Here is a 144179-nt window from a genome sequence, read left to right as displayed (position 1 = left end):
CAGCATACTAAAACAGAAATCTTTTAAATCTTAAGGCCACATAAATGTCTGCTTAGAGTTTCATCTTTCCTTCTCAAAGAGCAGGAGGAAACTGTGGAAATTTTAATATATTACATCTCTGGCCAAGTGGAAATAGTGAATGTAAATTTTTCAAATTGAAACTTTTTAAATCAATAAAGTTGAACTTTATTACATAAATTCTCTCTATTTCTTGTGCAGTCTATTTGCATGCCACATTTATATCATAATCAGAGTTTTGTATATGGAGTAGCATTTTGATTTTCACCGAAATTTCTATTTTCGCCTTTTACACCAAACAATTTTGCAACACCGTTTTCAAAATCAAAAACCGATACACAGTTTTGTATCTAAGAAATTGTACTCTTTTTGTGTGCCAAGTTATATTGAAATCAGGATAAAACTGTAGAAGGAGTAGCATTTTGAAAGAATTTTCACCGAAATTTTGATTTAGCACCTTCTTTTAATGTTCTTGTTTATGTATATATCAAAAACCAATATGGAGAATTGTGTATCTTAAATTAGTCTACTTGTGTGCCAAAAGGCCCTATATTGAAATCAGACAAATGTAGAAGGAGTACATTTTGACAGAATCTCACACACCAATATCTTGAACATCAGGCATATGTTAAAGGGACTTGGGCTGTCCAAACCACTTAAAAAAATTTTTTTCCTTGTTATCTCTATTTGTGTGCCAAATTATATTGAAATCAAATACAAAATAGTAGGACCATACATATAATTATGTAAAATTTAAATCATATTATTATACATGTAAATAATGTTTTTTGCAAAATTATTTATTTCTAGATTTCGGTAAGAGTTTGTTTTAAACACCAACAAGATGAGGATGAGAAAACCAGGATTTTTTTGTCAGATAAATATAACATATGGATATAAAGATGAGAATCTATAAAACAAAATAAATGCTTAATAAATGAACTGAAATGAACACACTGCAACTTAGTTAGAAAAAACTTTAATATTCAATATTAACAATAACAATCTTGGTATTGCGAAAAGGAATAACTGTTTTCACAATACCTGAACTGATACATGTATAATTTGGCAAAAAAAGATTTACGCCAGAGATGATCAACTCACGACTCACAATTCTCCCCACACTTTACCCCACAAAAATCCTTCAATTCAGTCATCAACAAAACTGCTAAATGGCTTAATCAATGTTTGTTACTTATAATTGTTTTAATTTTTTGTTTTTAATTTCTGTGCAGCATTAATTTACACTATGTATGCGGTCACAAATTTGCCGCGGAAATTCATTCCATTGAACCTAATATACGTGATAGGCATATAGCCTGAGTCTAAGACATCCGCGAAAAATTTCTACAGAAATAGAGATTCCGCAGGAATTTTGACCTTGTGGGAAAAAGGATGTCTACAGTAACTGAAATGTTTGGGAACCTGTGAGTCATTGGAGTATAAAAATCATCTCAGACCACTCTTACCTCCGTGTTCACTATCATACGCAGATGTGTCAAATGTGGAATTATCTTTAGGAAGCTGAATACTGGCTATCAGCAAATTGTTCATTTCATCTGTCCTAAAGTCATTACATAGTGCATTGTGAACAGCAGGAAGATATTATTTAACCTTTGACCTCCAGGAGGACATGCTGGATGGTCATGTGATCAGCTAATTCAGCCTACAAGACTTCAATGTCTTATTTTTCTTATAACCAATATGTTTTTCTTTTTAACGCTTCTTTATATGTCAGGTGCATATGTCCCTTACACTGATTTTTAGTTTTAGGAAACGTCTTTAACTTCTAATAAAGGTAAAAATTGGGCTATTTATAATTTCATAATCACCACTTTCCTTCAGCTCCATCACTGGACTGTTACAAAGAATATTTTAGCCAAAAATATGAACTTGAAACAAGCCAGTCTTTATCAAGCTGTTGCTTTTAAGGGAAACAGAACATTGAAGTCTTGTCATTCTGAATCAGCTGATTCTGTGCGACAGCCTACCTCCTTTCTCGCTGTCATAATGTGACGCGTCAAATTGTGCGTTGTCATTAGGGAGTTGTACGCTGGCGATCAGCAGATGGTTCTGCTCCTCCGACCTAAAAGGTTAAAGGTCAAGGTATCCCTCTCTAATTAACCCTCCCAAACTCAGCAAAAAACAATTACATTTACAATTTTGCAGATTTTTTTAAACAGAATTCTTTTTTTTAAAGAGAATTCAAAATTCTTCAGAAATATTTTGAATTAAGAAATGGAATAAAAAATTCATTAAATATATCATACGTATCGTACTATTTACTAAAGTGCAAATTGAATTTTCTTTTTTTGTTATAGCATTTTAATAGAAGCTTTTGAGAACAGTTTATTGATTTTGAAGAGAATTTGAATACCTTGTCCTTTAAATGGAAAAACAAGAATGTGTTACCATAATTACTGATCAAATGCATGACAAATATATACCTGCTCACAATTTTTTAAAACTACACTTTACACTCAAATTCCATGGAATCCATTGCAAAGAACTTCTCCTACATAAGAATAAAACTTTTCTTCATTGATATCGATTTAAAAGAAAAAAATACTGAATAAATTATTTATTTCATTTGAAATTTCAAACAAGATAATCTTAAAAGAAATTAACAACTCAAAACACCAGCATTTAAATTCGTTTTACTCAAGACTACATACTGCAATTAAGAGCAATATTCCAACATATAAATATTAGGGATGTCAACAGGGAACTCAATCAAACATCCGAGTATCGAATACTAAAATCGGAACTTGGTTACTCGGATGTATATTTTTGAATATTTCTAAGCTTATTATTAACGCATTAAACAATCTGTTTTAAAATGTAAAATGCTCTCAGTGTGCACCAAAAGGACTAGCCCGATGCCCGAACACTAGTAAAAATTCGATCGGGCTAGTAGAATGTAGGTCAGCACTAGCCCGATCGGTCTAGTGAAAAGTTGCATGCATTTTACATTTATTTGTTGATAAATCTTTAAAAGTAATAAAATAAGTATAAGAATTCTTATTGTTTCCTTTCTTTTTACATGTGCATGGGTTTCTTTTGTTTAAGCGTGTCGAGAACTTTCGGCAATCGGTCTTCTCTGTACAGTTTGGGTTTATAAAATACACATCAGCATTTACTTCCGGTTATGGCTGCGTTATGTCTATCAATATGAATTTCGACTGGTTTAAGCGAGACAATAAAGAAACAAAGCGCCCACAGAATGTGACAGAAGTTAAAAAGAAATATGAAGTAAAAAGGACAAGAGAATTTCTAAACAAGTGGAAGGAGGGGCGGCCTTGGCTGCAATACAACGAGGTGAAAAAGACCATGACTTATTCATGTTGTAAAGTATGTGGGCTAACAAAATCTGATTCGGGCTAGTAATTGTTCTACATTACTAGCCCGATGGGCTAGTGCTGAAAAAAGTTTTTCGTGCACACTGTGCTCTTTGAACTTGTACATACAGTAATTAGGGTTTTCTACGCCTCTAAATGTGGCAGTGTTTATACAGTAATTATCGTGACCAAGCACCTGTTACCTGGCTTTTCTCACCTTTAGCTCTTCTACCCTTATTTCTGGTTTGCTTTATAATTATTTGTTTTCACTGAACATTGTTTAAGGTCTATTATGTTTAGATAAATTAGATAATTTTGTCAATTCTCTGAGAAGCCGTAAATTCTCGGGAAAAGAAACAGATGATATTACATGTGCGACTGTTGATATGGTTGTGTTTGATTACATGCCAATACAAACGGTTGAAGGCAAAGGTTTTAAAAAAACTTATGTCCATCGTTGCACCAAACTACAAAATACCATCCCGTAATACTAATACTTTATCATACAAGTGTACGAAAATCGTAAATCCGCTTTGGAGAACTTGATCAAGTTCAAATATCCAAATGCCTGGATGCAAACGCAACAAAGATTTACATTACAATTACGTAGCATATTGTTTTTTTAAAACAATACATAATATGTAACACTGTGAACCACTTATTATTTTATTTCTTGTGTTCATCTTATAAATTGAACCTTAAAAAATGTTATATCAAACTTCGTTGGGCATGAAGTGCTCATCATTGTTACAACAGAAATACATTTACGGATAAACCTCCTATCAGAGCAAGTGGCTTTATTTCTACAAGAGTTTACAATGTTTTACAGTCATCAATTTATACTTGTTCATATTTATTTACACTTTTACTAAGTACCCGGGTACTCGATCGGAAAAACGTCCGAGTAACCGAGTATCAAAAATTGACCGATTTGACATCCCTAATAAATATGCATACATTAAATGGTTGTATACTTACGTATGTGTTCCCAGAATCAGTCTGTGAAGTGAGTAGTCTTTCCCTTCAGGTCTGTAAAATAAAATTACAGTCATGAATCAATTAGAGCAAAACAGCAATATTCTAAAAATGTAGGATATTGTATTTTTTTTCTATCACAAGGTAAGTAACTGACAGTCCTTCACCAAACTAATATCTCCAAACTATGCTTTGCCTTTCTGAAAAAACACATCCAAATGACTATACTTAGTTATTACTTGGAAATCATATCTTCAATATTTATATAAATTTGTGTAAGTCTTCAATTACTGTATATTTTTGATCTGGTAGGCTGTTTGGAAATGGCTTATTCATCCAAAAAACATCTACTGTAGCTTAGAACTGATATGCTAAAGGTTTACCCACCTGGTGACATTAGTGAACAGATTACCCACCTGGTGACATCAGGGAGCCACTGCGCGGTCAGACTGGGCCACTCCAGGGCGTGTGTCATGACGAGGTCATACAAAAAGGGGGTGTTCTTCTTCCAGATCTTATATTCCTCATTGATAACCCTCTCCTCCACGGCATCATCAAAGCCTTCTGTATGAAAAATACACAAACATTGACAGATAACAAATTCTACCTTGTAATATACCATGTATTTTACAAATATCAATTCACAAATGTGATTCTTTTTAAAATCTAGTATTCTAACAGGTTGGGCATTACTCTGTAAAGAGTAATAGTTCCCTTTTACAGTAATACTTCCCCGAAAAAGGAACTGTGCCCAACCTGTCTAAACCTTGGTGCCAATGCATTAGTTCATAATGAGTTTGATACAGATGACAAATTCTCATAAAGCAGAGTGGTAGAAGTTTTGTTTTATATTCCTTTTAAGACTTTTTCCCTCATGGTGCCACCTACTGCAAGATAGGATCTCCATTTATACAGTCTCATCCGAAGCACTGGTCTGTCATGCCCCAGGCTCAGTGGCAGAATGGGAGTTTTTAGATAGACATTGAATGAAACCACAAAGAACTTTCATAACAAAAGAAAAACATGTCTTAATGTTAAAGATTTTTCTGTTGCACACTGAATATTCCGTACTGGCGGCGTGGCCTATAATACTCATTGAGCGAAATAAACTTCCTTCCCGAATTTTCTCTATACTCTACCCACATCATTCTCTATTTGTAAGCATACATTGGAAATACTTATTGAAACTATTATTTGGTTACTTCATCATGATGTTAATTAAGTTTCAGGTGGTATTTAGTTACCTAATTGAATACCTATTGTTCAATTAAAAAAATTGTGCCCTATTTTTTGCCGGCAAGATGTAAATATATGCTCAAAATTTGAGCAAATCCAATTCCAAACTGACAAAGAACTGTTGTAACACCTAATTCAAAACAAGCAATGCAATGAATAACAATGTTAAATAACGACTACTTTTGTAATTTACCGTCTTTATCTGTCATTGTTGAAATTTGTTTCTTTTTGTTCCTCCAAATTACATGCGCACAACTCGCGCCAATTTATTTACTGCGAACCTTAAAATTCTTGAATTCCGATCCCGATTAAAAAGAGATTTAATGATGTTGTACCCTGTATAAATAGAAGATTCGGGGTATATAGATAGTTTTCGATAGGCCTGAATTTAGCAAGATTTCTTTTCCCGTTGGTCACCGTATTGGAGGTCGATCTGGTCATTTTTCCTCTTTGTAATACCAAAACCAGTTTTTGCCCTGTCTGTCTGTTTGTTAAAAATTGAAACTGCTCATAACGTTTGGTCTGTTGAAGCTATAGTAATGACTTTCATATTTCACAGGTGTGACAAGACCTTTCTTTAGAAACCATCATATTTGGCCTCTTCACCTTGGAGTTTTGCCACCTTTTGCAATTAAATTAACAAACTTTAGATTCGCCATAACTGTTGAACATTTTTTGTATTATGCAAGGGCTTGAATACTCATATGTGAATAAATTTATTGTGGCAAGACCTTTCCTAGGGTAAATGGATTTTTTCTACCTTGACCACAATATGATTAAAATACATGCAGATCTCTATATAGCGCAAAGCGCTTTGTAGTTCTTGTGACAAGTATAGATTGCTGCAGTTCTTAAATTGTGACAATCTTTCCTTTGGAAATACTAACAATTTTGACATTGCGGATTGATGTTCCTTTGCAATTTTTTAACATTGGCTATAACTTTTGAACAGTGGATTCAAGTACTTGAATACTTTACATTATTCATATTAATGTCATAGTGACAAGACTAGTCCTTTTGACTTTAACATTAGCGTTTGACCAATGCACTTTACGAAAATTACCTTGATCATCAAAACTTTTTTACAATTAGAACTAGCTAGGGCTTTCATACTTCAAAGTTGTATTTCTTGTGGCAGGATAACAATAAATTTGACTTTGAAGATTGGCAAATTTTTGGACAAAGTTATCAATTGCAATTTATCAAAGACTATAACTTTTTGATCAGTTGGTGCCGAGGCTTCATGTTTGTGTGACGAGACCATCTCCTGGGTATCATTAACTTTGACTTTGACCTTGACGTACGACATTCTGTTAATTATATAAAAAACTTTATTTTTTATTGGTAATAACTTGTAAACCCTGGGTGCTTAGGCTTTCCTATTTCACAGGTATACTCATTAATTGAGAAACAAATCCTTTCTTTGGATACTAACATTTTTTATCTCTTGACTTTGAAGTTTGTCAGACGATAAACAACAAACAAAACATTTCGCCGTTAGCTGCTTTGCATGGGGCACCAGTGTTTCACAAACATATTTTAGCTCCCCTGAGCTGAAATATTAATTTAATGCATGAGCTTTCCTGACTACCATTCATCCTTCTGTCTATCTGTCCGTCCGTCAGTAAACTTTTCACATTTTCAACTTCTCAAGATCGAACCACCGCGCCAATTTGAACCAAACCTGGTACAAAGCATCCTTGGGTAAAGGGAAGTTTAAATTGTTAAAATAAAGGACCAAATCTTCTAGATCTCTTTAGGGGAAATAATCAAGAAAAAACAAAAAAATAGGTTGGGGCCATTAAAAAATCTTCTCAAGAATCACCTGGCCAGAAAAGCTGAAACTTATGGGAAAACATCCAGGGACAGTGTAGATTCTATCTTATTCAAATTATGACAAAACGAGATAGGACGGGGCCACAATTGGGAATCCAAGTTTAACATTGAGATATATAGAGAATAATACATACACTTTTCCATATCACATCCTGTATCAGCCCGAGACACCAATATCAGCCAAAGGGCCGAAGGCCCGAGGGCTGATACTGGTGTCTCGGGCTGATACAGGATGTGATGTGGAAAAGGGTATGTATTATTATGTTTATTACGTACTTAGTAATAAAAAATACAGCACACACTAAGTTGAGAAGAAAACAAGATGTGTTTGTGAAACACTATGCGCCCGGCGGCAACAAAGTTTAAAAAAAATATTTTCAGCAGATAAGTGAAAGTCAAGGTCATAAGGTCATTGACCTTGGTGTCATTTGAAGAACTTCATTAGTGGAGTATGCACACCAAAAATGAAGTCGCTATTTCTCATGGTTCAAAAGTTATGGCGAAAATGTTTGTAAAATCTATTTTTAGCATATAGGTCACAGTCAAGGCCACAAGGTCATTGACCTTGGTGTCACTTGAAAGAGCGTCATTGGTGGAGTAAGCATATCAAATATGTAATCTCTATCTCTCATGGTTCAAAAGATATGGCGAAAATTCAAAAAAGCTATTTTTAGCAAATAGGTCATAGTCAAGATCACAAGGTCATTGAACTTGGTGTCATTCGAAAGAAGTATGCATATCAGATATGAAGTCTCTATCTTTCATGGTTCAAAAATTATGGCGAAGGTTAAAGTTGACAACAGACAGACAAACAGACAGAACAAAAACAATATACGCCTCGGATCTATCGATCCGGGCGCATAAAAAGTAAATTAATAATCATGCATGGACTTCTTACATACATGTACATGGTCTTTTGTCTCATACGGTTCGTTTTTTGTCCCCCGCTTTCGCTAAAGCAAGGGGACATTGAATCTCATTCGTCTGTCCGTCAGTCTGTCCGTCCGTCCGTCACAAAATTTTAACCTTGCCCATAACTTTTGATTCAGTGGAGCTATGACTTTTGTATTTTACATGTATATTTCTTGTGATAAGACCTTTCTTTGGGTACCACCAAATTTGACCAATTGACCTTGACCTTGGAGTTTGACCCACTTTTACACAAAAATTCTAAAATTTTACTTTGGCCATAACTTTTAAATGGTAAATACCAGGACTTTCATATTTGACATATATATTCTTTGTGACAAGACCTTTCATTGGATGCCAAGAACTTTGACCCTTTGACCTTGACCTTGGAGTTTGACCTACTTTTCAAAAACGTTGACCTTGGTCACAACTTTTGAACAGTAGATACTAGGACTTTCATATTTCACAAATGTATTCTTTGTGGCAATATCTTTAATTTGATATTAAGAACTTAGACCTTGACCTTGGATATTTTTCGTAATTATGAAAAAAAAACCCTTGACCATAACTTTTGAATGGTAAGGGCAAGGGCTTTTACACTTCACATATGTGATCCTTGTGAGAAGACTTTTCATTCTATACCAAGAACTTTGACCTTGATCTTGAGGTTCAGTGACAATTTCTAAATAAATGACATAAGATAGGGTGTTCATATTATAGACACAAAATGTAATAAAAAAATGACATCTCACCAACAAAAACACCGAAAGCGGGGGACCATAATTCTTTGGATTTGCTTGTTTCCTGCTTCTATATCAATGCACTCGATCCGTTATTTTAAAAATAATTTATTATTTGTAAATTAGATTATCCTTTTTTTTCAAAAAGTTAAAATTAAGAGAATATGAACCCAACAAAAAATTGTATATGATCACAAGTACTTTTTTGTGGTTTAATTTATTAGGGGTGTGATATTGATTCGTATCAGCCCTGCAGGGCTGATACAACTATTGTGACGTTAGGCATATCGCATATGCAAAAATCCTGTATTTATTACTAAGTATGTAATAAATTGTAAAAATCTTCTTCTCAAGAACAATTGGTCAGTTATTACAAGGGGTGCGTGAAATCTGCATGGTGGGGAACACATGGCCAAAATTACTGCGGTGAGCGTTGTGGCCAAGGGCCTCTTGTTCAATATGACAAGGAAAAATTTATTGTTGGTTAGGTGATAAGAGATAAATGTAAATAAAATATATTATCTAGAAAGTATTAGAAATTGTTTATAAAAATAAAAACAAGATGTGTTTGTGAAACGCTGATGCCCCCGTATGGTAACATAGCGAAAATTAAACTTTTCTTAAATGCAAATTTGATATATTACATGGTACCCAAAGTAGGGTTTCTCACTGGAAATACAATCGTGAAATAAAAAAGCCCTAGCACCACCTGTTCAAAAGTTATGGCCAAGGATAAGATTTTGAAAGGTAGGTCAAACTCCAAGGTCCAAGGGTCAATGTTGTTGGTTTCTTAAGAAAGGTCTATTGTCACAAGGATTACATATGTGAAGTATGGAAGCCCTAGCCCTAACCAGAGACATGGTTTTATATGTCTCTGCCCTAACCGTTCGAAAGTTATGACCAAGGTTAAAATAAAAAAAAAAATAAATAGGTCAGACTCCAAGGTCAAGGTCAAAGTTCTTGATATCAAATGAAAGGTCTTGTCTCAAGGATTACATATGTGAAGTATGAAAGCACTAGCCCTAATCCTTCAAAAGTTATGGTCAAGGTTTGTTTTTAAAAGTACATGAAACTCCAGGGTCAATGTCAAAGGGTCAAGGTTCTAAATATTCAATGAAGGGTCTTCTCAAAAGCATTACATATGTGCAGTATAAAAGCACTAGCCTTTACCGTTTTAAAGATATGGCCAAGGTTAAAGTTTTTTTCATAAGTACGGAAATCTCCAAGGTCAAAGTTCATGGTATCCAATGAAAGGTCTTGCCACAAAGAATACATATGTGAAGTATGAAAGTCCTATTAATTACCATTCAAAGGTTATGGCCAAAATAAAATTTTGGAATTTTTATGTAAAAGTTGGTCAAACTCCAAGGTCAAGATTAAAAGGTCAACTTGGTGGTACTCAAAGAAAGTTCTTGTCACAAGGAATACACATGTGAAATATGAAAGTCAAAGCTCCACTAAATAAAAAGTTATGGACATGGTTAAAGTTTTTGCTTACAAAAAGACAGATAGACAGCTAGACAGACAGACGGACACGACAAAATCTATATATCCCCGAATCTTCGATTACGGGGGTATAACAAAAAATAATAACAGCTGAAAATTAAAGTGCAAATTCAGTAAATTGTAATTCTTTCTATCCCCCTTTTTTAACATGAATGCAGTTTGGTTATGTACGTGGTTATGTACATAAAAAGCGATAAACAGTTGAACACTAATCACAGGCCTTTGGATCGCTTAAAAATTGTATTTTGTAGGGCCTAATGGTTTACGGAGAGCCCCGCCCACTTTTTTAATCGGGTTCGTAAGTCAATCTCGGGGACACAACGTGATGCTCACGAAAGAATTTTTTTGGACATTTTAAAATTTTTCACAAAATTATTTACATTTTACCAATGTATATGAAGACTTTTTTAAACATCAAGACCCAGTAAAAAAGGGAAAATTATTAATACAGGTGAAGAAATAAAGCGAAGTTCAATGCATCACGGCTAAATGTAATGTATTTTTCAAGATGGCGGAATATGGGAAGTTTACCACCGAGCAAATTATAATGAACATTTCTGTTGGATGTAACGTATCATTAAGAAAAGTCTTTTGAAGAAAAAACGGCATTTTTAAAATATACTAAGTATACCCGGATTGTAAATTTGACATGGAATCACTAAAATTAACACCCCAAGAACAAACATTTTATGGAGAGTGTTTTCAAACTTGTGATGTGGATGGAAATGCAAGAATTAGCAACAGTAGAGCATCAAACTTATTTATGTCTTCAGGCCTCGGCCCCGAGGTGCTTCTTCAGGTAAGTTGTCAACCTGTTGAGACGTTCTACAGACTAATAATAGCATCTGGACGACCACATGATCAAAGACAACTGTTTCTTCTGCAGTGTTCTGGTCTTATCATAATTTTTACAAACTTTCCTAGAGCTCAATTTTTGTTTGTTTCGTTTCTTCAAATATTTAAGTACATTTTTATAAATTTTCATGAGGTGTGCCAAGTAATTGAATTACCTGACTATGCGCTAAGAGACTTTGCACACTTACAAACTTATTCAGGTCTAGCCGTACATGTACTGGTTTGGGGCTGTAGATATCAGCCTGGGTAGTTAGAATGATCTAACTGCATCTCGGTACAAGCCTTCACCACAGTTAGAATACGTCCCATATACTTGCAATGTAGCAAAGCGGAGCAGATCGGCTCCGAAATGATTTTGAAGAATATAAAAGGATTTACACTGGAAATAGCAACAAAATTAATCAAATCAAACCTTTTTGAGATTGTTTATGTCTTTTATCCCCAAAATTTTAATCCATATAAAGACGAAAATTCAATTAATTTTCTCAATGTTTTTCTCTCGCTTCAAATTTACCTGCCATGTTTTAATACATTCGGAACTCTCTAGATTGTTCGTAGTAAATGCACTGAGTATGAGTTATCGGCCTTGTTTCTTTTGCTACATTACGAATACACGGAACGAATTCTATTGTTAAACCGGGTCTGTAGGACAATATCATTTAACGATAAAATGTTCTATCTACAGCCTGGGTAGCTCCATTGGTTGAGCACCTGAGTATTGATGCAATGGTCTTGCACCCATATTCTCTTTTCCAATTACAAATCATTTGTAATGCTGTCCAAAGCATAAGCAACACAGTCGTCATGAAGGGTAATCTAGAACAATAATATTACATGTGTAATATATATGCATACAGTTTATTATAAATTTGTCAAATTGCAGGTTATAGTGTTTCAAAGAAGCCAAATAAACCTACTAAAATCAAAGCTTGTGTCTGTCAAATAATAAGGTGGATTAAATAAAAACAACCAAACAACAAAAAATGCTTGTAACTTCTGACTTAACAAACTTTTAGAATGTAAGGGACTCCCAGAGTATCAAACTTACAGTAAAGAGGCTTTTTCATAGTTTTTTCATTTTGACATTATCAAAGTATTCTTATGATAACGATAAAGACAACTTGCAGAGGCACTAGTAAGAAACATAACACCCCACCCCCCTAAGAAAAGAAAGAACCCATGACAGTTGTTTACATTGACAATTTGGGGGGGTTAAATGTTTTAAATGTTAAGACAAGAGGGACCATACATTTTTAGTTGAAATTTTACAGATATCTTCAGGAAATGTGCCAAAGCTATTACACATATATTTTATAACCTTGGTATTAAAATGAAAGAAATTAAACTATCAATCTTTAAATCAGTCTTTAAAATAATTAGATTAATATGAAGAGTACCAAACATTACCAAGTTTATTATTGAATGAACGTGATGAATAAGAAGTGTTTGTGTTTGTTTTCTTTAAATACCCATTTTATTTTTTTTTAATTTCTAGATGAAAAACATAAAATAAAATCAAATATTCTTAAGCCATATAGCATGTTCAGGGAAAAAAAGAAAAGTTTGATATTTTCTTTCCCTCCTACATCCTGCTCTGAAATGTCAGAGTTACACCCGGCTAACACTTGATCAATGACACAATGTCTCAACAAAGCATTTTATAATCTCTGAGGACAAATTGACTTGGAAGAGAGTCAGATGAATAGAATGCTGAGCCAAACTGTAGTGATATGCCTCTAACTCAGATAAGCTGGGACTTAAATATGTTTTATTTCTCTGTGTTGATTATTTTATTTCTTCAGCTAGGAAACATATTATTAGGCACATGAAATAAAAAAAGGGAGAGTGATGATACATGATCAATATTATTGACTCTACATACAATATTGTATCTATTATATTTTATCTTTTTTGAATACTACTTCTTTGTTTTTTTTAATGTTATTGTTTATTGGTAGTTTATACTACTTGTTTGTTTTTTATTAAATGTTATTGTGTATTGGTAGTTTTTATCATTCCCTGGTTTAATTGATTGAAATGAATCATTGCTAAGTATAGTTAATATGTCATCATGTGTATGAAAATTGAAATGTATTATTGATCATTGATTGACAGCTGACTGACAATTGAAAAACAGTTTGTAATTTGTAATAGTTAGTCTTGAATTAGGATTTTGGTATGATTTTCTTTCGGTCCTGACAGGTTTCATATTTGTGATGATTTTGACAGATATCAGAACTCTGTGGAGCCAAGAGACTTGGACATTTCGGCCGGAGTCAGTTTTACATCGCCCTGAAGCTTATCGCTGCTGTTCAAAATGGCTACCCACCAAAACTGGACAGTCTAAATACAGGTAAGGACAAATCTTAAACACTGGTCATCCTAAATACAGGTGTGGTGGTCTGTCAGGTACATTTGCCGGTGGCCAGATAGCTCAGTCGGTAGAGCACCTGACTGGAAATTCAGGGGGCCCCGGTTCTAATCCCGTTCTGGTCCGCTGCATTACCTCCTCTCCTGTTTCATTTGGTGCCGTGCCATGGAACTGAAAGGTGAGAGGCCTGCCCGAGATGAGCCTGGGTTAGCGCCTTTGAAGACCAAAGACCTTTAGGGAGGGAGGAATGTGGTGGTCAGCCGGATGCGATCACCACAAGCTAGATAGCTCAGTCAGTAGAACACCATAATGGAGATTCAGGGGCCAAGGTTTGAAACCCGGTCTCGTCTGCTGCATTTTTCTCCTCTCCCGTTACCTAGGTAAGAACATCTTGTGTAGTTTTAAAATAGTCTAAATACATGTAGGGTCAGATAGGGTAGTTTTAAACTGGACAGACCAAATACAGGAAAAGACATATATTGAATAACAGGAAATTTTTGATAGAGTTTATGATAAGAACAAATTGTGAAGTGTCGAACTGGACAGTGGAGGGAAATTCTGTCATCTCTTCAAGTATCCCAGCCCCATTAAGCTATTTCCTCCAGACTGACCAACTTTCATAAGATCATTGATGTACTGTAGCCTAGCAAATTATTTAAACATTATTTAGTATAATTTCTGTGTGTTAATAAAGTAATAAGATTTGCTATATTGGAAAAAATGCACAGTGTAGTTTTTTTTGCAATATTTGCAATGGTTAATTAATTATCCCTTTGTAAAAAGGGAAATTAATTTCAGTGTATTTAAATTGCATAAAGTTTGCAGTAAATTGTACTTTTGGGCCATATTATAAGAAAATAGCATTTATGGACTAGAAATCTCACATAAACAGGTGGCTTTAAAAACTGGTTCTTACTAGTTATACCCCCCGCAAACAAAGTTTGGGGGGGTATATAGGAATCACCTTGTCCGTCTGTCCGTCCGTCTGTCTGTATAGCTGTCTAGCTGTCTGTACAAACATGTCCGGTCTATATATTTCTTAAGGAAGAACATTAGAATCTACCACTCCACACAAAGATTGCCTATGACCCAAGGGTGTGTCATGACCTTGACCCAAGGTCATTTGGGGAAGTTCAAGGTCACTGGAAGAAAAATTTCATAATTTGTGTCCGGCCCATATCTTTCTAATGGATAAACTTGGTAGGTTGTCATTTCACGCAAAGATTGCCCATGACCCAAGGGTGTGTCATGACCTTGACCCAAGGTCATTTGGGGAAGTTCAAGGTCACTGGAAGAAAAATTTCATAATTCGTGTCCGGTCCATATCTTTCTTATGGAAAAACTTGGTAGGTTGTCATTTCACGCAAAGATTGCCCATGACCTAAGGGTGTGTCATGACCTTGAACCAAGGTCATTTGGGGAAGTTCAAGGTCACTGGAAGAAAAATTTCATAATTTGTGTCTGGTCCATATCTTTCTTATAGATAAACTTGGTAGGTTCTCATTTCATACAAAGATTGCCCATGACCTAAGGATGTGTAATGTCCTTGACCCAAGGTCATTTGGGGAAGCTCAAGGTCACTGGAAGAAAAATTTCATAATTCTTGTCCGGTCCATTTCTTTCTTATGGATAAATTTGGTAGGTTCTCATTTCACACAAAGATTGCCCATGACCTAATGGTGTGTCATGACCTTGACCCAAGGTCATCTGTGCAAGTTCAAGGTCACTGAAAGAAAAATTGTATGATTCATGTTTGATACATATCTTTATTATGGAAAAACTTTCCTCTGAAAAACCCAGCAGGGGGTATTTTGTCCCGTTTGGACAGTTCTAGTTTAATATTAACGGATTGATAATCTGGTAAAATTTTGAATAAAAATATTTACAAAAATAGAACAAGTATATACAGGTTTCAAAGAATAGAAAATAACAGCTAGTATAGGGGTACATTCAGTGTTTGTTGTTGAATGACTATATACACTGTATTAACCAGTGTGAGCAGCGACTATCACAGAATAAAAACTCCAAACAGAAACTACTGAAAATAAATGATACAGGGTAGATTACTTATGGTGTAAACTGATGCCTCTGATACAAAGTTGGGGTGTCAGATGAAGTCATTGAATAAGAAATTATTCTAACTATGTCAGAAAGGAAAAAGCTAGCGGAACATTATTGTAACCAGAGAGAGAGAAAGGAGAGAGGTTTTATATGTATTTCATGTTTACAAACATATGGTACTTCGAGGCTTCTTTTTGTACAACCGTATGCTCTTTATTTTGAATGTGTAAGAGCTTATTGAATTGCAAGTCCTTGATGTGTTTGTTGGCATTTATATCAATATTGGCTTCATTCTGCAATGTTTTTTCTCTGAATGTCTTGCATCCATAGTTATTAAGGATTTCACTGTACATGCCTTGTTGAAGGTAGGAGGGATGATTGCTCTTAAGGTACTGATAGGGACTGTGTTTTCTAAGTTGACAAAGGGGAAGGGTTTCTGAAAACATCTTGGGGAAAAAATATAAATTTTAGGGATGGATATAGAGTAATGATTAGTAGCTTTTAGTTTAACATCCCTGCCCAATGGTTAAATGCATTTCAGATGAAATGGAGCTATTAAAATTTACATGCTGAATGCAGTCAGGTGTAATCAAGTTAATGAAACTTCTGTTAGCATGGCTAGACAATAAAACTCCGGTTCTGTTAAGGAATTATTTTCTGAAGAAAGCTTCTTTTAAAAAATCATTGATTTTTGCTCTTGTTTATGAGGAGCATATTATATTTATAGACTGTCTTTCAGATTGCTTATATTTAATTTGTTATTCAAGTAAAATTAAATTACCTGTACTTTAAAAGAAAATAGAGAATTTTTCAATTTTGATGCTTTTAGTTTCTTAGAAAATAAGTTTTCAATTTAAATTTCCAAACTAAAATTTTTAGATATTTTTCAAGAAAGCAACAGTTGCTGAGGCAAGATTACATACATGATCATATTGTTTCAACAAATTGCTGCATGTATCCTGATGCTTATAACAAAGCACTGAACATTTATTATGGGCTAAAGAGGAGATGAATTAGCTTAAAGATGGAATATATTCCAAATTCTTTATAGGAGGAAATTATTCTGAATGTCTTATTACAGTCTTAAATAACATGTAGAACTAACACTTAGTCTTTTGATCTCTGTACTTCAAATGGTGAGGAAAAATCTAACTTGATCAATAATCCCTTTAAAATGATTTATTAAAGCTGCTGGTTTGGTAATTTCTTTATCTACATTGACACAGTATTTTAAATTTAAAACTTAGAATGACCTAAATAACAGCTGCTGAAATTTGAAAATTTATACATGTATTTGCATTTGATAATCTACACTATATTACTTTGTGTGACTTCTGACATCACACTATAAGCTGAATTATAACATGATTTCGGCTTTGTCTCAAAAGAAAATTCTGCAGTTTGCTAAGGTTGACGTACATTGTAATTTAGGAATGCCACACATAGATAATTAACAATCTTACATTTGATGAAAGGAAATGTCATAGAGAACTTTTGGCTGTGTTATTGATCTTGTATCTGACAGAAAGTGATGTCTGAAACTGATGAAGTAAGTCTGTGTTAGTTAATTAAAAGTATTCTGTCTGAGATTACAGAGTATTGCAAGGTGCCCCTGTTAATAGAAATCAATGATGGTTTAACAAAGTAAAAGTGTGTCAGTCCCAGGCTTGGTTTGGGGAGGTGATTATTAATTTACAGCTAGAAGGTAGGGTTTTGTCGTGATCCATCTTAATTATGCTAATTATTTTTGGAAGAAGATTTTTTTATTGTAAGACAGGTAATTTGTTGAGATGTATCATGACTTAAGTTTTTACCTTTAATTTTTCGTGGTTTGCGATTGTCTTGAAAGTTTTTTCCCCTTGTTTCATTTCACATCGAACAATTAACACACATTGAATTTGTAAACTGTATGATTTGTAAAATCTCTGAAAAGAGGAAATAAAGATGTAAACTTCGAACAATTAACACACATTGAATTTCAGTCTCCAGAATATTTTCAAGTCTTGTCATATTTTGTAATAAGACTTATTGATAATCCATTTGTATTTTTTGTTGCAACTGATTTCAAAATGCCATTGTAAACTTTCCATATTCTCTTTAAATAAGTGGACATGCAGGCACAAGCAACAATCCCTTTTCTCTGCGTTGAGTAAAGAGGCTAAGCCCTACCCCAATCCAAAGCTCCACTTCATACCTCCACTTTTAATCAAACATTTCCCAATTTCTGTACACAAGAGATAAATGTACCGGTTTTCTCTTTCTTAATGGTCCATTCTCAATGAAGCTTAACTAAGACTAAGCTTTAGTGCAGGGAGCAATTGATTTTTTGTTATGTTTCTCTTATGATAAAAAACATCATTCAGTCAATAAATACACAAATCATCCAGTTACCCATACCAAAAAAAGGTACAGATTAGGCATGCCTATTCTTGATAAAAATAGGCACAAAAAAGGTATACCTAAAGTATACAAGTTTGGAACCACTTCTTCAAGTATAGGTAGCAAATTGGTACAAAAAAGGCATACTAAAGGTATACTTTTCAAGGATTTATTTTTTCTATTTCACATATAGGTACATTTTAGGCACACATAAAACATTACATTGAGAAGTGAGGCATACCTAAAGTATGCCTATACATGTGCTAATATTGTACCTATATTTAAAAACAGGCACAATATAGGTACTCACAAAGTTCAGATAGGTACATTTTAGGTATACCTAAAATGTGCCTACATATCAAGCAATTAAGTACATTCAAGGCTGTGCCAAAAGTATGCCAGAGGTATACCAAAAGTATACCTACAAGGTACCTATATTGTACCAAAAACATTAATAGGCACACTTTAGGTACTAAAAAGGCACAATATTGGCACATCATCTAACTAGACCAGTAGGTACATTTTAGGTATACCTAAAAAGTGCCTACATATCAAGCAATTAAGTACATTCAAGGCTGTGCCAAAAGTATGCCAGAGGTATACCAAAAGTATACCTACAAGGTACCTATATTGTACCAAAAACATTAATAGGCACACTTTAGGTACTAAAAAGGCACAATATTGGCACATCATCTAACTAGACCAGTAGGTACATTTTAGGTATACCTAAAAAGTGCCTACATATTAATTTATTAAGTACTTTCAAGGCTGTGCCAAAAGTATGCCAGAGGTATACCAAAAGTATACCTACAAGGTACCTATACTGTTACCAAAAGCAATAATAGGCACATTTTAGGTACTAAAAAAGCACAATATTGGCACATCATTTAACTAGACCAGTAGGTACATTTTAGGTATACCTAAAAAGTGCCTACATATCAAAAGTTTTTAAATTTTTGGCCTTAAACGAAGAATACATACATTTCTTGTGGTATGTTCACATCTACATCTAAAACACACAGTTCTTATAATATTTCATATATCAAAGGCGCATTCCAAGAAAACCAAAATGTATGGTTAAAATGAAGGATGATTCAATGATCTTATTTAATACATGCATATGAAAATCAGCTCTCTAAGAGTCTTACATCTAAATAGACTTTGCTATAGAAAGCCTTATAAATTGGTCATTCCACATTGATTCATTTTTATTAGAGACATTGATAGATAAATAAAACTAAAATAAATAAAATTAAGATAAATAAATAAATAATGAGCAGTATATCAGTGAAAGACAAAAAACGCACCTTCTAATCAAAATAGCATCTATTGAGGTGAGGTAAATTCGAGTGCAAAATTTTACAACAGTTAGTACTATTGAAACACCATAAAGCTGTAGCGACTATTAATAACAGTGTTTAGAAAGCTAAAAGTCATGGACATAATAAAAAGATGTTTTATCAAAATAAAAAAGCATACTGAAATCCCTAAGCTACAAAATAGAAAAAAATTGATGCATCATGAACAGTAGAATAACCTTCAAACAGTAGTACTATTGTAGCGACTATTATGTTCTAGGTTAAAAACAAAACTAAATATATACATCTGAATAAAAAAGCTAAATATAATTAAACATAAAACAAAAGTGTATCGTAACAATACATGAAAGACTGGTCATTGAATTGGCATATCACTTGTAATGTTTTCAATTCCCTTATTTTTCTATAGTAAACTTTTTAATTCACCACACATTCGCAGAGTGTCATCAAATTGTTTTTTGTTGGGGCACTGTCACAAAGTGTCGGAAACGAAAATGTCCTTACTTCTGTACCGAGATGGACTTCTTCTTCTCAAAGGAAACCAAGGCACTCATCTTTGATCGCATTGCACACTTGATGACGGATTCGGTTTCCTTCCCCTTGATGACCGCATAATCTGAAATAAGAGTAATTTACATATCACTTTAATAAACCTATATGTGATCTCCTTTATATGATTTTTATACCCTCTAAATCATTTGATGAGTGTTATAAACAAAATCAAATTTTAGTGACATAACACAAAATTTATGAAAAATGAAGAATTTTGTACCCTCAAAGCAATGTTATTATTGTGTACTAGTGATTCAGTGTACTTTTTTGGATTTTTCCTTGATTTCATTTAGTTAAATAAATTTGCATTGAGTCTTAATTTTATAATACATATTGCTGACTACTGCACTTCTCTTACTTATTACCAAAGTCAAGCCTGTTTGACACAATTTTCAGGAAAATTTATATTTTATTCAAAATTCTTACCAAGAATTGCTTTTGTTATCTGCTTGTCCAACCCATGTTTTCCATTTACACCCATCACGTTTCCCCTCTCTATCAGTTCTTTGGATGTGTAGAATACGGACATCAGGAATCGAGCAATTGAAGTTCCATTGGTCTTCTTACTGGCTATACGCAAGTCTCTAGGATAGACAAAGACTCCTGAATTGGGCATCAATTCGATCATCTAAAAATAAATATAAATGAAGATTAGAACTAAAAATTTAGATCATCTCATCATGTTTACAAGGATGTATGTTAACAGAAATCAGGAATTGTCTGCAGTTAAATTTTGAAAATTATCAGGAACCCCCTCCCCGCCAAATTCTGAAAACAAATGTGTTCTGATGCAATTTTGACCCCTTGCTATGGTTGAGGTAAACACAATATTAAGGGAATTTGGGACAAAAGATCACATGATACAGATAAACTTTCCCATAGTTTCTGGTATAAATACAAGTGCCAAACCTGATTTAATTTAATTTAATGTTTTTATTTGACAATAGCACTCCTATATGTCATTTACTACTCCCCAAAACAGAGACAAAAATTAAAAATTACTTATAACTATTAAATAGTCAAATGCATTTTACTTACTGAACTTCGTTCTGCAATTTCTTTTGGCACAAGACCAGCTCTTGGAAGCCCATCACTCTGGGTCCTCAATTCAGTTTGGCTACCTGCAAATTGAAATAAAACAGTGTAGAGTGAATGTACATTCTTACAAATGCATTTCACTGTATGTTTCATAAGGTACTAATGTTCAAATCATACTGATGATTGTATCACTTAACCTCTTACTGTGTTCTATAATATAAATGTTAAGAAAATATCACTTGAAAAAACCTTGAGGTGTTTCAGAATTTTTTATTCTTCTTAGCCATGGAAATACAATTGTATCAAATAATTGTAATTCTGAAAGAATCACTATACCTGCTTGATTCTGCTTTACTGTTGCCAGTTCTTCTTTCAGTGCCTCTAATTGTCTCTTTAATTCTGCCACTTCTTTTTCTTTTGCCTCAAGTGCAGCCTTGTAATTGTTAACATCTACGTCATCTGTCACCTGTGATTCAATGAATAAATTTACTGGCAACCCAAAATATGCATTTTTCCTTGAATTAACATCAAGATGAAATAAGTTCTGTAGACAATTGAGTTTTATATAATGTTATTAAATCTTTTGCCTTGATTAAACATTTTTCTAAATAAACTTGTACTGCACATAATTAAAAGTGTAATCATTACCTCATCAGCTTGAATTTCTTCTGCATCATCAGTGTTCCTCAGGAAGTTTTCTAAAATCTCGTCCCCCTCTGACACCGCTGACGGCATTCCAGGGATAGCCTGCAAGTGAAACAAGAAACTGTCTGAGACCTTTGAAATTTAAAAAAATTTAGAAATAAGAAAAAAAAGAATAAATTTTCCAGCTTGTGAGGTAAAAAGAGACAATGTGCTTTCTACTGCTCTCATTTAAGGATATACTTCTTATGAGCATCAAACTGTATTAACATTTTTTGCTGACAATCTGTGTAACTCACTCTGATTTTATTTGATTAAGGTATATGATAAGAAAGTTCTTTCTTAGGTGTACTAAATGATGGATGAAGAATTTTTACATAAGCAATAAAGGCCTCCCAAATTAGTTATGTATAGTAGTAATTAACAGACAAATAAAGTTGTCTAGTCATCAATTGCCAAACTTTAATTTATAATTTTGAAAATTACCTCAACAAGAGAAGAAAACTCTGTTGACTGTTTGCCTGCCTGCCTATTAGATGACTTGGAACTGTACGCAGGCTGTGGGGCAACTGGACCAGGTGCTGGCTGTGGGGCAACAGGACCAGGCGCTGACTGGGAACTGAACGTCGGCTGTGGGGCAACAGGACCAGGCGCTGAGTGGGAACTGTACTCCGGCTGTGGGGCAACAGGACCAGGCGCTGACTGGAAACTGTACGCTGGCTGTGGGGCAACAGGACAAGGCGCTGACTGGGAAGTATATGCTGGCTGTTGGGCAACAGGAGTCGGTACTGGTTGATATGGCTGCTCTTGCATCTGGTTGAACCTCGTGGGGTGAATGGCATAGGGCCTGTGAGGCGTATCAGTGATCGGTGTTGAATGATGCATTGGTGGGTAAGGTAGTAGCTGAGTGTGGTACACATTCTCTGATGACTGGGAGTTGATTGGCTGAAGTGGATAGTGTTGCTGCCTTGGATAAAGTGTTTGTTGATTTGGGTTCTGCTGCTGTTGTGTCTGGGTGTTGTTTGGTGGCTGATGCACTGAGATGGGATGTTGGGGCAGCTGGGGAATTGGTGTCATCTGTCTGGTGTTCTGCTGCCCTGCTACATGGCTGCTTGGAGTTGTTGGCTGTACTTGTGTCTGTAAAAAATTACATTATTAACTTTCAGTTTAAGTTGACCACTTTCTACATAGGATAGTGTTAAAACCCCATTCTCTTATTTCAATCTACACAGCACAGTTAAGGTTACAAATAGGAGGTGGAGATTTATTTGTATGTGAAAACTTGACTATGACATCACAGGGTTCTCCACATTTGAAAATTTAACCATGGAGGAAGATTGGTGAAGACAAAATGTGACCGAAAAAAACATGAATGCGCGTTAGACTTCCTAATCTTCATTAATCAATGACTGGTTTTACAATTTGTAAACTTAACCATTGCAACACAAAACAATGGAATAACTATCTCTGTTTATAAAGTTAAAAAAAATAATAATTAAAATTAAAAAGGATTTCTCCTGTATTTTACCTCACAAATGTACTAGAATTTGCCCAAAACTGTAGTAACCTTCTGGAGGAATTAAAAAAAATTGTTGATACATTAAGCAGGGCAATATTATTCAGAAATTAATAATTGTAAGAATTGTTGTAGCCTGTTGTAGTATGAAATGTTTTGTTTAAATATGACTAAAACTGATGAATGGTTACTTATTTTTTTTATTAAACACACAAAGGAACAATTGGATAAGTGTCATTTTTTCTAAGCATTCTATTTTTCCATGATAATGCGTTTTTCACCAAGTTTTGTTTACTTCTCCACGTTCCCCAGTGCTGAAAATAGCGCCACGCGACGTCTCATAACAACAGGAAGTAACTCTAAAAATAAGACGGCGATTGACACTTCGGTCCTATGCACATTTTATCAAAAACGATAATAAAGTTAAAGCTTAAAAAACATAGCATCGGAAAATAAATGCAGAGGAATATGAATTTTTACAGAGTATTTTTGGGTGAATATCAACAAGATTGCCGACGTTAAAAAAACTATTTAGTTTCGACTGCCCTGGCTCGGATGCGTGTCGACTACGAGCCATCGTTACTGTGTCTTTGAATTCTTGAAAATCTATTAATTATTATGAAGTGAACTGAACACAGTTAGAATTCAACAAAAGAACATGTAATACAAAAATACAGAGGCCCGTTAACAGTAGTTTATATAGTAGATAACTACTCATACTGTTGAAACAGCTGGCCGACCGACCTTCATTTATTAAATTATAAATTCATTTATTCTCATGCTCCACCGCACATTCGCAGCTGTTCGACCGTGGGTAATTAGCACTATTACCTGTCCCCGTGCGCTTGGGGGGCTTCACACCACGTTGTTTAAACACAATTAACTACTTGGATAGTATATTGCAGGTGTCATCTCTGAAAATGCAAGTTTTAAATTCTAAAATTTAACCATGGCGGGCGTGGATTTTTAACCGTGGCGCAGCAAATTTAACCATGGCGCACACCAATTTAACCATGGCGCACCTCCATGGTAAAACCCCTTGTGGAGAACCCTGACATCATACACAATATATGTCAAACAACATTCTTTAAAATACCACATAATGAGTTTATATGCTAATTTAACCAAAAAGGAAATCATCAAACTACATAAAACTTACTACAACATGTTTTTTTATCGTTAGTTAAATCCCACATAACAAGTTATATAAACAAGTCAGTGATTGCAATATGCTTGTCAATATGATGTCATTTCTTACAATGTGACATAGTTGATATGCAGTGAAAGACAGATCTAGTATTATTTTCTCTACTTGAAAAATTGCCTAATCGTACCCAAGGTTGACCTAGATATTTTTATGATCAATATGTATACCAAATTTCATTGCAGTATGTACATCCAATGCAAAAAAATTGGATGAAAACTGTTGGTTAATAGAAAGACAGACTGCAGCAAAGAAATATGCCCTTCCTCCTTCAAATATCTTTATTTGTTTTCATCAAAAATCTTGAAACCTTAATGAAATTAGTATTCGATGAGGAAAAATTCCTACCTCCTGTCTAAATGCATCCAGATTTTGTAGGAAATCAGCATTCCTCTTGAGAGCAAGTTCTTTCTTCTTCTTGTTTTCGTCTTTCTTCTTCTTGTTTTCCTCTTTCTTCTTTTCCTGTTCTGCTTTGTTTTCTATTAAAAAAAACAAGACTGTTATAAAAGCATATGATTATGATAATCAAGAAATTACTCTATGAAGTCTAAAAATAGTTTGCTTTTAAATAAAGAAGGAGACTTTAAAAAAAAAAAAATAAATTTCCGATCTTATTGTGTTTAAAAATAATTTCTATGCTATAGAATTACAATAGGATTTTTTTATTTTTGCTTTTCCATTGTGCAATTGAAAATTTCAACCTCACCTTTGTTTGCTTGCTTTCTGGCTTTTTTTGATGCGTCATCTTTAGTCAGTGTGCTTCTCTTTCCTTTTCTTGACACAGTCTTGTCTAGAAAAAAATTTAATCTCTTTAGCATTTTTCAAATTGTTCTTTATTTTCATAGTCATGTGAAGACCATAGAACTTTCATCAGCAAGATCTTAAATACACAGCTTAATATGTCATTATACCCCCCCCCCCCCCCCCCCCCCGCAAACGAAGTTTAGGGGGGGGGTATATTGGAATAACCATGTCCGTCTGTCTGTCTGCAGACAAGATTTTGTCCGGACCATTACTCAGAAACTATTGGAAGGATTTGTCTGAAAATTTGTAAACATATTATTCACCATATGGAGTTGTGCACCTGATATTTTCATCTTGATTGGATCATTATTTTGAATTTGACAGGTGTTTTTTCATTTTTATTTCGTGGTTTTGTCTGGACCGTTTCTCAGAAACTATTGCAAGGATTAATCTGAAATTTTGTACACTTACTATTCACCACATGAAGGTGTGCACCTGGAATTTTTAACTCGTTTTGTTAATTTTTTTGCATTTTACAGGTTTTATTTTTTATTTTAATTGACTTGACGTTCATTTTGGGTTCATTTATAAGGTTTGAGATATAGAATCTAGAATATATGTTCAAAAATACTACAGCTTAAAACTAGTCACTACTCATAAAAACTTAAAAGGGAATAAGGCACAAGAATTAAAGATTTCTCTTCTCTTATTCTCTTAATTGTACAGTAATTTATTGTCTGTCAAAGCACTTGATTACTGGATGACCAGCTCTTTATTTTCAAAATGCATTTCAAATTGATATATCAAGATTAATTTGATTTTGTATAATGTTTTTTTTTTTCAACAATCAGTTTGCAGAGTGACCTAACACATAATTGCAATATATTTTTTTTTAACCAGAAATAAAAAAAAAATGAAATGAAAAAATTAAAACATAATGTTACAATGGAATTACAATGAATTAGTTTTGATGTTTCATTTGGTTGCACTTTTGTTTCATTCATTAAGAAACATGATGAGCTATTGTATTTCACTGCAAATTTTTGTAAGTACATTGTGAACACCTTTAGATCCATAAAGTATTTTTGAATTGGCACCTTCTCTGAAAAACCCAGTGGGGGGTATTTGTCCCTATTGGACAGTTCTAGTTTTCATCAGTTTAAGTGACAAGACACCCATAGGCCACATCGCTAACCTAGGCATATTGGCTAGGAACCCCCTCCCCCCGAAATTAAGTCAATATTAAAAAGTTAACAGGGGAGGGGGGGATATTTTTTTACATCATTGTTTCCATTTTGATATAATAGGTTTTGCTGTTCTTGAGCAGCAGATTACTTTTTTATTTAATATTCATTTTGAGAAGTTGATCCCCAACCGTAGCCCAGCAGACATACCTACCCCGTGGGTGCCCTCATTTGAGTTGATTTGATTTTACACTACCTGCGGATGCCGCAATATCAATATGATTGATCAAGATTTTTTTTTCTGGAGAAAAACATTTTTTTTCATATATTTCTGTGTAAAATTTTAATCCCCCATTATGGTCAATCCTATCCCCCGGGGTTAAAACTTGAACCTTGAATCTATAGTATCTGAGGATGCTTCCATTTAAATATGATTAGTAATGGCCTTGTTGTTCTTGAATTTGAACAGTAATAGAGATTCTGTGAAAGTTTCATTAAATTTAATTCAGTATTTTAAGAGGAGTAGTGGATAAGAGATAAAGTGTAACAGACGGATGGATGTACAGACGGATGGAAATACCAATCACTATACACCATGTACACCCTCCCATTTTCCAAGCAGGGGTATAATTAACTGGGTGTTTATAATAATGGTAGCATAAAACCACAAATGTTATCAGAAAAGTTCACTTGAGCATTCAGCTCAGGTGAGCTTAATGAAATTGATAAACAATATTGTGAACAGGTAAATTTGACATGCATTTGGTATATACAAATGAACTTCTAGCTGTATTCCTTATTTAGTGCATTTTGTCTGCACCAAATCTGCACCAAATTGGCAAAAGTATAAATATGAAACAGTGATAAAACCAGGGGCTTAAATTTTACAAATATGTTATTTTGCTTTCTGTGTCATTTTTCAAAACATTCTATTTTTCTACATATTAAAATGCACTTCTGCTTAGTTTCCTTCATTGTGCTCCAGTGCTATTGCTAAAGATAGGTCCAAGCAATGTTTGACAGAAAGAACTATAATCGGTATATTGCATATCTTTGCCTCCACAAATATTAAATTTTGAAAAACTCTTATAATATGTTGTATTTTATATATTGTATGAAAAATGTAAATTAACAAAACATATTATAGTTTCAGAGTAGCTTATTGACAATTTTTTTTTTATTTTTAGCTCAACTGAGCCAAAGGCTCAAGTAAGCTTTTCTGATCACATTGAAATACAAGGGAAAATTCTTTAAAAATCTCCTTCTTAAGAATAAAAAGCCATAATTGCTCATATTTATATGGAAGCATCCACAGGTAGTGTAGATTCAAGTTTGTTCAAATCATTACCCCCGGGGGTTGGGGGGCCGCAATGGCTGACCAAAGTTTGACATAGAAATATTTAGGAAAATTCTGTAAAATCTTTTTCTCAATAATGACAAAGCCATAATTACTGATAATTATTTGGAAGCATCCCAGGTAGTGTAGATTCAAGTTTGTTCAAATTATGACCCCAGGATAGGATGGGAACAAACGTATGGATATAAACTTTTCAATAGTAAACCAATTTCTACTTTTCCTAGCCATGATGTTCAGGTGAGTGATGTGACCCATGGGCCTCTTGTATGACGTCACCAATTCTTGGGATTTTACATTATTTTTCAGATATACATATATTTATTTTCAAATCTCAAAATCTTATTTCTGCTTTTGATAAAAAGTTGATTTAAGTTTCTTACCAGGAGGAGGAGCTGTGGTGTTGTTATTATCATCTGTGGGCTGATTTGGCTGCTGTCCATTTTCACCTGAAATAAATAAATACTCTTCATAGAAAGAAGTTTACTTAAATTTGTATGTAAGGTTTTCACTATGATAATGCTCATTTGAATCCCTGGGCTGGCCTTATTCCCATTAACATAAAATGAGCTCACCTTTGATCTTAATATACAGGCACTTGTTTCGATAATAATTTTTTAACCTATAGCATAATAATAACACAAGGTATATAACTCGTTGGGTCTGTGGCTTGGGCTGTTCAAACTGGGAAAATAATCGCTATTTTGGGAAAATTTGGAAAACCAACATTTATTAAAATATTTTGATTTTCTAGCATTTTGTCATAAATTTAGTTCTGGTTTTGAATAAATTTAAACAGTTCAAACATGTGTAGGTATGCTATATTTGTAAGTACATTAGCTTTACTCATGAGTGTTGGAATTGCAATTATTTGTGTTGAGTGGCAGTCGCTAGTCACATAATCCTGAATTTCTTCTATCACGTGGTCATCGTTGCTTACAAAAAATTGGTGCAAGACTGACTCATTTATATGTTTGTAGGTGCTGCTCACTTATGTTAAAATGAAATGTCTATTTTCAGCACCAATATGAAGTTTTGTTTCAATTGCGTGACCAAAATGAAAATACTTAAACTTCTGTAATTAACAATAACTTGGTGGTTTCCATTTACTAATCTTTACTATTTATATGTCAAGTTTAAAAAAATGTATCAGGCTATCAAAATTTGCATCTAGAAACATAAAAGTTACAGTATCTATCTCCATCAACCCTCATAGTATGCTTATTAATCACTGTCCAGTAAAAAAATTTCTTTTCAAATAAAAAAAATTAAATAATCATAGGGTCATGTACTTCTCTATTGAATTGAATACAATTTAGAAAAAGTTTTAAATTTTCTCAACAAAAAAAGAGGGTATGTCTTTTAACCACAATGAACCACAAGGAACCACAATGAACCACAATGAAACCACAATGAAACCACAATGAACCACAATGAAACCACAAGGAACCACAATGAAACCATTCCACCTATTCCCACATAAAATTTTCCTACCTGAATTTCAGAAAGTAGGAATAGGTAGAATGGACCCACTTATTTTATTATTTATATGCATATCTATATATAATCATAAATCTAATATCTTCCCTGTAATCTGTTTTCAGATGGTCCATTCAGATCTTAAAGGTATCTTATACTGTAGATCACTTAATTTTCGTGACACCTTATTTTCACGAGATAGTCATTGACTCTTTATTAGCTAGACAAAATTTTCACGAATTGTGGTTATTGTTCTATATAAACTTAAGGAGTTCTATTTTACGCGAGAATGAAATTTTCGCGTAATTATGCGAAAATAAAGTTCTCGTGAATAAAATATGATTCACAGTATTTATGTATTTCAAATTAAATCAATACACAATTTACAATTATTATAATTTTTTTACTCTTAAAATATTCATTACAGTACTTATTTTAATAATATGCAAAATTAAAGCAGCAGTGTATTATAAAAAAAATGATGGTATACATTTACAACACAAGAGCGAAGCCTCTTGTTTCTTATAATGCTTTCACCTACACAATTGTAAAAATTTTTGAAGCATAATCCATTCATTGTTACCCTGAAAAAGATCCATGGAATGACCAACTTGATATTTATGTAATAAAAACAAGATAAAGAGATAATTTAATCCCCAAAACCTTCAAGGAATGAAATGATCATTGATTGACTAATAGTTAGTCTGCATGGCTATAATTTGTAACCACTCCATAAAATTATTTCATTTTATCATATATGCTCATCTATTACTCATCATAAAGTTGATTTGAACATTCTGAACAAAAATACTTATAGAATGTACAGCATTCCTTGTCCATGTAAGTAAGCCCTCAATACTCTGAATTCAAAAGATCGAGATAATTTCCTTTATTTAGTGCAACTACTGTTAGAGTTTTTAAAAAGTTAATATAATAATCTAATTCGACCTATCTAATACCTCATTTCCAGATTCCTTAATATTTTTAACTTAAATTTTACATGTTTTGTAGTAGACTTAAAGCATCTTATAAGCATGCCAAAATTTTGACAGCTTGATGCCCACGAGTAAGGAAATTGATTTTTAATATTGCATTAATTTTGAGGGTTTTGGTCCAACACCTCATGCCCTGTGGTTAAGAGATTTTGAAATCCAAAAGTTTTACTCCCCTTTACCTAAGGATGCTTTGTACCCTGCCATAATTGGTTGAAATTGGATACGCTGTTCAAGAAAAGGAGCTTAAATGGTTCAAAAGAATAGGAAACAGACGGACAAGAAGCACAATGTCGGACAATAACAGATAGAAATAGGTCACCATTGTGACTCAGATGACTAAAAATTGCATATAAACCATATATAGATTCATTAAAATTAAATTAAGATGTCCTTGTGGTTTCATTGTGGTTCATTGTGGTTTCATTGTGGTTCCTTGTGGTTTCATTGTGGTTCATTGTGGTTCATTGTGGTTAAAAGACATACCCAAAAAAGAAATGCATATTGTTTTACTCGTCAAAGAAATTCTTAGAATGTACATGAAACAGTTATTTTTTATATCAATGGATACCTGTGACCTATTTAAAGGAAACATGGGGTTTTAAATCTAAGTGTTGAATTATCTCCCTTGATTAAACATGTTTATGAAAGTAGTGTTTTTCATGATTTCTTCTAAATCAGTTGTCTATTTTCATTGATATTTTGGATTTAGAGAAACTTTTCTCACTTCTATTAAACCCATATTTAACATTTGATTGTACTGTTGATACTACAATGCCACGCCCAAACAAAGATGAATATGACCAGGCTAACGATGATACTAAATTGAGCTACGCAACAGGAAGTTGCAACTGTATTTGAAATAAATCAAAGGGCTTTGCAACCTCAAAACTAACGTCTGAAGCCCACTATCATGCCATCTGCATGTTACCACAACCAGACTGCACCGTCAGACACCCCACCCCTTCATCACCTCATGCGATTTAGAACTTGCTGTAAAGCTGCTGCTATAATTGCTGGATGAAAAAATCTGCATAAAAATGCATTAATTGTTCGCAAGAGACTGAAATGAGATGGTATTCCTCCACAATATCTGTACATTTGAAATCCACTAGCATTGAGACTTTGCATAGTTCATATTGTTATGCCCCTTGAATTTTGGGGCACTGAAAATGACATCAACTTGACTTTTCAATTTGCAATATTAATTTTTATCACAACACACTCTAAAATCGCTTAAATAATATTAGGTTTAACCTGAAAACTAAGAATTTCATATTATTCTGATTATGCGTTTCTTTTTTTTTTTTTTTTTAGTATATATTGTTTATATATTCATAGTTTTGTTTGTTTGTAGTTTGTACATCAGTACACTTCGTTCATAAAGTTTTCGTTTTTATTTTCCCATGCATGGTCTCTTTAAACAAAACAATGATTGTGAAATGCATTTTAAAAAGGCGTTCTAGAAATCTTTCCCAAATATTCTTAGTTTTGTTTGTTTGTAGTTTGTACATCAGTAGATTCCTTAATAACGTTTTCATTTTTAATTGCCCATGGTCCTTTAAAACAAAACGATGATTGTGTAATGTATTTTTAAAAAAGTGTTCTAGAAATCGTTCCTAGTATGGGGTCATGTCCTCATCTTATTAATTTAGACATTCGCAAAGTTTTTCCACATTACCTTATCTGTACCAAGCACATTGGGTATTCCTATACCGGAAAGTAACCTTTTTTGTTTGTTTGGTTGTTTTTTTTTTTTACATATTGAACCCGATGTGAATCGAACCCGAGTTGAATTTACCACTGCCAATATTACAGAGAACGTTTCAATTTTTTCTCAAAGAAATTGGCGTGTAATTACCATTAAGATATAATAGTGTCCATTAAAAATACAAATTTAGAAATAAAACTGCAGTTTATTTATCGGCAATGGTATCTAAGAGTAACAAACAAGAGAAATACATACCAAGTGACTGGTTTTTGGCTGCGATGTACTCTTCTGCTAACCTCTCTAATTCCTTCTTCCCAGCCAAAGATGAATCTAAAATAAGCAAGAAACAGATTTAAAAAAAAAAAACGTCTTAATATTCGCTTTAGTAAACTTTATTAAATTTTTTTCGTACATATCACCGTTATGAAAAAGAAAGGGGGGTTAACTTAATTGACAAACGTATTATAACTTAATTTACTTTCGAATTCGTATAGGCCCTATTTCATTTTTTTTTTTATTTAAAGCTCTGGTATTTTAAAGAATCTTTGTCCTATTATTTCTGCAATACAAGTTTAAAATTTGATGCCCTGAAAAATTCGCTCGTTGGACGTCCAATATGGCGGCCATTTTGGTCAATATCATAGCGGCCATTTTTTTCCAATATGGCGACCATTTGGAATTAACTCTTGCTAAAAATCCGGCTCAGCGAAAACATTATTACACCATATGCACAAAAACGAAATAGATTTATACATTTATATAATTACAGCAAAACAGTAATAATATCTATGCCAGATTCTTGTTCCGATACATATGATATGTGGTGTAACACAGACATGACAATAACATGAACTGAAGTGGTCGAGGTACAGCATTCATTACTTTTACTATTTGAACCTGAAGCTCAATAAATTCCACATCAATTGTTTGCTTCTTGCAATCATTTAAAATAAACATTGAAATAAAACTTAATTGAAGTCCTACCTTTGATCGCCAGTAGCTTGGCATTGTGCACCCCGGGGAAACCGTGGCAGCTGGCTTTCACAACATCGCCGACTTGATACTGGTCGAAATCTTTTCGCGGTTCTTTCACTCTGGACAAACTGATGGTGCTGCATTTGTCCTCATCGGTCCACTCCACAAGCGCAAACATGGTGATGATTAGGTTAATGGGATTCAAAGTAGCCTTTCACCTTTCACCCTTCTTCTTGACCCAAGCTTTGGAACTAATTAGCTTATCCAATCAGATCGAGTCATTTGAATTTTTTAAAATTCAGCCAATCAGCAAAGAGTCGGAAGTCACGGAATTTACCGACAAGTTTTGAAAAAAAACTAATAATTAAATAAACCGTTTATATCAATTAGTATAATCGATTATATTATTGAAAACTTCTATCACAGATAATTAGTTGGAATAAAATATTGAAAATCAAAGGATTTCTCAAAAACGGAATTACACGAACTCAGAACTTCCGGTCAAAACAAAGGCGCCAGATTGAATTTGAACTCGACAAGATGAATCCAAGTAAACGCGGTCGTTATAAGATTTATCACGCTGATAAGTCTTCCCCTATACCCAAAGTATCGCTTTGGCGTATGAGCAGAGAAGATTCACCAGCCGATGAGTGCAGCAATGATGACCAGCTCATGACAGAGATAGACCCCGTTGATGTGATCGACAACTTTCACAGACAAGCTTTAGAACCAGTAAGTGTTTAGCTCTTGTTTGTCTAATGATAAAATGTAAAATATTTCGTCTTTTGTCAGTCTGATTTTGCACAATGAAAGACGTATTTATTGCCATTCCATGTGACTTGGTTTTAGTCAGGACCTATATATACTATAGTATATAGGTCACTGCATGGTTTTAATTAAGATCCCCTTTAATTATATAGGACTTTTTTTGTTCATTTCCTGATCACAAAAAGTTGGACGGGAAACCAACCTTTCAATGATCATTTTTTACAGTATAAGTCAGTTTTGGGAAAAAAGTGGGGGGGGGGGGGGTCCCTTTTGCTACATGCCTGGACTATACATTGTATAGTACGACTGTAGGTTAATACGTATAGTTCCTCTACTCCTCAAGAATTACCTCCAACCTGATCCCACAAGAATCATGCCTTTCAGAAAATTTAAGTTTTGAAAACAGAAAACTATAATTATAATATACATGTATACATCATACAGAATAGAAATGATCAGGATGAAAATTTTGTCTTCTTCAGTACTTGCATTGAAATATTACTCTCCTATATTTTGATCTATGTCTTGAATCCTAGTGGGGAAAATGGTAAAATGAATTATATAACAAAGCTATGCCAATGAATACATGTTATAAACTCCAAAAACTTGACAAAACGTCGTATGTGGTTTTCCGGAACTATTATGATAGCCGGTCAACATTTCCCTCTTTATCATTTACATCTCTTAAACGCTTTATGAAAAGGAAGTTTACACGAAGCGCATAATTAACCGTGACAATTCAAAATGGCGATTTATGAAACTTCGTATTTTCCTAGGATGTCATACCTTGAACGTCGCTCGGCTTTTGAGGGAACGGAGTTATTTGATAATGGAATTTCAGGAAAAAAGAATATTTTGAACTGTTTTGTAAAATAAATATGAAATGCCAAGATTGACGCAAACATCAGAACGAAGAAGTTGAATATAAGTAATAATATTTATAGTAATACATCTGTCATGTCTGTATATATTTTTTAGTTATTAAAAGCTTGTGTATAAAAGTGTATGTTAGCACCATTTGTTATGCATTGCTAGCATCAGCTAGACATATAACTGCACTGATATTGTAATTGTATACCAAAATATACTGACAGGTCCAGTACAATCGCTAGATTTAGCTACGTATGGCTTGATTTACCTACCGATTTATTTACCTATCTGAAGTAGCTTTATTTAGCTACCATATCATTCTTATTTCTATAGAAAATTATAAGGATATGCTGAAAATTTTATTTTGATGCAGTGATTATTTTCACATTTGAACTCATATGAATACGCTTTTCATAAAATAATACTCACTTGAAAATCTAATTATTGTAGTTTGTACAGGACCTGACTGGGGTAATCAATGTGTATAAATATATATCATATAAACATTTACTAAATAGACATCAGCTAAGCTGCCAATCTTTTAACATGTAGTTTTGTTGTGGAAGGAGTAAAAATAATATGTTAAAACACACTGTTAGTATTATAATTTATACTGTAATAGTCAATTAAGAAAATTTTGAAAAAATGCACCATTTTGTGTGTGATAAATAATCCCTTTACTCAGTGGATGACACTAGCTTTGTTGTCATCAAGTCAAATTTTTTCTGGCAAAGAACGCAACAGATCTGCAGGTATTACAGATAAGAAAAAAAATTAAACAATTCTCAAAAAATAAACATTCAAATTAAGCAAAATTTTTCATCCCAAATCATTAATTGATATCTAAACCATAAGATTAAACAAATTTTACCCCTGAAATTCACGTCCTCGCACACTGACGTCAAACACAAAGGCAGCAGCACGAGATTTACATGCATATTTGGCCTCCTTAGCGTCAGACACAGAGACAGATGTGCATGAGATTTGCATGCTTATTAGGCCTCCTCTCCTTAGCTGCTGACCTATCGACCTGCCTAATTTACATTCCGGCAGAATTATTGAGAAATCATTTCAGCTTACTTTCAAAGGTCTATTATAGAAAAAAAATTTAGAAATGGAAGTATTAGTATATATAACTATTTCCAAAAGAGAACAATTTGGTTATATATTCTACAGTAAAATGGCACATAAAAAAGGGCCCATTAAGCATTGCTTAAGTGCACTTGTCCTTTCAGATTAAGAGTGGAGTACTTTAATGAACCATCAACTTCTTAACAGAAAATAGTGAGGAGGGCTTCATAAGTTTATAGACAAGCAAATTTTATTTAATGTAAATTGATATATTTAGACTGCTAAAAGACATTTAAGTTACACTAATATCTTAATTTTAGACACTGCCAGAGTCCGATGATTATGCAGACCCAGCCTTTTCAACAACCGAGAGTGAGACCATACAAGACGAGGACTTTGAACAGGAGGAGGATGACGACAGGGATCCAGTTGAACCATGCAATGCAGGTACACTGATTAGATGAGATACTTGTATCTTTAAATAAAAGAACGTCAAGTTAGGATGGTGTCCTGAAAAACATATTCTAAAAATATCCAAAGTAAATATATGCAATATTTCTGAAAACTTAAATGTTAAACAAAAGAAGGAAGGAAGGAAGAAAAGGGCAATATAAGATGATAACTTGTGTAACAGCTTATATGTGAACTGTATAAAAATCAATTATTTTTCCTTTCATCCAAAAAACTCTTCAGAAAAATCATTAAATACAATATGTTTATTCTGTGATGTAAATCTTTCTAGGGGATGAATCTGAAGCAGATCAGCCATTGTACAGCGGTGCAACAATTACTCTTGCTGCCAGTATGATATTGTTGATTTCGTTTGCCATGCGACATTCCCTCACTGGAGAAGCCATCGCTGATCTGTTGGTCCTCTTGGAGCTTCATTGCCTTACGCCGAATTTGTGCAGGACAAACCTGACATCCTTCATGGACTTCTTTCGGAACTTTAAGTCACCCCTTGAGTTTCATCACTATTGTGAGCATTGCTTCCTGTACATGGGGATGGAGAAGGCTGAAGTCTGTCCAAATTGCAACAAGCCACCAAAGAAAAATTCAGCAGCATACTTTCTGGTCATTCCAATCGCTGCACAGTTATCAAAAATGTTTGCAGGTAATTTATTTATCAAATATTTTCAGAATTGCTTACGAACTGATTTTTGGTCTAAATTATTAAAATATCGGCCATTCCCCCATAACAAATATTTGACAATACACATTATGCAATATTACATTTCAAATATTAAACTTGTTTTAAAAAAAGATATGCAAAGTACTGCTTGATTAAAAAAAATAACAAGGTGATATAAAAATGATGTTTGCTTTATGAAGAATTAATCAATATCCAAGCAAAGTAAGATTAAGATCTCTGCTATAATTTTTTGAAATATTTCAGATGGAAGTTTGGTGCAACAGATTTGGGAACACAAGGCTTCTAGACAAGATGATGGAATGCTAAAGGACATATGTGATGGAAAGCTGTACAAAGAAACATTCACGAAAGATGGGTATTTCACCAACAGCACAGCAGAGCACCATGGACAACTGCATATATCCTTCCAGATGAATACGGATGGAGTGTCCTTGTTTCGTTCCTCGTCATTCAGTATTTGGCCGGTTTACCTGGTGATCAACGAGCTCCCACCCCATTTACGGTACGAAACTTTTGGTTATGTAGGTTGGGTAATTTAAATGGAAAATCTTTTTGAACTGAAAATGTTAAATTGATCAAAAAGTCAATTTGATCAACTTAAACAATTCTTAGCATTTCAAATACATGTGCAATGTTTTTGTTGTAGAGTTTTCAGTTTGTATTTGCAAAGGACTCCATATCTTTTCTATGCTTATGAAGATCAATGACCTTGAAGCTCAATGTTTGTCCATAAGGCTTATTCTTATTCATGTTTTTTTTTTATTTATAGGTTTTCCAGACGTAACCGTGTTTTTGCTGGTTTGTGGTTTGGATATTCAAAACCCAACTTCTGCACATTCCTAAGACCATTCGCAGAGAGTTTGCATCAGATTTACAGAACAGGTAGGTTTCTTTCCATTTGTTTTTTAGGACCATTCTGATTTATCAATTTTAAAAAATTTTAAAACCCAAACTCTTAATTTTATAGACAGTGCAGCCTAATTATTCTTATGATGAATCATTTATGGATCAGTTCTAAACACATTTATTGAACTTTAAAAGATAAAATGTATTGTGACCTGATTTGAGGCAATACTCTCACTAAATAGTGATAGGAATTAGGGTAAATTTGACCACTTCATTTTAGAGGCAAGGGTGTCTCAAATAATTATTTTCCCCTTAAAATCAAAATTAGATCTTGGACAAGAATCTCTTGAATATTTTAACATGAACTTTTTTTTCATATTAATACTTATTAAAATGCTCTGTTTATTGATTTCTTTATGTAATTTTTGTAGGTCTCAAGGTGGACAATCTGACCATTAGAGGGATTCTGCTGAATGGTGTTTTTGATGCCCCTGCTAGATGCCTCTTCCAGAATATGGTCCAGTTTAATGGATTCAATGGGTGTCCTTATTGCCTTGTGCCAGGAAAGACCGTGCAGACAAGTGAAAGAGGTCACACCCTGGCTTATCCTTTCAACTTGGACAGTACAACGGGATTTCATGAGCCAAGGACACACGAGTCTTTCACCAGATGTGGAGAAGAAGCGGAGACCAACAAAACCAATGGTGGGAAACAGTCTGCTGTGTCTGGTGTAAAGGGACTTACGTGGTTCAGCTACTTCCCACACTTCAACATCGTAAGGGGAGTAGCCATCGACTACATGCACTGCGTTCTCCTTGGAGTGGTCAAGATGCTGTTGACACTCTGGTTCGACAAGTCCCATCGCAATGAGCCATACAGCATCGCAAGTAGGATTGGTGAAGTGGATAGACGTCTCCTTGCAATCAAGCCACCAAATTTCATCTCCAGGTTCCCTAGGTCTTTGGTTGATGTATCCCATTTTAAGGCTGCAGAGCTCAAGAACTTCCTGCTGTATTACAGTCTGCCATGCCTGTTTGGAATCTTGTCAGAGGATCAGTTTCATCATTTTTCCCTCCTCGTATTTACAACATACAAGCTTCTGCAGGACAAGATTTCATCAAGAGATATTCTCCATTGTCGACAGATGATGTTGGAATTCGTGCTCAACATTCCTGTTCTGTACCACGAGAGGTATTCTACGTCCAACATCCATCTCCTCCTCCACATAGTTGACAAAGTCGAAGATCTTGGTCCTTTGTGGTCTTCTTCGTGCTTTTACTTCGAAGATTTCAATGGACAACTGAGGCGCCTTTTCCATGGAACCCAACATATCCAGTGTCAAATTGCATTTGCTGTTGGTGTGCACCAAAGCCTTCCCCAGCTATCGCAGATGCTCAACCATGGGACCAGTGAGAGGGACCTGTTTCTCCGACTGACCGAAAAAAAGTCCCAGCCTACAAGTGAAAACATTTGTGACAGTGTTTATGTAATTGGAGCCTTCTACAACAGACCCTTCACTCAAGAAGAAGAAAGAGCCCTTACGCTGGCTGTTGGGAACTTTGACTCTGTGTTATTCTTTAAACGTCTATCGAAAGACCATCAAATCCTCCACAGTGCAGAGTACAAAGCCACAACAAGGAGGAACAACACAGTCGTAGGCTATGGAGGAAACTCTTATGGAATTATTCAGACTTTAGTTAAAGTGAAAAGGAACATTGGAGAGGATGCCGCCTATGCATTGATGAGCCCCATGGACAAAGTGAATATTGTTATTGATGGCAGACAGAGATCATCCCCAAACCACATGATTTCCCTGAAACCGTCATTGAATGCTGGACTGGTAGCTGTGTCAGTAGTGGACATCACTGATGTGTGTGTGTATGTTCCTGTCAATGATGAACTTTCTTTCGTGTCCAGTGTTCCAAACCGTGTGGAAAAAGAGTAAAAAATGACACAGTTCCATGCTGCTTCATTGTGTGATTGACTGAACATATGATATTAAATGATTAAAATATTCAAGAAACTGATTATTAAATCATGTTTAATTCCAATATTCATGTTAATAGCCAATATAAAATATTTTGAAACTATTTTTGTTTTATTTTTATTTGAGAGGTAGACTTTTCTTCATTTAATTAGTTAAATTAGATGTTCCCATATATATCAGGTGTATGGAATAATTTGAAGAAATAGGTTTCAATGGCCCTTTTCACAACAAATTAGACAGTTTTTTTTTTTAGTATATTAAGATATTTTATTACTGCATTGTGAAAAATTAGTGAAAATATTAATACAGTCTGATAGAAAATAAAGACTTTAGAAGTGAAGTCTAGATGGAGGAAATTTTAGTCTTCGTTGTAAGATTTTATGTGAAAAAGACCATTGATTGATGGAGACACTTCATTTTCTTTGGTTAAAGAATTGTCTATAAGTTGGACTTTCCTTCCCTTGGTTTTTTAAATGGAGAAATATTTGACTGTCTGTATAACCTTTAATTTCAGGGAGTCATACAAATAACAGAATGAAAAATATTATTATTATTTCTTATTAATAATTCCTTTAATCAGATTTGTCAAAATGCTCTCATTTATTATTCAAAAAAAAGTTTAAGTCCTAAATTGGTACACTTTAGGCACACAGGAAAATGGCAAAGTCTAAAATAGGTACATTTTAGGTACACTGAAAAATTACTAAGTTCAATGTAGCTAGACTGGAAAATGACAAAGTCCAAATTAGGTACATTATAGGTACACTGGAAAATGGCAAAGTCCAAAGTAGGTACATTTTAGGTACACTGAAAAATTACTAAGTTCAATGTAGCTAGACTGGAAAATGACAAAGTCCAAATTAGGTACATTATAGGTACACTGGAAAATGGCAAAGTCCAATGTAGGTACATTGTAGGTACACTGGAAAAAAACTAAGTCCAATGTAGGTACATTGTAGGTACACTGGAATATGACAAAGTCCAAAGCAGGCACATTTTAGGTACACTGAAAAATGGCAAAGTCCAATGTAGGTACATTGTAGGTACACTTGAAAATGACAAAGTTCAATGTAGGTACATTGTAGGCACACTGAAAAAAATATAAGTTCATTATTGGCACAAAATAGGTATGCCTTTTTTGTACCTATAATTATAGGCACAAAATAGGTACTGTTTTGGCACAAAAAAAGTATGCCTATATGTACCTTTTTTTTGTATGGGTACAGCTGATTCTATGAGGTGGTTTCCAGTTTTAGAGACTTGTATCAATTGGGTTGATGGGTTGTGAAGAAAGGGTATAGACTTTTAATTTGTTGATAATTTGTTATTGTAAAATTTGTGGATTTAATGAACATTTAGTCCATGCTAACAACCCTACTGACTCTCAAGTTTACAGAGTACAATAGTACATGTATCTTCATCTCAAATTACCTCCTGGACTGAAGAAATGAGGGTACAATATGAAAAGAGTGGGGAAATGACAGATTTCCTCTACTGTGAATTTCTAACACAAGTCTTTTTTTCTTTTATGTAAGCTTTGTATTCTTGAAAAGCCCAGGATCTTTATTAAAAAATGGAGAAATAAATGTTTTAAAGTTTAATAAAGAGTATTTTTTCCTTAGTCATGAAATTAAATAATGTATATTTATATTTAAGCCTTTAATCCATTTCTCTTGAAATGCTACAGTCACAAACACATGAGAGAGAGACTGATGGAGAGGAGTTTATGTAACAATTAATTCTTGTTTGGAACATTGAAAGTACTGACTATTTTCATTTTCTATTTTCTAGGGACAGACATGCCATTACCAAAATTCACCAGGACAACTGACCAAGGTAATGTAATTGTTACAGAACCTTCAGATGGAACTTGGACAGACAATTTAGTGTTTCATGCCTGAAAAATATTGATATAGTCATTGATTAAATGTCCCAAACCAGAGAAAGGAACTATATTTATTTGTTTTAGTTACGTAACTAGTAAATTGCAGCATTCAAATGTCCAAAGTCAATATACATTGTTTTGAGAAATCATCATGAAAAGACAGAGAATCTGCATGAATCTGTCTTTCTTTACATATAACATAGTGTTTGAGCATAAACAATGATAAATTTGAAAAAAAAGTAAAAAAAGAAAAAAAACATGCTCTGGGATAAAACTATTATAGTATATCATTATGTAATGAAACTTTTTATTTCATTACCAGCTAAAAATAAGATGCGCAAAAGCTAAAAATATGCATGTACATTTTTTTTTATGAATAAAAACAGCTAGTGCATGTATAATTCCATATAACTGATTTAAAGAAACAAGGAGCTTCTAGAAAAATTACTACTTTGCACAATATTTTAAAAATTAAGCTTTTAGAGTCCATGTTAAATTTCAAAATAATTAATTTCTTTAGACTCCACCCAATGAAATTACATAAGATACTTCTCTGAATTACTTTTATTTAACATATGGTTAATGGTTTTCTTTTTTCAGTGTAATTCTTAAAAATAACAGGAAAAGAATGAAAAATTTGTTTGTTGACAGATAAAGATAAAGCCCTATTTTCTTGAATCTGTGTAAGAGCTTGTTTGCGGGGTTTGATCATATGTAGAAGTCACTTCCTTGATCCACACTGGCCTGCTATCTTCTTAAAAGCCTCGGTCAATGGACAAGTAGACTATAAGTATTCACGAGCACATTAAGTACCAAAGAACTCGAGACTATGAATTGTAAATGTAGCCTTGATTTAGCCAAGCTAAGAGATTACACAATTTTACTGTGATAAATGATATAATGCACAAACAGCGGGTAAACAAAGAGAGCAGTTTCAATCAAGGACAGGTGCTTGGTACCTGTGTATGCAGCTCATACTACTGGCCCTTATAGAATCATAAACTATGATTATTTTAAACAATGAAATAAAGTTTTAATCTATATATGGCTCACTGTTTATAGATTTGTCTACTTCAAGAAATAAGTCACAATGAAAATAAATCAATTTCAGAGAAGCTAGGATGTAAATGAAATCAATGTGGGGGGCTAATTATTCCGTTAGTCAGGTGTATGTAACATATTTATCTGACAAAGTTACAATTACTACAACATACATGAATGTGAATTGGAACCCAAGGAGACTTTTTAAAAGTTTTTCAAGTATTGTTTTATATATATACAAAAGCAATGTTTATCTGAATTTTTAAAAATATTTTTATGAAGAATATAAACATTTATGTAGCTTTTGTTTATCTTTGCAGAGAAGAGATTACACAATGCAGTACCAGGTCAAGATGGAGAAAGGTACGACAGAGTCCTGTCTTATAGTATTTCTTTCTCAAAAAGAAAAAAAAATTCTTCACATCCTGTTATCTTTTAAAAACTCTTTTCTATGACTTTATCATTTACAATTAACTCTGTTTGAGGATTTAGCAAACTACTGGGTAGAACCAAAATCAGTTTAATACATATATTTAACATATAATTTGTTTTTACTGTTTACATTTCAATTTTTCATAAATTTGGACTGTCACACCATCATGTCAAAATAAGCAGTTATTCCATTTTTTTTGCATTTTTCCTGCAAACTGTTAAATTTCTCAGTTTTTGAATCCTTAGATATTGTCTTACAAACATTATAAAACTAACAAGACACTGATGGTATGGCACTTGTTGCAGACTGTGAAGAATATTATAAAAGTAATTGAGTGATTCACTTCATTTATTTTGTTTTCAAAATTGATAACCAGTCAGATTTCATTATGGGTGATGTGTGAAAACAATTCCTGAAAGTTTCATTTTTAACAAATTCAGACAAATTAATTGATTAGAAGTCTGCAGTGATATATGGAGGTAGAAGCCTTTCTGTACATGTTAGGAAGGAAAACAATTTTTCACCGTTGATGATGTAATAAGGTTACAATTCTAGCATTTTGTACATTGAGGACTTAGTTTCATGAGTTGTGACTGAAATGTTAAATATTTAAATTATTTTAATTTTTAAGAATATAAACTGAGTTTGAAATGTTTTAAAACATGAAAGTATTTGTCAGGTGCATTGAAGTTTTTACTGAAGCCAATAAAGAAAGGAATTATAATTGACTTATGATATGACTACTGCAGGTGGTATGTGTCAGTTGAATTTTTCAGGATTTTTTCCCCATCCCAAGAGATTAGCCATAAGCATGAAAAGTTTTTAAAGCTTTACTTTATTCAACACTTCTCTTATAAGAAACTAAAATATGAAAAAATACAAACACTGAAAGTAAACAAAAAGTAAACAAACCAACTTTTAAAGATAGTAAAGGCATATATTTTTTGAAATTGTTTTATGAAAAAGAGACAATTTGATTGCTAAATTTCTCACACGCGAATAAAAGTTGGTTTACAGTACCTGTATGGACAGTTTGATTGCTATAAATAACATTTCACTTTAAAGAGTGGATTCTGATATCCAAAGAATAATGTATCATTTACATTAGCCTATTTGTTACATCTCTGTATTGTTCATTTGGATATCTTAATTACTTTCATTGAAGGCTAATATTGGAGTATGGGATCAGCTGTAGTATGTGTTATAGACAAGACAGTAAAGAACAAGTACAATGTATAATGTTTAACTTCTTTGTTACAGACACTCACAACAGACAATTCCAAACCAGCAAGCAGTGGGACAGCTACCACCACCTCCCGCCTCTAAGAAATCCCACATGCGGTCCCAGTCGGGGCAATTCAGAGGAGTGGTGGACCGAGACCAGGGGCCACCCAATCCTCCCGTGATATCACAGACAGGCACCACCCATCAGGTACTGGGTACATTTGGTAATAAATGATATCAGCCACCCATCCATTTTCTTCCTCTCCCCCCCCCCCCCCTTTTTAATTAAAGGAGAGAATGTAGAATAATATTTATGTTAAATTTGAAATCAAATAATTTTTGTGAAAGGTAACTTAATTCTTTCTTGTACAATGAAAAAGAGTGGCCATCTCATATTCCATCTTCAATTCATAGACGTATTTTTTACTATAATAAAGATAACATTTCCTTTCAGGCATTAAACAGTGAGGAGTCAACAAGTGTTACTACATCCCCCAGACAATTTATCTCCCCTCCCCAATCCCCTCCCTCCTCTCCACCAGTCACAAACAACATCCAATCAGCTACCAGCATTCCCTCAGCCAGTCAGAACAGTTTACATGGTCATGTGGCCTCCCCAGTAGCCAATCAAATCCAGGGAGCACAAGTGATGAATTCCTTACAGACAGGTGCTCCTACTGTGATAACAGGAACTGCCCCCACCAACATTCACACAGGACACCACCAACACCACCATAAAATCAGTTCCAACTCCACACATGAACACCTGGAGGGGTGGGCTTCTTTTGAAGAAGATGAACATGCAGGTTTGTATCTGTTTTGGTTGCATCAGTGCTTTACTAAAGTAAGCACTTTATCCCATTTCGTTTTAGGTCCATCTTGACTTTGTATTCCTAAAACAGATAAATGTTTATTATACAATTGTGTATAAAAAAACAACGATATTACAAAAATTTTAATGTGAATGTGTACTAATACCAGATAAGTAGTATAAACAGTGCTAACAACAAATCTTGAATAATTTTTGAATGATAAATAAAGTTTTTATTCTGAAATATTTGTCAACGTAGAAATTTATTAAAAATTGACTTTATACAGACTCCTGCAACTAAAAAAATATCAAGCGACTTGCAGGAGTTGCCTATCCTGTAAGCATATGATAGTACATCCCTGATATTGTACAGTATACCGGCATTTGTATAATATATCATTGCCTTGTAGGTCTGTTAGCCCCAGGATCTAGGAAACCCTATAACTTAGAACCGCCAGGATTTGACTCGTCGTCCATAAGTTCTGATCCGGAGAGTGTGGACGACATATGGAGCATTAATGATGATCAGAAGGAATATTATATAGCACAGTTCAAAACAATGCAGCCAGACCTTAATAAGACTATTACAGGTAAGGTTATTACAGTATACAACTGTTTACTGGCTATGAGGACAATAGCAAGTTTATCGTCCCCCAAGGCAGTAACTATTTCCCGAGAAAAACTTTTTCAGACTATTACTTGTAAGATCTATAAGATAATTGTACTTGGTCATAAGGAAGATTTTTACCTGTAAAATGATTTAAAGACCCTGAACTTACGTAGGATGATACTCTTGTGTTAAAAATTCTCACGTTTAAATATATTCACAATGTCCTCTGAAGTTGGATAATCTTGGATTCCTGTTTTTTGCAGGTGCTGTTGCAAAAGAATTTTTCGAGAAGTCAAAATTACAAGTACATGAATTATCTAAAATATGGTATGTATGTTGAACATTGTGGATAGTTACATGTATTGCAAGTTTAAAATTTATTATTTCTTTGAAAAGTGTTTATTCCTGGGAATTTAGCAGGCAGACTCTTGGTATAGATTAAACATGTCTCTCACCAAAATTACAAAATTTTTATCTTTTTGGTCAAGGAATCAGGTCTTAGGGTGGAGCTAGGTTGTGAACTAGTAATGAACATTTAATAAAGCATTGGAAATTCTTTATGCAGAGATTTCAAGCAGGAAAACTTTACACATGTAGTTGATTTTAAAAAGCAGTTATTCTTACCAGCATGTGAAAATTATGTCCCCTGACTCCATGGTTCATTGACCAGGTTTGGGCTTTGTTAACATCAAAATTCTTTTTTTGATCATGTTTATTTCTGAAGTTTAGCAGGCAGACCGTTTAGCTGATTACAATAAACTGCAAACAGTTACTCCTTTACTAAAATATTGAAACTTCTATGGAATACCATCTTTCCTCGTAGAAAGACTTGCTGACAAAATTATTGATAGTAGTCATTAAATATTAAAACCACATAATTTAGGTCACATGGGTCCAAACTAATTTTATTCCTTTTAACTTAAGACCAAAGGTTCTCTGTTTCAAATGATCTCACCTTTGTTTCTCTGTTATCTCTACTTGGAAACACAAATGATTGTTTTTGTTTGTTTTGTAGGCAGTTGTCTGACTTGAACAGAGATGGAGAGTTATCATTAGATGAATTCTGTATTGCTATGATTGTTTTTGTTTGTTTTGTAGGCAGTTGTCTGACCTGAACAGAGATGGAGAGTTATCATTAGATGAATTCTGTATTGCTATGCATTTAGTGGTCCTAAGGAGACACGATATAGAAATACCAGATAGACTGCCATTTTCTCTGATGCCATATACCTCATTTACAAATGGTAACTACTACATAAAAATTCAATCATTATTAAAACCTATTAATTCACTAATAACGAAATACAAACATATCCTTTATCAATCAGTATTACATGTTACATAAATATGTAACAGATTAGTTCATGTAGCTATTTTACAAACTTTTATTCATTTGGTTATATTTTTAAATTGGAATGATAATATTTTTGCGGGGAAGGGGGTATGCATGCATGGTATTATATGTATCATCATAATTATATTCTTCAGAAATAATTAGAATCATTGCAAACTTTATCAAATAGAGTCTTTACAATTCTTCAAACGTCTTTCCTCACTGTATTCTTTGTCTGATTACATGTGACCTGTCTGTTTTGTAGAGGAACCCTTTGCTGTTGATCATCCGTCAGGGGGTACTCTCAAGAGAGCCACGCCCCCAGACACGCCCCCTTCTCACCCCCAGTCTATAAGTGAGTCCCTGGAGCCTACAGGACAGGACGCCTCCTCGGATACCGCCAGTGATATAGCTTCCCCCAGTGTCAAACCACTCAACTTTGCCTCAATACCAGTGTCAGAGTCGGTGTGTGTTATTTTCAAGTAATATTGACATACAGTCGAATCTTATTATCTGGTTCTCAATAGGACTGAGAAAACAAATGTGATTTAAGGTATCAGGGTTAAAAAACGTTAAGAAAATGTGGAAAATATGGAAAGGACTTCCAGCTTCTTTAGATATATGCATTGTGTTTGAGATATCAGTGTACCAGTTACCAGAGTTAATCTGTACAAATGTATGACTGTATGTTGAAGCAAAATTCAAGAAGAAATCTGAAAAGAAATCTAAAAGGAAATTATTGATATCACTGAATAATTTTTTTAAAGATATATTGAACTTTTAATTTGTGTAAAACATATTATACAAAAAACTTTTTGATATATGAAAAAAATTATAAGATACTTAAAATGACATGATTTAAGAAAATTTCAGGATGATTTATGTGTAAGGAATGATAAACATATTCAAGCTAGAAAACCAAGCAAATTAGTAAATAAATATTGAAAAACAGGGTCCATGTACATGTATTAGTAATTTGTATATGTCATATTAATTTCTGATCTAGATTTTTCTGTGTTTTAGGATAAGATTGTACATCCAATCGCCAAGAGAGTCTCCCCAGACCATCATTCCGAGCGAGGACGGGCATTCTCAGGTACGTCTACTGTCGACATCGTACATATTAAATTGACGTAATACACGGCAGTCTGTTGGAGGGATCTGTGAACAATATGTATAGCATGATCAGTACTTGGCAAAATTTTAATTTTTTTTGTTCTGTTATTAAAATTGATTGTTGAATTTTTTCTAGGCAAAGAAGGTATGGCAGAATTAAATGCATGTCAGTTTCAAAGTTGCTTTGATGCCTTTTATGAACATTAGTTTTGGTATTGCTGGCTACATGAATTAGAAAATATATGTCATAAGAACATATCACAATATTTACAGTAATATTTTATACCTATAAAAAGATTTTTAAAATCAATTTTTTTCCTTAAATATAAAAAAAAATCTTGCAAACTTTTTAAAAAGAATTATTATTTTGGAAAGAATTGCATTTATATTTATACCTATTTGAATCTAAGTCTGTCTGAATAAATAGAATATTTTTATGGGTAGTGCATAGAAAAGAAAAAACCCAAAAAAAACCCTCAATCTTGACTTTAAGTTCATAACCCCAGTCTCGTGATAAACAGGATCTGACCAAAAATTAACTTGAAAAGTAACAATTTTTTAAATTTCAGAAAAAACATTATTACCAGGGTTCTCCCTAAATACTGATCCCTTTTTAGAAAAGTCCTTAAATGATTACTAAAGGCATGTTATAATGGTATGTTATTAAGTAAACTACTTAATGTTTCTTGATGATATATTTGCTAGTGGAATGCTCAGCATGTGTTTTTAGTATAGAGCATGTCTTCACTCTACCAATAAGCATGCATTCTATTAGTGGTTGGTAGCTACTAGCATTAAACCCGTAGTTTTATCCAATAATCTTCCTGTAGTGATTTCATCCACATACTCCTCAGATAAGTTTAATGATATTTTCCAATATACGAAGTAATTAAATTGAAAATAATTTCAGTGGATGAAGTTACCATTTCTTGAAAATTATGCAATTTTTTTGGAATGGAAAAATTATGTCTTTTGGGATTTAGAGTAATGCACCCTTAGTTTCCACACTGAATCTGTTTCCCTGGTTTGTTTCCCTTTGTTTATTGCATGACTTCTTGGTTGTTGTATACAAACCTTGTATGTTTACAGAGCCTGCACCTCCCCATATCGACCAATCAGAATCCAGCAAAAAAAATCTCAAAGCCAAAACTGAATCCAAGCTCAATTCCTCTCAGAATGACATAGATCTCCTAACCAGGGAGGAGGAAGTGTTTACTGGAACTGTCCCTCCCGTTCCACCCCCTGTGTCCAGTCGACCGCGACCGGTACCACCAAAGAGCCTGGGTCCAGGTATAGGAGTTCTGCTAGAGACCAAAGCGTCCATGGAAACCAAGCATGACAAAATCATTCTTCTAAATCTGATGCATGATTTTTTTTTTCTGTGCATCTTGCAATCCAGTTTAGAATGTATTATTTCTTAGATGTTTTATGTGGTTATGTTTTCATTCTGGGATGAATGACTAGATGGAAGTGGTTTATAGACTAACATAAATATTACTATTAATAAACCCAAGAAGGAAGCATCCTATCCACAATCTAAATAAATTTTCATGTAAATATTTTTTTTATGTAGGCTATTTCTCCTCTAAAAAGAAAAACATTCATCTCTAAAGCACATGCAGTACTATAGTATTCAATTTTTGGTGAAGTATGGTATCCATTTAATATCATGTTTTATTAGTATTTTAGATGTATAAATATTAGAGATGTCAACGAGTACCCGGTTAACCGGGTACTCGATCGAACGTCCGAGTATCGAATACTAAAATCGGTACTCGGTTACTCGGATGTATAATTTTGAATAGTTCTAAACTTATTTATTGATGCATTAAACAATCTGTTTTAAAACGTAAAATGCTCATTGCACTTGTACATACAGTAATTAGGGTTTCCTACGACTCTAAATGACCGTTATCGCCTGTGGCAGTGTTTATACAGTAATTATCATGACCAAGCACCTTGGGTACCTGGCTTTTCTCACCTTCGGCTGTCTTCTTCCCTTATTTTTTGTTTGGCTTTATTTATTTGTTTTCACTGAACATCGTTTAAGATCCATTATGTTTAAATAAATTAGATAATTTTGTCATTTCTCCGAGAAGCCGTAAATTCTATTAGGGAAAAGAGCGGATGATATTACACGTGCGATATTACATGCCAATTCAACTGGTTGAAGGCAAAGGCTTTAAAAAAAGTGATGTCCATCATTGCACCAAACTACAAAATACCGTACCGAAATATTATAAAGTCTAGGATCGAAAAAGTGTAAGAAAATCGTTAATCCGCTCTGATAGGAGAACTTGATCAAGTTCAGGTTGATACTGTACGTAGCTCTGCCGACTGATACCTGGACGTCAAACACAACAAAGAGTTACATTACAATTACGTAGCAGATTATTTTTTTTTTAAACAAAAACACTGTGAACAACTTATAATTTTAATTCTTGTGTTTATTTGATAAATAAATTGAATATTAAGTATGATAAATTAAATTTCGTTGGGCACGAAGTGCTCATCAATATTATGACAGAAATACATTCATGGATAGGTCTCCTATCAGTGCATCTGGTTTTATTTCTACAAGAGTTTACAATGTTTTATACTTTTCAATTTACTTGTTCATATTTATTAACACTTTTACCGAGTACCCGGGTACTCGATCGGAAAAACGTCCGAGTAACCGAGTATTAAAAATCGACCGATTTGACATCCCTAATAAATATATTCCAAATCACAGAAATTCAACACTGTGTTTTTTTTGTTTTGAACATATTTTATTGTATAATTTATACAATGGGATTGGTTACAAGTTCTTGCAACTTAAAAAAACCTCTCCCTGTAATATATACAATAATTAAATTAGTGATTGCCAAAATAACAATTTAAGGTGTAAAGTTATACATATACATGATAAATACAAAATATTTCAAGTTAATACAAAATATTTCAAGTTAAGACACTTACTAAAGATTCAGAGTTCTTACAATATGTAGATCTATAATGATACATGTAAATGATTACAATTATAACAGTTATTTGGAAAAAATATTTATGACAATAATGATAATAAATAATAAACATGATCACAAGTAAAATTCTCGCATCATAAACAAACAAAGTTGTACAGATATGATTAAATGACAAAGAAACAGAAGAAGAAAAGCGGATCAAAATACTGTGTACGGGGTTTGAAAAAAAAATTGTCAGATGAAGAACTGAGTTTTGAAAAAATTAAATGCTGTAATTTTGACAAAATATTTAATCCTTCTTATAATTCGGAAAAAGAAAATGATACTCTTCATTATCTGAAATGATTTGAAAGTATTAATGCATAATGCAGATCATGTGAATGTTTAGCATCAACAGAGTTAATAGGTAAAGAATGACCATGTAAATGTTTGTTTTCATCCACTCATCATACAATGTTACTCAAAGGTGAAGCTGTATCTTTAGAATCTACTGAGTGTACCTTGGTTTCACAGTTAAACCAACTATTGTTTTGGCAACTATTTTGAGAATTTGTCAATTTGAAATGCATCTGTTACAAATAAAATTTTGCTAGTGAGGAAACATTCATTTGAATAAACGTCATGCACAATTTAGTAATTAGAGGTGACAGTTTTTTGTAATGAAAAGAAACAGACAGATATTTATCTGTGTGAATTTAAATTTTTTTTCCTTGAGTATTATTTAATAAAGTGACGTGCTTGATTTTGTTTTTTCAGTTCCAGGTAATGTGAGTGGACTCCTACTCCCTGCCCCCACCTCTAGTCACGGTGATAACACAGATGGCGGTGCAGAACAGGAACCACCTGTCCCCCCACCACGACCCCAGGGGAGAAGCTTGTCTATGGATGCTAGCAAAGGTAATCACCACCCCCACCTCCACCCCACCCCCAAACACACACACACATCATGACCCCAGGGGAGAAGTCTGTTTATGGATGCTAGTAAAGGTAATCACCACTCCCACCCTCACCCCCAAACACACTAACCCTCACACCCATCACGACTCAGGGGAGAAGTCTGTCTATGGATGCTAGCAAAGGTTATCACCACTCCCACCCCCATGCCCAAACGGTGTCTTCTAGCTACTCCCACTTTTTAAAAATTTCAATTCCACCTATTCCCACTTGCAAATAACAATAGATGTTTAGATTTACCTGTATTTTGTACATTTTAAGATAGAAAATAATGAATAAATCTATGAGAAAGTATGATTTATGTCAGATTTTTTAAATAATAAAAAGATCTTACAAAAAAAAAAGCAACTTAATACCTAAATTTAAGAATATAGTCAATTATTTGTTTACACAAAATTCCATCTATTCCCACATAAAATCTTACCTTTTTCTACATGATTTTTAAAAAAGTGGGAATAGGTAGAATAAACCGCCCAAACACACACACCTCACACCCATCACGACACAAAGGGAGAAGTATGTCAGTGGATGCTAGCAAAGGTAACCTCTACCCAACTTACACATACATACAAATGCACACACCTACACAATACACTTTCACACAAATCTCAGAGTGGGAAAACAGGAAAGGAATCGTAAAATTTTCTTAAGTGACTGTGCAAATCTTTCATTGGAATACCAGAGCTTTGTTTTTGAATTCTTATATTACTGGTAAGAGATGGTGGAAAATTTTCTTTGAAGGTTTTGTAGAGAAGAAAAGTGTTGTTTTTTCCTAGAAAGAGCTCATTCAGCATTTACCTTATTTAGCAGCAAATACATGTATATATTTATAGACACTTTTCTATATGTACTTATAACAATGCTCCTAATATGACCAACAGGAAATTAAATCTCTGTGGAAAAAAAATTTAGATTCTGTTTCAGGAAATTTAATTTTTATTGTATGCGGAAATACATATACATGTACAATGTAAGTAATTTGATGATCAGCATCTAAGCATGAATAAATCTATTTCATTCCATGGGATGGGGCAAAAAGGATCTAAAAAATTGTCTGGTGAGTGTTTGCTTCATTAAGAGGGATATAGATAAACCATTTCCTGATGACTAAAGTGATCATTTCCTGTAGAGTAAGTGGTCTGTACCGTATAGCAGCTGTGCTATAAACATAGTACTCTATGTTCACTTAATATTCATTGAATGATTTTGATTGATAACTAAAGGTAAGAGGGATGATATTTTTAGTAAAATACACTTATTTAATGATTTATGAACTTTTTCTATATAAGACTAGACATACAGAATATCATATCTGCATTGTTTTAAAAGTTACTACATGTAGTACATGTTTCAAGTAAACAGGAAAAAGACAAATTAGAATATCTTCATGAATAATTCTATGACAGTTTGTTACTTTTGATATCTATAGAGAGCTCAAAGTTTGTGGAATATCTCAACTCTTCACATTTTTCTTCTCTAAAAAAACTAGTGGACAATTTCAATCAAAAATGGCAGAAAGCATCCTTGGGTTGAAGTTAATGAAATTTCTGTTATGTCCATCTTCCAGCTCTTAGTCTGCTCTTCCGTGACACTTTGCATTAAGTTCAGTTTTGAAGAAACTATTCAAGATATTTTTTTTAGTAAATTTTATACATTGATAAATATTGATGAGAGATTTTCAACTGCATCAATATTTCATGAACTTTACCTTTCCTTTGATCTTGACCTTTCTTGTGACCTTGACCTAGCCTTTGACCTTGACCTATCTTTTCATGAATTGGCATTCAGCTTAGTTTCAAAGAAACCATTAAAGATATCCTTATCATACTTTTAAAATATGCTAATACAGTATAATTTGTCCAAACCGGCTACCGCCGGATTGAACAAAATTTGGCCGGTGTTACATTTACAATAATACATCTTTTACTGCTATTTGGAAAAATGCAGGAAAATATTGAAATTTCGTTATTTACAAGAACATCAAATACAAAATAAAATATTATTAATTGATAAAATCAATCAATATTTTGGAGTCTACATATTGCAAAATAGTCTCACATGACTTACTTTATTTTGAATTCTTGTTTGTTCACGAAGTTTGAAAGTCGGGGTGAAATGTTACTGTAACAGTACCTTAATCAAAATCTACAGACACGCATATTATAGGTCTACTATTATAGCAAGCGGTCCGGGTTTCGCTTGTCAAAGAGCTCGTTCAGTGTATAATCATTAACACAATTATTTATGATGTGATAATTATTGGATTGAACTTATAATTTTTATGAAAAAAATTATGTCTTCTCCACAGTGTTATGGCGCCATTTTGAAATGCGTTCAATTTTCGATCCCGATTTATATTTACTTTTAAATCGTGTACATAAATTTTTGTATTTTTATTATGAAATGGTTAAAAGAGTTAAAACAAAGTTAAAAGTATATATATATTATTTAAAACTGTAATTATATATTTTTTTCATCGGGCACCAGTGCATTTCACTGAGTTCGTCTCATGGCACTAATCATGCTAATGTAATCACAGATTATCACATCCACCACGAAAGGTGTTAATTGCTTTGAAGTAACTCAGGTATGGCTGGATTAGAGGAAATAATTATCATTAATTATGAGCCGTTGGGACCAGTATGGCCGTTTGGAATACAGAGTAGACAGTATCCGGACTTCACAGAATTTTTCCTAATGAATTTGTTAAAGAAGTGCATGGGACTAAAATTTATAGACGGAATGGACAAAAATCCGATAACAAATCATGAAATTCATCATATGACAAATTTTACTGTATATACTGATGTAAGCTATTCAACTCAAAAACTTAGACCTTGACCTTTCCTTTTACCATGACCTAAATTTACTTAAATTTGCATTAAGCTCATTTTCAAAGAATCTGTGTATAAGAGAAAAGAAGCTGTTCAACATATTTTCCTCATATTTCATACACACACATTTTCAAGTTGCATTACTAATGAACCCTGGGTGGGAAATTCCTGTCCATATTGATATATATCTATTTTTTCTAGTGAATGGCTAATGAATCCTTGAAAGGGGGAAATGAGCAACAAATAGTAATAAAAATAGTGGGTTTATTTTAAGATGGATAGAAACCTTCCTTATGTAGTGTAAAGTGATCCAGCAGATTTGTTCATGGTCCCTGGAAACAGTTGGTACCAAAATGGTCCCTGGAAACAGGTGGTACCAAAATAGTTTTTTCTTTTTTATATAGCTTTTAGAAGTTTGAGAATCATTTGATGACTTTTGAGTTTTTTTGATTGGAATACTTAAAGAGCTTTTTGTGTATTAATCAGATAAAATGATTCCTTTGTTCTTGACTATGAGCAGATGGCTAATTGATTTTCAATTGAATTTCCTATATACATATAATACCAGTTTAAATAAAAGTATTGTATTTTTCTCAGGTCTTTCGACACCCCCAGCGGTTCCACCCAGGGCATCTCCCAAAGACGTAAGTTATGGTATTTATATGAGTGTGGAATATTTGTGTATTCTAAGATCACAAAGGTCCATTGAGCTTTTCTCATCACAATTTGTTCATTGTCTGTTGTCAGTGGTATGGCCATCTTTATTATAAACATTTTGCATTCTTCTCTGGAACCACTTGGCCAATTTCATCCAAACTTGGCACATTGCATCCTTGGGTAAAAAGAATATTCAAATTTGTTCAAATGAAGGGCCTAAAACTCTTGCAAGTGAGATACTGTAAAGCATCCTTATAGTGAACATGCTTTTTACTGAATTGACACTTATGACAAAATAATTTTCAGTCCCCATGACATCATTTCTGATATGCTACTCTCTTCATAATGAGGAGAGTAGCGTATCAAAAACCCTTGGTTGGCAAAGATGTCCCCATGGGTTTTAAACATAACATGAATTTAACTGATGTAACGAATAATGTTAATAAAGCACAAATGCAAGTTTAAGAGATGATGAATGTTAGGTGGAGTAATTTAAAAATCATCTGAAAAGGTGGCTAGAAAAGATAAAATTTATGTGATTGCCAGAAAAGAGGAACTTATTTGAAGCTTCCTGACTTAGTGTAGACTCAAATTTACATCATGACACTCAGGGAAAGGGTGGAGGCAACAATAGGCAATCTAAGCTTTACATAGGAATACATACGGTATAAAAAACAATTTATATGGCAAGGGGAGAGGTCAGTTCATGATCAAGGACAGTTTTGTGTTATGAACATCACATCAATACAAAATTTTAAACATTGTTTTCTCAGAATGAAATCATATTACAAGGAGTAAATGTAATCAAATTAAGCCCCCCCCCCCCCCATTTTATCATTTTTGTTCATAGGAAAATATTTGTTCATTTAGAGCCCTGCAGCCAGAAAGTCGGGTGAAGTCTCCTTCAGTGCAATAAATTCCAAGTTTCACGAGTTCAAGAGGTTCGAATCCATTCCATCAGAAGAGTCACTCAACAAGATGTCTGGGCTGGATACTACAGATTCTACCAATTACAAGGTTCAATTGTCAATACAATTAAACATGCTTATAATGATGTGCCAGGGAGGGAGAGTTGATTATTTTGTCAGTAATAACAGATAAATGCTTAACTATATTTCCCCCGTCAGTAAAATACTCTTCCTTCCAGATTCTGATTTATTTCATATGCATGTAGATGATAATGCAAAAGTATTTACTGATACTAATCAGGTACATTAGTATTTCACAGTTTATGATTTCTTTTTTTCTAGATTGTAGATGTTCTTCTACCATAATTTGTAGTTGTGAAATGAAATAACATATTTCATGGTTCCTTATCTCTTTTTTAGGGACCTGTGCAAACATCTGGTCCTGAATCTGGAGGTAATGATTTTAGATCACTGGAATTTAATCTTGCTTTTGTACTGATGTCAAATATTTAAAGATTATGAAAACAAAATCTTGCGAGACATAGATAAATTCATATTATTTCCTATATTTTTAGAAAAAAATTATGTCTTCTCCACAGTGTTATGGCGCCATTTTGTAACACGATTATGAAATGGTTTGATTGGTATATTATTTAAAACTGTAATTATATATTTTTTTCATCAAAGTCGGGCTAATGTAATCACAGATTATCACATCCACCACGAAAGGTGTTAATTGCTTTGCACCCGACTTGAGCCGGGTGTAAATAAAACGGTGACGTACAATGCATGCATTCTCAATGATAAAAGCTGACGTCACGATGCATTGCAGTACGTGATGTCAGACACACTATGTTTACAAAGTATTTTTATGGTCACAAAGGAAATAAATGTTCGTTATCCAGGTCCAATACACACACATTTTCAAGTTGCATTACTAATGACCCTTGGCCTTCGGCCTATTTTTTCAGGGTGTATGGAATAAAACCTTCATAAAAATTGGATTTAATATTATCATCTTTATTTTCAGATTCTAATGCTGTAAATGCCAATGCATCAAGGGTAAGGAAAACATTCTTTCATAATTTTTTATTTCTTAGCATTGCTAGAGAAAGCTTGGATATCAAATTTAAGGGGGATAAATCTATGTTTTTATAATTAGTAAAACAAGCCTTAACAGTTCTAACTTTGGTTTTAGGAGTCATCACCTCTAGTCAAGTTTGACGTCCCCGACGATGAAGGCGGGGGTGGGGAGACTCAGGTGTCCCTGGAAATGAAGAGGTAAGTTATGTCTAGGTTATTGTTTTTTCAAAGCAACTACAGAGGTTTATCCTGCAAAGTGCCCAATAAATATGTACGTTTACTTTGTGTCTTAAATAAATCACTCCTCTGACAAAAATTAGTAAAAAAGAAGTCAAATATTCAAACATATTGCAATTACAGTAAAGTGTTATAAAGGGGCATAACGGAATCTCTATCAATCTAGATTTGCAATAAGTAACTTAAAATAATATCAAATGTTCAGGTAGAAGTTTTTAATTATCAAAACAAAACGGAGGGGATATTAAAAAAGACTTTTTCTCTTTCGTAACCAGGCAATTATTGCAATTATGGTCCATTTTACAAAAGGACATAACTGAATATCAATCTAAATTTGCAGTAAGTCAGCAACTGAATCTCTATCAATCTAGATTTGCAATAAGTAACTTAAAATAATATCAAATGTTCAGGTAGAAGTTTTTAATTATCAAAACAAAACGGAGGGGATATTAAAAAAGACTTTTTCTCTTCGTAACCAAATTATTGCAATTATGGTCCATTTTACAAAGGGACATAACTGAATATCAATCTAAATTTGCAGTAAGTCAGCAACTGAATCTCTATCAATCTAGATTTGCAATAAGTTAGTTCTTGTATAACATAGAATAATATCAAATGTTCAGGTAGAAGTTTTTAATTATCAAAACAAAACGGAGGTGATATTAAAAAAGACTTTTTCTCTTTCGTAACCAGGCAATTATTGCAATTATGGTCCATTTTACAAAGGGACATAACAGAATATCAGTCTAAATTTGCAATAAGTCAGTTATGTATGTCTTATTTAAATAAATCACTTCTCTTATTATGTTTATAAACAATATATTTATTCTATGTAGAATTTTTAGGAAAATTTCATTCAAAATACCTTATATCCGTTTTTTAGCTCACCTGAGCCGAAGGCTCAAGTGAGCTTTTCTGATCACATTTTGTCCGTCGTCCGTCTGTCTAGCTGTCCGTCTGTCTGTCCGTCTGTAAACTTTTCACATTTTGTTTTTTCAAGGACCACAAAGGCCAATTTTGACCAAACTTGGTACAAAGCATCCTTGGGTGAAGGGGAATTTAAATTATTGAAATGAAGGGACAAAGTTTTACAAGGGGAATAACTATAGACAAAAATAGGGTTGGGTAAAAAAATCTTCTTCTCAAGAATCACTGGGCCAGGAAAGCTGAAACTCATGTGGAATCATCCTCAGGTAGTGTAGATTCAAATTTGTTCAAGTCATGACCCCCGGTATCCTTGGGTAAAGGGGATGGGGCCAAAATGGGGTCAATCAAAGTTTTATATAGAAATATATAGGAAAAATCTTTAAAAAATCTTCTTCTCAAGAACCACTGGGCCAGGAAAGATGAAACTCATGTGGAATCATCCTCAGGTAGTGTAGATTCAAGTTTGTTCAAATCATGACCCCCGGGGGAAGGGCGGGACCACAATGGGGAATCAAAGTTTTACATAGGAATATATAGGTAAAATCTTTAAAAATCTTCTTCTCAAGAACCACTGGGCCAGTAAAGGAAACTTATGTGGAAGCATCCTGGTAGTGTAGATTCAAGTTTGTTCAAATCATGACCCCCGGGGGTAGGGTGGGGCCACAATGGCTGAATCAAAGTTTTACATAGAAATATATAGGAAAAATATTTAAAAAATCTTCTTCTCCAGAACCACTCGGCCAGGAAAGATGAAATTCATGTGGAGTCATCCTGGTAGTGTAGATTCAACTTTGTTCAAATCATGTACCCCCGGGGGTAGGGTGGGGCCAAATGGCTAATCAAAGTTTTACATAGGAATATATAGGGAAAATCTTTAAAGATTCTTCTTAAGAACCACTGGGCCAGAAAAGCTGAAACTTATGTGGAAGCATTCTGGTATAATATAGATTCTGAATTGTTCAAATAATGACCCCCGGGGGAAGGGTGGGGGCAAAATGGAAAATCAAAGTTTTATATAGAAATATATAGGAAAAATCTTTGAAAATCTTCTTCTCAAGAACCACTGGGCCAGAAAAAGTTAAGCTTATGTGGAAGCATTCTGGGGTAGTGTAAATTCTTTTGTTAAATCATCCCCCGGGGGAAGTGCACCAAATAGGAATCAAAGTTTTACATAGAAATATAAAGGAAAACTTTTTCTTTTCATAACCACTGGCCAATTAAACTGCATATTATGGAATATCATGGGGTAGTGTAGATTACAAAATGTCTAAATTATGACAGTGGGGTATATCAATGTAAATTTGCAATGGTTTTTCAAAGCTTCTCAGGTGAGCGATGTGGCCCATAGGCCTCTTGTTTTCTAGCGTGTTGGAAATTTTGCAAAAAAAGGGTTAGATTTGTAAAGTTTTTATTTTGCATGTTATTTTTTTTTTAAGATTGAAGATTTTTTATTTTAAAATGGTAAAATTATCTTTTTAAATAATCTATGTTTTATATTTTTAAAAATGATTGCAAAAATTTCATTCAACATTGAACTGATTGAAGTGATATAAAATGACTTTTCTCTCTTGTAATTTCAGGCAATTGAGTAGAGACAAAAAAGAACTACAAATGGCAATTAGAACACACAAAGAGAGGAACTCCACATTAGAGAGACTGGGAAGTGAATTGAACCAGGAACTTCAGGAAGTGATGGAACAGCGGATAGCATTAGAGATTCAGTTGGAACACTTAAAGCCTTTCTCTAGCTGAGGACGTGAACGGAGTTATGTTAAAATCTAGTCGACATCGTATGGTGTTCCAGTGATCAAAATCATTCCGCGTGTTCTCTCTAGGAAAAATCCATATTCCCAAAGGATGGTTGATTGGGGCATTTGGGCGGTCACTACATTAAAAGATAATTCTTTTCTTTGTGGTTCGAAAATGTTACAGCCTTCAGATCTCCAGAGCATGGAGAGAATAAGTAGATTTAAATTTCAAAAGAAACAATTGTCTGATTTTAGAAGAAGAAATAATTGTGTTCTTTTTTTGGCATCAATTGCTTTGTAATCTCATACAGTTTTGTTTTGGTTTCCTCTGCCTTTTCACAAAAATTTTAACGAGAGAAAATTTCCTCAATGAAAACCGTGGCAGTTGGGGAAACCCTCATAAGATATGTTACAAGTGCTATATGTTTAACTTCATGAATTTGGTGCATTCTCTTACTACTGATTTAATCTCATTTCAGCAGCATTTCACATTGTAATCTCATCATCCAACTAAGAGAACAAATTCTTTGCTATCAGCGGAGTTTGAAAGTTTTAAAAATGCTTTTTCTTCCATTTTAATATTGAAAGATTTGTCCATATTTATAACTTTCTGCCTCCTTATAACTTTAGCTTAAAAAGATATTTATATATGATATGAGAGCAAAAAAGCAATATTTTATTTTCATTCATCATAGAAATTTACTCTGAATTCATATCTGAATATCAATACTTTTATACCATACATTCATTACTTGCTACATGTTAAATAGCGAGTGCGATGGAATGGTTCCTCCCCTTACCAATACTGCTACGTGTTTAATAGTAAGTATGATGGAATAGTTTATCCTCCATTCCATACGTACATTACTGCTACATGTTTAATAGCGAGTATGGTGGAACGGTTTATCCCCCGTTCTGTACATACATTACTGCTACATGTTTTACGGCTAGCATGACAGAATCGTTCGTTCCCCCCTTACTTTTCCTGATAGCCAAACCCTATCCTTCCGATAACAATGCAATATGTCTGTTCTCTGGGTAGCAGCTGTGTTTGTTATGTGTGTAGAGAGGAGAACACTTTATTTTCCTATATAGTCTCTATGAGAGGACTAGTTAATATCAGATGTCTGGATTCTGTTGCATTATAGGGTAATAGTTTTATTTACAGCATCATTGTTTTATATTAGTCATTAAATGTTGGTCAGACAGTGCAATTCTTCTATTATTTTGATTGATTGGAAGGCGTACAATACATATATATGACATACTCATATGTTATCAGTGATATGATAAATGCTTGAAAAATATTAAAGTTCTTAAAAGGGAAAGGTTCATAATATTGTTTGTTTATTATAAGTTAAGTTGGCATGAATTATAACTAGTCATCTATATACATGTACCACAGATATGCCAATAACTTTAGTATCATATTCAGAGGTGCATTCTTAATGTTATTTATCTATTAGTGATATATAATGTATTTAAACATATTCTGATATACACCTACAAAAATTGTCATTAATTCAGAGTGAGAAAATTTTGTATTAAGATTTTTTTTTTTAATTGCAAAATTATGTGGTCAAAGAGAGATAACTTTGATTTTGAAGAAGACTGCATAGCAAATTATTTTTTTTTTCAATTTTAATAGTGATGCATGCGTGAATACATTCCTATGCTTAAAAGACACTTTGAGTAATTCTGCTTTTTTTTTCCCTAATAAATAAAATTATTCTGTAGTGAAATATGCTTTCTGCAAAGTGCTAGGATGAAAAATTTTGATTCATTATGAACATAATTCTTTATATCAATTATTTGTTTGTTTTGAAATCACTCCCTTTAAGCATGAATTCATTATACATGTTCACTATAACCATGTTTTACTGTATTTGGTTGATGTTTACCATAGTAATTAATTATGATATGAAGATTTTGTCACTGACATAGATTACACACACTGCTGTATATTTTCCGAATCTAAAAATCAAATGTGCGAATTCTAGTAAAGATTGTTAAATGGTACTCTATTTTATTTAAAAACAAAAAAAAAATACATTAATTCAAATCTGTTCAAAGGGAATCCCCTCAGTAGAATTTATTAGGATTGCTGTTAATTAGAAAGCATCTGGTGTATAAATTTCTGGGTTGTGAAGCATGTAAATAAGGCAATTATAACTTATAGAAGGCATTATACTCAGAACATTAGCTTGAGATGTCAGAGAGGGTAAAATACCAAACTCAAATTCAATTTTAGACTGACAACAGATGTTTCAATAATGTTAAACATTATCTCTGGATTTAATCTCATGTAGATATATATTTTTCTTTGCTTTACAAATTCAGTGTGATTGTTTAATTTCTAAAGTGTTTTTGTGGGAGAGGGGATGTTTTTAAAAGTTGACTTTAAAAAAAAAACTTTTGCTTCTATTTGAGACAAAAGCTTGATTTTGTTTTTGTTAAATGATATGCATAGAATTAGCATAATTAAGATATACTGTTTAAAGTTGTTAGGTGATGCTGTAGAAGTAAACTGTGTGATACTTTGTATGAGCCGTTGAATGCTTGTCAAGAGACAATGAGAAATAAGTTACACCTCTGTCTGAATTTTGTCGCCATAATTACTTGTTTCTTTTCGTTTTTTTTTCTAGAGTGTTTATAGATAAGACTGCAGACTGAGTGAATGTTTTAAAATGTATGTAACTTAACATGTAACAAGTTAAATAAAATTATGTAAACATTTACTATAAATATGTTTTCAATGAAAAAACAAGAAAGATTTTTATTAGCTCACCTGAGCTGAAACCTCAAATGAGATTTCGTGGTCAGTCTGTCGGTAAACATTTTCTACCTCTTCTTAAGAACCATTGGACCAATTTCAACCAAACTTGACACAAGCATCCTAAGGTGAAGTGGATTCAAGTTCATTTACATGAAGGGCCTCATATCATCTAAACATGTATTTAGTTTCACATGAAAATCTATTCATAGGGAGAAATATCATCACCAAGCTAGAACTAGGGGCAAATTTTATGAGAATCCAACTCTCTTCAATCTCAAAATATCAAATTCATGCTTTCCAACAGTTTATATATAAAAGATTTTATAACACCTGATTATGGTTTGGGGCGGATCCAGGAATCTTGAAAAGGGGGCCGACCAGTTTGGGGGGGGGGGGGGCAGGGTGGTAATTCTTAATATAGAATTAAGAAGAAAATAAAGAAAAAATGTCAAGTTGTTTACATCATTGACACCCCTCCTATCCAAGCATTAGTGCAACACACAAAATCAAAAAAGACAGTCAAGCAAACAGTTTATAGAGAGAAAGTGAGACATGCAAGCAAGAATTATTTTCCAGCTTATAAGCTTGTCATACCAGTAGAAATATCTGAAGATAATTCTACACTCCATTAATGTGAATATCAGGATCAAATTCCTTTAAATCCTATAAATTCCTAAATGACTTTAAAGGGGTGCACATGCATTATGACGGATTGGTTACCTTAATTATATACATCTAGTAATGCATGATTGTACGTTCTCATCGATTGTTAATGAAATTTTTAAGTCACCACTGCGCAAGAAAGATAAATATCAGTCCAACGAAAGGCAGAATACTTGATATTGGCATGTTTGGGAATTTTGGAATCAGCTGAAGAAATGATGGTAATATTTAAATATTTGCTATTGGGGTAACCATTTATCATTGTTCGTCTTGAAGACACAGTAAGAAGATTAAACCGCGGTCAAAGAGCGTGCGTGGTTACGTGAAAGTACAAAATATTCGAGTCTGTGCAAAGCCAGGCTGTTTCAGTGACTCGGTTATATTGTGTAATTAGGAAGGATTTTTACTCTTCTGTAGGTGAGCATCTTTAAATATTGCACAGTGCGTTTAATGAGGAAGACATTTATAGAAGATCTTTATCACCCTTATTTAAAAAATTGTATATGTAATGAAATTAACTTTACACGTGAAGAAAAATAACAATGACTATTCATTAGTAGTGCACAGTTAAAGAATATACAATTTACTTAAAAAAAAAATCAAAGGCAAAGTTACAAACTTGAAAAGGGGGCCAGGCAAATAAATGTCTCTCCCAGTAAAAAAAAAAGAAAAAAAAAGTGCGACCTGTTCGACAGTGTTTTACTACGAGCAATTACCATGTTTACCATGCAGTTACTACTATATGTACATTAATTACAACTTCGGTTAATTCTTTTGCGGAGGATGAGGATGTTTGGCAAGGAATTTGTATCATTCATTTTGATGAAGTATTTAAGTCTTTTGTCAATTAACCAATGTTTAGGATATTTCAGTATATATTCAATATTTCTATCAAAAAATTAAGAAGGGGTCAAATACACCCCCCACACAAATTTTCCTATAGACAATGGCTATGACCACGTGCTTGACATTTTTAATTGACAATTTTACATACTTTGTAATAATATTCCAATTCGGTCACCTTCTTGATGTAGACTATGAGATTTCTATAAAATCCTTGGTTCTTACATAAAGGTACCCGTCCCCCCTATCTTCCCTAGCCAAGGGTGTCTGTTTTGCTATTATCTCCTCGTTAAGATTTCTATAATATCCTTGGATTGCTCTATTACAATATAATATGTTTATTCACCAAACAAGGGCCCTCAGGGGGCATGAACAAATTATTACAATATGATTACACTGATTTCAATTGAATATTAAAGATGTATAATGTAATATAACTTAAAAAACTAAGTCTGTCATGAAGAAGTGCAATACCACAAGTTGTATCATCATGAAAATGTAGGATTTGTTACATATGAACAGTACAGTCTCACACTGGATCAAGTGTAACAAACCACAGGATGATAATAAAAAAAAATAAATATTGAATAAATAAAAAACATTCTTGTAATAATGACAGTACGATACATTAAGATACTCCCCCCCCCTCCATCTTCGTAAGCCAAGGGTTTCTGGTACGCTACTCTCCTCTTGGAGATTTTTATAATATCCTTGCAAGTCTTGCTTTCTTACTTTAAGGTAAACCCCCCTCCCCCCTCAATCTTTGCTAGTCCAGGATTTCTGATTTCTCCTCATTGAGATTTCTTTTATATCCTTGCTAGTTCTCTTACAGTAAGGTACCCGTCCCCAATCTTCGCAAGTCAATGGGGTTTTTGATACGCTACTCTCCTCATTGAGATTTCTATAATATCCTTGGATTGCTCTCTTACGTTAAGGTTTAACGACCCCCCCCCCCCCCCCCCCCCCCCCCACCCCCACGAAATAGGATTTTCGACTTTGGGCAACTTCCAACTTTTTTTTTTACTTGTCAACTTTTTCAGGTAAATAAAATTTTTTTCTCTGGCTGGACTTTCAAAAACGATGCTACGCGCCTGCGCTACTCTCTTCATTTAAGAGGAGACTAATTAGAGTATCAGAAACCCATGGCTAGCGAAGATGCCGTCCCCCTGTAAACGGCCAGAGTACCACACCTCGAAATTAAAGAACCTGTGTGTTGAATATTTCTAGCCATTTGAAATTCAACCAAATGTACTAGCATATAATGTATCGATTTTCAATCCATGTTATTGAATTACCGCCAATATCTAATGTTTAAATAAGATTTTCTTTGTTACTTCTTACGTACGTTATGCGAGATATTTAATTAACTGGGCCAGATTTATTTACATTTATGCAATGAACTTTTGTTGAGGGTAATTAATACCTACACGAAGATGGAGCCGCTGATAAAGCACGCCAATGATTTACTTGTATGCAGCAAACATTTTACTTCAATTGTTTTACATTTTCTTAAAGTTTTTTGTTCTGTCATGGCAGCCCGTATCACAGTCCTTCAAATCTCTACCCCACAAAACTGTCCCCTATCTAAGATCAGTCAACATGACACGCGGACACGTGTGGCTTGTCACTGCGTGCTAACGTTTAGTTTTTCGATCTCTTGGCAAAGGTTTGACTTCATTAATACACAAACGGACCATTAGACACAAAGCCAGAGTTTTGACACAGGTAAGTTAAGTAGATATTTACACCTGGTATTACTTATAGAAAAACCACTGAAGAACAAGGTGTGTTCTTGTCACCATGCATGGACTTTTACCACATTGAGCAATTGCTTGTCACCTTACTCCTTAGAGTCTATCGTGGTCAAAGGAAACTTACGCGTGAGTACTATTAGATGTTCTTTCAGTGATTCGTATCTTTTAGGGTAAATCAGGTGTGGGTCTATTTTGCCATTTTAGGGTCTTATATTGGACAAAACTTTATTTTGATATGAAAATTCTTCAAGTCATTTACCAGGGACATGGGATCAGTTAATTATGTATAAGTGTTTTTGTCGATTTCATTTTGTACAAAGCTATCTGTTTTGGCATTTGATCATTCTACAAAAATTGTCAGAGACAGTATCATTTCACTGCACAATAGACGTGTGACTATCAATAAATGCATGTTTGTTGCTTGAATATAAAATACCAAAGTTAACGAAACCAAGTATCGTATTGCAAGAAAATATCTGCAATGGCACCAAAGAGACGCCGACCCGTAGTCATGTTAAAAGTAACAGTTACAGGGGTACGTGTACAGCCATCACAATGCTAACCATGTCTTTGTATGTGTGTACCTGGCTTTTCCATTAAATACGTAGCAACGATCCATTCTAGGGGATTTTAAAGGATCTTTCATGTAATAAATGAGTTTTCTAACAAATCACATCCTTATCATTATTTTGGCAAGACTTGTAAGAAAACTAATTTCATTCTTTTATGGGCAATTGAAGAATAGGCATCGTCAACACTGTGAGGCATAAATTGTTTTTTAAACAGGGAGATAGCAACAAAAAATCAGCTGAACGTAAATTTCCTTTTTACTTTAAAACCATTTAACGTTTTTGGTGCACTTTACGACAACCATAAAAATAGACCGAAGGACTGCATAAGACCAAATGTGTGCTAGATGTTCAAGGGGATTCATAATTATACAAAAATGAAAACTCGGTTTGTCGAACTACAACTTTATTTCTTGTTTTACCACTTATGGAACTTTTTCAATACATTCAAAAATCTTTTCAAGTATCTAGAATAAATATGTCAGGCAAAACGGTTTTTAAAAATCGTTTAGAATTTAGCACCAATGATATTTGTTTTTATAATAACTTTTTTATTTGCAATTTTATTTCTCAGAATTGTTTGAGAAGCTCATTCAACATTAAACGCCATTGATTTTGTCCTTATTTGTTTTCTATAAATATTTTACAGTTCAAAATTAATATCTGATATGACAAAATGAAAGCTATATAGACCCTTTGAATAAAGTAAATTTCTTCTATCAATGAAAAGGTGCTATTTGATTTGCATCCAGACATTTACAAACAAGGGGGTTTAAATCCTAACCCTTTAGTTAAGAATTTTCCTACTGAAAAGTAGATACTTGTCGTGTCCCTGAACGCAGGGTATTGATATTAAAAACTTTTCTGTATTCCACCCACATACCTTGTCAAATGTTTGCTGAAAGGAGAAAAATTAACAAAATGCTAAACTGTAGCGACAGTGGTCACCGCCACAATATGTTTATTGCAATAATTTAAATCATCAAGGAATTGCATGCTGGATTGTAAATCTTAGATTGATTGATTGTTTGTATATTGTTTAACGTCCCTCTAAAGAATTTTTCACTCATATGATGTTCTTTTACTAGTCTCTATAGCCTAAACCCCGCCAGATGTTTAATATGCCGTAATCACCACCACTTGCCGGTGGAGAGCTGCAAATTTTGTATTTAAACTGTATTACAATTAACCAATCAGATAAGGCGAAACAGAAAAGCATTGAGCAAGGAGAAAATTTTATGCATCTTTTAAATCGTGCCAGCACCTATTACTCAATGCGACACGAGACCTCGGAACTATACGGTCTCATCCGAAGGACCGGTCTCTGCGTCCACAGTTTCTTACCTTGTGTATTTTTATTATACCGAATAGGATTCTTTAAACGTGAAAAAAGTACCCGCAACGTAAGATTTGACTTCTATATTTAGCGACTCTACATTTTTTTTTCATTAAAAAAAAAGGGGGGGGGGGGTAGCAGACGCATCTCCCACAGGGTGCTTGCAAAATTATGATAAGTAACACTGTTATTACCTTCTTTTAATAAAGTTTGTTTACAACTTTTGTTTCTTACCTTGTGTATTTTTAAAAATATAGGGCCATTCTTTAAACGTGAGAAAAAGTACAATCTGCTTGCATATAACGACATATAGATGTGTTTGACGGGGAAATTTTATATTTTCGAGGTATTATACACTCTTACATTTTTTTTTCATTAAAAAAAAAGGGGGGGGGGGTATTGCTACTTCATCACTGCGCCACGCGGACGACTGTAAATCTTAGATGTCAGGAGGCAAAAAAAGTTATAGATCAATATGTTACAAAACTGATAAGTGACCACATCATTAAAAACACATTTTGTAATGAAAAAACCTTGCATTGTGGTGGCCCATATAGTTACAGTTATATGTATATATGCATTCTCATTGATATACAACGTATACTTGTATAAAACAGAATTTATCCCTCCCTTTCAAGTAGTAGACTCTCTGTCGCATTCAGTTCGATATTTGGATATACAGATGAGGTTTTATTAATTGACAATATTCATCTCCATTCATATGTCATTTCTTTATATCCACGCAAGCTGGAAATAGAAGACACTACAGAGTTTGAAACATCTGATTGGTTCAGAAGACATTAATGACAACTAACAAGTACATGTACCTCGGCTGTATGACAAATAGATGATACATGTATATTATAGAGTTTCAATTAATCCTCAACTTCCCCAGTTATATAGTAATACATGTATTGCACTATCATCTGTGTAGTGTTTGTGTCTCTCAACTGATTGGGTACGCAAGGAGATGTTCTAACTGCGATCAATATTTACTGAGACGGGCTACTGAAAAATAAGTTAATGTAACAACAATCTCGCTTTCAACAATCTCGTTTTAAGTCGCCATTTCGCAGAGGCCTCGATATAAAAATCTTGTTTGCAAAATCATCTGGTTATATTTTGACTAACATGATGACAAATCACTGTACCACTGACTCTCTGACCTATAGAATCGACCATTGGGATACTTGCTGCTCAGAGGCAACTAGTTCTTGCTGGAGTCGTCCTTCTTTAGAACTTGATAAATGAATCTTCATTTTCCCAGTTGTTTTAGCAGATATATATTTCCTACAACCCAGGCTCGTTTATTATAATCTCCACCTACATGTAGATAATGTTATATCTTTTTCTTAAGGTTATTGAAGGGTTTAAATATGAAAAATGGTTCAAACAAAAACAAATATTTAAAGCAAACATAAGAAATGGCAAAGCTTTCAAGACAAATGAAAATCTGTGAGGTTTCGTTGCATCTTTTTTAAAGACTGTGTGCTTGACCCTCACCTCACCACAATAAAATTATTAAACAGATACACCCATATAGAGGGTTATTTTAAAACTGCAACGTCAAAGCCAAAGGCTTTTGTCCATTTGCTATTTAAAAAGGTATGAAACTTTTAAATCCGCTTTTTTTCGGCACGAAAATAAATTTGTTTTCTATTGAGATCACATAATAGGAACTAATTGCAGGTCGTGATGGTTTGTAAAGAACTAGAAGGTTAGTTTGTTGTGCTGGGGTAGGAGACCGGGATCGATTTCTGAGGTGTACGCCGTCTTCTCAGGTAGATCCACGGCAGAATATCGATTATCGAGAGATCTAGCTGTTGTTGTTCGGTCTGATTAGTATAGTTATAATTCAGGCACACAACTAAACATTGCGTGTACAGTAGGTCTGGAATTGGTCAGCTCTCGGAACACGGGGATTGAAATTGACCCCCTCCCTCCCGATTCCCAGACTACTGGAGGGTTCTCTGTTTCCAAGAGAAAGACTAGGATGTTATCAGGGAGATTTTATCAGTGAACTTTATGTTGTGAGTTTAAGTGTACGAGGATATAATCGGATATCGTACATTGTGATCTTTGACTTGCCATTACCAATGTTGTCGCTGATGCAGGTCGCCGCTGCCTTGCAAGGTAAATCACTGATTTAAATACCTGGCCGAGGGCTCTGATTAACTTAATTATTCTTTCACCTTGTTTGTAGACTTTTAATCAATGAGCAGTAAAACAATTCTCAGTTGGGTGCTACTTGGCATTGTTTTGGTTAATAATAATAGGCAAAGCTGTATATAATCACTGATATAAGGTCTATTTCGCGGCCACCCCGTTTTGGATTAATAATGAAACAAGCAGATACATGCATTCCTTGTCGGTTCTATTCTCTGGGGACAAATACCTTGTGTTTTACCTGTCGATAAAGCTTTTTTTATTAAGGTGTTAATATTTGATCACTGCGTTAAAGTGACATAACCATCCCCTAGTACTTTATATTGGGATGAGAGAGAGAGTGGATCCAAGGTATACATGGATTTAGATGAAATATGGCAGAGGTGTGCACAGGTAGGTATGGGGTAGGGATTATCTAGAATGTCTTAATTGTACACGTACCGGCTAAGCGAAAAATTCCAACATTGTTTAAAGTATAGACACATATTTTATTCCATCTACTGATTGTGTGTATTTATTCAAAGTTTTGTCTGTGTCAGTATAAGAATTTTATCTCGATAATCAATGAATAACTATTTTATCTCTGTACATGAGTTTTTAAATTGTAGGATTAGAACTACAGATCGATATGTTTGTATTTCTTTAAATCGTTTAATCTTCTAATGTACCAGACTGGTGCAATTATAGTGAAAATACTTTAGCACATCATGCATAGAGCTATATCGATACCACATAACGTTTCTTGACTTCTTTTCATGTGAAACTTTCTGTAGAACATGTAAAATATGCTGGATCGGCATACACATGTATCTTTATTTCTTAATTGATTTCATGCAAGAATGCATGCTGAATCGGCATTCACATCCATTGCAATATATCTTTATTATACAATTCCAGGAGCCGGTTCGCAACAAGATTTAACAGAGGAATCAGAGACCCAAAATAACAGAGACACAAAGAAAGGGGATCAATCTTCTGCCCCGGAAACTCCGACGGAAGACAACAACAATGTGAACACTACCGAAGACAAGGGGGCGGAAGAGACCGAACAGAAAACTCCAGCAGTCGACTCCCAGTTTGGCGGATCTAGCGTCTTTATACGTGATTCCGAAGACGAAGGGGATTCCGTGGATGCCATTCCTTATTACGAAAACATCGAAAGTGAGGCTTCAGAAGTTTTAGAACAGGAAGAAGAGGAAGAAGGAAAGTTAGAAGTGAAACCAGAAGTGATTGATTCTGAATCGGATAACGAGGACGTAGTGGAAGAATCTGTCGAAGGAAAAGTGGATGTTTTACAAAGTGGAGCTGTAGTGGAGAAACAAAGTGTGGAAAACGACGATATATCAGATGAAAAAGAAAATGAGGAGGTAGAGGAAAGTGACGTCATACAAACGGTAGAGGAAAGTGACGTCATACAAACGTCAGCCGAAAACACCACAGTGACATCTGAAATTGACCAATCACAAGACGAGATGCCCGGGAGAGAGGATGAAGTGTTGTCACCCTCTTTACAGAAAGCCACCTGTCGATACAGGTGGGGCAAAACACTGCGCACCAATTCCCACGATGTCGTCTTTTTTCCTTCGTATAAAATGGTAAGAAATCAATAGCTCAAACGATTTACTAAAAGTGAAAATAAAATATTTGAGCATACGTAACAAAAGAAAAAAAAATAGTAGTTGTGTAAAAAAATAAATTTTTCTTTGCATTAAGGTTTAAATTGAAAAAGTATTTGAGACGAAGTTTCCGACCTTATAAGAGTTCAAATGTTCAAAAACATCTCGTCGTCGTTTTGAAAATGAAATGTTTCTGTACTTTAAATAGGCTTTGTTACTGTTCAATGTATTTGTCAAACTGGATTAAATTTCGATTTCAAATTGGAAAAGTATAATGTTAGCGTTTCGCAAACACATGGTTTATTGAAATTTTACACTCTATACAAGTACTCTGTGTCGAATTACATGCTTTATTATCATGGCGAAATCATCATTGTAAATTGAATCATCATTTTACACCAGTAATAAAATAAAACGGCATAACTGTTCACAACCAAATTCATTGTATTCAGGAAAACCTTATATTGTACTGTAAGTATGTAAAATGAAATGAGATATAAACTTTTGAATATTTTACAATATGACACGGAACTTTAATTGTGATAGAGAGTGGGACGAAAAATAATGAAAAGGCAATCAAATCATGGGAAAGTGTTGCACATGATATACCGGTACGTTCAGCAAGACAAAAAAGTTGAAACATTGTATATGCTTCAGCCCTCCCCTGAAATACGTTCAAGTTCGTTCACGAAACAATTATTTGGCTTCTCAATTTCCATCCTTGCTAAACTACACATGTACCTTAAGGGGGGACCTATGTCCGATAAGTCTTTGTGTGAAATTTTCAAAACTTTGACATTTCCTTCCTGACCACTTGCTCTTAATTTTTATGTATAAAAAACAATACCTCTATATGCTTATTTTTACACAGGAGCACGCGCAAAAACAGTGTGAAATGCTAAAAATAGATTATTTTCAGACATTATTGTTCTACTCCAAATATACGCTAAAAAGAACCAAAAATGTCAAATCACATTCGAAATCAACAGGTATTTAATTTATATGACTTATATCTTTAAAATGAAGGCAAATTCAATGCAATTCATTGCACATGAAAAATTATAAAGGAGCACAATGTAAGTATCACCCCGTTTTTCTTGTCGTATTTTTTACAATTCTGACATGCATAACAGGTAATATTTTGAAAAGTCTTTGTGTGAAAATGTTGTAATTCATATTTTTTTAAAAGAAATGACCCCTCTCTTTATTTTAACATAGAAAAAAATATACCTTTATGATAAAATAAACGAGAAATATGACATTTTCTTTTATTTTCGTACTCTTTTGTCATAAATATTGACCTTTCTGCACTAAAAAAAGGTAAGTAAGCACTGACAAACATCTGAATATAAAACTATTTTGCAAAAAACGAGTATTTTGTTTTGATTAGAAGTAATTTAAACAGATAAACTCTTTTCTTCTTCATTTTAATCACCCCCCCCCCCACAATTTCCCCGTCAACAACCAACACCTAATAGAACCTAGGAATGACTTTATACAATAAAATCTACATATACTATAAATCAATAAGTAAATATAGGTACAAGTACATTTCTGATTTTTTTTTCTGATTTTTTTTTCTTAAATTTAAGACGAGAGAAAGAGGGATTTGGTACAATTAATGGTAAACATAAAATTAAACATATTTCCCTGATTTTAGGCGCTTTCTTTGCTGAATTTTATCTTATATTTTTTTGCGCTTTTATATCAGCATATCATGAAGATATTTCATTACCACTGAATTATCAACCAAAAGAGAATTCTAATATTAACAAACTCCATAAATCAAATAAAACTGCTATAAATGATAAAAAAAATTCTTGTTGTAAACTGTGTACGTTTTTGATTTTATAACAATGTTATGCCTATAATCACAGTTGCAAAAACAAACGTCGCTATTGTGACGTCACATAACGCTGCTTTGACGTAGAACGACATAGGTCCCCCCTTAATGTGTTTAGTAAAGAAGAGGACGTGATTGTTAATTCAGTCTTTATTTAAATACTTTTCTAATGCCCCCCCCCCCCCCCCCCCCCCCCGCCCCAAGGTTCCCAGGCATGCAGATCTGTAGGCTGTAGCTCTCTAGCCCAGGAAGTTTTTTTTTTGAGCAGGGAGCTACAAATCTGCAGCTAGTATTCCCCCAATATAAATAATTTTTATATAAACGGAGAACATCATTGAAATTTTGAAAAATCAAAGGTGTTGTGGAATTCATTCAAAATTTATATTAAGTGGGGAGGGGGGGGGGGGGGCAAGTTGGTGCCAGTTGGTCTTTGCCATATATTAAGTAAAGATGGGGGTATTCATTCCTTATAGTTTTTCGAGGGACCTTTGTAATTATCTAAGTTGCTGTTCTTTATAAATCTAATTTCAGGAAGAGCCCATTAGACTGACTTGGGACGAATCAAACGAATCTTATTTCTCACCAGAGCTGGAGGTAGCCACCGGGGTGTACCGCGGAAATCTGGTCATTGAGGGAAACACCTACCCCATAGAGGACGTAGTCATCAAACACTACACATTTGAAGCAGATATTTACATAAAAGAAGGTAAAGATTTTATTCCGGAAAAATCCGATCTATCTTTTACCGTTTCTAAATTTTGTACTCGATTTGCATTTCCTGGTTGAGTCGCGCATCTTTTTGATTGTAGAAAAATATAAATTGAAAGTTAAATTGTTAGGTATAGATTTATGGTTTTATGTACCGAAGATGTTTTTAGAATTGAGTTTAAAATGTGAACTAATTATGCAAGAGAACCAACGGAGTCTTGGTAATTAATTTTCCCTGTAAATTAAACACAAGATTAATGTAGTCTACTGTCTAGTCTCTTCGTGCATCGAAATTTGAAGACGAGAGAAAGAGAGGTATATATCTGGTAGATGAGAATGAGATGGTTCCCAATAATTTTTTATTTCATGTGTACAACATACACTGTACAACTGACTTTAAGCTTGTTCACTGTTACATGTTAAGAGATACAAAAAATTCAAATGCGGCACATTTTAACAATTTCACCGGCCCATTTTACAAGATGTAGAACATACAGATTGACAAGAAATAGATGTACATGTATAAACAGTAAATTGAAATTTTATATGCAGCAATATTGAAGGAAACGCACCAAAAATGTGAGTGCACTTGTGCATGTGGTTACCATAGTTATTGAAAAAATATGGTGGGAGTGCTTGTATATGCCTTATGTTTTGTAGTTTAAAACAGTCTGCTTTTTAATATAGTTTTTAATGATAGAGAGATGATTATTTTATGAAGTCTTAGATACTGACAATGCTGACAAATAGTGTGTGTGTTCTCACAGACCTTTATTCTACTTAAATAAGTCTTATGAAAATGGTTGTTGAGATGGAAATTGCAAGGTAAAAATATAATACATTACATGTTTTTTTAGGGAAACGTGTGACATTGTTATCCTGTGAAATGTTACCCTGAAAGAAAGTTGTGTAATAATTTTTGTTGTCATTCTGAATTTACAAGGCATCAAAATTTATAATTAAAGGAAAATATCTGTTACCATTATCATGGACAGGCAGGGTAGGGAAATAATGCTTTTTAAATGTGTTTAAACCAGCCAAATTTAACAACTTTAACATGAATGTGTAACAAAGTTATATCTGTACTTGTACTTAGTTAATTAATTTAGATTTATTTTGATGTATTTGTATGCATGTGATATTGTAGAATATTTAGAGTATTTTGTACATTGTATATACATTTACAAAATTATGCTGAACATCTCCTCTTGACTGTGATTAATACAAAGTCATATATGTTTTGCAACATAAATTTTAGTTGATACATTATGCTGGATCATGAATGACATTGAATGACACTATACACAGTATGGTATATGATAGTATATAACATAAACAATGCATTATATTATTTGATTTCAAAAGAAAGGATCTCACTGACAGAAAGAAAAAAAAACAACTTTAAATTCTAATATAAGGGTAAACCTTTCATCTTTAATCCCTAATCTCAATTCATTAATATTTGATAAGTAAAACTAACACAGGTAAAGAATTAACCTGAATTTGAATGTACACAATGTGTGATTTAAATACCACCCATCTCACACCCGGCAAATATTCTGACCTCGGTAACATGTCTTAACAACACATACAAAATCAACAATATTGGCATGAAGGGGATATATCACTGTTAATATTTTATGAATGACTAGATTTATTAAGAATAATAGACGTGGACTGTTGAGTGATTGTAATGTCTTGCGGTAGGTGTAATGGTATATTTAACCTATATGATATGTGAAATATAGCAAAGTTTTATATATACATATGCATGCTCACCACCATTGATTCCAAATATGATGAATGTCAAATATGATATTTATATATGATGAAAGCCAACCACTGTTCATGATTCAAAATGGCCTGTCATTGGATTGACCATTTTACATGATATAGTTCTACCTATAAGATTTACAAATTTATTTTATTAAAGTTTTATGACACAGTGACATACTTTTAGATGTCTATATATGCCTTAGGAATGTAAAGTTATGTAACTTTATGAATACTTCAGAATCTGACTTTTTGCTCTAGTAGAACATTTCAATGTATTTCAATGCTTAATCTTTTGGTTGCATCCTTCATTTTCTGACCCTTCCTCTAAGTGTCATTGTGTAACATTATGTGATAATAACTTGATTACATGTATTTTATGCCAAAAAATGCATCTTTAATTTGTTCAATAACCCAGAAAATGCATGTCCTTCATCTTTGGCAGGTTTTGATCATTTTTTTACTTCACAAACACAGATAATCCTGACACCCCTGCATACCCCTCTTGTCTGTTACAAGCTGTATATAATGCAGTGCCTTGGTGACCATATCTTCAAAATATTTAGATAAACTTTATGGTACTTGAGTGTTAAAGTTCTGTTAGGGCTATCTGTCTATCACCGTACAGCTTTTGTTTGTTATCAGCTAAGACAAGAAGCAGTCCATTAATGTTTGACAATAGATACAGTAAATGGCATTTTTCAGTGCATGAGGCTAGATGTCTCTATCAACATTCTATATACCCATTTGCACACATTTGTACCGGTATTTCATGTGAATACCCTTATATTTTTCTTTCCTTGTTAATTTTTTAAATTAAGATTTCTTTTAAATAGGTTGTTGCAATATTCTTAAATGTTCATTCTTGTATAGTTTATTCATGTAAATTGTCATGTAAATTTGAAATATTTTGCCTTTTACAGAAAAGAAAATCCAATGAAAGCTATAGCTAGCATAACAAATTACCTATAAAATGTTTAAAGTTCACTAGGTATAGGGGATCAGTTATAAATTTATTTTATTGACAAAGATCCGCTAGAAGCATGTGTTTTGTCTATCCATTATGATACGTGTGAAGCGTTGACGCAGTAGACAGTGACATGCGGCCATGCCTGTAGTGTTCCGTAAACCTTCACTGAATGTCTCAACAAAAGGAAAAGTGATTTAGGAAATGACAAGCCATTGATAGATCTGTTTTATTTATCGGTGTGGAGTCTTTTGAAATTGTATACACTGCTATCAGTGACTGTATTGAGAATTTTAATGTGTGTGCCCCAACATGTATAGATTTCAGCGGTCCATATTTTAAAAGAATATCCATTATCAGAATTTATCAGTTGATTTAAACTATTTGTAGTGGATTTTGTTCTTTGGAAACTTTACTCCAGCTTTGTTAGATTTAACACTTTGTCTTAAGAGCCATTCTTTTAAGGCATAAAATCTGCTGTTTGTGAAGCTGTAGTGCACAGAATTAGGGAGGATTTTGTCCTAGAAGCATATGTTCTAGGGGTAGGGATCCTGTGATCAATTTGTATAGTTCTTTTTCTTAAAATGTATTTAAAATTAAATTGAATTAAAATTAAATTTTAAAAAGTATGTTTTAATTGTTTTAAGGGCTATATTTGATATTATAAACATTTTTTGTGTGATTTCAGATCTCATTGAAGATGAAGTTGGAAAAAGTTTGATTCCAGAGGAGGATGAATTGGTAGAAACAAACAACCATCAAGGGAGTGAGACAAATCAAGGAGAAGACTACAGTGAACAACAAGAGGTAATGGAATCCTCTCTCAATCTCTCCAACAAGTTTGAGGAGTTGGTCAAGAAACAGATTTCCCAGGAATCAAGAGATGGCGAATTAGAGCCACTCAGCTCAGCAGGACGAAGGACTCCCATAGGAGATGTTGCTGCTGAACCATTCCAAGATGGCACCATTGTAGATGATGTGGTGGAGAGGCCACATTCTCGATCCTCTGTGAAAAGTGCTGGTTCTGTGTCACAACCCACCACTCAGAAAACGGTGGAGGAAATTATCCGAGAAGTCAACAGTGCTTCAAATAGTGCTGAACTCTACAGCAGTGAGGGAGTAAAATCCCCTGCGAGGTCAAATGAAAATTCTGTCTCTGGCTGTGTTCATGTGGTTGTAGAGGATATAATAGGAACACAAGACATGAAGTCCCCTCTTGGTTCTCCCTACCACTCAAATCAAGGATCACTTAGACAGACCCCTGTCAGAGATGGGTCAAGGTCACCTCAGAGGTCAGTGGAGGGGTCACTACAAGGTTCTAATAGACAGACCCCCACAGCAGGGTTTGTGGATGATGTTCTTGGCCAGTCAACTCCCATAAATAGGTCAGAGCATGGATCTGCGAGACAGACTCCTCAGCCAATGTCTAACCACTCCTCACTGAGGAATACTCCTCAGCTGATCAGTGACGTCCTACAGACGAGTGGAGACAAGTTATACTCCGCGGGATCCATAGGGTCGGGAGGAAGTCGTCCACAGAGTCTGACTAGCGAACAGGAACTCAATCAGTACTTTGAAAAAAGCGGCAGCCTCCCAGGGTCAGAAAGGTCAGGGTCAAACAGGACAACCCCACTGATTCCCTCACCCAATGTACGAGCTCATGAGCGTGCTCACAGCTCGTCCAGTCTGCCGATCATCACGACACAACAGCGGCTACAGACAGAAGGACGGAGCCTGACGCCAGATAATCACATCAGAGTTCCGGGGGAGATATCACCAGCTCTTAGGGGAGCTAATCCAGCTGTCAATAGGTCTAATGTGTCATCTCGAGCCAGCGAAAGAACACTCACACCGGGGGCCGTCGAGAACGGATACCATGATGTAAGTCACTAGAATGTCTTAACCTGGACCTAAAATGATTGGCTTGCCCTTGTGGATATTGTTTTTTTTTAACTAAAAATTGATTAAAAAATGCTTTTCTATTACTAAAATAAATATTCAATTATGAGATATCTCATATCGGTAATCCCCAAAAAAAAATTTGGTGACTTCTAAAATAAGTAATTTTGTTTCATTTTCTTGTGATCTTATAATTCGCATAAGTGTATTATTGAATCAGTGCTAGTTTCTAAAGTGATCAGGATAAAGACATTATACTCAGAGAAGCATTACTATATTGATAGATACTGATACTGTACTGTACATGCTAACATTGAGTAAAAAAAAATTCAATTTCTTTTTCCGTTACCTGTAGCTTTGAGCAATAAAATTTCATTCAAGAAATCCAGCATCTTTAGTTATAAGATGTTTCCATTTCAATTTCAAAACAATTTTTAGCAAATTTGTGGAAAATAAGAAATTAAAAAAATATATATATTTGTGATTTCATTTAAGGAAATTCCATAATTTTTATCAATATGAAAGCCTGACTACTTTAAGCAAACACATTCTGTATGCACAGTGTAAACTAAGGAAAAATAGATTCACACACTTACTGTTTAAATTTATTATTTTTTTAAAAGCACATTATTTACACAGCATAGCACTGAAGCAGAAATAATTAACAATGCCTCTTTTTGTGTCATTAATTATGAAAGAGGTTAAATGCGTGATCATAAAAGAATCGATGTCACACCTCAAAGCATATCCTAGGCTTAGTCTCAACATGCCTCAAAAAATCAAGAAAGTGTATACTTTCACTGTCAGAATTTTGTTATAATTGATGGATTATCAGATTGGTGAATTTGCAAATATCAGATTTCCATAGACTTAGGAGGTAATTTTCTGATGTACACACTTTATAAAAGAAGCTTTTGAAGTGAATGTTTTGAAGTGAATATTTGTTTATATGGATGAGTGAGATATGGATTATTTTACCTGCTGAGCAGGTGTCTGTGAGGTAATTACTGAGTTTATATTGATCTTCATCACCAGGTCAGATGTATTAATTCCTCAGATAGCAGCATTTTGTAGCTAAATGATATTATTTTCATCTTCTCTTAAGTAGGGAAATAAGGCAATACATGTATCTCTCTCATTTGTATGCATCAGTTTGATTACTGCATTTGTCACTTCTGATTTGAATTCATGGACGTTTTGTGTGTACACAGGATGCACAGAGTCAGAGAATTCAGGACCTTGAGGACAGTGTGAGGAACCTGAGGAAGTTGCTAAGCAGCCGGGAGACAGAAGTTCATGACCTCACCTCTCAGCTGAAGCAGTTAAAGACCTTGAACCAGCAGCTGACTGAAGAGTTAGACACGGTGAAAATGAGGGAACAACGCTCCTCCCCGGCATTTAGTAATATACAGGAGGTAAGAGATTCTGCCTTAATGAGGCCGAGTCTAATTCGAGTGCGCATCACTTTGCGCAGCTTTTTAATTTCATGCAGTCATTTGTGTGACAGTACACCTTTGAAAATTATTTTAATTTTAATTAAAAAATGAACATTATTTGTAACTCCTACTGATCTGAAAAAGTAATTTTTACAACTATTGGAAAAAGAACGTTGAAATGTCTAGAACAACATCACCATTTTCGGATTTTGTAAGCAATGCATGACCCTGAAGATTGACGCATGACTCGCTTTTATGTTCAAGACGTCCATGGATATTATACTAAAAACTGATGACGTATCTTCCCAAGAACATACTAGCAATCTAAAAATTGCTCTTTACTCAGCATTGTTAAGGCTTGAATTAGGGGGCGGGGCCTAATTTATACGGGAAAAGTTTACTGTGACGTCACACAAAAATATGACTTTTATGTATTTCTCATTGTACCTGAAAATGAAATAGTTTGCAACTTTTAACTGTATTCGCATAATAAACAACAATAAAACTTATCAATGCATTTAAAAAACCTGCTAGTTAAATCCCATGTAGCTGGTTATAGACAAAGCACTGATCGACATGAACTTGTAAACATGACGTCATTTTTGTAAAAATGACGTATTTCATGTGCTGTGAGAGGCAGATTGAGGTATTTTTTAACAATGAAAAATGTGTTTTATTATTAAACGAAATATTATTTACAGGTTTTAAATAGTCGATTAATACCAATGCATATCCTCTGTTTAGTGCGATTATTAATTTGTTATCAAGAGAATGTGTTTAATTAATTATATCGTGTTTTTATGTACAGGTTAAGTATATTTTACATCGACATGCCTCATAAAATCGCACATTCGCAAGGGCATACACTTCATAGATCTTAACCATTTTTTGAATATAGATAAAGGATATTTTTCTTAACTTGAAAAGTGCTGCTGCTTTCTTTAAATCGAGGGCGTGATTTTATAAGTACACAAAATATTTGGTAAAAGTCAAACATATTTCGACATTAGCTTAATTATCTGAAAATTTAACTATTGAAACGCGAAATATATTCAAAGCAGCAGCACTTTCCAGAAACTACAAAGTATGCAGATACAAATAATAACTTGAATTTTTAATTTCAACTAGGGTATGCCCTTGCGATATTGAAATTTGTTCATGACCTACATTCAGTACACTAACTATGCAATTATCACGTGACTGTCCACCGATGGGACCAAACTTCATACAGTACAAAGTGGGTTATACTATGCTATTTCAATAAGTATTTGTGTTCTGAGATAATAAAATAGCTAAATTAAAATAAATTCAGTTTTTAAAAGGTCCCCCTTTTTTGCACGTCTATTTTCCGTTGATTTCTCATAGTAGGCCTTAACAGTGCTGCGTATGCCCAAAAAAATTGTATGCACCCGATAATTTAGCAGCAAAGATATGTATTTATATCTTAAAATGGCAATTTTAGAAGTATTTGGCTTGAAAAAATAAACTAAGTAATTACTACTAGACCAATCGAGATGGTGAACTTTTTTGAAATTTCACAATTTGGTGACTTTTTACATTTACTTTCATTTGCTTGAATGAGAAAAAAATCCCTATGGCAAAAGTACAAAAAATATGGAAAAAAATGTAATAATTTGGCGATTTTCCAACAAATTTCCATAGGGTCTAATAGTAAAGTTTGACAATATTTAAGATGGCCCACTAAAAAGTTGGGGTGGTAAACATTCGATTTTTTAATCCTAAAACAATAAATATAACCGTAAAAATTAATTATAAAAAAATCATCAAAATCCCTAGGGCAGAAATAATTAGACATGGCCTCGTTAAATGTGTAAAAATTCAGTAGATGTTTTGTTTATGATTTATAAAATTTTGCAAGAATCTGCCTGTTTACACATGTACAAAGTTACAAACCTAGGTCATATCTTTTGAAATAAATTATAGATTAGACATGTCATTCATCATAGTGAGTGTCATTAATTCATGTTAGGTGAAAGTCACTTTGATAGGTCAAAGTAACATAAGAAAATCAAAGACTTCAAGTTCCACAAACATAGATTCTAAACTTTGATAATGTGTTTTGTAGCTTGAGCGGCAGTACAAGCAGGTGCTCAGTGAGAAGGATATAATGGCGGGGGAGATCGTCAAATTGAGGGATCAGATGGAGGAACTGAGAAGGGGGAGGAACGGAAGACCAGACGGGGAGACCAGCGAGATGTCACAGGGGATCAGTTATAATCCCAATAATCCCTATGTACTACAGAGGAAAATAGGTAAGAATGGACGTCAAAATGTCCCAGGGGATCAGTTATAATCCCAATAATCCCTACGTACTACAGAGGAAAATAGGTGTGGCTCAGTAAAATTAAAAATACCTGTAATTTGTAACTATATTGGAAACCAATACATTGTAATTAAAAAAAACTCTAGATAATCAACAATCTCTACATGTATAGAAAAACAAAGGTGAGAATATAAGCAAGATTTCATTCAATTAATCCCTGCACTCTTCGGAAGATACTAAGCTAACTTAATAAGTTGATATTGGGGGACAAGACATTACCCTCTAAATACATTTTTTTTTTTGCAATGAATATCTATATGTATGCACTCTACTTTATTAACTGGTGTGGTAATGTAAGATTTATCCGATTCCAGCTGATTTGGAGAGTCAGGTACAGGATTTACAGGAGGCCAATGAGACGGCTGTGTCAGAACTCTCCAACACAGAGCGGAAGGTGGAGGAACTACAGAGAGCTAACGAGGCCCTGAGAGTGGGGCAGGAATCCCAGAATCTGGACCTCCAGGAGGAGAACCAGAGACTGCACGATCAGGTATGGCTTGTACAGAATCATGAGAATGGAGTAATCCTAGGTCAACTGTAAATGCTCTAAACTTAGATGAGCTTAGTTTTGATCTCAGTCTCACTTTTGCAAAATTTTAATGGAATATTTAATGTAAAAGTGAGCTCATATATGTTTTATGGCCCAGATTCTTGATTTATTTTAAAAAGTTGCATCTTTGTTTAAAAGTGAATAAAAAATCTCTAGGACAGTAGTGATGACTTTTAATTCCATTTTGTAGATATCCAAAATGTATGAGAAAGGATATGGTGGCTCGTCGAGCACTGAACCAGAACACCGGATCCTGATTGAGATACAGCAGCTCAGGGAAGATAACCGGGCTCTGAGGGAGAGAAACTACAAACTCCATGAGGAGAGCATGCAGGTTAGGGAGGAACTGATGAAGTTGAAGCAGGAGGGACAGAGAACGATCCCCCCACGAGACGTCAGGGTGTCGTCACAGGAAGTCAGAAACTCGTCACCGCGGGATGTTAGGGTGTCGTCACAAGAGGCCAGAACGGCGTCACCGCGAGGCGCTAGGACTTCGCCACGAGAAGTCAGGGCACCTCTACACACCAGGGGATTCAGTCTGGGTAAGAACTTCAATTGTCTTGTCTTGCCCTCTTTCTATCATTACCACTTTAAAATAGAAATTTATAAAAGCAAATTATACTTCTTCTCATGTCTTGCATATTATCAGGGTGCTATTCTATGCATTTAACATATTCCTGACCATTTAAAGTTATAGCAAGCATAATGAACAAAATAAAATAAAATTCTCTTTCTCCCACTTTTTTATAGAAAGGACTTTGGACCTAGGATCAGACAGGTTTTCCAAAGAGAGAACTTTATCAGGCAGGCTGTCATTAGAACAAGAGGATGCTAGACTTCTAAGTAGCATTCACAGACAGACGGACAACAGATATAGCAGAACAGAGGCCGATTCACTCGGGAAATACAGGAACAGTGATATGAAAGACAGTGCTACCAAAGAAGAAAACTACTTTGGTCGCAGTATTCAAAAGGCAGAAACTAGGCTGAGGAGCAGTTTAGAAAGAGCTGATGCTAATTTCAGAAAAATTTCAGATGGAGAAGATATAAAGCCTAGATTTGATAGATTTTCAAGACTTAGCAGCAGTTTAGATAGACACACAGACAGACGTAAATATGACCTTGAAGATACACCCCGATCTGAAGGTTACAGGACGGGGCCCGAGGGCGGGGATAGGGAAGCCCTGCCAACCACACTACCTCGTTATAATACATCCAGACAATCTGAGTATAACCAGCCAGGCAGGGAAAGGTCAAGGACACCTGACAACACTGTCACCATAGAAACAGAGTGGCATAAGTTTGACAGAGAGAGAAGCAGAAGAAATGAGATTCCACCGAGTAAATCATGCTCTGAGCTCTCCAAGCCATCCTATACAGAACCTTCCTATAAAGAACTGGAGAGGAACACTTACCAACATGACTACCAATCTACCCCAAACTTTGCTGATAAAAACAGAGGTAGGTTAGGACTAGTGCGCTTTGCTTTATTACATGGCTTGTAAAACATCATAGCATGAATTTATTCCTTTTATTTTTGAGAGTGCAATGTAATATGCATGCATGGAACACTAATTCAATACTTTTAGAATAAAAATTTGAGAGTGAAATGAGAAATATTGAACAAAGCTTTTTAGTTGATAGGCAATAGTTAAGCTCAGATATATATACAGTAGTGTTAGATAGTGGTAGGATAAAAATATTTAGATCAGTTATGACAGATGCTAGCTTAATATTACTGTGATATATCATGGAAATATTTATTACAGGAATAACAACTACTTGGAAAAATGGAATTCTTTATATCAGAAGTAATTAACAAGTCTGCAATCAATCACTCTCTGAAATTTAATGAGCTTTGTCTGGTTTTGGCTGTGTAACAAGTTTCACTGATGCATTTTCACTGAAAAATGAGAATTTATTTCCTTCCCCTTGAACCTGTATTTAACAAAACTCACAATGAACACTGGCCTCTTTTTACTTACTACTGTTTTCTTCATTCACGCATGACTGGTTATAGAATGGTCACGGTCAGAGGCAGATCTTAGGCATGCTCACTTTACCTATAGAGGGCGCTCCAGAACGCCTGACCCCCGGATGTCAGGTCGAAGGTCACCCTCTCCTGGTTACATGGATCTTCCATCAACCTCCAACTATCAGCGCACCACCTATCACTTTGACCACACCCCTCGACCTAGATTAGACCACGCCCCTCGACCTAGATTAGACCACGCCCCTCAACCTAGATTAGACTGGGATGGTAGGTTTGCATGCGTTTATTGCGTTCGCCGCTTCCACATTGGTAGTCGACGAGGTAACCAACTAAAAATATGTAGAACTGGAAGTGTGGCACTGCCCCCCAATGGTGGTTGTCTAATTTAGCACTTCTGGTGAGGTTGTTGTGTGCATGTGGTCTGTTCTTATTAACCAGAATATTCATATTTCTATCTAACTGTTGTTTTCTTTTTCCTATTTGTAGAATCACACTCATTTGCTTTCTTTTATATATATCTACTCAAGAATAAAAATTAGCACCATTATATTCCAGGTTGGAGAAGAAAATCGTGTTCTGAGGAAAACTTTAGATTTTGAATATATGACACAGAAAGTTAAATTTTAGATTAAACTAAAGAATGTAGTTAAGAAATAAGGTATCATTTTTAAACATCTTTTGAGATATAAATACGGGTTGGTCACGAGATTAAATTCCATAAAGCTCGAAGGGCTTTATGATGAATTTAATCTTGTAACAACCCGTATTTATAGCCCGATAGATGTTTTAAAATGATACCTTATTACTTATATTTACATTTGTGACCTATTCATACTTTATATTTTCCTGATTGTGAGTTTTAACGTGTGAATTGCATTATTTTTCAAACCCAACGGCATGCATGTAATCAACTGAATGCGCGTCAATCCTTTATTACGTCACAGTGAAATTAAGTCAAACGTTTATCCATACGGACATCTATGACCTCTTGATACGTACCTGTATTTATACAGTTATAGATACGCATTGCTTTCAGTAATGTTATATAAAGGAAAACATTTGCAAATGTAAATATTGATTTTTATACATTGGTAAATTCAAAGAATTACAAATGTCCAAAATGACTGCTAAAGTAGAAAAATTTCTCTTTCTGGGCGTAGATCGAAATGATTTTCTTCATGTATAATTTAGAAATTTAAAACTGTGATTAGAAATCGAGAATTAATTTGGAATTTATTTTCATAAGTTATAAACTTACTTTTTACTAAAAATGCATATTCTTAAATGCATGAAAATTGGTACAGTTTAGCTAACACAAATAAAGTCTCTTTTATTGACAGGACCTGTCTTTTTCCTAATCTCTCAGCTAGTATATATAATTACATGTACCCAGTATATGTGTAAATATATTCACTAAGAGCTAGAGCTTTTGCAACCAGAATTGAATTCATTGTGTAGATTTAACATTGTATATGTAGGTCTTTTCAAATCAGTTAAATCTAACAGTTTTTAAATCCTTTTGTACATTGAGTTGTGAGGGATTGGGAATTCAAATTTGTTTAACCTTACAAAGGGTTTGGTCTACAATGTGAGCTTTAATCTGTTTTAGTTCTAGTTTATGCATCCTTTTTACAGCAGAATTTCAGTGTTGCTATTGGAATGTATCATTATTTTGAAAGATATTTTGGTAATTTCTTTATGCTTTAATTCTATTCACTTTCTTTATTTACACTTTATTTTACCTGAAATCACTCTTTGGCATTCTCTATACCCAGACACAGAACTTGCATTTTACTTGAAATTTCTGACTCAGATTGCAAACAATTTTTGCACTACATATTTAAATTTTTATTGCACCTTAATAGAAATAAAACTCTTTATATTTTATTTTTATAACATTAAATTAAACGTTTTTGGTTCTTTCCAAACAGTAATTAAAAAGCTTTCATTATTGAATTTATTTCATCAAATCTTAGACAGTGCTTCTATATGGATATCTTATAGCTTAGACTTTCATTCTTTTGTCTTTGCATTTTTTTTAAAAACAAGTACCTGCATGCTTCCTGTGTATATCAGCTTCTCTTTCATTTCAGAGTTAATATCTAAATACAAAAGATATTTTTATTGACATTATAAATATCATGTTATATGCTACTTTACAGAAGAGCCCATCCCACCCCGCCCGTCCTCAGCCCTGTCAGAACGCAGCAATAACACAGACTATCTGACGGGGACCTACCACAAACCCACCAACCCAGCGCTCTCTGTGTACCAGTCCAGCTACCAGGAAAGAGGTAAAGTCATAGCATCACCATAGAAATTACAAAAGTTAACGCCCTGTGACTGTGATTTACCTTTTTTCCTAAATGGTTAAAAAAAATGCCAAAATACTTATTATTACTGTCTGTAAAAAACGGAGTGCATAAACTGCACATGCTTCTGCTTTCAAGGAAATACATTTAATATATAATACTTAAACTGAATAACTTCCATGACATTGTAATCAGTGTATTCTATTCTTGCAATAAGCTTTTAAACATTTTTTGAATAAATATAATTGATGGACAATGCTATGAGGCAGTATGAAATTTCTAATTTCAAAATGTAGACATACAATTACCATCACTTCACTGAATTTTTTTGTTTTGAAATAAGGCTACGATGGACTGAAGAAGTCGGGACTTTACCAGGACGGAGAAGAGAGCGACACTGGAACCGATATCCTGGTGAACACCAAGCTCCAGGAAGTCTCCCCGCGCCTCTCCCCGACCAGTCCTGACCCACAGCACAGACGGTCTGTCACCCACCAGTACAGTTACCGTCGGCGACGCGACTCCCTGGGATCTGAGGGATCTGAGGACGAGATGGAGCCATCGTATTGTAAACATCCACGATCCAAATCAGCTGACGGAAGGGGTGAGGATCTTATTGCAAATACTTCTAATTGGGAAATTGTGTTTTATTTATTATTTGTTAATTTAGCCCCTGTGTTATTTTACGCCCTCTAACACTTGCAAACAAATTTGGACTAGCTGTTTTAAATTCGTCCAGTCATAGTTTTGTGTAAGAAATTGTACTGTATTCTTTGAATTTGCCTCATTTTAACCTCGCTGTAATGAAGGTAGGGTGAAGGGACAAAAATAAAATGGGGATGAAAATTTCCCTGAGTACAGTACGAGGGTTGTCCCAGAAAAATGCGAACTTTTTGAATATTTCAAAACTATTCAACCAAAACTAATTATTTTTGGCATGCTGTTTGGAAATCATCTTTTTAGATATTCTGACCAAGTATTATAGGCCTGTGATGTCAAATGCATATTAAAGCAGCATTTAGATGATGTTAGACAGCGGTGGTCAGCTTTTACAAATAACTTTTGAATTTTTCGTTGTTATCAGGCTATATGGCAATATAATGTCAAAAATTTTACTCACATAAATACTCTATGATTTGGTGTAGTTGTGGTTTAAATTTCATTTATTTGACATCATTAATGACAGATATATGACGATGAATACCAAAGCGCTTTGAATTATACCTTGTCAAAAATGGTGACATTAAGCGGCAAAGTGGAGCACCAAATTATCAAGCAACACTATGTTGAGCAGGATAATTAAGAAAAAAGATGTAACTAACTAAAATATAACTATGGGGAACAGGTTTATATCTAGTAGAAAAGGTTTCAGGTTAACTTGACTGGTTATCCGATAGAAGAGAATAGACCACTTAAATAAAGACGAACTGAAAAGATAAGACATGAAAGGCCTACGTGAAAACCGCTGTTAAATAATTTGATCAAGTACATGTAGGTTTATGATCGGGAATGTGAAATTGTCTATTGAAAGAATTAACTCCTCAGTCTTTTAGTAACACTAGTATTTGAGATGTATAACTTGGTAACTAAAACAAGATTAAATACATTGCCGAATGTGGGCTTAAAAAATGAATATTTATAGACACAGTTTTCGGAACAAATTTTTAAACACTACAAGATATGTTTTGACATTGTCAGTGTTGCTCCGACGGCTGATTGGATAGATTTGTTTACATGACAGGAAAATTTTTTTTAGAGATATTTCACTTTTATTCAAAAAATGTTGATCATGATGTATTCCAGTTTTGAACTTTATAGTCTCAGTGAAACAAAAGATATTAAAAATGTTCACGTTTTTCTGGGACAACCCTCGTATTTCATTTTAAGTCGAATTCCAATTAAAAATATTTTCATTATGCTGCCAAGTATTTTTAGAATAAGGTTTTCTTTTTCTTTTTATTAATTTATGAAAGTAATTTAATTGTCCTAACTTGCAGAGAATGCAGAAAAAATTGTTGGTATATGTAATTTTTAAAACCTTTAAAAACTAACTGCTGTGTTTTATCTTGGAAAGAATTCAGCTAACATGCTTGTAAACCTAGTTTTATTTAAAAAAAGACAACCACATTAGGAATATTTAACTTTAATCTTGTTGCACCAAGAGAAAACCAGTACATAAAGCTCAAATTAATGCCTGCATTTTCCAGGTATATTTATTAATATGCAGGTCTTGTGTGTGTATGATTATTAAGGTGCAGGTAAAACATTAATTAAAGAGAATGACTAAAGGCCACAGAAAGTAAACACAGACAGAAAACTACATTGGCAAGCAGAAACGTACATTAAGAGAGCCGTGTTATTTAAAATACCCGGACCTTTAATTCCCGGAGTGATAGACTGCATGCTTAGTATTTTATCGAAAGTACATTTAAATTGAAAATCAATACCTAGGACCACATAGATCAACTAAAAGTGACATGATAGAACGCTACACAGGTATGGCCATTTGTTAGAGATATTTTCTTCCCAAATAGTAGCTAGCATCTCTGGTTTGTTTTATTTGAGTAGAAATGATTGTTGATGGCCATGTTTAATGTATTTTATGTACGAGGTATTATTCAGCATTTTAGACTTATTGAGGACATAAATATCTGCAGTCACATATGCTGACGGGGAGTTAATTCAGCTGTAAATTGTGCTGGGATATTTTAGTTAGGCAGCGGATATTATGCTTATAATTCTAAAAATTGGCTTTGTAGTTTTGATTTGTGGTCATTGATAGTATGAAATTTTTGATTATTACTGCCAGGTTGTTTATATTTCATAGATGGAATATGATTTGTAATAAACAGTGTAATCTGGATAATTGGTTATAGGGTTTTCCATATTTTGAATTTAAAATTTATTTCAACTACAGTTATTATAACTACGGTAACATTGGTAACATATGTTTAATTATGAACAGCAACAAATAACTTTATATATAAATACTAGTATATAGTGGAAAACAGCTCTAAGAAATATTTGCATGCAATTTTGATATATTCTTTTTTCCTCAGAATTACTGAGGGGTTCCCTCACGATGGGTACAGAAAGGTCAGGGACGTTTGGTACAGAGAGGTCACTGGTTATGTTGACCCAGCCCATGGATCGGACCCTCAATAAGAGAAACCCTGCACCCCCTACCGCAAATCTCCGGACCGTCACTCCCAGCGTACTCACTACACAACATAACAGGAACATGCTAGCAGCTTCCAATAGGTGAGACAGTATACACTTATCCAATGGTTGTGAGTGGGATAGCTCTTTTATCAAACCCGCGACAGGGAACTATTCCCCGAGGGCTTGCCCGAGGGGAATAGTTCCTGTCAAGGGTTTGATAAAAGAGCTATCTCACTCACAGCCAGTGGATAAGTGTTTTATTATACTGATGTATATTATAATTTCTTAGGTTTGAATTTACTTTGGTGTTAGATAATACTGCGAGAATGAGCTGAAATCCTGATGACGTCACAATGCTACATAAGTCATCATGACATCATCAGGCTATGGATTTAACGCTGGAAATTAAAATTGGCGTCAAAAATTGCATGAAAATTTTCCGAGGTGTGGGTAGCAAAAACTATACCCCGGGGGTATAGCTTTCTATGGGGGGAAATTTTCAGACTATGGGGAATAGTTATTTTACCCTCTGAACTTTATATAGGAAACATTTTAACAGAAGTATAATAATGTTAATTATAAGGGTGGCCAGAAGTTACATTGTATATAGTTGTAGCTCCTGGGTCTGGTATGACTTTTACTAAAGAAGTTTGGAAGTACAACTTTTCCAACAAATTTATTCTGTTGAACTTTAAAATTATATATAGGAAGACACATTGTACAATCAATGACGAGACAAGAAATTCATTTTAAAGTCATTTTTTAAGTATTTTAAAGTAGGAATGGCTATTTATACATAAACTTACTTTTCCTTTGGGGAAATTTAAGGGAGGTGTTGAAGGTGATTTAGTATAATAGTTAGTGTGGAAAATATCTCCTAAAGAACAGTATTTCAAAATTCAGATTAAAATGCATTGTGACTCTCGATTAGGTGAAAGTTAAGGCCCATGGAACTCGCTTTTTGAATTACGAACAATCAAATTTTTTTTACACCTGCAATTTGATGTAGTAACATAAATGTATTTTAATATTATGTTTCTCAATATATTAAACATTTCTTAAAATTAACATTAATTTATCTTGGAAAAAAAGAGAGTAATTAAACATTTTCTATTTTTAGCACTCTTGCACCTCTGACAACCGGGATGAAGCCTTTCTCTCCCCGTTCCCCTGGTGACATTAATTTAGAGGACGTGGTGAAATTCTCTCGGGCTGGTGGTAAACTAAGTCAAGGATCCGTGAAGTTTGTAGGGCATTTACCGGGGCGCAGTGATGCTTATTTAGGGGTGGAGCTAGATAAAGAAGGTAGGTATGATTACGAAAACATTGACAAAACTTTGTTATGGGAGTTTTTTCATATTTGTTTCCATTTATTGGTAAAATTTATTTTAACTTGCACTTTATTTTGGTTTTCAGATGGAAAACATGATGGAAAGTTTGAGGGAATGAGATACTTCCGATGGTATGAAAAATGTGTTTGTATAAATACTGTATACAGGGTTATTATCGCTCCGTCTTATTTTTGTCCTTTTACACTTGCAAACAATTTTGCCCCATTTTAAATTCGTCCAGTATACAGTAATGCTTTATTTTCCTGAAAATTATAAACTTTAATACCTTTATGTTTACATGTTCTGTGTAATTTTATTTCAAAATTTTTTTATCCTGAAAATATTTAAATTAGATAATTATGTAAACATGTTATGTGTATTTTTAATTTTGAAATCTTTTTATTTATTACAGTAAACCTAACAAGGGAGTGTTTGTAGCTTTCAACAAAGTCGTAATGGCCTGGACAAGATGATCTATGCTGCAAATATAAGAGTTATGTCCCTTAGAATGTGTCTCAGAAAAACCTGAAAAAGCCATACAATACGAGGGGTTATCAAAAAGTTCGTGGACTAGCGTCATAAAATTAAAACCGCTTTAGGCACGGCAATGAATTTTAAAATATTAAGTTAGCATCACCTTTTCTATCTTAAGTATAAACCATAAATTATAAATTTTACTTTATAATAAATTAGTAATGTATTTATAAGCATGTCCAGGCGGCGCAACCTCGAAAACGACGTTTTTGCGACCTATGTGCTAATGAGAAAAACTCTTTTGATATGATCATTTGACATCCAAAAATCCCGTTAATTCAGGTATGTGTTGGGACACAGTTGTTCCATAAAATATGAAATTTTCACTTAATTCTGAAAGCTCTATGAAATTTCATCGTAAATTTTACACGGAATGTCCAAACAAATTAGGCCTTGAAAATGACGTCAAAAGGGGGGAGGGGTTTCCGTTTCCAATATTCTATAAAGTTTTGCCCCTGAAAAAACTGGTATAGACCTGAAATATATTGAAACTGGCTACAGAGTAATAATATGCATCCAGAGTACTTGTCTTTTAATGTCAAAATAGATTTAGGGAGAAAAGGAATACATGGTTTATGTCGATTTGCAGTCAACGTGTGAAAAATCAATCACGTCAAAAAATGACGTTGATCATATGCTGTACATATTGAACTCCCAAAAGCAAAATATGCCGGCATAATCAAGCGAGGGTCTCTCCCAATGTGTTAATCCATTTGGAATATTATATTCATTGAAGGCCACTGTTCATGGCATTGCAAAGTCAAATAAACAAGGCGGGTTTAAGTCCTTACTCAGCTCCAGGGAATCTCATCAAAAAAGTGTATGAGGTAGAAGAAGTGGACATTTGAAAGAATAATGACGTTATTAGACGTCATAAAAATAAACGACGATAGCGCCGGGTGATCATATAATGTCGTTTTAATTTTATAAATATTTGGCAAATAATGAACGTATCAGGCTAAAATTTTCAACATTTCTTTATTTTTTGTTGTTTTATGTTCCATATAAATTTTGAAAGCACAGATTACATAGTACTAATTTTATAGCCTCAGTCCACGAACTTTTTGATAACCCCTCGTATATATATATTGTTCATTGTTTTGTTTGATTTTTATTCACACAATGTCCGTCCATTAGATAGATGAGAATATCTTGCAGAGCTTTTGTTAAACCTAAATATTCATTCTTTGCCATATCATACTTTACATCTCATTTTTTGAATGTTTATTTTTTTGATAAGAAGAATATTTTTATCGTCTGTAGATATTTTATCATTTATATTTATTGTCATGAATTATATTTTTATAACTTGAACCAATTTTAATTTATTTTCTTTTTAAATCTTTTTCCTTTTGACTGTGATCAGTATGTATTTGTGAGTTAATTTTTTACTAAAAATAATTTTCTTTAAATAGAAAAATGAATGGAGGATCAAATTGTCTCTCTTCCTGAAGTCTTCAGAGAAGTCTGTTTGTCTGTCTGTTTTGCAATGTAGTTTTTGTTTGAGGTAAATGTTAAAGCAATCGATCATGTGTAAAATGTCACATGTATATGAAATAGCTTGTGGAATTGTTTTTAAATTGTATCTTGTTTAATATTATTGAGTGAAAACTGTTCATGTTTTTTTAACATGGAAAAACCTTAATTGGATCTATTTCAGGTTCATAGATTCAATAGAAAGATTGTTGTATTCCGTCCATATTTTACCAGTCCCCATAACATTTCATTATTTTGATTTACATTAACTTGTTTGTGCATAAAAGTGCTTTTTGTAGGTGTATCTGGGCTGTGATAATATGAGTAGAAATAAAAAGAATCATTCATAAGTCTCATCAGTATTTGTAAATCCACTTAATATTTAATTATTTTTTGTAGACATAATAATTTAATATAAATTGTTTTTGAATAAATAATTTACAATGCTTTGTATCTTTTTGTTTTCACTGACTTTTTTTTTAGGTCACCTGAGTAAATTCAGGTGACACATTGCTATCTGTTTTCGTCCATCGTTGTGCGGTTAACTTTGAATATATTCAGCTTCTTCTCTGCAACCACTCAACCAATTTCAACCAATTTTGGCATAAGGAATCTATGGGTGAAGGGGAACAAAAATAATTGTAAATTTTAATGGTCCCTGCTCCCCTGGGGTCTGAGGAGTGGGGCCAAACCCACTAAAATTATTGCAATCTTGAACAAGAGGCCCACAGGCCCTATAGGTCACCTGAGTATCATATAACAACTCTCCAACATTTGAATTTGGTTCGTTTTTAAAACCAGAGGCCATGAAATTCACAATTTTGACAGAGGCATTATTGCTTATCACTAGGATGCTTACTTTGGCTTCCTATTACCCAGAGGTAGATCAGGGTAACAAAGAGAAAATGCATTTCCACTTTATAACCAATTGTGAACCCCATCCCACTGGAATCACTGACTTTGGGGCCACATATTTCAAAATTTTGGAAATGTAATCATAAATTTTATTTCATCATAAATGGTTTATTTATACCAAAGAGCAGATTTCAAAGCATAAATTTATTATCCGACTATGTACCCCTCCCCCAGTTTCCCTGATCGACCCAGGGGTCCTGTCATAAATTAACCATTCGGAAGAGGCATCTTTCTTCATCATAAATATGTACTTGGATCACTGGCATAATACCCAGGACCAAAGTAAATGATTTTCAAAGATTTCATGCAAATCAATAGAGCCCCACCCCAACACCAGAACCCTTGAGCCAGGGGCCCTTAAATTCACAAACTTGGAAGAGGTATCCTTCCTCATCATAACCATATATATAGTTCATTGGTTTAATATACAGGAGCAGAGGAGAAGATTTTTAAAGAATTTATGCATTTTCACTATTATGATCAAAAGAGTCCCGCCCTAACAACAGAATCCCTGACCCTGGGGCCATGAAATTCACAATATTGGAAGAGCATGCTTGCTCATCCTAACTATATACTTAAGTTTATCAAATACCCGGGAGCAGAGAAGATTTTCTAAGAATTTATGCATTATCACTATATGATCAATAGTGTCCTGCCCTAACACCAGAGCCCCCAACCCTGGGGACATGAAGTTCACAAATTTAGTAGAGATATTCTTGTTTATCAGAACTATGTTCATAGTTCATTGGTTTAATATCCAGGAGCAGAGGAGATTTTTAAAGAATTTATGCATTTTTACTATATGATCAATAGAGCCCCACCCTAACATCAGAACCCACAACCCTGGGGTCATGAAATTCACAATTTAAGAAGAGACATCTTGTTCATTATAATTATGTACTTGGGTAGTTTATCTTAATATATATATATATTAATTAAAATACCCAGGGGCAGAGAAGAACATTAAATAAAATCATGCATTTTTACAATATAATCGATATAGCTCCTCCCAACCACTAGAAACCCCTGACCTTAGGGCCATGAAAGTCACAATTTTAGACGAGGCAGTCTTATTCAATATAACTATGTACTTGGTTAGTTTATTTAATGTCCAAGAGAAGAGAAATTTTTAAAAGAAATAATGCATTTTCACCATATAATCTATTTAGCCCCGCCCTAGCACTAGAACTCCTGACCCTGGGGCCATGAATTTCACAATTTTGGTAGAGGACTCCATGCTGCTTACAATCATGCCAATAGTTTGACTGCTTGACTTTCAGGAGTAGAGAGGATTTTTAAAGATTGCATTAATTTTAGTGGTTTTGTTCCCATCCCTCAGGCCCCAGGGGGACAGGGACCATGAAATTCACAATTTTTGTTCCCCTTCACCCATAGCTGCTTTATGTCAAAATTAGTCGAAATTGGTTGAGCGGTTGCAGAGAAAATGTTCAAATGTTAACGCACGACAAACGCCAAACGACGGCCGACGACGGACGAAAACGGATAGCAATACGTCACTTGAGGTTACTTAGATGACTTAAAAATCTTTTTACTCCTTGACATCAAGGAGTCAAACTGTTTGCATGATTGTAATCATCAATGAGTCCTCTTCCGAAATTGTGAAATTTATGGCCCCAGGTTCAGGATGCCCAGGAGCAGAGATGAAGGTTTTCAAAGAAATAATGCACTTCACTTTATAATCTATAGAGCACTAAAACCCAAATACACTAACCAAATACATAGTTATCTTGAATAAGACTGCCTCTCCCCAAATTGTGAATTTCATGGATTAGGGGTTCTTAGGTGCTAGGGCGGGGCTATATAGATTATATAGTGAAAATGCACTATTTCTTTGAAAATCTTCTTTTCTGCTCCTGGGTATTAAATCAACTAATCAAGTACATAGTTATGTTAAATAAGACTGCCTCTTCCAAAATTGTGAATTTCATGGTTCCTGGTTCAGGGGTTCTTGGGTAAGGGCGGGGCTCTATTGATTATATTATAGTGAAAATACATTAATTCTTTTAAAACAGTGAACTATGATCATAATAGTAGTTATGATCAGGAAAGACGCCTCTTCCTTTTTGCGAATTTTAGGGCCCCTGGGTCGGGGTTTTGGTATTATGGTGGGGCTCAAATGATTATGTAGTGAAAATGTATGAATTCTTTGAAAATCTTTTCCTCTGCTCCTAAATATTATACCAATGGTCTATAAGTACATATTAGTGATGAATAAAGGTGCCTCTTCCAAATGGTTAATTTAAGGGCCCCGGGGTCAGGGGTATTTTGGGTGGGGTCGGGGTTAGGGGTTGCATAGCCTGAAAATAAATTAATGCTTTGAAATCTGCTCATTGGTATTAATCAATCATTTATGATGAAATAAAATTTGTGATATTAAATGCCCCTAGTGCCAGTGGTTCCTGTGGGGTAGGGTGCACAACTGGTTATAAAGTAGAAATTCATTTTCTCTTTGTATTTTGATCTACCTCTGGGTATTAAGTAACTAAAGTAAGCAAGCCAAGTATAGTTATGATAAGCAATGAAGCCTCTTTCAAAATTGTGAATTTCATGGCTTTTGGTTAAAACCAATTCAATTGTTGGAAAGTTGTTACATGATACTCAGATGACATATAAGACCTGTGGACCTCTTGTTTGTTTTAAAAAAAAATCATAATATAAAGTAATGATGGGTGACAACACTGATGTTGTTCATCTTTAAATATTTTTATTTACTCAAACTTTGGATGTGTTTGATTGTGAATTGTCAGTGATGTATATACGCATATGATGGCCATAAATCTGATTTTAATTTGTTGAGCCTGAAGTACCATTTTATGACAACAGGTTTTAAACTATTCGCTTTTTGTTTCCTGGCCCTCAGTTCAATAGAAGGAGGGAGCAATGATGCAAAAGACAGGACTGGGAGCCAGGAGAGCAAGGAGAGAACAAAAATGCTTGGTTTTTTTTTTAGGTTATTTGTTTGGAACTATGTCAAGATAGATACAATCCTTAAAAGTACATTGTGTCCAAATAAATTCAGTTGCCTCCTTTCCAATGATGATTGTTGACAAGAATTAAAAAGCAAGGCTGGTTCAAGATTTACCAAGGAATCTTTATTCTTAAATCTGTGTGAAAAGGTAGACAAAACTTCATTATATTACACTCAATCTTTGCTTATCAAAAACTGAACTTACATTTTTTAATTGTACCTAGAATACATTTATAATATTTAGAATAAATATATAATAACACAGAAAAAGTTTTAACAATCAAAAGATATTTCACTCATTTGAATCATTAGCCCTGCTTTTTAGCTCACCTGAGCTGAAAGCTCAAGAGAGCTTTTCTTACCACATTTTGTCTGCTGTCCTCCTGTCTCTCTTACCCATCGATCTGTCCATCTGTAAACTTTTCACATTTTTGACTTTTTCTCCAGAAGCATCAATCCTAACCAAACTTTTCACATGGCATCCTTGGGTAGAGAAAATGAACCTGAAAATTTCCAATCGAATCATTGCAGAGTTAGCAAATCATTGATTACATTTCAGCCAATCAGAGTTCACAATTGTAAACAAATAGTAGTAATTAGGCATAAGAATGAGATAAGTCTAGAGTTCGTTTATATGGTTGTTACTAATTGCTTGGGTAACACTTCTGGGTGAGGTCTTTAACTGTGCCCAGAAACAACAGAATTTTTAGTAAGACTACCCAACACGGGGATCTATTTCCTTAGTGTCTGTGACTAGTGTCTTAGTGACTTTAGATCGTGTTTTGGTGACGTTAACGTGATGAAGGTGCCTCGGTGACTTTCCAGGGTGTGTTGTTAGGTAGTGGCACACGGTGCCAGGAAACAATAGAATTGTTATTTAATTCAACAATTCTTTAGTTGCAAAGATAAAGTTATAGATGAAATATATGGAGATAACGAACTCAAGATCAAAAGTCCACAAAATAATACAAATCAGGAGCAGAGCAAACACAGACCTCCGACACATAGGAGGTGGGATCAGGTTGCAATGTTGAAGAAAACATCCCCTGCTGACGGGTCACATCTTATGCTTCTTGACATGATCAAGAAATAACGGAAAAATCCGTCGTCAATTCAATATATCAATAGTGGACTAACAATTAGTATGAAAAACGTCAGTCGGCATTATATTTGCTTACTAGGTCATTGTATCGAGCGTAGAATTTTCGAAGTGATGACTTTAAACGAGACTGCTGATATTCTTGTTTTATCAATTTCTTTGTCAGTAATTTACCTCGTTTTAGAAATTGTTCATACGTAGAGCATGCTCTTGTGTATCGAATCAACTGAGATACATAAACTCCATATTCGGGCGATGAAGGTATATTGGTGCATAAGTATGGGGGGTTGATGCTAGAAAAGTTAAAGTTATCACGTTTATCATAGAGCTTGGTTTTATGATTACTATTAATGACTTTTTCAAGTAAAATATCCGAGTATGAAAAAGATGTGTCAGACTTTGTGGTATCTTTTATCTCATGCTTACCAAGATATATCGTATTAACATAGGAATGAAAATTACGAATTGTTAAATAACAGTACATCGTCGATATACTGTAAATCACTTTTTATTCGCGAAAACTTTATTTTCGCGTAATTACGCAAGACAGTGTGCTCGCGAAAAATAAGTTCTCGCGTATAATAGTATTCCTTAAGATCATATAAAGCAATAACCACGATTCGTGAAAATTTTGTCTCGCTTATCAAGAGTCAATGACTATCTCGCGAAAATTGAGTGATCTACGGTATCTAAATGTGGAGTTGGAGGCCACATAAAGTGTTTTCTTCTTTTCACGCATACGATTTTGCTCAAATTCTGCTTCATATGAATACAAAAATAGGTCTGCTAATAACGGAGCGCAATTGGTATCCATGGGAATTCCAATATATTGTTGGAATATCTGGTCTCCAAAAACCACATAGATATTGTAAATAACAAAGTCAAGCATTCTTTTGATGTCAAATTCAGAGTACTTGTGTGTGCAGTCAGAATGTGTTTTCACAATTTTTTTTATAAATGATAAATGACCAGGTTAATAAAATTACAAGTTCCATGTTTATTGAAAAAGCAGTTGTCAATGATAGCAAAAAGCCTGGACTTTATTTTATCGTGGGGAATGGTTGTGTATAAAGTTGAAAAGTCGTAAGTTTTTAAGCTGTTGGTTTTGGTAAAATCTAGTGATTTTAAATTGTCCTCGACCGGTCACGGTGGCCTAACGGTAGAGCGTTCGCTTCGTGATCGGGAGTCCCGGATTCGATTCTCGATCGCGGCGCCGCGTCATACCTAATACGTAAACAAAGGTAGTGCCTGTTCCTTCGCCAAGCGCTCGGCACTAGAAGTGAAAGTCACGGGTCTTTCGGATATGACCTTAAAAACGTAGGTCCCGTGTCACGGTAGGCGTTGGCACGATAAAGAACCCTCACTGCTCAATGGCCCTGAGTGCCGAGTATAGGTCTAAATTTGAAGCCCTTCCCCGGCATCGGTGACGTCTCCATATGAGTGAAAAATTCTCAAGTGGGACGTTAAACAATATACAATCAATCAATCAATCCAAAAGTTCTTTGTAATTTTTTAGTATCCACATCTGACTCACACCTCTTCTTGAATATATTGTTGTACAGTACTTTAAATTTTCTCCTTCACCACTGTTAATTTCTTAGTGATGAGTAAAGAAAAAGGCTTGGTTGAACATTCGCTGGAACCCACAATGTATCTGTGCTTGTAAGGATTCTTATGATTTTGAAGAATTTCTTCCTTAGAAAAATAACTCTAGGAGTTTAATTTGGATTTTCACTTGTAGAATTAAATCCAAATTCTTCTAAAATACAATATAACGAGCCTTACAAACGAAGACAATGTTGTTGCCTGCTTTGTCGGCAGGGACAAGTTCTGATGTTGTAATCTATCTAGTTCTTTTTTCTCTTAATTCTGAATTTTTTGATACAGAAGGGTAGGTGGTATTGCCCCTAAATCTTTTAAAACGCGATTTTCAGCACAAAAACTGAAAAAGAAACAGTGGATCAATATAAAAACCATGGGGGTATATCATGGATACGGTATTAATACGGAAGCAATATAGGTGGAAAAAATAGAAAAATTATGAACAGTTTGCATGTTTGGAAAACTAGAAACCTTACAATGAAAGGGAAAACCTTGATAATAAAAAGCTTAATAATTCCAACCATTGGATATGAAATTGAAACAAGAGGAATTCCCGATGCAAAAAATAAAATAAAATAAAATAAAATAAATAAATAAATAAAATAAATAAAAAATATGAAAATATTATTTGGTCTTTTATATTACTTGGGATAGTAAATCAAATAAAATAGACAAAAATTTTTGCTGACTAAATAAGAATGAAGGACGAATGAATATGATAAATATCTTTAATTTTATTAATAGTAAATAAATAAAAACGATTTATAAATTAAAGCATTCAGAATCAGAAACTTGGAATGCTATTGGAAAACACGGGTTAAAAAGTAAAGATATACACCCAAGAGAGAAATATTTACCGTCCTCTTGTTCAGACTCATCTGAATTTTCTTTAAAGCTATATATGCCGTATTAGTGTTTTATTTTAAAAGTAATAAATATATGTGGTGTCTCATCAAGTTATATAAGTTATATGCTTTCTGCAAATAAGACAATTCCACTCTATCACTTTTAAAAGTTATGAAATGTTATTTGGTAAAAATTATTTTCTCTCCATGTCGGATAAAAAACCGCCTCTTATTGAAATATTCATGATCACGTTGCCTCGCATGTTTACAGCAAACAATGGTCCAATCTCGTGAATGAACCGAAAAGCATGATGGTCTACTACGTTTTTACTACAAACACGTGAGGTAGGGATTGTCAATATTGAGAGCACCTCAGAGTTGGTTGCTTTTTGTACCGAGGAATAATCACGTGCAATTGTCTTTTCAATGGACATTTTCGGTCGGGTGAACTTTTACAGCTGCCAAAATGAAATAACCAATACAAACAAATGATATTATTTGATCAATCAAAATGGCTATTACCAGGTCCAGTCCAAAGACTATTTCTACCTACGTAGCTATTAATAGCTACGTAGGTAGAAATAGTCTTTGGACTGGACCTGATTACATACATTCGATTCTGCATTTCTTAATGATTCAAAACAACAAAAAGTATTCCACAGAATGTCATGTATAAATCTGCACAATATTCCGAATGCATAAACCAGAACACTACTAAATAGTATAATTATGTTCTTTACATATCAACCACAGTATTTCTGACCTCTTGAAAATAATATCAAAAATCTTGCAAGTAGGTTATCAGCATTGGCTCGGGCTAATTCGAAAGTGAAATTTGGAGTTTGGCAGTAAATTGTAGTGAATGAATAAAATTTAGTGGTGAAAGATATTGGAATCTATTTTACTTGTCGGATTTCTTCGAGCTAGTTGATTTTTATTCTAACTGTTCTATCCCCCCCCCACTTAAAAAAACCGATGCTACCTACCTGAATTAATTTTTCTTAATGGTTTTCATCGAAATGTTTGGTTGTACCCTCAAACTGGAATAGTTTTTAGAGGCCTGGAATTTCTTGACCAATTTTATTTTATTAGCCCAACTATATTTCTAAGAAGGCAAGATGTATGGTATGTACGATTCATCTACAAATGTAGTTCATATTAAAAAACCAAAAACGCATGATTGACGATATCCCAATCAGGGTGTAAACATAGCAGTTTAAATTAGTTTCCATACATTGTATTTGACAATGCGCTCCATACTGAAGACCCGTAAATGTTCACCCAACCGAAAATGTCCACTAGCAGTAAAGCACGGGGAAACTCTAAACAAACGGACCTGTACAATGGAGTGGAGAAAACTTTAATTTTCATCATTGTTAATAATTTGTATGCAAATATGAGCATGGGATTAGTAGATAATAATGTACATAATGCATCACGTCTTTCTGAGAGCGATTTAAGAAACTAGCCATTTTGAAAAACACATGTAGTATTTTATGTAGTAATGTAATGGTTTGGGTCGTGGATATCGGCCTGGATAGCTCAGTAGGTAGAGCACCTGACTAGAGATACAGGGGTCCCGGGTTCGATTCCCGGTTCAGCCATGCATTTTCTCCTTTCCTGTTACAGATTTGGTGCCGTTGACCACCCCTGGAATTGCAGGTGAAAGTCCTGCCAGGGGCAATAAGAACTTGGGTTGTGTCTTCGAGGGCGAAGACCATTTAAGGAGGGAGGAATGTAATGGTTTGGGTCGTGGATATCGGCCTGGATAGCTCAGTTGGTAGAGCACCTGACTAGAGATACAGGGGTCCCGGGTTCGATTCCCGGTCCAGCCATGCATTTTCTCCTTTCCTGTTACAGTAAAAACCCATAAATGCATTAAATGCAACTCATTGAGCTGATTGGTCTATTTGTGTCCCTCACTGAACAGACGTCACAAAAAATATTTTCCTCGACCGGATGATTCTCGCGATGCTTTTCCCGCGCACATGCGCAGATCCAGGATAAACGTCAGTCCTTTATAAATATGCATGAGAATATCGTGTTCTTTTCCTGACCAGTCCTTTGTTAATACCGAATAAAATTTCGTCGAATTTGCAAGAATGCTTCATTTTTTGTAGCTTATCATACTCCAGAAATTTTTGTTCGGTTTCAGCTGTGCAAAAATACTGTTTAACACGGCATACATACCTTTAAATAATATGTCTACATATTTTTTTTTCATAGAAAAGCACTTATTGCATTTAGCAAATTCCGGTCAAAATTCGAACCTAGGAATCGAGATGAAATACTTAACTTTCAAATAAACTAATACACTTACAACCACTATATGTGGCATCATGTGAAACCACTATATGCGGCATCATTTATTAAGAGCGACTTATTAAAATCATTTGGAACGATGAAGGCAACTATTTTGCACACAACACATTATCTTTAATAAATTGGTGGACATAAAGTGCTGGATATTTGAATATAGTAAATAAAAACTATATGATAAATGTGACAACTGTAACTAATCTATCGTCAACTTCCCTTACTTATGCAGCAATATACTTTCATCATCTGCATACGGAGGATATATATCTCAGTTGATTCGATACGCAAGAGCTTGCTCTACCTATGGACAATTTTTAAAACGAGGTAAATTATTGACAAGCAAGTTGATGAAACAAGAATATCAGCAGTATCGTTTAAAGTCATCATTTTGTAAGTTCTATTGTCGATACAATGACCATGTCAGCAAATACAATCATCATTAAGTCAAATGCTGACTGACGTTTTTCATACTAATCGTTAGTTCATTATTTATACACTTAATTGACGACGGATTTTTTCCGTTATTATCTGATCATGACAACGAGCACACGGCGGGTGTGACCGGTCAGCAGGGGATGCTTACTCCTCCATGGCATATGATCCAACCTCTGATGTTTCAGAGGTCCGTCTTTGCTCTGATCCTATTTTGTATTGTTTTGACTTTTATATTGAGTACTGTTCCATATCCTTCTATTTCATTTTATTACTTTGCACATTAATTGACGACGGATATTTTTCGTTATTTCCCGATCCTGACAAGGAGCACACGGCGGATGTGACAGGTCGGCAGGGCATGCATGCTCACTCCATAGTGGCACCTTATCCCAACTCTGATGTTTTGGAGGTCAATGTTTGCTCTGCTCTAATTTTGTATTGTTTTATGGACTTTGAGATTGAATACTGTTCGTTATCTCCATATCCTTCTGTTATACCATATCTTCAAATCAACAACATCTATTTTTTCATTGTAGGCTGGTCAAACCAACGCTTAAATTCATAGAAGACACAATACTCAATGTGTTAGAACTAAATGAAAATTGGAACTGGACCCACAAATAACAATTTTCCACAAAGCTCAAGAATATTTATTAACACATTAATATACATTTATAAGTAGGTTATTTGGAAAACGAGAAACAAAATTAAATAGGAAAATGTAAAAAACAAATTATTTAAGCATAAATGCTGCCTTAAAATATGAAATCAAATCCAATTTTTCTTTATAATTAAACAACAATTCGAACTGCAAACTAAAGGAAGATAATAAAAAAGATAATTTACTAAACATTTTTAAACCAACAAAAGTGTTTTTAGAAACTAACTCTTAAACCAAATGCCAAATTATCATATGCATATAGTAAGCCTTATATAATACGATAGAATATTGATAAGCACTTCTTACTATAATAAAAGTTCTTCATCATCCTCTTTTTTATTGCTTTCTCACACATGTAAATGAAGGACCCATACTGGAGGGAGACCTGACCCTCAGTACAAGTAGCGGTGGGACTTGATGGACTCTAATTTTTTTTTATACAAATATCCACTGCAAAAAGGGTCATATATACAGATGTCAATGGTATTATATCAAATATTTACAGAAACACACGGAAAATGTCAGTAATATTCTTTGATTTATTATTCTGTGAGGGTTTGATTTTATTGTACGGAAGTTAAATATACAAAACAATTATATTTATATAATTAGCAATAGTTTATTATGTTCAAAATGATCACAGGTATTTGCATCTCTGCTATTATGTATAAGATTTTTTTTGTATGATATTTATATTGATGAATAAAAAAAAGTTATGGCAAAAGTTTGAAAATTATATTTTTATTTTAAGTCACAGTCAAGGTCACAAGGCCATTGGCCTTTATGCCTTTAAAATTCGTGGAGTATGCATACAAAATATGAAGTCTCTTTCTCTCATGGTTAAAAAAATATGAAAAAGATTAGATAAAATTTGACAATAGACAGACAGACAAGCAGACAGACAGATAAACAGACGAACCGATAAACAGACAAACATACAGGACAAAAACAATATATGCCTTGGATTTATCGATCTGGGCTCATAAAATGTTGGTAACTTAAGAAAGTTCTTGTCAAATGTTCACATATTTAAGTAGCTCTTACTAAAATATTATCGTTACGTAACTATAGTTTACATTAGTTCACTAAAGTGATAATTTGACACTAAGTTGACTATAGTGCATGATGCATGTCTCTGATACTTTGATTTACTATAGTGGTTGATTTGATTCGAACATATGTAAAAATTAAATAAACGGATTGGGCAGCAGTCATAGCCTATATAAGCCCTCTCCACGGGTACAAGGTTAGATAATACACATATGGTAACAGGTTCAATATCACCAATAAATTATATATTACTAACACAAAATTGAATACAATTTAGGAGAAAGTACAAAAAAAGTACATAGGTCTACAAGAGAAAAAAATGAATACTGGTTTATGTAGAAATGAGAGGAAAAAAATAGAAAATGAGAATTACAGCAATTTATAAACATACAATGAATTTGTATTTGATTTGGGCAAGAACTGGAATAAATATTTCATAGTTTCACTTCATTTATGAAACCTTTTGGTTTGTGATATATATGTATGAACACAATCAAACACTTTCATATTTCTTGCATGAGAAATATTACTGTCGCCAAATTATGAAATATTTAGGGAAACAGGATGTTGCAGGTCTATACTGGATATACAATTTAAAATAGTATGTCTTTGCTCAACATAACATTGGCATTCAAAGAAAAAATGACATGCGTTTTCTGTATGAAAACCACATTTTTTTACATTTGGAACTATCACTAATATAATATTTCTGTAAATCACCGTTTAAACTACTAGCATTATTTCTTAGCTGACATTGTAAATAGTATTTTTTATTGAAATAATATTTTCATGATTAAAAAGCTTATTGTGTGTTCTATAATGAGTCTTTTTAATGGCATTAGTGAAAGAAGATTGCGTTGGTAAACTTCTGATATGATATGTAATGGTTATAAGCCGAAAACTGTCCATTATGTCAGATATTAGACGACCCGAGGCGCGTTAGCGCCGAGGAGAGTCTAATATCTGACATAATGGTCAGTTTGAGGCTTATAACTTACCTAAAACATTTCACCACTATCGAACACGTCCATTGTTAACTTATTGGACATCCACAGGTAAGGTCTCGTTCTGCTTGGATGACTACCTGGCACTGTTCATCAAGTTAGGCCAAAGAAAACCAGTTTTGGTTTTTCTTCTGTCTTTATTAATAGTAGGAATCATCGAGAGATGTTTTATATCGATTAATATGAACATTAACTTTGTTTAGTCTTATTTATCCGCATTGCAACATTTTTATACATACTACGCATGTGTAAAAGTCAGTTTTACTAAATTCTTTACAATTTATTCATTTTACAACGCAACGAACACGGATGACGACGTAAATTTTAATTCCGAAAAAAAAGACATTGATTTCAGAATCGGGTGTTTTGACGATGCAATTTATCGATTACACCAAGATGCCTCCTCAGTTCAAGTTTTCTTCTGTGAAATCCGGATATATATTCTTATGTTTCGGAATTTGCAAGAAACAGTTTCCTGTGAACAGGTAATTTTTGTAATGTAATCGATTTGAAGGGTTTTACTCCAACAACTGTTTCAGAATTTTCTTTGAAATTTGGAGATTATTTCTAATGTTTTTTTTAAAAAAATGCAGCACTTTCTCTTTTGTGTGCAGGTTTTGAACTCGGAAGGATTTTACTCCCGCCACTTCTTAAAACAACGATAGAAACTCGCTTAAACAACTGAACAACGCGGGACTAGGTGGACAAATGGTGATAAATCACCGAACGAAATTACAGATTCCGTTGGAATTTCGTAAGCTAAATTTTATGCTAAATGCGGAAAAAATGGATATTTCAATAAACAAAAAGCCCAAGGTTGTGTGTAAGAAGTGAAAACGCATGCTTTTCGTTTATCTTTTGTGTCCATTGGATTCTATATATGTTCCATGGATCAATCATTGTGAAATGAATCTATTACTCCAGTATATTGCAATGAACGGTGAATTTACGAAATTTTTGATCGGAGCCACGGATGCGTCTACAATAATTAGGCCTTTCGACTAATTTTTCAAGTTGCACCTATGGTAAAAAAACATTGTATAGATAGATTTATAGGTACATGAAATTATCAAAAAAGATAATAACTTATGCATACATTTAATTACATCATTAAAAAGTTTAATCATTTATAATTGACTTTTCCGATGTTGTGTTTAAGGACAGGTAACCCAGGTGTGAAAAATGACCAACTTAGTGCCGATTTATGAGTTATCGTTTATAGGAATGACATATAGGCTGCTTCAGCATTGGTATTGTTATATACACAAAAGGGTTCCTTACATTGTTTTGTACACAAAAAGTTTTGACCAAGAGAAAGAGAATGCCTTCACTCTACCTGAAATAACAGGAGTCAAATGAATGGGGAACAGACTATATTCAATAGTTTTAACTCTCTTTGACGATTATTATGAAGAAGAAAATTTAATGTTATGTTTTTTGTGTTCGCGCTTTTTCGCTTCCTGTGTAAATATATATATTTTTACAAGTAAGTGCAACAATTGATCATCTTATTTGTGTTACTAAGCACGAAGGGGAACGACCGAGAATAAAAATTTAATTAGGTTAGAACTGAGAAGGAGGGTAGATTTCACTTTTTATTTTAATTAAAGATTTTAATTATATGCAGTAAACCGGTGTCCGGAACTATACAGTAAATAAGTTTTACATTTGTGCTAAATCTTAAAACCACTGGATTCTACTGAGAGCAAAGAAACACTTGTGAAATTTTAAATACTGCCTTGCGTGTAAACAGTTAGATACCCCGAGCCTGCTCTAAACAAGTTTCAGCAGTGAATTATCGTTCATAACACCGACCCCTAGCGGCAGTTGAAAGGCCTACAATAATGAATCTGAGACATTCAACTCACTGGATTATTTGTGCCATTTTCAATAGGATATTTTGTGAAATATTAACATTTAACGCTACTAATCTCCAACATTGTTCATATTAAATTGTTTGATTTGCCATTGCTTTTTGAGTGCTGTTTACTTATTTGCCTCGCCCTTTGTTCTCATTTTCGTTACCTGTACCCGTCCAATAAGTTGAATCTTATTGGGCACCTACAGGTAACTTATTGGACGGGATACAGGACAATAACAAATTTATTGAACCACGTTTAACAAAAGATTACGTCACAAAAATGTTTTAGGTAAATTATTGATTTGTAGTTTATAGATGGGAAATAACTATTCATATATGATGTGGTCCTCGTTTGAGGAATAAGAAAAGTAAGGCCATCATTGATCATTGTGTCTAAATGAATATGTGGTTTGGGTGGAACACAAGGTCTTAATAGATCTTAAAGGTATTGTGGCGCTATTTTGTCAAATAATATTTATTAATGTACTATTGGAGTTTTATGAAGAGACTTACTTTTACATTTGACAGCTGACTCTTACATTTTAGTGATTGGAGTTTGACTATGTTAAAATTGTAAAAGTCAGTTGTCAATTGTAAAAGTAAGTCTATTCATAAAACTCCTTCCTTCTGTCAGATAATGTATTCCACCCCAATTCTCGCAGTAATCTGAAATTCTTCCAGTAAAGATGATTCCTTTTCATTACAATTACCTCAAACAACGTCACCATATTCTAAATTTGGTCTAATAAAGGACATATATAATTTTATTAACGCATCTCGACAAAGGGAGTGTTTTAACATTCGTAGAACATATAAACGTCTACATGCTTTTTCTATACTATATTATAATGCTAACTATGAACACTGATTTACTATGTAGCGATATCTTTAGGAAGTTAAACACCTACCCACCCTCCCACACTTTAGAGGGGACATAATAATGACAGTAACTGTTATTGACACAATATGATGCCTTGCCTGCGGTCTTATTGCTTTAATATCTATTCTGCAAAAGAGAATTAGTCGTTGTTTAGAATAATTTTAGCCAATTCTGACCCAATCTACTACAGCTCCAGCAGTAACGCTTCCTAGGAGTCGAAATAAAATATTTCCTAGAAATCCAAGAACAGATGGGCCATTCCATAAAGATGTTGTGAACAGAAAACCCAACAGACATCCTAAGACAGTACCACCTGAGGCACACATCATGGCGATCATTCTTTTGACTAATTCTCTTTTATAAACGGGATTCGTGATTAGACCTCTCTTCTTGTCTTCCCGAAATTTGATTATGGACAAAAAGCTTATGAATTCCAAAATAATTGAAAAGAGGAATGAGTATCCCACAGTTTTGACACCGAGAATTAAAAACTGTACTGAAATTTCGTACATAAATCTATCAATGTGATAGATTTCTTCTGTTTTAATTCCGTGCTGTTTTCTAAATCCTTCTACGAAATTTTTAAGAAATTTTGGTACACGTGTCATTGGCGATTGTCGGAAAATATTTATGAATCTTACTGCTGCTCGTGATGCCCAATTTCTTGCTTTTAGTTTTTCATTTATTTCAGTTGCGAATTTTTTAGAGTGACGTCTGAGCAACGGAGAAACCAAGATGCTTGCACATCCCTTTAACAAGGTTTCTAGCCACTCGCAAATGAGTACATCTATAGAGTCCCCCAAGGCCCTTTTGAAAAATCCAGCCAGGTTCCACTGCTCTGATTGTGAAACTCCTGTCAATATGTACGTCACAAGATTCTCACAGTTGCTAGCTGAGACATAGTACCTTGTTTCTCCCTCCCTCCCTCGCCATCTGCTCCAGGCAGTTGCAATAGCCTCTGAATTTCTCGGATATGCATCATTGTTTATAATATATAATTCTTTCTCGATGTCGGCTTTGAGCTGTTCTCTAGATAGCATCTCTTTCTTTGCGATTCCTTTGCCAATCACATTTAAGTCTGTGTTGACCGTGTAATGTATTATTTCACAGGCTTCATCCTCCCACTTGTGCCCTAGCAAAATGTAATGGTGATCATACAAGCCTCGACTGACTTTTAAATGGTGCATGGACATATTGTCCGAACTTGTAAGCGTGATGAGATGCTGAAGATCCGTTATTTTAGTTTTTCCTTGTTCCTGTGCCATCTGGAAGTTAGATGCCAAACGTTAAAGCAACAATTTGAACCACTTTATAAAACGATTTGCTTTCTTCATGGTTACTTTACATTTATATACATGTACACTTAGTACAGCTTTAAGGTATTTTCGCTGCATTTAGTATTTTTTTAAAGCAGAATTTAACCCTGCATATTAATTCTTGAGGATGTAAACTTAAAATGTAAGTAGATTGTTAATTTGCAAAAGTCAAAGTTCAAAGGATGTCGCATTATAGAAGACCCAATATGAAGAGAGCGAACAATTATCAAGCTCAATTTATAAGACCATTGTAACATTATAAACTTGGAGCAAAGCAAAAGTGGGACTTTGAAGAACATCACATATGAGATCATATGCCATGGAGTAGTAATAGTAGCTTCACGTCGGTCAATAAGAATATTTTTCTGTTGAGTAACAAACCATATTTCACACTAAAAGTGTCCATAATTGAATAATATTTGCTGACGTCATTTTATCGATCGATTAGAGAACTTGCGAAATGTTGAATTTTAACGAGATACCTTATGTTAGAAATTGTTCACTTACATGGAGTATGCTCTTGAGAATGGAATCAACTGGAAGATGTGTATTCCAGAGATATTGCTATTTAAATAAGGGACGAAATAAAAGTTGAACGCAACATAAAATTTTGTTGGTAGATAACCATCAAAGTCGTTTTCTGGTAAAATATCCATATATGAAACAAATATGTCAGAATCACAGGTACTTGTGGACAGGACCCCCCTCCCCCCTCCCCGATATTCAACCCCGGGGCTTATTTGACAATTTTTTCACAATTTATATTTAGTACACTTAGTCAACATGTTTGCAATAGGAACAAATTGTCAAAACCCCAAAATAATCGCTCCACAAAAAAATACCCCACTATACATTATAATGTATTTTGGGGTATTTTTTGTGGAGCGATTATTAACTAAAGTGAACTGACATGTCCGTTTTTCCGGAGTGAGGGTCATGTTCGAATAATTTGATACAAATGAAAAGTTTGGTTAGATCTGAATCCCCTTGCTTCTTCTGTCTTCGTATATCATTACTATACCCCAAATTCTACGATGTTTGTGGCATAATTGGTAGTAAAATAAGTGACTACATGTATATCGAAAGTAAACAAAACAATATTATTCTGCAAAATAAATTTTAATTTTTGTCATTGTGCATGCAGGAAATTAAAGAGCAGTGAACAGATATATAAGAAATAATCAAACGAATGAACAAACAAAAAATAAAATAGGCCTTTTAGTTTATGTCATCAAAAGAAAACTTTCTCTTCGCCTTAAAAAAATCCTCACAGCATAAGTATAACGGTAAAAAAAGTATTTACCATATGAACCAAGTTTCAGATACTAGTACTCCTCGTTCCAGTCAACATCAGTTTCTCTTTGAAAATTTATGACGTATTTAAATAAGGTCGAATATCACTTTACGAGACTCAAAAGTTTTAAATGTATTCATGCGCGTTTTCTATATTAGATAGTGGTGAAAAAAACTCCAGTAAGGACACATTTGGAGGGCGGAAGTATTAATGTTTGTTCACAATTTTAAAGAAAATATTCACGTCAGGTGTTTGATGACTGTTTCTCTTATATTCTTTGTTCAGAAAGATTTGTGTTAGCTAGGAGAAAAAGGAAAAAAATGAAAATCGATGTAAATTTTTTTTTGTAATAAAATGAGATTCTTATTTTTTCTAGACTTTATAACAAATTTGCAATATATTTACTAAAATGTGTCGAATAGAATTAAAAAAAAAAAACCGATTTTATTCATATACTAATCAGACCAAGAGAATGTTTCCCAGTGCATAAAACAAAAGTGTAGTCTACATAAAAATCTAGGTCAACCTAAATTTAACAGTACTGTTGATATTTTGCAACAGATTCAAGGAGTGTAGCTACCATAAGCCACTTATGACAAGTGCCTACACTTATTTGTTTTCATTAAATTAAGAAAGAAATAAAGGACTAAATTAGTAGAAATCGTTTTCGCCATATGCCATTTTCGTTATTGATACAGGCCATTAATTATATTTTACCACATTAATGTGCAAAGTAATAAAATGTAATAGAAGGATATGGAGATAACGAACAGTATTCAATATCAAAGTCCAAAAGCAATAAAAAATAGGAGCAGAGCAAAAACGGTCCTTCGAAACAACAGAGGTGAGATCAGGTGCCATGAAGGAGTGAGCATCCCGTGCCGACCGGTCATATCCGCCGTGTGCTCGTTATCATGACCGGGAAATAACGGAAAAATCCGTCGTCAATTTAGTGTATAAATCATGGAATTACAATAAGCATAAAGACGTCATTCAGCATTAGACATAATGATAAATTGTATTTGCTGACAAGGTCATTGTATCGGCCATAGAACTTACGAAATGATGACTTTAAACGAGACTAATGATATTCTTGTTTCATTAATTTGTTTGTCAATAATTTATCTCATTTTAGAAATTGTTCATACGTAGAGCATCCTCTTGCAAATCGAATCAACTGAGAGATATAAACTCCGTATGCAGGTGACGAAGGTATAATTTGCTGCATAAGTAAGGGAAGTTGACAATAGAAAAGTTAAAGTCATCACGTTTATCATATAGCTTGGTTGTTACATTATCACGAACGTCTTTTTCAAGTAAAATATCTAAGTATGAAACAGATGTGTCAGACTCTGTTGTATCTTTTATCTCAAGCTCACCAGGATATATCGTATCGACGTAGGAATGGAAATCACCATTGTTAATTGACAATACGTCGTCGATATATCTAAATGTCGAGTTGAAGGCCACAGCAAGTGTTTTCTTCTTTTCACGCATAAGATTTTGCACAAATTCTGTTTCATATGAATATAAAAATAGGTCTGCTTATAACGGAGTGCAATTGGTACCCAGTGGAATTCCAATAGATTGTTGGAATACCTGGTCTCCAAAAACTAGTGTTGGCAACGAGTACCCGGTTAACGTACGGTTAACCGTCGAACGATGCGACTATCGGTTAGTAAAACTGCTATTCGGGTTCTCGGATAAAAATACATTTTCATGTTAAATACGTTTAAAATATTTTTTGGTATTTGTAAATGTATATTGACACATTTCCCTAATTTAATTACCGTTAGGCTTGCTTTAGTCGTTCACAAATATGATTGATTTGTTTTGATTAGTTTAATTACTGACGACTTTAATTGCCAGGGGGTACACGTTTTGGAGACCTGAGTTATAATTACCTCATTTAGACCCGTGATGGTCAGAGAAACACACTTTAACAAAATGCCGCCATAATCATCTAAAGCATGGAAATATTGTTAAAGAACGGCGGACTCGAAATCTGTCAGATGCAATTTATGTGAATCGTATACGGTTGGGCTGGAACTACAAATATGCTAAATCACCTAAGATTGAAAAATAATTCGATAACCAGTGACTTGCATGGAACTCAGCAAAAAATAACCAGTATATATAGTTGCAAAATGTTGCAGGGTATGATATCCTCGATCACGACATATATCTTCTTCATGTGTTGATAAAATTATTTTCTTAAACAAAAACAAATTCCCCGTTTCAAGTGACATTTAAAATCATTTGTTTTTGGAGTTTGTTTTTGTAAATAAAGTTCATATATGTAACATTTATTATTTACTTCTATCAATATGTAAAAGGATGAGATTAATAATAAATATGGAAACTATAACAAAAAAAAAAAAAAAAAAAAAATCCGAGTAACCGGGTACTCGATCGGAAGATTAAGCGAGTAACCGGTTAATAAAAATCGTCCGATTTGCCAACACTACGGCAAAACCATGTACTTTTGTGTGCAATCAGAATCTGTTTAAACAAAATAATTTTGGAAATGACCAATGACCAGGAAAGTAAATTTACGAGTTCCATTTTTATTAAAAAGCAGCTGTCAATGATATCAAAAAGCCTGGACTTTAATTTATCGAGGGGAATGGTTGTATATAAAGCTGAAAAGTCGTAGGTTTTTAAGCTGTTGATTTTTGTAAAATCTTGTGATTTCAAATTGTCCAAAAGTTCTTTGGAATTTTTTAGTATCCACATCTGATTCAAACCACTTCTTGAATATATTGTTGCACAGTACTCCTGAAGTTTTTCCTTCACTACTGTCAATCCTAGTGAGGAGTAACGAAAGAGGCTTGGTTGAACATTTACTTGAACCCACAATGTATCTCTGTTTCAAATCAATTAGAATATTTAAAGGATAAATCGATATATTTTCGGACTCCGCATTTAGATTTGAGACATGGTTTAAAGTCACTTTAACAACAGAAACGTGGGGTTATTCAAGTTCAAAATCGGTGAAAATTTGAATTTGAACGTATATAACAAATATCATGTTCATCTACAATGTACATCCAAGTTCATTTTTTAATTTTTTTTTTAGCTCAGATAAACCATGTATAGCTTTAAGCATATGTTAAAATTTTTATTTAATCGAGGTAGCCTTACTTTTCCTTCCCACCAAATACAACCTCTGTTGTATACAAGAGTCCGTATTTTTGTGTCTTTTTTAAAGGATTTGTATTGATAACAAATTAAAAAAAAAAATTTAAAAACATTTGAATAAATTGGGTGATTTTGGAATATTGGGAAAGTCTGAAATTTATTAGAGATTTGGACTATGTCTATGCAAACTAAAAGACAATGCAGCATGAAAAGCAAGCAGAAGAAAGTACTTTGCTGATACTTTGATATGAATTTCTATTTTCCTCTGAGCAATATTTGAAATAATCGTGAACAGATGAAAAAAAAAGAAAGAAAAAGAAAATGAAAATAAGATAGGCTGTCTATTCAAAAGAAAATAATTTTTCCTTTGTTAATAGTACTGTACACTGTTAAAAAATCTATATTTACCATGTGAACCAACTTTTAAATTCTTCCTCGTCCCACTATACACCGTCAACTCAGTGTTATACCAACAACTAGATAAAAAACATTCGTCTACAACTTTACAAAGGGCACTAAAGTTCTTAATGAATGTATTCGTGCGCGCTTTTTTCCGTTATTATAGATATGATCAAAATTAAGAAAAAAATCTAATACATTTTTTCCAGATAAATTTGTTTTTTTTATTTAAGTATACAATTCAAATGTTTTTAAGAAAATATTTTATAAAATGAAATAAAAATACGAGAGTAAAGTCGCATTTCCGACGCGGAAGTGTAACAACACAGATACGTGATCAACCAAAGCTTGAACGAGTCTATTGTCTTTGTTAGATTCAAATCTTGTCTTTTATATTTCTTAATTATTTTTTTAGTGCATCAAGCTAATCAAAATAAAGGAGATTAAATGTGGAATATGGAGATAACTAACAGTATTCAAGCTTAAAAGCCATTTAAACAACACACACCGGGAACAGATAAAACAATTATATCAAAAATATCATTGGTGGAATCAATGTGTGATGACATGAGCATCCCCTGCCGACCGATCACTCAAAACGTGTGCTCCTTATCATGATCGGGGGAAAAAAAATTAAAAAAATCGTAGACAATTCAGTGTAAATAATGGACTAAAATTAGTAAAAAAAAAAAGTCAGTCGTCAAATGCTGTATTATTGTATGGACTCTAAACTTGCAAAACGATGACTTTAAAGGAGACTGTCGATATTCTTGTGTCAACAGCTTGTTTGTTAATAGCTTGCTTCGGTTTATAAATATTTCAAACGTAGAACCTGCTCCATCGTATCGAATGAACTTTTAGACATAAATCCATATGAAGGTGATGAAGATACATGTATATTGCTATATCAGTAAGGGAAGTTGACGATTGAAAGATTGAAGTCGTCATATATTCATCATAAATCTTTGTTATAAGGCTACCATTATTGTATTTTTCTTGTTAAATATTCAAAAGGAAACATATGTGTCATACTTTGTGGTATCTTTCACTTCAAGATTACTGGAATATAGTAAGTCGATATATATATGTATGATTTGAAGTAGCTATTTTGTTAATTGATAATATATAGTCGATGTATCGAATGCCGAGTTGAGGACAACAGCAAGCGTTTTCTGCTTCTCATGTAGAAGTTTATGTTTCAAAATAATAAATACAAAACATAAGACATAGTATGACTTTAATTGTCTACCAGATCTTCATTATACAGCTATATAGATAATCAGAGGACATTATGTAAGAGTTCATCAGCGGTAAGCTCATAATTGACTAACCACAAGACAACAATGTAGATTTTTGCTGATTTATTTACGATTAGGTGGTTTAGAACTCAGGTTGACAGACATTTGTCATTTAAAGTCATTTAACCTCATAAAAAAGAATAGTTATTGCTTAAATTCTTTAATGATAGCCTAGACTTTAAATATTCACTAGATCTTTATTAAAGTGAAATAAAATTAAATGATTCATATTAATAATTTTTCATAATTAAGACATTTTTCTATTGACTGTATATTATTCGTAAGATATCATTATTTTAATGGGAGACATTCATGCTTACCTGTGTTTTATTAGTTGTCACTGTAAATGTTTTGTTGAAATCTTCATTTACAGAAAAAACCGAGTATGCAATCCACATTTGTCTATGCTTAGAAACAGGAAAAAGTGTAAATCAGTTTAATTAATTTTATTTAAAGGTGGGGATTCAAGTCTTTACTTGAAATTGCTATTATTCAGGAACCTTGATCATGGTGACGGTAGACTCATCAGGTTTGGCTTGTATAAGAATAATAAATATGACGATAAGAAATAATGATCAAGCAAAATAAACCCGTAAATGAAACATCTGTAGATAACAAACAGTACTGTATTCAAATCAAAAGTCCAAAAACCAATACAAAATAGGAGTGGAGCAAACACGGACCTCCAAAACATCAGAGGTGGAATCAAATGCCATGGAGGAGTGAGCATCCCCTGCTGACCGGTCACACCCGCCGTGTGCTCTTTGTCATGATTAGGAAATAACGGAAAATCCGTCGTCAATTCAGTGTATAAATAATGGACTAACAATTAGCAGGAAAAAAATCAGTAAGCATTCGACTCAATGATAAACTGTATTTGCTGACAAGGTCATATTATTGACCATAGAACGTACGAAATGATGACTTTATACGAGACTGCTGATATTCTGCTGATCTTCTTGTTTCATTAACTTGTTTGTCAATATTTTACCTCGTTTTAGAAATTGTTTATACGTAGAGCACGCTCTTGCGTATCAAATCAACTGAAATATATAAACTCAGTATGCAGGTGATGAAGTTATATTGCTGCATAAGAAAGGGAAGTTGACAATTGAAAAGTTGAAGTCATCATGTTTATCATAGAGCTTGGTTGCAAAATTACCATTAACGTCTTTTTTTAAAGTAAAATATCCAAATATGAAAAAGATGTGTAAGGGATGTCAAAAGATCTCTTGGATTCACGTTTTTGAAATAATTCTGCTTCATATTAATATAAAAATATGTTTGCTTGCAAAGCGTCAAATTTAATACCCTTGCGAATTAAAAAAAAAAATTGTTGGAAAACCTGGTCTCCGAAAACGAGAAATTTTCGATCAGAAATTCAAGCATACATCAATGTGAACTTTGAGATCTACATGTATAGAACTAGAATTTGTTTTGACACATGAAAATGTTGATGGTTTTGTGTATTTTAGGAATGAGATATTATTCAGCATTTTAAACTTATTGAGGACATGGATATCTGCTGTCACATCTGATGACTGAGAGTTCAATTGTAAATAGTGCTGATATATTTCATATAGCTAATATTCTGCTTAATTACTAGCATGCTCTTTTCCCAAAAATTAGCTGTGAAGTTACAAAGATTTGATTTGTGGAGTATGTTTGAAATTGTAGACTTTTCAAAATCTTTCATAGATGGAATGTAATGTGTATTACATTTTACTCTGGCGAATTGGTTGACGGGTTTTACATTATTTGATATAAAAGTTGATTCAACAACTGTTCCATGGAAGCCCTGGTTATGTGTTTAAGCATAAGTTTGTTATTATGATGTTTTGACACTCATAGAAAATTGTAAAAGAAAAAGAGAGTCAATAGCATACTCACTACACAACATAACAGAAACATGCTAGCAGCTTCCAATAGGTACGAACTGTTATAAGGGTGGCTAGTAGTTAAACAGCATATAGTTGTGGCTCCTGGGCCTGGTATGACTTTTACTAAAGAAGTATGCAAGTAGAACTTTCAACAAATTTATTCTGTTGAACTGTAAAATTATATATAAAGGCAGATACATTGTTCAATCATTGTTCAATGCATGGCCTCTTGTAGGATAAGAATAGGGCAAAAAAGAAGGTCCAAGTTAATAGTACAGTGTTTACATTAAAACATATAAACATTATTTACTAATAATTAAATTTTATTTGGAAATGTGAATTTTGAACATTTAAGGTAAAACTCTAAAAACTCAAAATGTTAAACCAGTTTGGAAATTTGAAAGTTTAGTTTTTTTTGAACTAAAATATTAAATTCCAATATACGAAATGAGTTTGAGCTTCTGAAATTTAGAAATTTAAGCTATTATATTAATATTCTAAAACTCTAAATATTTTTAGAAATTTGAATCGTTAAGTGTTACACGGACCCAATTAAATAAGTTAATTCATATCAAAAACCGCGTAGGTAGAGGAGGGTCACAATCAATAAAAGAGGAAAACTTTACATAGAAATACGTGAGAAAATACTAGTAGTCTCTGATAACATTGGATAACTGTACGTACGTCCTGAATAAGGACAATTCAGTCACCTCTGTTGTCAGAGGCTGACCACTAGGAGATTAACTAGGACTTAGCGTCTTGACTGACACTACGAGCCTGAATAAGGCAATCCTAGTGTCGGTCTGGTGGCAATGGGAATCCCCGGTTACTTTTTAAAATATAATGCTGACCTTCAAGTGTGATTTCCCCTAAGTAAGGGAAGGGCAATATTTGTATTTATTTGGAAGCCAATCAGTTTTAGCTAATCATTATAAGAGGAAAATTGTTTCTTTTTAAAATCAATCCAAAAACCGAGATCCTTTAATCAATTAGGTACGACCCCTCAACACGTTACAAAAACTTGAATCGCTCTACCTGAGGATGCTTGCCTAGTGATATCGCTTATCATTACAAAGTGTTTTCTTGAGAAGTCTTAAACATGTAACATTGGATCGACAAAGGGTATTATGCTGTATTATACCTTCTATTAGACCGGAGTATTTCACGCTCAATATTGTTTTTGTTAAAAAGCTTTCAACATTTGCTACTTGAAGACACTTGACGGAGTGAATTTTTGTTATTTATATATTTCAAATAGAAATTGAGCAAACAATCTAAGATATCGATTAAACTGAACAAAAGACTGCATGGTTGATTCAAATAAAATGGTTTTTCATAGAAACATGCATTTCATTGTAAAAATCGATGTTTTTCCCTACCAACTTATGCATTAATTTGAATGAATAATTCGAATGGCTCCAATAAATACTTTTAAAGGTATTTCCTTCCCGATTCTAAGGATATTCTCTCTCAGTTTTTGTAAAGAATTTTGTGGGAAAAGATTTTTTAAAGATATATTCAAGATCATGGCCTAAAGGCTATTTTTACCTGGAGATACATATACATGTATAGGCATGTATTTAAAAAAAAAAAAACAATCACGTAAATATCACTTTGCCCCCCCCCCCCCTTTTCAGAGTGTTACAGAAGGAGAAGGTTTGCATGTTTTCTGTTGTAAAGATACATGTATAGCATCACATTTTTGTATTGTTTTGTGATCATTGACATTCTTCTGGACACTTGTATTAATTATGTATGATCATTGACACTGAGAACAATAATATTGTGTAACTTGATCATTTATATAACTATAAAAAAATTATATTGTTAAAAAAAAGAAAAGAATGTTTAAATTGTACATTTGTGTATGTCGAAATGCCCCTCGGGGCCCTTGATTGGTAAATAAAATATCTTGTATCTTGTATCTATAAGTGAAAAATATCTTTCAAAGAGCAAAAATCCAATCGTCAGATTAATATGCCCTAGAAATAAGCAAAGAAAGCAATTAAAACTTGTTCATTTCAGTACCTTATTTGGACCAATTAGAATTGAAAAGTTATGAGAGCTTGAATATATTGTTGCACAGCACTCCTGAATTTTCCCCATTCACCACTGTTAATTTTTTGCGATTGAGTAAAGAAAAAAAGCTTGATAGAACATTTACTGGAGCCCGCTGTGTATTCTTGTTTGCATGCAAGGATTTTCAGGAATTTTTTCCGAATATATATAGATATGGTTATTCCAATTCAGTAAGGTTGTTGACAATATTAAATATGAGGGTTGTACGAAAAGTTCATGAACTTCTGCCATATCTTTTTTATTTGACGTCATATGTTATCCAAATTTGGTAGAAATATTTTAACAATAAATTCAAATGATTTGTATTAATTATTTTGAATTATCACGATTTATTTAAAACTTATCGACATTTAAAATATGCAAAAATCGGGTCGCGGTCGGAGCAAGTCAATTTTTGTAAGTAACAAACAAAACTAAATAATGTCTGCAGTCATCTTCTCTATAAAATGGAGCAAAAACGAAAAACAACTTAAAAAATCAAATTAAGAATTATTACATCGATTCGTATTCCAAATTATATTTTTATATTTTTCTTCCTTGAAAAGAACTCAACTTGATAAGATAGGTAGTCCTAGCTCATTGAAAAACTACAAAAATGATGACGTTCTGTTCTTCAAGGAATTGTATTTCAATGGCAATTTTATATAAAAAAGAAACATGTGTTGGAAAATGAATATTTGAGAAATCAATATTAATACAATGGTTAAAACTCAATGCACTACAAACTTTAAAATTCCTGTTAAGTTTTTTTTTGTTTTTTTCAATAAAAAAGAAAATTGGCTATTTTTTAAAATGAATTAAACGTCTGGAAATCTACCACTGCGGCAGCATTACTGCTCCGATAAATCGAGAGAGGATGTTAAAAATAATTCCTAGGAAAAAAGGATTCCAGGTCCATGTTTGGGTGCGAAATCCCACTAGACATCCTAAAAAAGTACCAAGTACGGCACATAACATCGCAGTAAAACTTTTTACCCATTCTCTTTTTCTAACATGATTCGGGATTCTGCCTCTGTTTCTGCCGTACCAAAGTTTAATAATGGATTTGATACAGTAACTTAACAATTCCAAAACAATTGAAAACAGGAATGAGTATCCTACAGTTTTGTCACAAAGAGTAATAAATTGCATGGAAATATCTAATAAAAGTTCTTTATTGTAAAGAACATCTTCTGGGCGGATTCCCTGCTCTATACAAATTGTATCTATGCGTTTCTTGAGAATATCTGGTATATTTATTTTTGGCGGTTTTAGAAACTTTTTCTTGAAAGTTATTCCTATTCTTGATAGTGTGCTCCTTTCTTTAATGGTCTTCTTTATGCCAGTAGCAATATCATCAGATGGAACTTTGAGAACTAAAGGTGCAATGAAACTAGCAATTCCTTTCAATAAAATTTCATGAAAATCGCATATGATAACATCTGTTATGGCAACAATCAGGCTTGAATTTGAATTCCCTGTCATTATGTTCGTCACCAGATTCTTGGAGTTGCTACCTGACACACAGTTCCTTTTTTCTCCTTCTCTTTCTAGCCATCTGCTCCAGGCTGTTGCATGATCGTCTAGAGTTCTCGGATATGCAGCATTGTTAGCATTGTTTACTATATATAAACCTTGAGTGATTTCTATTTGGAATTGGGCTCCAGTATGCTGCTCTTTGTGTGCGATTTCCATAGGTATGCTTAAAAATCCGAGGACTGTGTGAACATTGTCCCTGTAATGTATAATGTCACACGCTTGATTCACCCACGTATGCCCGAGAAGTATGTAATGCTGACCCCCTGTTATTAAATGGTGTAAGGACACATTGGGCGATTGAGTAAGCGTGATGAGGTGCTGAAGATTGGTTATTTTAACTCGCGCCATCTGAAAGACAGGATACCAAGCAGTTCATTAAAAGATATTCATAAAGATAACTATATATTACTTCAAAGCAAAATAATAGTTTTTATGCTTAAATACATACACAACATCAATTCATTTTAATGTTTTAATTTAGGAAACAAAGAGTTTGAATTTAGGAAACATAGATTTAAATATCTTTAAATTGTAAATGATTAAGCCATGATTGGTCATATCATATATATGGTAGATTCAAGGTTGTTAAATCATTTATACCCGGAGTTGGGTGGGGCCAAACTGGATGATCAAAGTTTTATCTCAGAATAAATTCACTTAATTGCACAAAATATTTATCTGTTCGGAAGCATCCTAAGTTAGTGTAGATTCATGTTGTTCAAATCATGATACCAGATGTAGGATGAGACCCACAATGCATGATCAAAGGTCAAAGAGCAATTTTAAACAAAGGAATACACAGGAAATAAAAAAATCTTTTTTCTCAAGAACAACAAAGCTACAATTGGTCATATTTATATGGAAGCATCTCAGGTAGTGTAAATTCAGAATAAACTTACAAAAAAAAAATCCACTGGTGGTCAAAGAAAAATATAAGCATCCTTAATTGTGTAGATGCAAGGTTGTAATCATAACCCCTTTTTATGGATAGGTCTATACCATTTATCTATTTAATTTTTTAAATACTGAAATGATATTTTTGCTTTATTCCTACATGTCACCACAGTGCTCAGGTGAGCGATGTGATCCATGAGCTTATTGTTTAAGGGACCTATAGTTCAGACGTAAAATTTCTAACTTTGTAAAAATGCAACCAATACTAACCAAATTTTGCGTAGACATAACATAATCAACGATCCCTAAACAGTGAATTTTTCAATACGTATCTTTTCTATTAATACTATTATGATCATTTGAAGGAACACAAAGTCTGTTGGCACACTAACAAAATCCGATATAAATTACGTACTAGTATATAACTTTTACGTTTGAATTTGTGTCTTTTGTACTCATCCTCGCAAGCTAAAGGCCCTGAGTCAAAACATTGCCGCTAGACCCCTGGCATATCGTGGGTTGACTGTAGCGACGTCTATTAGAAAGAAATAAAAAAAAATCTTGATTGTTTTTCTTATCTCTTAACCAATCACATTAATACGAAAACCCAATCAGCTAATTTTCGTAGGTAAAAAAACAACAACAAATTTTTCGCGTTATAACGCCAAATTTTAGCGAATAAACGCGTAACTTTCGCGTTATAACCTTTTTAGGGTAAGTAGGCATTTTTTTTTAGTAGATTTGCGGAACGAAGGTCAATTTGCGTGCACGTGCTTGCAAAGGCGTGTACGTGCAACACGTGAAATGACCAATATAATGGATATAGTCGTAACTTTTCTATTTTTTGATGAAATGTTTTGAAACTCAAGATGTGAGGATATATTAGTAGTATACACAAGATGACATGGTTAAAACAGCAAGAGCTCACGCGCATGTACGTGCGCTTCGCTCTGATTGGCTGAAACTAAAGTCTCAATATCCTTCTTGTTTTTTGTCATAATCCTTTGAAATTTTGAAAGTAGTCATACATTATTGAGATCTACAGTATGATATAAAAGACTTATCATGAAATCATGTGTATGCACGTGTGCTGCAATCTGATTGGCTGAAACTTTGAATGTCTATTACTTTCTTGGTTCTCAACAAAATGGATGAAATTTAGAATATGATTAGGTATAGTTGATGCAAATATTATGCTACTATCAAAATAAAATGAAAGAGCATGACTTCATGCACGTAGGCACACGAAATACACAAAATGAACAAAATAACAAGAGGTCCATGGGCCACATCGCTCACCTGAGCACTGTGGCTAGGAAAAAGTAGAAATTGGTTTATTATTGAAAAGTTTAAATACAAAAGTAGTCCCATGATCAATCATGGCTTTGCTATTCTTGAGAAGAAGATTTTTAAAGAATTTTCCTATATATTTCTATGTAAAACTTTGGTCGGCCATTGTGGCCCCGCCCTACCCCTGGGGGTCATGATTTGAACAAACTTGAATTTACACTACCTGAGGATGCTTCCATATAAGTTTCATCTTTCCTGGCACAGTGGTTCTTGAGAAGAAGATTTTTAAAACATGCCACCAAATTTTTTATTAATTCCCAATTACCTCCCCTTAAACGAGGGCGTGGCCCTTCATTTGAACAAATTTGAATCCCCTTCACCTAAGGATGCTTTGTGGCAAGTTTGGTTGAAATTGGCCCAGCGGTTCTTGAGAAGAAGTCGAAACAGACAGACAGACAGACAGACGGACGGACAGACGGACTACAGACAAAATGTGATCAGAAAAGCTCACTTGAGCCTTCGGCTCAGGTGAGCTAATAAAAAAACAGTAACAGTTAAATTTTTATGATTTTTTTCATTGATTCTCAAGATATATAGATATGTTAATGATTTGGAAATGTCATGATTATCTTGCATGTGCGTGCACGTGCGTGCGCGTGAAATGCGTTTATTTACATATAATTGATATCATTGTAGTTTTTATGTTTCTTTTATGAAATTCTTCGATACTGAGCATATTTTAAAAAAGTTTTTCAGGAATTAGTCACAACAATGTTGGGGAGCGTTTGGGGAACGTCTCTAACGGTCCCCGTTACAATTAACACTAGTTATTTTTTAAAGTAGCCCTCTCTGATTTTAATGCATATCTACCAGTCTTCTGCCCTTGCACGAAAATAAGGTGTCGCGAAAATATAGCGATCTACAGTATATAGGGGCAGAAAGTTTACATAATTGATTTCTTATCAGTGTAGCAAGTCTTTAGTAAAATAAAGAAAACCTGATTCTAAATTATCCGTTTATTTTCGAAATGTATGCACATGATAAGATCAAAGAATCAACTAAAGACAAAAAATTTGTATAACAGATGTACTCATGTGCGCTTTCTTCGTCATAATTCTATTTAAAATAGCAATAGCCAAACCCTCTATTTGGCCTCTTAAGCATAGGCAACAGGGTTATAATTTGTAAACAACTACATTTTATGCGAACTCTAACCTCTTTATATTGTAGAATATGGAGATAGCGAACATTAATAAATCTCAGAATTCCTTTAAAACAGCACAGATAGAACAGAGTACAAAAGAAACAATATTCAATGTATTTTTCAAAAAAGAAATCTAGCATTGATTCGTTTGGTAAAGGTCGCAACGGTAATCCGTCACATGACGTAGAGCAAAATTTCAATTAAAACATAGTTATACATGTTGCTCAATGTAGCTTTAAAAGTTAAAAAATATAATATAAAACGGTTTTGCTAGAATATAACTTTTAAGCAATACCAAAACATCGTCCAGTTTTGGCTGTTTGATAATGACCTTGTTACGCTACAAGCTTCATGAAAAATGTAACCTAATTATTATGAAGGTTTAAGAAAATTTGGATTTTTTTACGTGCTGAATGTGTATTTAAAACTTGTATTGTATTAGGTCCTTGTCTGTGTCACACTAAAATTTAAATTCTAAAATGATTAAGAGTTTTACAATTTTAAGATATTAGTTATAATTTCTAATTTTCAAAAATTCAAACTGGTTTCGTTTGTTGAAATTTAAATATTTTGTTTCAAAAACCTTTACTTTACAGAGGTAAGTTCACTTTATGCATAAAATGGTCCTGTTAATATACCGATTTATTGACTAACTTATTTTCCATTTGAAGCATTAAAATAAAATAGAGATTAAGTGCTTTCATATCCTATTATTTTTTTCTTCTACAAGACCAGGTCTTGGAGAATTTATGAAATTGCAGTTTTCTTGAATTTTTAGGGTAACAGTTGTAACTGAGTACTTTCAGTTAAGAAAAATAATATGAGCACACTCTCTGATCTAAAAAAATAAAACGTCTCTTTATCCTCAGAAACATTTCTATCATTTACTATAGTTGTATATTTTAGATCAGAGGTTAAATATAAAAATAAAAATAGCTTTAATAACTAGCTGTTTTTGTAGACATTTTCAGAGTATGAGGAAATTGTCGCATTTCTTGACGTCATAATGCATTGACTAGCCGGAAAATTACGCCTTTTTTGATAGATACACAGCCACCAAAGATCAAAGTGATATTCAAAGTATTGATAACTAAAACTATTCAGAGTTTTCCCCAAATTCACAGGGCCAAATAAGGCAAAAGTGTACCTTGTTCTTTCCAAACAGTTTAATATTTTGAAATTTTAGATTTTTACCCTAAATATGAAAAATCAAATTTCAAAAAACGATTTGTTCATTTTAAATTCTGGAGTCTTTAATCTATGGTTTGTTCAGATAGTTCAGTATCCAAACTTCAGTATCGTTTTTCGTAATTTGATTTTTACAAATTTACTTCAAACTTCTAAATTTAAACTTTCAAAACAATCAATTTTTTTTTAATTTAGAAAATTGATTCAAACACTCAAAATAACAACCCCCCCCCCAAAAAAAAACAAACAAACAAACAAAAACAACAACAACAACAACCCCAAAAAACAACAACAACTCCCCACCTTGTACATGTTCACTTCTAAGAATTTTACTTCAAATATTCAAAATATCAAAATCCAAACCCGGTTTGAATTTTGAAACTATGCCAAACAGGGACGTAGCAAGAGGGGGCGGGGGGGGGGGGCTGTCCCCCCATTTTTTCCCTAACATTACATTTACTATTGAAAATGTCCACTGAAAGGTTGGTCCCCCCCCCCCCACACACACACACACACTTCTTACCATAGAATAGTGATATGAAGGAAATGTAGTACTGTCTGGCAAAATATTGGAAGTAAAATGAGGTTGACCTTGGAAAAAGTTGGCCACTTACCCACCCCACCCCATCCCCACCCACCCCCAACGAAATAAATAGGATTTTCGAGTTTTGAAAATTTCCTTTTTTTTTTTTTTGCTTGACAACTTTTATAGGTAAGTAAAAAAAATTTCTCTGGCCAACCCCCCACTTTTAAAAACGAATCGATGCTACGAGCCTGCCAAAAAGTGCTTTTGGTCAACCAAAAAGAGGATTTAGATATTCTGAATATTTAAATTGATATAGACATACTTTTAAAATTCAAATACAGTTGGAAATTTGATATATTGGATATCAGAGGTAAAAAATTTAAAGCCTTCGGTTTTTGGTTATTTAAAATTTGAATGTTTGAACCAAAGTTCTAAATTTCTAAAAATCTAAAACGTTTGAAAAATGAAATTTAATATTGCGCAATGAAAAAGACAGTCGGCCCCCTTAAGGTAAAACTTAAAAAAAACAAAATCAAAATGTTAAACTTGTTTGGAAATGTGAGAGTTTGGATGTTTAATCTTAATATACGAACTAATTTTGTTTTTTAAATTTAGAAATTTGAACTAATATTTTAAAATTGTAAAACTCTAAATCATGATAGAATTTTGAATTATTAGTGGTACACTATGGTGGCATATTTCTGCCCCCTACATGCAAGATAAATTATGTTAACATGCAACATTATTATGTAGACATGCAACATATTTATGTGAACATGCAAGTTACCAATCTTATAGGAAACTAGATGCTGTCATGAGACAGTAATACCCGCACTAAGGTGTTTGCCTCTAAATACACGCTCCTACATATTGGGCGGCTTTCCAAGGAAAAAGTCAAAATAATTCTATATAATTTACATGTACAGTGTATTCATCAAATTGAGTATGAAATTCTCCCTATGACCTATAACTCTGAACCTCTTATATTTATTTTACATGCTTAATTCATTTTATTATACTTCTGTTAAAATGTTTCCTATATAAAGTTCAGAAGGTAAAATAGCTATCTTTTATAGTTCACGCATAGCAAAGCTATACCCCGGGGTATAGTTTTTGCTATCCACCCTCGGAAAATTTTCATGCAATTTTTGCCTCCAATTTTGATTTCCAACGATGTATCTATCTAATGATTATGTCATAATAACTTCAGTAGCATTGTGACGTCATCAGGATTTCAGATTTTTCTTGCAGTATTATCTTACTCCGAAAAAATTCAAACCTCAGAAATTATAATATACATCAGTATAATAAAACGCTTATCCACTGTTTGTGAGTGGGATAACTCTTTTAGCAAACCCTTGACAGAAACTATTCCCCTCGGGCAAGCCCTCGGGGAATAGTTCTCTGTCGCGGGTTTGATAAAAGAGCTATCCCACTCACACCCAGTGGATAAGTGTATAATATACCTTTTCAAATTTACTAATCCCCCCCTCTCGACATCACAATCACACAGCACATACTTTTTGGAATAGGCTAGATGGAACAGTTTTGTTAAAACATCGTTTGTTATGAATCAATTTAAAATTTGCTCTTGTACTATACATGTTAACATGTAAATTTCTACATCACATCACGTTGCGTCACCCATTATCATATTTTTAGATTAAACTCCATTCGGCACACCTCGGCCAATTCCCACTTCATCTGATAAGGTGACGGAATCGACGGCACGAAGGTTTGCCGAATGGAATAGCATTAGCAGTGTCATGCTGCAGTCTGGTGTGCATTGGATTAATATTCATTTTGTGTTATAATTGGATTATATATTTCATGAAGTTGACAAGACTATGGAGGTCGGTAAGTACAAGTTTAAGTATAGTGGGGGGTAAAATAAACCCAAACGATTAGGTTAAAGTTCAAAAAGGGTCAAAGATCATCGCATGCCACACTACACGAATTTCATATTGTCAAGTTATCTCCCGTTGTCGATGTGACATTCAGTTACTGCCAATACTGGTGCGGATCCAGAATTTTTTTTCGGGAGTAGGGAGGTGGGTTTACATCTCAGTCAAAAAATTCCAGCCCAGAATTTCCTGACAAGCAGGAGAAAAAAAGACTGAAAACAAATAAACAAAATAAAAACAATGATAGTTGGGTCAATGTTTTCTAAGTCAGGGGGAGGATGTCCAAAGTCATTTTTTATTTGCTTCAGAATATATATATATATATAGACTTGTTTAAATAACAAAGCAAATTCCGGGGGGGGGGTGTCCAATCTCCCTACCCACTCCCTGTCCATGAAATTTTTTTCCATTTGACTAATTATACATATTTTGTTTCTTGTGTTTATATTATGTCTGTCTATTTGTCTGCAGAAATTATAACCTTGCCCATAAGTTTTAAGTGGGATGGGCTATACAAATGGCTTCCACATTTTATAGGTTTATTTCTTGTGACAATTAAGACCTTTTATTTGGGTACCATTAATTTTTACCTCTGATCGCTTGACCTAGGATACACATTTTTACAAGAAAAATACCAAACCTTAAACTTGGCTTAAATTTTGATCAGTAGGTGCTAGGGCTTTCATGCTTAACATGTACTGTATTCATTGTGAACTGTCAACAGGTTTAAATATGTTTGATCTTGACCCTGGAGTTTGAACCACTTAAAAAAAAATTAACCTTGGCAATTAACTTTTCAACAGGAAGTATTAGGGATTACTCATTTCACATGTGCATTCCTTGTGACAAGACTTTCTTCTAATATCAACAATTTGAACCCTTTGACCTTGACCTTTGAGTTTGACATATATTTGAGAAACTTCAACCTTCGCCATAGGCTTCAATACAGGGACATCAGTGTTTCACAAACACATCTTGTCTTCATTATGTTCCCCAAACGGAGTTTGGGAACATATTGTTTTTACTCTGTTTCTTATTAAGGTCTTCCGTTTCCAACGGAAGACCTTATTGTTTTCGTTCTGTTTCTTTTTCCCTCTTCTTCTTATTATTATTTTTATTATTATTCTTACCGATTTTGTGCACGCGAGTTCTCGGAAACGGCTCGATGGATTTTCACGAAACTTTCAGATCTAATAGATATTGATCTGAACCTTATTGGAAATTTTTTATACTGAGATCGTCACTTCCGGTCGTGAGATATGGACGTTTTCCCGATTTTCAGAGGGTCTCCTTGTCCTGGTAACTCCTCCTAAATGACTTGAGATATTGCGTTGAGATTTTCAGTGTAGATAGAGAATGAATTGTAGAAGTGCCATTTTGAGACTATATCTATCCAGTGCAAAAGGCACCAAAGCTCACCTGGGTTTAAAAAAATGGCTCAAAAATATCTCACATAATTCGACACATTTTGTTTCATATCTTCATACATGTTCAAAATTTGTTAAATCATATTGAAGATAAAATGTGCAAAATCACAAGACCTTTCATTTGATATCAAGAAAATGGGGCTGACCCCTCAAATTAGGGGCTCAGAGGGGCCAAAAGTCTTTTATCTATAACTCTCTAATGATCAATATTTTGTTATACATTACTGAAGCAAAAGTATTTATCTTAACAATTTGCAACAATATTTGATAAAATTTTGATCATATGTTACGTAATTAGGGGTCACAAGGGGCCAGAATGTCAAATCTTTGACACTTTATATCTCGAAAAGGGGGAATATTTTGATAAGCAATATTGAACAAAAGATGGTCAGAATAAAATTCTAAACAATATGCATACTTTGAATTTTTGAAAAATGGCCCCATTAGGGACTTGTAGGGGTGGTCCCTAAATATCTATACGAAGCATGTCTCCACAACGAAAAGAAATCTCTGAATAGGTGTTGAATAAAAAGTCTTCAAAATCACAAGACCTTTTATTTTAAATCAAGAAAATGGGGCTGACTCCTCAAAATATGGGCTCAGAGGGGCCAAAAGTCTTTTTTCTATAACTCTCTTATCAACAATATTTTGTAATACATTACTGAAGCAAAAGTATTTATCTTAACGATTTGCAACAATATATGATACAATTTTGATCATATCTTACGTAATTAGGGGTCACAAGGGGCCAGAATGTCAAATCTTTTACGCTTTATATCTCGAAAAGGGGGAATATTTTGATAAGCAATATTGAACAAAAGATGGTCAGAATAATGTTCTAAACAATATGCATACTTTGATTTTTTGCTAAACGGCCCCATTAAGGACTTGTAGTAGTGGCCCCTAAATATTTCCATTTAACATATCTCCACAACGAAAAGAAATCTCTGAATAAGTCTTGAACAAAAAATCTTCAAAATCACAAGACCTTTCATTTGATATCAAGAAAATAGGGCCGACCCCTTAAATTAGGGGCTCAGAGGGGCCAAGAGTCTTTTTTCTATAACTCTCTAATGATCAATATTTTGTTATACATTACTGAAGCAAAAGTATTTATCTTAACAATTTGCAACAATATACGATAAAATTTTGATCATATGTTACGTAATTAGGGGTCACAAGGGGCCAGAATGTCAAATCTTTGACGCTGTATATCTCGAAAAGGGGGAATATTTTGATAAGCAATATTGAACAAAAGATGGTCAGAATAAAATTCTAAACAATATGCATACTTTGAATTTTTGTAAAACGGCCCCATTAAGGACTAGTAGTAGTGGCCCCTAAATATTTCCATTTAACATATCTCCACAACGAAAAGAAATCTCTGAATAAGTGTTGAACAAAAAAACTTCAAAATCACAAGACCTTTCATTTAATTTCAAGAAAATAGGGCTGACCCCTAAAATTAGGGGCTCAGAGGGGCCAAGAGTCTTTTTTCTATAACTCTCTAATGATCAATATTTTGTTATACATTACTAAAACAAAAGTATTTATCTTAACGATTTGCAACAATATATGATATAATTTTTATAATGTGTTACGTAATAAGTGGTTACAAGGAGCCAAAATTATATATTTTTTTCTGCTTTACGTCTCCAAAAGAGAGAGTATTTTTATAAGCCATATTGAACAAAAGATGTTCAGAATATCGTGATAAAAAACAGAAACTTTAAAATTAATGAAGGAAAACTTATTGTCATTCTCTTTTAACGAATATCTCAGTCAAAATCACATCTCATCTTATCGAAAAATTCAACGGAAGACCTACTCGTTGCTCGCAACGAGATCTCATCTAGTTAAGGTCTTCCGTCTTCACGGAAGACCTTATAGCCATTCTATTGTTTCTTATTATTATTATTATTATTCTTTTTTTTTTAGACAAAATTTTGTGCAGGCGATTTCTCGTAAACTATTCGGTGGAATTCAATGAAAATTTCAGGAATGATAGGTCACTATATGAATTTTATATAAAATTCCGTTTGTTGGAAAATTCGCTACCAGTGCCAAGTTATGGGCAATTTCCTGATTTTAAAATGCAATTTTGTCTTCGAATGTTCTCGAAAACGGCTGAAGATATTAACTGGAGACTTATTAGAGATGATAGACCATGAGTTATAGATGTGCAATTTTGACCTCGTTTGCGTCGTCAGTACTTCCGGTCGCTACAGGAAGTAAATTCAAAATATGCACTTTTTCAACTTTTTTTGTTTTTCAATATTTTTCTTTGATAAATTTAATATTAATGGAGACTCTACTGGAAAGGCCTAATATATAGTTTATTTTAGAATTGATCAATCCACACACCAGATATTCGCATTTAAAAATCTGAAGCGTGTCCAAGATGGCGGGCGTCTCCGTGAACTCCGCCATTAAGCAAGTCGGGTTCTAGAAGGTCAGCTGAGCGTTTAGATGAACGAAACTTCTACCAAAAAGATTTATGAAATGTAAAGGATTATTTAGATTGCTACATCGCAATTACGTTGCACTGAGTATAGTTTTAATATGAGGTTTCCTCAAACGTCTATTGAAATTGCTTTTGTCTGCATCTCAAAGTAGAATACAACATAACTACAAGTGGAAATACGATGACAACAATCTTTTGTTTTGCACCAGGGAAAACTTATCCTAAACCATGGTTATAAGTAATAGCATTTCAAGAAACTTGTCTGACTTAATATTCACTATGTTTCTGAATTATTACTTGACTTCTGTTTATTTTTCCACGCAGGCTTGTGACATATTAAATGAATAGAAAAGACAAAAATAAGAAAAACATTTTTTAAAAAGATTGTTTATTAAAGGTTATAAAAATATTCTTGAAATAAATGCAAGTTATCGAACATAAATAGTATCACATTCCTTGACCGTCGGAGGGCGAGTGATTTTTTTTCAGTGAAACATTCCTGTCTTTTCATGAACGTGTAACTCATCTCGACTTTGGGGGAAACAGGATACAAAATTCGTGGAAAATCTTACCGAATTCACAGCTTTAGTGTTACTTGGCCGTATACGATATCATATTTGTATAATGTGATAAATATACTTTCTAACGCTCGAAATTCCGGTTTTAAGAACATACATTTCTAATTTTCATTGAAGCTATCAAATCCATCAAATAGATCAAATATTTCAAAGGAATAGCGTTAAGAACTACTTGTAACGTTTGGAACGAAATAATGTATCGTGACCCGACTTAAGTAGTAGACAAATGGTGACAATAGTGCAGAAATATATAACATTGGCATGCTTGTATTTGGAGTTGCATGGAATAAAAAATTGAATACACATCGAAAAAAGGAAAGAAAACAGTATCATCTGTTCATCATTAATAGATTATCTATCCTAAAAATTACTGTTAAAACTCAAGTAACAAATTCCGATGTGATCATCTTGAGCAAAGTTTAGCAAGCTGCCTGTCATTTTACAATTCCAAACTGAATTGTTAAAAAAATGTAATGTATGTTGGAATCAAAAAAACAGTCTTGCGATATTAGAATGTTAAATTTGAAGCGGGTTCCAAAAGGCGTAATGGGTACCGCAATGGATATTCACGCTGGCGACCCGGGTTCGATTCCCCTTGTGTCCGATTTTTAAAATCTCTTTTTAAGTCTGATTTTACGTTGTTTTTTTCTGAATCGGACGGAAGACCTCTCGTTGCTCGCAACGAGTTTCGTTTCTAGTTATTATTATTTTTCTTCTCGGGAAAATTTTGTCCGCGAATGATCTTGTAAAGTACACATCCGATTAAGGGGAAACCTTTTTAGGGTAAGTAGGCATGTTATGTAGATTTGCGGAACGAAGGTCATTTTGCGCGCACGTGCTTGCAAGAGCGCGCACGTGCAACACGTGAAATGACCAATATACTTGAAATTGCCGTAACTTTTACATTTTTCGATGTAATGCTTTGATATTTAGAATATGTAGACATATTATAAATGTAGATAAGATGACATTGTCAACATGCCATTTTGTGTGCACGTGCTTGCAAGAGCGCGCACGAGCAACACGTGAAATGACCGATTTAATTGATATAGACGTAAATCTTTACTGTTTTGATGAAATGCTTTGAAACTAATAATATAAGGATATAGTAGTAGCATAGACAATATGACATGGGCAAAATAGCAAGATCTCACGCGCATGCACGTGCGCTTCGCTCTGATTGGCTGAAACTAAAGTCTCAATATCTTTCTTGGGTTTTGATGAAATCCTTTGAAATTTTGAACATAGCCATGCATTAGGATATCCTACAACATGATATATAGCAATTATCAAGAAAACACGTGCATGCACGTGTGCTGCAATCTGATTGGCTGAAACTTTAAATAGCTGTAACTCCCTTGGTTTTCAACCAAACAGGATGGGATTTGGAACATAGATAGATATAATAGACTTCTACAAGAAGGTATGGTCACCATGCACATCCATACACGTGCGTGTACGTGCGCTGCAATCTGATTGGCTGAAACTTTAAATAGCTATAACTCCTTTAATTTTCAACCAAACAGGATGAGATTTGGAACATTGATAGATATAATGGACTTCTACAAGAAGGTATGATCACCATGCACATCAAAACACGTGCGTGAACGTACGCTGCAATCTGATTGGCTGAAACTTTAATCAACTAGAACTCCCTTGGTTTTCAACCAAACGGGGTGGGATTTAGAATATAGATAGATGTAATTGACTTCTACAAGAGTATGTTACCATGCTCATGTATGCACGTGCGTGCACGTGAAATGAGTAAAACCAAAACTACACTTGAATGAGCCTATTTTTTAATACTTTTGAATTAAATACTTTAATATTTAGTATATTAAAGTATATAGATAGTGTAGACAAGATGATATGGTCATTACGCACGTACATTCATATGCGCACGCGTGCAATGCTAAAATTTGAATGAATTTGGTACCCTTCTGGGTAAACGTTGTTAAAGTCTCAAATGCATAAAGTGTGTCTTATTAAATGAAGCTAACAGGGAATATGGCACCAAAAGGGAGATGGGGAGCGTTTGGGGAACATCTGTAACGGTCCCCGTTACAATTAGCACTAGTTATTATTTGGTGCTGTCTCCATATGAGGGAAAAATTCCTGAGAGAGATGTATTCACAACAAACAAACAAATTACTAAAGAAAATATAAAACATGAATATGTTGGTCATGCATATCTCTGCATGAAAAAAACAGCTTTTCAAATACCGCAACCATATTGTAACCATTTCAAAACACTCATTTGAGCTTTTCTGGTTTCCTTATCATATAACGTCTGTTGTGACGTGTCGTCCATCTGTTTGTCTGAAAACATTTTACATTTTTAACTTCTCTAGAACCACTGGGCCAATTTTACCCAATTCATATAGAAATATGTACATTTGTATGTCAGACTGTCCATCTGTCTCAATAAATTTAACCTTGGTCATCACGGTCATATCTACTGAATGAGAAGAGACAAGGCATTCATATTAAACTTATGTACTAGTATTTACCTGTGGTTTTTTTTTATGTTCCCCAAACGGAGTTTGGGAACATATTGTTTTTACTCTGTTTCTTATTATGTTCCCCAAACGAAGTTGGGGAACATATTGTTTTTACTCTGTTTCTTATTATTATTATTAAGGTCTTCCGTCTTCAGCGGAAGACCTTATTGTTTTTCTTAGGTTTCTTTTCCACTATTTTTCTTATTATTATTTTTTTTCTTACCGATTTTGTGCACGCGAGTTCTCGAAAACGGCTCGATGGATTTTCATGAAACTTTCAGGTCTGATAGAACATCAAAAAATCTAGAAACAAAATTTTTTATTTTAATGACGTCACTTCCGGTTCGGAGATTTTCGCAATTTTGTCATTTTTAGAGGGTCACTTTGTCCGGCAATGTTCTCAAAAACCGTTGAAGATAGAAGTATGAAATTTTCAGTGATGATAGATCAACCTTTGGAGAAGTGCATTGAGTATATCATTTTCACCGGAAGTAGGTAGCGCCGACGCTCGCTATGGCCCTAAAATAGTCCTATCAGGAATTTTAAAATATTTAGCACCTTTTCTACGATAAATTTTTACCTAGAAATATTTTGTTAAAGCATGTAGAACAAAAAAGATGTAGAATATCAAGATCTACCAAATGACATCTCGAAAAAAGGGCTGGCCCCTTAAATTAGGGGCCTGGAGGGGCCGAAAGTTTTTCCTTTATATCTCAAAAAGTTTTGAGAATTTGTGATACGTCAAAGAAGCAAAGTTGTTCAAAATGTCAAGCTTAATCTATTGGAGTCGTCAAAATACGCCCGGCGTCGTCACTTCCGGCCAAACCGGAAGTAGTCGGAAAACGCGTATTTTTGCCGTTCTTGATAAGTTTTTTGGTAACATATGTCTCTGGGAGCGTTAAAATTAATTTTCCGTCCGTCGTCATCACTTCTGGTCAAACCGGAAGTAGCAGTAAATGGCTTATTTTTGCATTAATTAACATGGATTTGGAGGATTCAAACCATTTTTGGGCGTTATTTCTCATTTTTGTTAAAAATGAAAGCTACTTCCGGTCAAACAGGACGGAAGACCTACTCGTTGCTTTGCAACGAGCTTTGCTCTAGTTCTTATTATTTTTCTTCCTGGGAAAATTTTGTCCGCGAGTGATCTTGTAAACTACACATCCGACTTAGGTGAAACCTTTTTAGGGTAAGTAGGCATGTTATGTAGATTTGCGGAACGAAGTTCATTTTGTGCGCACGTGCTTGCAAGAGCGCGCACGTGCAACACGTGAAATGACCAATATACTTGAAATTGCCGTAACTTTTATATTTTTCGATTTAATGCTTTGATATTTAGAATATAGAGACATATTATAAATATAGATAAGATGACATTGTCAACATGCCATTTTGCGCGCACGTGCTTGCAAGAGCGCGCACGTGCAACACGTGAAATGACCAATATAATGGATATAGCCGTAACTTTTTTATTTTCTGATGAAATCTTTTGAAATTTATAATGTAGGGATATATTAGTAGCGTAGACAAGATGACATGATCAAAATAGCAAGATGTCACGCGCATGCACGTGCGCTTCGCTCTGGTTGGCTGAAACTAAATTCTCAATATCTTTCTTGTTTTTTGATAAAATCCTTTGAAATTTTGAACATAGTCAAACATTATAAAGATCTACAGCATGAAATATAAGAATTATCATAAAAGCATGCGCAAGCACGTGTTCTGCAATCTGATTGGCTAAAACTTTAAATGCCTATAACTTTCTTGTTTCTCAACAAAACATGATGAAATTTTGAATATGAAAAGGTATAATGGATTCCTACGTGATACTACTATGTTTGCATGCACTTGCGCATGCGCAATGCGTAAAATGATCAATATATTTGTAGAACGGTGACACTAATAATTTTATGATTTTTTATTGGTTCTTGGAATATATAAAGAAATGTTAATGATTTAGCAACATGCCATGATCACCTTGGATGTGCAAGCACGTGCTTTTGCGTGCAGTGCGTTAAATGACAAAAAGTTTATATCATTGTAGCTTTTAAATTTCTTTTATGAAATCCTGCAATACTGAGCATATTAAAAAAGTTTTAAAGGAAATTCGCACAAAAAAGGAGTTGGGGAGCGTTTGGGGAACATCTGTAACGGTCCCCGTTACAATTAGAACTAGTTATTATTATTTTTCTTCTCGGGAAAATTTTGTCCGCGAATGATCTTGTAAAGTACACATCCGATTAAGGGGAAACCTTTTTAGGGTAAGTAGGCATGTTATGTAGATTTGCGGAACGAAGGTCATTTTGCGCGCACGTGCTTGCAAGAGCGCGCACGTGCAACACGTGAAATGACCAATATACTTGAAATTGCCGTAACTTTTACATTTTTCGATGTAATGCTTTGATATTTAGAATATGTAGACATATTATAAATGTAGATAAGATGACATTGTCAACATGCCATTTTGTGTGCACGTGCTTGCAAGAGCGCGCACGAGCAACACGTGAAATGACCGATTTAATTGATATAGACGTAAATCTTTACTGTTTTGATGAAATGCTTTGAAACTAATAATATAAGGATATAGTAGTAGCATAGACAATATGACATGGGCAAAATAGCAAGATCTCACGCGCATGCACGTGCGCTTCGCTCTGATTGGCTGAAACTAAAGTCTCAATATCTTTCTTGGGTTTTGATGAAATCCTTTGAAATTTTGAACATAGCCATGCATTAGGATATCCTACAACATGATATATAGCAATTATCAAGAAAACACGTGCATGCACGTGTGCTGCAATCTGATTGGCTGAAACTTTAAATAGCTGTAACTCCCTTGGTTTTCAACCAAACAGGATGGGATTTGGAACATAGATAGATATAATAGACTTCTACAAGAAGGTATGGTCACCATGCACATCCATACACGTGCGTGTACGTGCGCTGCAATCTGATTGGCTGAAACTTTAAATAGCTATAACTCCTTTAATTTTCAACCAAACAGGATGAGATTTGGAACATTGATAGATATAATGGACTTCTACAAGAAGGTATGATCACCATGCACATCAAAACACGTGCGTGAACGTACGCTGCAATCTGATTGGCTGAAACTTTAATCAACTAGAACTCCCTTGGTTTTCAACCAAACGGGGTGGGATTTAGAATATAGATAGATGTAATTGACTTCTACAAGAGTATGTTACCATGCTCATGTATGCACGTGCGTGCACGTGAAATGAGTAAAACCAAAACTACACTTGAATGAGCCTATTTTTTAATACTTTTGAATTAAATACTTTAATATTTAGTATATTAAAGTATATAGATAGTGTAGACAAGATGATATGGTCATTACGCACGTACATTCATATGCGCACGCGTGCAATGCTAAAATTTGAATGAATTTGGTACCCTTCTGGGTAAACGTTGTTAAAGTCTCAAATGCATAAAGTGTGTCTTATTAAATGAAGCTAACAGGGAATATGGCACCAAAAGGGAGATGGGGAGCGTTTGGGGAACATCTGTAACGGTCCCCGTTACAATTAGCACTAGTTTACATATGACTTAGAAGTTTGACCTACTTGCAAAAAAATTTAATTGTTATAAATGCATCATTTTGAAAGAGAAAAGTTAGGGCATTCATATTATAATGCATGTATATTATTACATGTACCTGTGATAAGATCTTTCCAAATGAATCATGACTTTTACTCTGTGACCTTGACCTTGAAGTCTAACCTACTTTTCAAAAATGTTGCATTTGCTCATAACTTTTGATTGAGATGAGATATGACTCTCACATTTGACATGTACATTAATTACTCATAAGAATTCAAGGTGTTTCCCAGCATGCGATGCTTTTTTACCCCTTGACGTTGATGTTTTACATAATTTTCAAAATATTTAACTCTCCTAAAAGATGATTAGGCTTCTGAATAACATTAAGGAGGACTTCAGGAAAGACAGGACTTTTTGCACTAAAAACGTCATTTTTCCACCCCCATTTGACCCCCGGGGGAAAAATCAAAATTACGAAACCTTACTGCACATCTACATAACACCACCAACCATCTCCCAAAAGATGATTAGGCTACTGTGTAAAATGTAGGAGAAGTTCAGGGAAGACGGGGCTTTTTGCATAAAAAACGTCATTTTTTGACCCCCTGGGGCAAAATCAAAATTCCGAAACCTTACTGCACATCTACATGACACCACCAACCATCTCCCAAAAGATGATTAGGCTGCTGAGTAAAATGTAAGAGAAGTTCAGGGAAGACGGGGCTTTTTGCATAATGTCATTTTTCGACCCCCATTTGACCCCCCGGGGCAAAATCTAAATTTCGAAACCTTACTGCACATCTACCAGACACCACCAACCATCTCCCAAAAGATGATTAGGCTACTGTGTAAAATGTAGAATGAGTTAAGGGAAGACGGGGCTTTTTGCATAAAAAACGTCATTTTTCGACCCCCATTTGAACCCCCGGGGCAAAATCAAAATTCCAAAACCTTACTGCACATCTACATGACACCACCAACCATCTCCCAAAAGGTGATTAGGCTGCTGAATAAAATGTAAGAGGAGTTCAGGGAAGATGGGGCTTTTTGCATAAAAAACTTCATTTTTCGACCCCCATTTGACCCCCCAGGGCAAAATCAAAATTCCGAAACCTTACTGCACATCTACATGACACCATCAATCATCCCCTAAAACGTGATTAGGCTGCTGAGTAAAATGTAGAAAGAGTTCAGGGAAGACGGGACTTTTTGCATACAAACGTCATTTTTCGACCCCCATTTGACCCCCCCGGGGCAAAATCTAAATTCCGAAACCTTACTGCACATCTACATGACACCACCAATCATCCCCCAAAAGGTGGTTAGGCTGCTGAGTAAAATGTAGAAGGAGTTCAGGGAAGACGGGACTTTTTGCATAAAAAACGTCATTTTTCGACCCCCATTTGACCCCCGGGGCAAAATCAAAATTCCGAAACTTTACTGCACATCTACATGACACCACCAACCATCTCCCAAAAGATGATTAAGCTACTGTGTAAAATGTAGGAGGAGTTCAGGGAAGAAAAGTGTGACAGACGGCCGGACGGACGGACGGACGGACATGAGACTACCCGAACTTTCTTTAGAAAGTGCGGGTATAAATATTTTTCATATGGGTAAATTTACTCACTAACGCCTGTATCTGACATTTTAGATGCAATATGCAACATAATTATGTAGACATGCGACTTTTTTTATGTCAGCATGCAAGATAATCATGGCAACATGCGACTTATTTATGTCAACATGCAAGATAATTATGTCAAGATGCGACTTATTTTTGTCAACATGCAAAATAATTATGTCAACATGCAAGATAATTATGTTAACATGCAAGATATGTAAGTTGATATGCAAGTTATTATCGTGCATGTTGACATAAAAAAGTTGCATGTTAACATAAATATCCTGCATGTCTAGATAATATCTCGCATGTTAACATAAGTATCTTGCATGTTGACATAAATATCTTCATGTCAACATAATTATATCGCATGTCAACACGCAGTAAATCCCATCTTCTCACAACAATTATGTTGCATCTTGGATCTATGATGTCAGATACGTGCGTCATCTCGGGGTTTACCCATATTTAAAAAAGATTCCCTTAAAAGATTTGTAACTTGCATGTTAACATAATTATCTTGCATATCAACATAATTATCTTGCTTGTCAACATAATTTTCTTGCATGTTAACATAATTTATCTTGCATGTAGGATGGAGAAATATTCCACCACAGTACACGGACCCACCTATAGAACAGTGGTTTTGCATGTAGACTCAATTTCATTCAATGGATATGTTGTTAAAATGACATTTGTTTTTTTTTCTTAAATGATTCTAAGATTGCAGGGGTTTTCAAGACCCCAATATCCCTGAATCTGAAAATGATTTTTTATAAAAGAAAAATGTCCTATTCATTTTTTTCTAATCTAGAAGATTTCATAGTTCAGTGTACAAGATTAGTGTAGTCTTAATTCAACTTGTTGAAAAAATCACCTTTGAAAATACCTTTTAAATCTTACCTTGTTCCAGTCTACACCTTCCTTTTAGTCTTGGAAGTTAAGACACGTAATAATATCGAACATTTAAATAAAGACACAGTTGGTTTAATTTATTCAATAATTAAGACCGCTGATTGGCTGATAAGCTGAAAAATTGTAACCCGTCCGCCACGGACGGGTTACAATTAAAGATCAATTATGTGAACCGGAACTTCTTTTTAATCTAGAATATCAAGATAACAAACAGTAATCAAGTTCAAAGATTATTTAAAACGAATCTAATATCTTTATGCGCAGTGTTGTGCACTTTTTGTAATTTGTAGTTAGCAACTACATGTATCTGTCATTCTATAAAGTTATTCATGCAATGTGCAATATAACTTCTAGTACTATTTGCATCTGACACCAAACCTCTGATACTTAAGGATTATTTACTTCAAGTGTGTCTTCGTAGTTAAACATGTCGTAAAATTCAAACTGATACAATTTACAATAACTATTTCAAAGCTTGTATGATTTACATGTTTAACTATGCTTATTTTTTTTACCAAAAAACTTCCTCCTATGTTGTATAAATGACCGAGACATATGTGAATTATGATATTTACGACAAAGGCCTAAGAAAGTCGACCGTAGAACAACAATTGCAAACTCTAGAGTCTGTATTAGCGACAGGAATTCCGAATGGCAATCCGTTAACAGAGCCAACCGACAGAAAACACAAGCCTCTAGAAATATCAGAGGTGGGATCAGGTTCACTAAAGGACTAAGGATCATATATCGAGCAGTTCGACTCGCTGCGTGATCCTTGTCATGATCATATAAAATTCATAGACAATTCAGTGTGTACATAACGGACTTACAAAATATATGGAAAACTTCAGTCAGAATTCGACTTAATGATAGATTGTATTTGCTAACGAGCTAACTGTATCATGATCAACAATAGAATTTGCATATTGTTGACTTGTCGATGTCCTTGGTTAATCAGTTTGTGTATTTAATCAACTAAGATCATAAAGTGATAAGGAGATAAAGGGTATATTGCAAAATAAATGAAGGTGATAAGGGATAGATCTGTTGAAGTCATCACATTTGTCATAA

At 33.9% G+C, this 144179-nt stretch overlaps 6 protein-coding genes across 16 annotated transcripts in view; 3 read left to right on the top strand and 3 right to left on the bottom strand.

The window, feature by feature from the left end:
• Positions 1-5842, bottom strand: part of LOC134230242 (histone-binding protein RBBP4) — a 12653-nt gene extending 6811 nt beyond the window's left edge. Inside the window, exons 1-4 of the mRNA XM_062712016.1 lie at positions 5761-5842; positions 4748-4895; positions 4335-4385; positions 1488-1582 (exon numbers count right to left, since the gene is read on the bottom strand). Of these exons, the coding sequence (XP_062568000.1) occupies positions 1488-1582; positions 4335-4385; positions 4748-4895; positions 5761-5776 (310 nt within the window). The 5' untranslated portion in view covers positions 5777-5842. The remainder of the gene's footprint in view (positions 1-1487; positions 1583-4334; positions 4386-4747; positions 4896-5760) is intronic.
• Positions 5843-11036: 5194 nt separating this feature from the next.
• On the top strand, positions 11037-63132 carry LOC134230241 (ralBP1-associated Eps domain-containing protein 1-like). 4 transcript variants are annotated; one of them, XM_062712013.1, is made up of 19 exons: positions 11037-11357; positions 13643-13766; positions 41421-41465; positions 42876-42918; positions 44249-44420; positions 44667-45018; positions 45434-45613; positions 45897-45960; positions 46732-46877; positions 47232-47431; positions 47990-48062; positions 49172-49372; positions 51805-51945; positions 55434-55480; positions 56364-56510; positions 56822-56855; positions 57432-57463; positions 57600-57682; positions 60229-63132. In XM_062712013.1, exons 1-19 carry the CDS (start codon positions 11208-11210, stop codon positions 60398-60400), a joined length of 2406 nt encoding a protein of 801 aa, XP_062567997.1. In that variant the 5' UTR covers positions 11037-11207; the 3' UTR covers positions 60401-63132. The 4 variants fall into 4 exon arrangements, with proteins under 4 accessions (XP_062567997.1, XP_062567996.1, XP_062567998.1 ...); XM_062712012.1 differs by having other exon boundaries at positions 47990-48073; positions 49174-49372; XM_062712014.1 differs by having other exon boundaries at positions 47990-48073; positions 49174-49372; positions 57600-57697; positions 60243-60365.
• Positions 19155-31988, bottom strand: LOC134230232 (uncharacterized). The gene is made up of 10 exons (XM_062711995.1): positions 31930-31988; positions 28161-28226; positions 25202-25285; positions 24844-24974; positions 22262-22912; positions 21782-21880; positions 21470-21599; positions 21134-21216; positions 20522-20723; positions 19155-20159 (listed from the first exon to the last, which is right to left on the bottom strand). The coding sequence occupies exons 5-10, from the start codon at positions 22850-22852 to the stop codon at positions 20044-20046; spliced, it is 1221 nt and encodes a 406-aa protein (XP_062567979.1). The 5' UTR covers positions 22853-22912; positions 24844-24974; positions 25202-25285; positions 28161-28226; positions 31930-31988; the 3' UTR covers positions 19155-20043.
• LOC134230240 (uncharacterized) lies at positions 34442-39720 on the top strand. The gene is made up of 6 exons (XM_062712011.1): positions 34442-34630; positions 35964-36090; positions 36386-36757; positions 37040-37298; positions 37566-37678; positions 38074-39720. Exons 3-6 carry the CDS (start codon positions 36448-36450, stop codon positions 39585-39587), a joined length of 2196 nt encoding a protein of 731 aa, XP_062567995.1. The 5' UTR covers positions 34442-34630; positions 35964-36090; positions 36386-36447; the 3' UTR covers positions 39588-39720.
• A 3329-nt stretch (positions 63133-66461) lies between the features above and the next one.
• Positions 66462-92976, top strand: LOC134230238 (uncharacterized). 7 transcript variants are annotated; one of them, XM_062712005.1, is made up of 16 exons: positions 66462-66558; positions 71401-72098; positions 74494-74668; positions 78099-79291; positions 80521-80724; positions 82832-83018; positions 83404-83579; positions 83830-84181; positions 84390-85100; positions 85660-85899; positions 87795-87926; positions 88288-88548; positions 91004-91205; positions 92227-92411; positions 92523-92568; positions 92850-92976. In XM_062712005.1, the coding sequence occupies exons 1-16, from the start codon at positions 66483-66485 to the stop codon at positions 92908-92910; spliced, it is 4899 nt and encodes a 1632-aa protein (XP_062567989.1). In that variant the 5' UTR covers positions 66462-66482; the 3' UTR covers positions 92911-92976. The 7 variants fall into 7 exon arrangements, with proteins under 7 accessions (XP_062567989.1, XP_062567987.1, XP_062567991.1 ...); XM_062712003.1 differs by having other exon boundaries at positions 85660-85953; XM_062712004.1 differs by lacking the exon at positions 66462-66558 and adding an exon at positions 70137-70470 and having other exon boundaries at positions 85660-85953.
• A 16912-nt stretch (positions 92977-109888) lies between these two features.
• On the bottom strand, positions 109889-116354 carry LOC134230237 (uncharacterized). 2 transcript variants are annotated; one of them, XM_062712002.1, is made up of 2 exons: positions 116267-116354; positions 109889-111372 (listed from the first exon to the last, which is right to left on the bottom strand). In XM_062712002.1, exons 1-2 carry the CDS (start codon positions 116267-116269, stop codon positions 110269-110271), a joined length of 1107 nt encoding a protein of 368 aa, XP_062567986.1. In that variant the 5' UTR covers positions 116270-116354; the 3' UTR covers positions 109889-110268. The 2 variants fall into 2 exon arrangements, with proteins under 2 accessions (XP_062567986.1, XP_062567985.1); XM_062712001.1 differs by lacking the exon at positions 116267-116354 and adding an exon at positions 112727-112868.
• Positions 116355-144179: the final 27825 nt, after the last annotated feature.

The sequence above is a fragment of the Saccostrea cucullata genome, unplaced genomic scaffold (genome assembly GCF_032062105.1).
Source record: "Saccostrea cucullata isolate Sc308-1 unplaced genomic scaffold, CSIRO_AGI_Scuc_v1 ctg1322, whole genome shotgun sequence".
Taxonomy (NCBI): domain Eukaryota; kingdom Metazoa; phylum Mollusca; class Bivalvia; order Ostreida; family Ostreidae; genus Saccostrea; species Saccostrea cuccullata.
This window is presented reverse-complemented; position numbering and strand designations above follow the sequence as displayed.

Excerpts from the sequence above, each read along its gene's own strand:
- LOC134230241 (XM_062712012.1), top strand. The coding sequence starts at position 11,208 with ATGGAATCACTAAAATTAACACCCCAAGAACAAACATTTTATGGAGAG. Across the intron at positions 55,481-56,363 it reads CCAGGGCATCTCCCAAAGAC|AGCCCTGCAGCCAGAAAGTC; the intron begins GTAAGTTATGGT and ends TTGTTCATTTAG. Across the intron at positions 57,683-60,228 it reads GTGTCCCTGGAAATGAAGAG|GCAATTGAGTAGAGACAAAA; the intron begins GTAAGTTATGTC and ends TTGTAATTTCAG.
- LOC134230240 (XM_062712011.1), top strand. The coding sequence starts at position 36,448 with ATGATATTGTTGATTTCGTTTGCCATGCGACATTCCCTCACTGGAGAA. Across the intron at positions 37,299-37,565 it reads GAGCTCCCACCCCATTTACG|GTTTTCCAGACGTAACCGTG; the intron begins GTACGAAACTTT and ends TTTTATTTATAG. Across the intron at positions 37,679-38,073 it reads GCATCAGATTTACAGAACAG|GTCTCAAGGTGGACAATCTG; the intron begins GTAGGTTTCTTT and ends TAATTTTTGTAG.
- LOC134230232 (XM_062711995.1), bottom strand. The coding sequence starts at position 22,852 with ATGACACCAATTCCCCAGCTGCCCCAACATCCCATCTCAGTGCATCAG. Across the intron at positions 21,881-22,261 it reads AGTTTTCTTCTCTTGTTGAG|GCTATCCCTGGAATGCCGTC; the intron begins GTAATTTTCAAA and ends TTTCACTTGCAG. Across the intron at positions 20,724-21,133 it reads AAATTGCAGAACGAAGTTCA|ATGATCGAATTGATGCCCAA; the intron begins GTAAGTAAAATG and ends ATTTATTTTTAG.
- LOC134230238 (XM_062712003.1), top strand. The coding sequence starts at position 66,483 with ATGGACTTTTACCACATTGAGCAATTGCTTGTCACCTTACTCCTTAGA. Across the intron at positions 83,019-83,403 it reads TGTACTACAGAGGAAAATAG|CTGATTTGGAGAGTCAGGTA; the intron begins GTAAGAATGGAC and ends ATCCGATTCCAG. Across the intron at positions 92,412-92,522 it reads GGTGGAGCTAGATAAAGAAG|ATGGAAAACATGATGGAAAG; the intron begins GTAGGTATGATT and ends TTTGGTTTTCAG.